General features: G+C 38.1%; 1 protein-coding gene across 5 annotated transcripts; it reads left to right on the forward strand.

Annotated features, from left to right (window-relative positions):
- Positions 1-53807: 53807 nt before the first annotated feature.
- On the forward strand, positions 53808-118988 carry LOC131730250 (neuropilin and tolloid-like protein 1). 5 transcript variants are annotated; one of them, XM_059020408.1, is made up of 11 exons: positions 53811-54876; positions 55671-55724; positions 55960-56088; positions 61909-62157; positions 92342-92383; positions 92640-92767; positions 99078-99306; positions 103417-103530; positions 110260-110809; positions 111815-111889; positions 118167-118979. In XM_059020408.1, the coding sequence occupies exons 1-10, from the start codon at positions 54849-54851 to the stop codon at positions 111873-111875; spliced, it is 1584 nt and encodes a 527-aa protein (XP_058876391.1). In that variant the 5' UTR covers positions 53811-54848; the 3' UTR covers positions 111876-111889; positions 118167-118979. The 5 variants fall into 5 exon arrangements, with proteins under 5 accessions (XP_058876394.1, XP_058876391.1, XP_058876389.1 ...); XM_059020407.1 differs by having other exon boundaries at positions 53812-54876; positions 114434-118988; XM_059020406.1 differs by lacking the exon at positions 111815-111889 and having other exon boundaries at positions 114434-118988.
- The last annotated feature ends 4648 nt before the right edge of the window (positions 118989-123636 follow it).

The following is a 123636-nucleotide window of genomic DNA, read 5'->3' on the forward strand; positions in this document are numbered from 1 at the left end:
CAATCTGTGTTTTACCTGTGAAGCCTAAGAATAATTTGTGAATACAATAACATATCGCATATACACACCACCGTCCCAGCGTCAATTAAAAGTGCTTGATATCCCCAACCACAGCAGCTAGCATTTTCAAAACAACTTTAATTTAAAGAAAACCAGTTGTGAATTGTTTCACAGCTTCACATGTCAAACGTAGGTCGGATGACCCGAAATGTTTCAATCCATTTTTCGTCAGAGAAAGACTCGTGAAACACAACCTCCTCCCACCAAACAGAGGGACGATGAAGCGCCTGCATTCGTCTTTCCTGCCGATGCACAAATAGAGGTCTGTAGATAGGGACGAAGTGGATGAGGGTGTCTGCTGGAAAGAAAGCTCTAGATAAGAAAGCAATGGATGCACGATTCCTTTCCTGCAAACCCATTGCATGGGACTGAAGGAGTTCTTCCCATACAAGACTTAATCTAGCCAGTGTTTGTCTGCGTCTTCTCCATCCATTTTTGTCGCAACTACGTTGTAAGTAGGCCTATGATTTTATATACCCTTATAACTAATTAGCAAATACACACAAATTATGTATTTATTATATTAACAGCGTTTGTGTAAGTTTCCACATTTTCTGCATAATTCATTTTAATATTTCAACAAAGTACCTGTGTTTGAAACCAACACATCATGAGTTGTTTTTAATATATTTGATCCACATTATCGCATATTTGTGATTATTGAACACATAATACTTTTGTTTAGCACATTAACAGTTACACAGTTGGCTAAGACTAATATATATGGGTGTGTGAAAGGAGATCAGTAGCCTAAGAAGCATAAGAAAAGCAGTAATGGGAATTGGTGAGTGCTGTCGGTTTTTGTACACATGCTACCTCTACCATTTCTAGAACAACTAATTCTAAACAATAATAGTAATAACTATTATTATTTTCTTCTTCTTGGCAGCATGAACTGTTTTAACTGCAAGCCCTTTGCATTCTAGACAGATGGGGGGTAACCTTCTCTTCATCTCTGCCTAGCGCGTAAAGCCTCATGTAAACCCCTATGCATTATTTGAACGATATCCTTTATCGCGCAGCATCTCTTTTCAGCGCGTTTGGTGATATTTAAATAAACCCTCCCATTATTTTATTATTAATGAGGTTGTTTGCATACGGACGACTAAATTCTCTCTCTAAAATAAACTCTCATGTAAACGTGGAAGCAGAACTGTCATGACCATAAAAGCGAGAAATCTGTTGTCACGCTGTGAACGTGTGGGTTGTAGTGCGTGGTGAATGGGTGATGCAGGTGCTCCAGACAAGGACAAAACACAAAGTTCACGGTTCAAGTTCCTTTTTATTCCTTGACCATCAATTAAATAATAAAGCTGGCTCTACCCAGCAATGGGTATTGCCAGCGTCAAACGGGGTTAAATAATAAAGCTGGCTCTACCTAGCAATGGGTATTGCCAGCGCCAAAACAAGGGGTTGCAGTCCCGAAATAATAATTCCAAAAACACAAACACAACACAAACACAGACACGTCTCCGGACAGTGAGTGCTCAAGTGCAGGTGCGGTGCTGGATACAGTGATGCCGGTTAAGTGCAGGTGCGGTGAAGTCCGGGTGAATCGCTGGCCTCGGGCTGCAGCTCCCAGATCCGTGCTTAATCAGTCTGACAAAGACAAAACACACACGATTGCAAAAACAAACCAAACACTTAACTCTCCTTCAAAACAGTCCTCGTTTCCTCCCATCAACCACAACAAAGGAACCGATTAGGGCGTCACGTCCCCCTAAAGTACCCTCAGCCCCGCCCCCTCCGATAGCTAGTTCAATCACGTATCCTCCAATTCATGAATGAAACTTTGCTTACCGTACTAGGGCGGGGACTCCTGGTACCGTGACACCATCGCTTTCCTAAATGGCCGGCTTCTATCTGCCCCCGGAATGAACTGCCGAAACATTCAGTACGGGGCACGCAATTCCTGCTGTACAGTGCTCTCACAGGTCGAGAGGGAGATTGTTGATTGAGATTCATTCGCTCTTTGTCACACACGCTTTTCAGTTTTTGCTTGTAAACTGCCCCAATGAGGCTTCATGAATTAAATGAGGCAAACAGTTTCATGAAGTAAAGGTTAATTTGGCTCAGTCGAACCATTACACATGACCTGTAAGGTGTTCTTTTGACATTTCAGGCACTGACAAAACGCAATGATTTTACCTACACTGTCCAATTTCTAGCACAGTGCTCACAGTTTTCTGTTTCAGGCAATCGGAAAAGAGCCGTTTTTGCAATACTTTATACCCCAAATGATAAAGTAAGCCTGAAATCGTCCCCTCATAATCAGTATTAACCTGACGTGTAGTAGGAAGCATTGCCTGTCTACCCAGTTAGTGGAGGGGTAAACTGTAACCTGCTTTAGAGACAGCACTGCTGTTAAGTGAGCAAATAGGGTTCAATTCCCTGCTGGCACGGACAAACATTGTGTAACTCCAAATAAATACAATAACCTAACATGTTCACTTTTGAAAGCTGTACAGTCTTATATGAATTGCTTCATGTGCAAATGCATGAAGGAAAAAAATATATATATGTGAGGTATTGTAACGTTTGTAACGTGGTTAGATAGGTCAGATAAGCTCAAAGCTGGAGTTGCACCAGTTTGTTACAGCTGAAGTCTGATTGGACTAAGCCATGTCCATGCCCCACCCTCTTTTGTAGTTCCAAGCCATGGGTACTTGGTTCTAGTTGCAGAAACTGCATCCAGACATGATCCCCCAACACTATCTCCAGATCTCCATGTGACATAAGTGTCAGTCAGCACCAGGCAAATTGTTAATTGTGCTGTTTGAGACACCTGGCAGATCTGTCACAGACCTGACTATATGGGAAGCTGGTAACTTCCTATTAATTAAGTAGCCCTGATTTTACCTGAGTGGAAATTAACAAACCAGCCCAACACTCTACTAGAGAAAGCTAAATGAATATTTATTTGTGTTTAAAAAGGGGCAGGGTCTACTAAATATGTTACAGGGATATATATATATATATATATATATATATATATATATATATATATATATATATATATATATATATATATATATATATATATATATATATATATATATATATATATATATATATATATATTAGGGCTGTCACTCATTAGGGCAGCAGTGTGGAGTAGTGGTTAGGGCTCTGGACTCTTGACCGGAGGGTTGTGGGTTCAATCCCCAGTGGGGGACACTGCTGCTGTACCCTTGAGCAAGGTACTTTACCTAGATTGCTCCAGTAAAAAACCCTACTGTATAAATGGGTAATTGTATGTAAAAATAAATGTGATATCTTGTAACAATTGTAAGTCTGCTAAGAAATAAATAATAATTAGTTGATTAATCGGTAGACGTTTATTAAAGGTAACAATCTTATAGCGGCTGTCCTACTTAGTAATACTAAAAAATCAACAGAATCTAAAAAAAAAAATAAGCCCAATAGGAATTTAATTTGGTCTTTTTAAAAGCATTATTATTATTATTTTTATTTTAGTAATTGTAACACTGTCAGTCACATACCTGAAAACATAAGACAGCTGAGCTGCGTTTCCATCATCTACGTACTTGGCTTCCTGTACTTCTGCTTCTATTCTTTCGGAATCGTGTGACCCGAGGTACCCCAGAATACTGTGGCCGTAGACAAGTGATTGCTTAACATCCTGCATCGACATCGACAGAATCAATCAAGCGTTTAAGAACCTCATGATTTTTTCGAAATATTATTTAATATCACACAAAATTTAGCTATTTTTACAGCGCTTACCCTAGCATATTTATGTCCTGCCTCTGCTCACTAAACAGCAGCAGCTGCAAAACCAGGGTAGATCTTTAACTTTCCTTTGGTTAAACTCAAGATCTTCAACTAAAATGGAGAATACCTTCAACGGTGTATGTCCCGCCTCTGCTCAGTCATGATTGGACATCTGCATAAGAAGGGGCAGATCTTTGACTCTCCCATTGGTTAAATCTATTCAAGACCTTCAATTGTTTATGTCCCGCTTCCGCTCACTTATGATTGGACTGGTGCAGAAAAAATGCAGATCTTCTATTGGTTGATTTTATTTAATATAAAAAAATTCAATTCTGCACGATTTAAATTGTAATTTTTTTTTAGCTGTGGTCAGCTATTTACAGTTGATTAATCTGTTAATCAGAGCAGCCCTAATGTTATCTCTCTCTCTCTCTCTCTCTCTCTCTCTCTCTCTCTCTCTCTCTCTCTCTCTCTCTATATATATATATATATATTTTTTTTTTTCAAATCCTTTTCAGAGACCTTAAAAACATATGAACTCTTTCTCTTTGTAAACTTGAGTGTTTTCACTTGGCTCTTATTAAGCAAATTAGTTGCTAACCCACTTGGCATTAACATATGAATGCAGACACTCAAGGTTAATGGTGATCTCTTGCACAAAATATTGCTTACTGACACAGCAAAATTGCAACTGACACAATTTTTCTGACCTTCCAAATCTTGGCTACCATGTTAGTGAGGTAATTAACATTTTTACACACTAAATCTTAAAAAAAAATGGATAAGAACAGATAATTGAGACAGCATTTTAAAAAAGTGGACAAACGCACTCCAATGGATATTGCTTACTGACACAGCAAAATTGCAACTGACACAATTTTTCTGACCTTCCAAATCTTGGCTACCATGTGTAACGCAGTTTATTATTTCCTGTTATTGGGGGTAGATCACGTCAGTAATAGGCACACCCTATTGACCAGTCTTTGCGAAGGCTCGCTAGCAAGCCCCACCCTGGGGGAGAAATTCTAAAAGGGTATAGCAGCCTGCGAGGAGGAAGTCGCTCTCTTTGGACTGAGACACAACAGAGAGCAGATCGCTAACACTGCCCATCTACTATAAGCTTGCGAGCTGTCGCTGATTCGGGACTAACACCATTCCACTGAGCCTAGGTAGGACGTGTTGTCATTAAATACCATTCTTCTAGGATTACTATAATATTACCCCATTCTGGAATTCATTTAGCATACATAGAAAGGAGACCCGGCTGTCGATCTTGTATGCAATATGATTATTTAAAAATAAAACAGTAACCATTATTGACTCTGAAGATCTTTTGTGTTGAGCTAGCGAACCCTTAACAAAAGTGTGGTTACACATGTTAGTGAGGTAATTAACATTTTTACACACTAAATCTTAAAAAAAAATGGATAAGAACAGATAATTGAGAGAGCATTTTAAAAAAAGTGGACAAACGCAATAGAAATTAACTACTTGAGTATAATAAAAGAAAAAAAGAAGGTTGAAAGAGTACCATTAATAATTACATATTCTAAATTATTACCCAACATTTCAAAGTTTGGAAGTTTTTTTTTAGAAGGGATGCAAATTTAGCTGGCATTTTGGTCCACAGTAAACAAAACAGATTATAATCACATTAACATTAAAACTGGTAAGAGCACATGCAAAGTGAACATATTGGTAAAGATAAAAGTGAAATCGCAAACAGAGAAAATAAATATTCAGTCTTAAGAAAACTTACAACCTTGTTTATGGTATATTTTGTTGGAAATGTAACAACATCAAATATGTAGGATCATGCATTATGCACGGCAGAACTTTTTTTTGTCTAATTACAGTTTGATTAATAAATTATCAATACACGATATATTGAAGTCGCCATAAGTATTTGTGCATTGTTGTGAAAGGTCTTTTAAATATGAGTGACATTCCTTTCATCACATTTGAGCTTTTCAGAGGCATGGCAATAGAAAGTGGCAAGAATTTGAAGAAAAACCTGTTTTGAAAAAAAAAGCAAGAGACATGAAGAACTAACAAGTCAACAACTTAAAGAAATTGAAGAAAACAAAAATGAAGCAAACACACAAAAACAACTGCTTGGGCTGCTGGTGTTTTTATTGATTGGATGAAACAAAAAGAAATGGTAATCGACTTAAAAACAGTTTCTTTTGACATTTTAAACAGTTACGAGAATTCTATGCTTCAGTGTGTAATTTAGCTGGTCAAGAATACTCAATTTCTCGCTGTGTTAGCTTCTGTGCTGGTCTCAATCGCTATGTAAATGGCACGGACATAAACCACAATGTTAGCATTGTTAGTGACCAAGCATTCAAAAATGTCAATAACGTATTTTTGTCAATAATGAAAAGATACGGAAAAGCAGTCAAAGACACCGCAGTTCAGCATCCAGGCATTAATACTGCTGACCTGGAGAAGATCTAAAACTCAGCTGCTCCTTCCAGCGCCACACCCTCTGGTCTGTGCAGAAAGTCTGGCTGGATATTCACTTACACCTGCTTAGCGACGTTGGCTTGGAGGCGAGAGAAGTAACATCAGTTACTGGTCACAGAGCAGAATCCAGTTTAAGAAGCTTCTGGACTGCTTCAGCTGAAAACTGAAAGCAGTGGAGTTCAGTTCATTCCACATGTTACGACCGTCCATCTTCATCTGCAGCTCCTCCCACAAAACTCAAGGATAGAAAGGAGAAAACACTTTCCACAGGTTTTATTAGTTCGTCATGTTTTCCTTTTTCAATGGAACATTTTACAATAAATGGAAATGTTGCAAACATCCAGTTTAATGTTTCTGGCAAATAGAACCTTGCCTGATGGACTATTTTTTCTCAAAAGTGGAAGAATATATATTAAAATTGTTCCTTTTTATAAAAAAAAGAAAAATGTTTTTAAGCGGGATAACACACTCCAGGGCTTGTGGGTTGTGTTGCTTTAACATGCGTCTTTGTTGGTATGAAGGCACTCAGCTTCCCTTTGTGCCTCCAATCCCACCACAGCCTTATGTTAATGCAACACAACCCACGCCCTGTCATGTGTTATCCCTTACTTAACCAATAGTTCAACCAAAAAAATGAACATATAACCAAGCATATACTGTAATTTACCATACTTGACTGTGCTTCATGCCTTCACGGTGTAGAGAATTGCCAGAAATAAATCAAATATTCTTTGAATGTTTTTTTTTTTCTGTTCTAAAATGAAAAGTATGCTAATTAATGTATCACTTTACTGTTTCTGTTAATGATTTTTGTATTTGTTAAATATTGATGGTAAGTTCTACTGTAATTTATGCACACATTTGAGAAAAGTTCTTCATAGGAATATTTGTAAACCAGCTAATTTTTAATTATTAATATGTGCACTAATATGTAAATACTTTCATTACAAATGGTTAGTTTTGCAATTTCAGGATCAGTAGTCAAAACTTTTATGGCAAAAAGATGATGTTAAGCATTTATCAAATCAATGTAATCTCATACATACACATCCTGTTAGGTGCTAAATCCTCCCATGCGTACAGGACTGGAAAATAATAAAAAGGTGCATTTCTGATCATGACATACAGCAGTAACAGACAAACGATCAGTGGAAAGTAGTTCATGTCACACACCAAGTGATGCTCATTGATTATAGCTTACATTAAAGGATTACATTTGATCAGGGCTAACGAGCCACATCTATTATAATTAACCTGAGGTACACTGATCGAGAAAGCAAGGTCATATTGTTGGACTGCTGCCATAAAATCATTGTGCCCATAACCCTAGAAAAATGGAAAGCAATTACACAAAGGGTAATAGTTAAAGTGTCAAAAAACACAGGGCAGGATTTAAACATGTGAACTCCTGCTGCTCTGCAGATTCACATAGTGACTGTAGTGAAATCTCCATCACACTTGAGAGTGGGGTCCTTGAAGAAACAGGCCAGTTAAGGAGATAGATAGGGCGGTGTAACATCAGAGTGGGTCATAATATCATTCTGTGTATGAAATTAACAGAAATGAAATACATAGAGGGGGGTCCTAAGCCATTCTCTGTTTCTACTTGGTGTCTGGTCACAAACTCCCCCACTGACAAAGAATGCTTTTAAAAAGAGTCGAAAACTAACTGCTGGACAAGTGTTTAAGCTTTCCCTATCATTGAATGAATCGTTTAGGTGCTGGCAGTATCTTGCAGAAGGCACGCCAGACAGTTTTGGGTGCTTTGACACCTCGGACAGAGAACAGTATCCCTCATAAATACAGCCGACAGGGGTTGAAACCACGGACCAATTGAGAACAATGGTCTGTCTCTGAACAAGAACAACCAATGAAAAACACCCCACATGGACTCGGGCACAGCCCAAAATAAACAAACTGACCAATCACAGGGTGGAAGTGAGAATCACAAAAGCAGCCGCGTGACTTTCAACGGACGTGCTTCCCATACTAAGCAAGCTCCCCACACAAGGAACAGGGCTCCAGGCAACAGGAAGAAAGTTTCTGAGTCATGGGAGCATAATTGCTCAAATTCACGGAAGGCAAGGAAGATCCAATGTTCTGAAGAATGGCTAAAATCAGCTTTGCTCTACGAGAGACTGAAACAGTAAACGGGACACTGCCTTGATCTGAAAGCGGGTCTTGGTTTCCACGTCACTCCACGAAAACATAGCCAGCAGCTGGGCCTAAGGCCTTGTACTAGCCGTACAGAAAAATTGCAACGAGAACACTTCTACGAACTACATAACTTTCCAATTGCAACGCATTATCTGAACTGAGTTACGTCTGATCAACTGAACTATTTCCAGCTGGAAAACTGCCGACAACAAAGATAATGCTGCAAGACTTGGAAATCAACAAGCTGATCTCCATCTGAAAATAACTATTTGTTTATTGCGAGCCGATGGAATACAATGTGTACTTCAAGGAAAGTACCGTGTTCTTTCATTGGAACTTCAGATCCAGAGAGGGAAGCTGCAGTGTTCATCAACAAAGCAGATTGACTTCTTTGTTGAAAAATTATTCAGCATATTAAATACTTTATGACTCAAGAAATTAACTGTAGCAAATGCTGTCCTCTTAGTGGATAAAGAATTAAGGAATAGAATATAACTTCCTGTTTAGAGTGTAATGTATTTTGTTTGTTGAAATGTGCAACTCAAAGGAGTTACATCATAATGCAGAGAATTTGATCATTGCCCCATTTTTGAGTTAATTTGAATATATAATGAAGTAAGGTTGATAACTTGTTATTTGTAGTTTGGTACATCACGTCTAAACTAAATTAACACGGTAAAACTAATTTGCTAAATTAGGTACTGGAATGTTGGATTCCGTTCTGAATGAAAAGTTGAATTAATTCTTGTGCATATTGATATGAATTACAATGAGAAACAGGTATTGAAAATACAAATGCAAAATATACACTTTGTGTGATCAGGCATAATTAATATTAGTGTATTAACCATATATGCTATTGATGTTATGGTCGTTGTAATTTACATCTGTATGTAAATGAGGACACTCCTCTAAAATTCAGCCCATGTCCAGTGCTAACGCTGACTTGCCGAGTGGGCACTACAACACGGTTGCTATATCACGTAGGTGGGCAAAGTCTGTTTGCCCACACGTGCGCCTGATTCTGGTTTGCGATTGCCTTAGGGGTTTGAGAACGTTGTTAAATAGGGCCCATGATGTTCAAAAATGACTCTTGCCAGCTTTTTACTGTTATGTAAAAGCAGCTGTTATTTATATTGGAACCATTTAGAATTTCCAGTATTCCACAAAATAACTACACATGCATTGTACGTCCTATTCCAAAGTCTTTTTAGCAAGGGCAGACATGGAAGGTATGAGTGGAAAGGTCAGTAGATGTCTGATTCGTAGATTAATCTCCAACTACAGGGGTCAAATAATGCACCCAGCCAGTGATCTGAAGCATTTCAATGTCACCTTGTTTGTCTGTTGACAGGAATTCAGTTGTCACTTGCTTTTTTTTCTATCCAGCATATAAATGGAAGGTGACAGGGAGTTTAATAGTTATTAAGACAAGAAAAGGATATATAAAAGGCATTTTATTGAAGCTCTCGAGATGGGGATCAGGAAAACTGTTTAAAGCAAGGCATTTTTTTCTGTTTTCAGTGAAGAACATTGCCTAAAGACCAATTCCATAAAGCTATTATTTCGGCTAGATAGCACAATATTAAAGTTAGTTACTGTGAAGTAAAATCAACCTAAATGAGGTGGATGTTCTAATCGTATGATATCCCATCATGCTTTAGGCTTCTGACGCTTTTTTTCCCCAGAAGGCTTGTTGTATCAGCATGCACTAGACAGGGTTGCCTGGGCTAATAATTGGGAGACTGACTCATCACTTCATTTTCCCAGCAATTATCCCACAGTGACAGGGCCAATCAATTCCAGCAGAGACTGGGCAAGAAGTTTGTATGTCGAATGAACAGTAGGGCCATGTGTGCGGAGCAGTATACGTTGCGGTTGACAGCACAGGCTGTTACTTAAATCTTAGTTGTAGAGCAAATAACACAATTCTAATCTAGAAAAAAAAGTCATCAAAACCTGGAAATAAAAACACTTGTTTTATAATATTTTATTATTTTCAGTAGATAGGCAAACTTTTGAAAGCCAAGTTTTAATAACATGAACATGAACAAATGTCTACCTGAATGGATCATTAAGTTAATTTGCATACCAACTTATCTAATAATGTTTGTAGGTTTCTAGATAAGTTACACTGTAAAGGTATGATTAGTGTAGAAAAGTTTAACACAGTAAAAAAGTAGTAAACCATAGTGAAAGATAGGTAAGCAATGTAAAGACCTGATGAGACATAAAAGCAAGGTCTGATATTGTAAGTGAATCTGCAGCAGTTGTTGATGCAAGGTTCACCTCCTAAGTCGCTCTGGATAAAAGCGTCTGCTAAATTTATAGTATAACCATGGGAAAAGTATGGAGAAACGACTTAATTACTATGCCAAGTTACAGTGGTAAACTTTTATTAGGGCTAGGATGGACCTTAAGCATGTTGGATGTTTTTGATGGTTACTGATATCTGGTGGTTGTGGCAGTACCTGAACTGAACAGATGTCCATTTTTCCCCATATATTCATGTAGAGATGCGTACCTGAAACTTGCTCAGAGCCTTCTTTAGCACAACACTTTACATGTATCATAATCTGGGGTTATAGAGCAGGGGCGCCATTTCAGTCTGTTGTGAAACTCCTAACAATGTACTTTTGACAATTGTGGGGAAGCACTTATGTACCTCTGTGCCCTTTCACTGAAAACACCAACAATGCATGGTTTGTTTTGTACAGTACATAAACTACAGTGGACTATCATCATGGGTTATGGAGGCAACTTCTTACTTTCATTGAGATTTGTGTCTAGGAATATGCACAATAGGCAATAGCAATTTTCTGATTATTAAGCCGTTTTCAGTATGAAATGGTGGAAATCACTGATTGTCTCCCCCTTTTTCTATTTTTCAATTTGTAGCAGGTTTTGAATATACTGAGATCTGCAGTGTAACTGTTTCTATGGTTACAGCATCTCCTGAAGCAGACTGTTGCTCCTGTTTCTGAGCTAATTTGTTTAGTCTGATGATACCAGTGCTTCATAGCCGTTTAATTTTGCTGTGATTTGTTACTTTAAAAAGGTACACAAGATTGAAAACACAAATCAATACTGACCAAGGAGACAGTGGCACTGGAACAATTTTTAAAGTGGGGGTGCTGGAAGCCATTGAACAAAACTGTAACCCCTGTATATGATGGAAGCCATGCAAAGCCAGGGGTGCTGCTGCACTCCCAGCACCCTTAGTATCAGCGCCCCTGCAAGGAGAATGTGCACATCCACAGAAAAAAACAAGCACATCATTGACTTCCAAAATTATTATTATTATTTGTTTATTTACCCAAGGCGACTTACAGAGACTAGGGTGTGTGAACTATGCATCAGCTGCAGAGTCACTTACAATAACGTCTCACCCGAAAGACGGAGCACAAGGAGGTTAAGTGACTTGCTCAGGGTCACGCAATGAGTCAGTGGCTGAGGTGGGATTTGAACCAGGGACCTCCTGATTACAAGCCCTTTTCTTTAACCACTGGACCACACAGCCTCCTAAAATTAGATTAAAGAATGTTCTTAGACAGCTTATTCATAACTATTTTAAGTAATTTTTTTTAAATAAAAATTATACAGATAACAGACAGACAACATCTCTATAACAGGGGCGGCATTTGGGGGGGTACAACTACGCAAGCCCACAAACCACTCCCAGCTGGCCAGGGATGAGTACTTTGTGGACCAGGCTAGAAAATAGGGCTACGTGTGTGTGTGTTGGTTCATTTTGCTTCTTAGCTGGATTTCAGTTTAATGTACAGTATTTTCATTTAAGAAGTAGTGTATAGTTCTGTTTTTCATGAAAATGAATCATTTTAAACATTTAAGCCAGATTGAGGCCCAAATAGAATACAAATAGAATACAATACAATACAAATAGAAAGCATCAAAATGAAAATAGGAGAGTAACTCGAACAAGAAATAAATGTCTTTATATATATTTCGGGCCTGGGAAAGCAAATCCATCACTTCATATAGGACATATCTCAAAATAGGGTAATCTTTATATATATATATATATACAGTATACAGTGCCTATAGAAAGTCTATAGAAAGTCTACACCCACTTTCAAAATGTTCACCTTTTGTTGCTTTATAGCCTGGAATTAAAATGCATTAAAATAGTTTTTTTTTCATTTATCTATACATCCTACCCCACAAGTGAAAAAAAAATTCTAGAAATTTGTAGAAAATTAATTAAAAATAAAAACTGAAAAAGCTTGGTTGGATAAGTGTCCACCCCCCTTGTAATAGCAATCCCAAATTAGCTCAGGTGTAACCAATCACCTTCAAAATCACACACTAAGTTAACTGGCCTCCTCCTGTGTTAAATTGTAGTGATTCACATGATTTCAGGATAAATTCAGCAGTTCCTGTAGGTTCCCTCTGCTGGGTAGTGCATTTCAAAGCAAAGACTCAACCATGAGCACCAAGGCGATTTCAAAAGAACTCCGGGACAAAGTTGTTGAAAGGCACAGATCAGGGGATGGGTATAAAAAAGATCAAAGGCCTTGAATATCCCTTGGAGCATGGTCAAGATGATTATTAAGAAGTGGAAGGTGTATGACACCACCAAGACCCTGCCTAGATCAGGCCGTCCCTCCAAACTGGATGACCGAGCAAGAAGGAGACTGATCAGAGAGGCTACCAAGAGGCCAATGGCAACTTTGCAAGAGCTACAGGCTTTTATGGCCAAGACTGGTCAATGTGTCCATGTGACAACAATATCCCAAGCACTCCACAAATGTGGCCTGTATGGTAGGGTGGCAAGAAGGAAGCCATTACTCAAGAAAGCCCACCTTGAATCCCATTTGAAGTATGCAAAAAAACACTCAGGAGATTTTGTAGCCATGTGGCAAAAAGTGTTTTGGTCTGACGAAACTAAAATGGAACTTTTTGGCCTAAATGCAAAGCGTTATGTTTGGCGCAAACCCAACACAGCGCATCACCCAAAGAACACCATCCCTACTGTGAAACATAGTGGTGGCAGCATCATGTTATGGGGATGTTTCTCATCGGCAGGGACTGGGGCACTTGTCAGGATAGAAAGGAAAATGAATGGAGCAAAGTACAGAGGAGTCCTTGAGGAAAACCTGCTGCCCTTTACAAGAAAGCTGAAATTGGGACGGAAGTTCACCTTTCAGCATGACAACGACCCAAAGCACACAGCCAAAGCTACACTGGAGTGGCTAAAGAACAAAAAGGTAAATGTCCTTGAGTGGCCCAGTCAGAGCCCCGACCTAAATCCAATCGGAAATTTGTGGCATGACTTGAAGATTGCTGTCCATCAACGCTCCCCAAGGAACTTGACAGAGCTTGAACAGTTTTGTAAAGAAGAATGGTCAAATATTGCCAAATCTAGGCGTGCAAAGTTGGTAGAGACCTATCCCAACAGATTCACAACTGTAATTGCTGCCAAAGGTGCTTCCACCAAGTAGTAACTCAGAGGGGTGGAGTTTTAATTTAAGTTTTTCTTTTTAATGAATGTGCATTTAGTTATTAGTACATTCTTATGATGTGTGATATCTGGAATTTTACCATAGCATATTACCATACAATGACACCCACTTGTGTGGCACTTAGAAGTTTGTTGTAAACCCTTAAAAAATAAAAAAACTACAGGGTCAATAGTCACACAACAATCACACTACCTGTATTTACAGATATGCTAATGGCTTCAAGAAGAAGAATCATTCTAATGTTTAACAACATATGAGTTTCAGCTTCTTTGGTTTGTTGTCTGTCTTAGATTGATATTTTCTTGGTCCTGCATTGAAAAGAAACTTTGTGATTGATTTATACCTGCTTCTTGTTTAGCTCCACCAACAAGAAACCAATTGGTGTCTTGTTGGCTCAAATCCGTCACCAACCTACGTGAGTTAATACCTGATTTTACATCATTTTAACTCCGGAAGCCCTACCAGTGATGCAACAAAAACCACAAAAGTCTTCTCTTGTTATTTTCATCTTTTCACCCTCCACCATTCAGGCGATCTCCATCCTCTCCTCAGTTCTTTAGTTATTTCATATATCTCTTATGCCTTTGTTACAATTACCATTGATTCTGTCTCCATAGTCACCCGTTGTATAATCTTATTTCCTTTACTCCCTTCATCTTTTGATCCTGCCTCTAGTTTCATCTCACTATGTTTCATTGATACCAGTTTCTCCATGTTGCTGCACTGTTATCTTAACCTTTAGTCTTTCATTCATACACGTACCATTTTTCTCCTCAGTAGTTTTGCTTTGCTCCTTGTTTTTGCTACCATCTATAAGTAATAAACAACATATAAAAAGTTACATTAATGTACAGATTTTTTTAAAGTTGCCACATTCCTGTCAGTGAACAAATAACTAGGGCTGTTAAGTGATTAAAAAAATTAATTGCGATTAATCTCGTGATTTAAAAATTTTAATCTTAGTTAATCTCGGTTTTAATCACAAATTTAATTGATACAATTACTGCATCCATCTCATTCAAGTTTGTTTTATTACTGATGCTCTTATTAATATTATTATTAGTAGTAGTCGTAGTAGTATTATTAGTATTATTATTAGTATTATTATTATTATTAGTCGTAGTAGTCGTAGTATTATTATTATTAGTCGTAGTATTATTAGTATTATTATTATGATGATGTTCTTGTTGTTACTTATACAGCCTTATACGGTCTTGGACCTTCTTATCCTCAAGCTTTGCTGACCCCATATGTCCCTGATCATTCCTTAAGATCAGAAAATGTTAATCTTCTGACAGTCCATAAAATTCGTGTGAACTCTGAGGGAGCCAGGGCATTTAGTTATAATGACCTTCGTCTTTGGAACTTGCTCCCGATTCATATCAGGTATGCTAGTACAACTGAATCTTTTAAATCCTGTTTGAAAATGTATTTGTTTGGGTCTGTTTATTTGTAACTGGATTAAATATTAGATACAGGCTTTTTATATTTAATTTGTAAAGCTCCCTGGAATGCTTGCATGAAGAGTGCTATATAAGTGACATTATTATTATTATTATTATTATTATTATTATTATTATTATTATTATTATTATTATTATTATTATTATTATTATTATACCAAAAACAACCCAGCATAAAAAAAAAACCTGTTGTCCTATTACTGGATTAATATTGTTGACCCTTCTTTACAGTTTTATATTTATTTACACAGAATTATACAGAACAACTCCAACATTTGCTGTTAAATTGTTTGAACCAACTGCTAAATCACAATGGAGTCAGTTTATTACTCACCTTAATGCATTTCAAATTATACTGTATATTTTCTTATCAATTTCCTTTAAAAGAATATCCTTTAATGATGTTTTTCATTGCCGTTTAAAAATATTTATTTTTAAATGTATTTTCTTTTATTAATAACTTTAGATTGTCTAAATAAAACAAAGAATTCATTGAGTAATAGTTATATTCTCCTTAATTGTAAACACTTATCATACTTAGCCTGATTCATAGGCTTGCAGCGATCCTGAATTTCTAAAAGTGTACTGTCACAGACGGTTCTGGCACGTCCCGTTTGTGCTGTAAATCATTAGATCCTTTTGCATGGAAGGCCTCGGTTGCAAGGGTGTGCGGTTCTTTGATGGACCCAGATTCAGTTAAAATATGTTTGCCCACTGACGATGGGAATGAGAATGTAGAGATGGGAGTCCAGCTAACAAGATTGAAGTTTTTGCAGGTATCAGGCTTTTAAAGACTGTCACCCATACCTGTGAGCAGAAATTGACCCAAGACTGTCACAGCTACTGGAAGCAGGCTGATTTCTGGGATACAAACTGAACATTTGTGAAACTGCAACAAATATTGTAATGACTGTAATGTGTTTTAAAGAATATACAAACATTAGAAAATATAATTAGCAAAACTGTGTAAGGCCTGTGAGAAGAAGATCATCACATTGAAGGTCAGACTGACCTACTGAAAGTTCCAAACCTCTCTTATCAGGCAAAAGCATTTTTTTTTAATTAGACTCGGTCTCAAAACATTCTGATCCAGAGAGGGCAGAATGGCAGAATCTATGGAGCACAGTTAATATGCTAGAAGCAATCGAACTAGGTTTGATTATAGTAAGAAAAAACAAAAGTATTTAAATAAATAAGAAACCTAATATAATAACATTAAGTAAATGTATGAGCAGTCCTACGTTTTAATATTCAAGGTTGCATTTGCTGCTAATTAAAAATTAACCTCTTGCCTTCTGTGTATATCAATGAAGTAAAATAGAATTGCACTTTATAAGAGATTGCTATATTGACATATCTGATTTAGAACTACATGTTATAAAATCATTTAAAGTATAAAGTGTGCTGAAGGAAAACAACTAATGTTGTAACCTCGTTCTCACCTGCTTGTGGTACAGGCAGTGTTGAAGATGACTCATTGCTTTTGGCCGATGAAGCGGGGATTTTTGATGGTCAGCGATTTAACAGCCAAGATCCTCTCTATAATGAGCGATCTCATTAATATTAACGAACGGAAATACCTTTCGGATAACAGAAGAAAGGAGTTTATCTTACAATAATCATTTTCTATATATAACAGAAATGAATTAGAACCTGGCCGGAAGAGATGGGAACGGAAAGAGTAGGACGTGTTAATACGTTAAGATAGATATTGGTTTGAAATAATCTGAAAAATGCTTACGATAGTGTTTCATATTAAATCAACCCTACAAAAGAATATCTCAGGCATTTGCCAAGCTTTTTGAGATTGATTGGACTTGACACCCCTGACTGGCGCTGAATAAATGGACCGCAAACGGTTAAAACCTGCTTTGATTGGATTTTGTATGAACAGTGAAAAAGGTCAGACTTAGTTCAGTCACTGTAGCACTATGGCATTCTGGTATATTAATGATAGCCTGTATTTAGATATAAATAACTGGATTTTCCATTAAAATCTTGAAAGATTTATCAATGGAGTAAAATAATATTACAATTTCTAGGAGCAACTGTTATACTGAAGTAACTTAATCAGAAATACATCTGTGGCGGAGTGTCCCGCCCCTTTGTTTATTATTTATTGATATTATGATTTATGTTTATATTACGACGAAAGCCGATTTGTTATTTGTTATTGTTTTTGCATTTTAAAAACCTCGTGAGGATGCGTGGCTGATCAGCTAGTGACAGTCACGCATTCTTACTAAACTCGTGCAGACTGTGGCCGAGGGGTAATAAGATAATTAACAGCTAGTTAACCCCTCGGCCAGAATATAAAAGCCTCCAGCTGTCCGCACTAAAGTGGAGGGTGTACAGAGGAGAGTATGGGAGAGCGAGCAAGGGGAGCTAAAAAACAACTGTTCAAAACAACTGCTAAGCGTGTTGGTTTACACCAGCACGATACAATTAAACCAAAGAATATACATGTTTAGCTTATATAAAGGTTTTACTGCAGTAAGAAACAAAGGTATTTATTTACAGGGCAACTGTAAAGTGAAATATTTAGATGTTTGTTTCAGACACACAGTATAACTGAGGAAGGGCATTAGACCTAGAGTCATGAAAATTAGGATGTAAGCGTTTTTTGGTATCAGGTGTCTCTTGAATCGGCCAAAAAATTACTTCATACTGTGAATTTGGAAAAGTGCTTAAAGTTGAGTTTCATATTAATTAAAACACTAGCCTTTGCAAGTAAACAGGGTGTCTGTAACCTGTTTGTGCAAGCACATTTTTAGAAACCGAGAGAGAGGTCAAGCTTGGTCCAAGCATGGCACCAGTTAATACAAGGCTATTATCTTTAACATGTTTTATTATATCTTGAATTTAAATGAAACTAATCGAACTGACCACTGTATGCTTATTCAAAGGCAGGCTTTGTCCAGTACTTTGTTAACACATATTTGTATATGAAGTTAAACTGACCCATTGACAACACACTGAAAAGGTAACATAATATGCGGCCAAGAGGGACATATACTTTTTGACCCAGGTTAATATCATTAAATAGATCTGGTGTTACATATTAAAAACAACTCTCATATATACACATATACTTGTATTGTATTTGGTAGCAAGGACCCTGTGAACTCCAGTTCACCTAATTATTAGGGAAAGGAACCATGAGCTCACAATCAGTTAATTTTGAAAACAGAGCTGACCAGATCCTTCTAGAAAATATCATTAACTCAAAGACAGGAACTGTCAAGGCAGATTGATGATCAGATTTAATTGGGACTCCTGATGTATTCAATGGAGGGATAAATCCTATAAAAACCAAGGTAAAACCCCAGTCAAGTATCGCCTGACTTGCTAACTACAAGTTGTGTGGTCCATGCTCTGAAGATCTCTGAAAAACTGATTGCTGTTTGGTCGTATTCACAAGTCGCTGCCTTTTGAAGACAGTTCTTATTTTTCAATATATCCTACACTGCATTTCCATATACTGGAAGGTAAGCATGTATTTGAATTTAATATCTCTTTTATATTGATGCATTGCTATAAGATATTATTATTATTATTATTATTATTTATTTCTTAGCAGACACCCTTATCCAGGGCGACTTACAATCGTAAGCAAATACATTTCAAGTGTTACAATACAAGTAATACAATAAGAGCAAGAATACAATAACTTTTGTTCAAGCAAGGTACAAGTGTGACAAACCACAATTCAATAATACAGCAGATAATAGTGATAGTTACATCAGGATATGATTAAACAGTGATAGTTACATCAGGATGTGATTAAATACAAAGTATTACAGGTTAAACACTTGGCAGATTACAGTATTCTGAAGTACAGGATTAAATGCAGTAAAATAGGGGGCAGATAAGAGCAAAATAAAGCACATTTACATGAAGGGTGATAGTGTCCCAGGATACAAACAGAGGAGTTCTACAGGTGCTCTTTGAAGAGGTGAGTCTTAAGGAGGCGCCGGAATGTGGTCAGGGACTGGGCAGTTATGTTTTAGTCTTAAGAGAGTGATATATATTGAATGTTCTAGAATTTAGCAGTGGGCGTTTTTAGCTTTTTGCATTTTATAGCCTAAGAGCTAAATATATGATAACTGTATTTGTATTACTGTATTGAAGTATTAATGCTGTTAAACCTGTAAAGCACTAGATCGCCCAGACTGCTTTTTACTTGGGATTTATGGTGGTCTGCGCAACCAACCAATCCAATTTTTAAAGCATTTAATAAACCGAAAAGAGCACTACTACTGCTCTGATTCGTTAAAACGTCAAATTAAATGAGTCTGTGTGATTTTCTTGAATATTAAAAAGTTGTCTGGACATATACAGGAGTTTAAAACATCTCTGTCCTCCTTGAACATCTCCCCTGAGTTTAAGAGTGTGCTCAGAGCATATATATAAATAAAAAGAGTATGTGTGAGAATTCTGACAGTTGGCGCCCAACGTGGGTCGAGTTAATTCATGATCCATATAGACAACTATCAAGAAAATCATTATTAAATAAAATTGACCAATATTTAATTAAAATAGATTAACATTTTAAAACAAATATTAAAATCGCTTAAACATTTTAATTCCATACGCAATTTTGTAAAGTAAACTGGGTATGGTCATTTAAATCTGGAAAACCAAAGTCATGCTACGCCAGAAGATGCGGTGACCTTAACCCATGCACAAACCTTCCGGTAAAATAAACTCTAGCAAAATATATAAAAGAGGATATTGAACAGGTTACTGCAGGTAGTCAAAATTGGCTACTTCATGGCAGTAAACAGGCTTACAATAGATGAGCTTGTTGAGATAAACAACATCATAGAATAAAGGGCTAACAAAGTCGTAGACAGACATCTCGTGACATAAAAAAGAAAAAGCTTACATTAGATTAGCTTATTAAGCGAAACAAAGAATCGGCTACTAATCTCTTGGAAAGATTATTCCTGTGTTAGACAGGGTAGTCAAATAGGACATACTGTAATGAGTGATAGTGAAGACTCATTGGATGAGGGGTTTTTCAGAAACCGCCCTAAGAGAGAGAGAGAGAGGAGTTAGAATCACAGGCTGGCAGAAGCCTGCAAAATGTTAGTCAAGAGAAAAATAAGGAGCTTCAGTATGCTACCTCTGAATTAGAGGAAGGGAAACTGATCACAGAAAAAAATGGAGAGACCCCTTAAAAGAGCTGTTAACCTTTTAACTGGGAGCAACACATCCAAAGAAAGAAAGAAAAATAAGTTAAGCGAGCAAAGGAGTAAGTCGGCTGAAGCAGCTGCAGTAGGGAATGTTCAGTCCTCCCAAGGGGGCGGTAACCAGCAAGGAGAGAGGGAGCTCACAGGCTGCACAAACTCATAGGGGAGAGCCCAGAGAGCATGCATGCATAGTGACCAGACCTAAGATAACACAGAACAGAAGATACATCAGACCTCCAATTTTTAACCCATTAGCAGCATTCGAGATTATGCAAGAGGAGGTAAAATATTATTTAAAATAATAATAATAATAATATATGAAAAATAAATTAAATTAAATTAAAGACCAGGGTATGAATTTAAGTACAGCATTATAAAGAAAAGGTTGGCAGTATCTCATCACCTGAAACTGTGAAATGGCTGCAAGTGGTAATGGGGTTATTTAATTATGCAAGGAACACAGTACCAGGGTACTCAGTATTAACAGCTCCATTGCATTTCCAGGGAAATATTTTCCTGGGCAGGGGAGGATGAACTTAAGCTTAAAACAGCTTAAGATACTAATACAGGAAGTGCAAGACATTACCACTCGAGTGAGCAGTAAACCTCTAGAAGCGTACTTCCATATAGGAGAACAAGCTGCAGCTGCAGTAGTGAAGAACACAGGGGATGAAATGCCTATAAAGAATTTAGGTTTTAATTTCACTTGCGCAGAGAAGCAGTTTTGTTATGAGGAAAAAAAAATGCTCACTGCTTTAAATGAAGTAGTTCCGCCTCTGTTCAACCTAACCCAGGACAACTGGTTTTCAGTGACATCCCAGGGCTCACTAGGCTTATAAAGGGATCACTGGTAAACATGAAAGTGCTGAAATTAAGGTAGAATAGATGGATTACTTTGCTAGCTGATCCAAAAAAAAAAGCTTTACCACCGTCACTGGGCTAGCCTCTAAATAAATTCCAAAAAAATCTTTCCCCATCTGAAGAATGGGAGGAACGTATGTTTTTGTGTATGTTTTTAAGAATCACAAATAAATATTTGGACACCAGGGCTGGTTTTAATAGTGGTTAAAACCACTCTTTTTATTAGCTCTGTCTCCCAAAAAGTTAAAGTCTCGCTCCTCTATACTCGCAGGCAAACTCGCCACACACAGGTGGGTAAAACTATCAATAACTCAATTAGTCAGTATCCAATAAGGCATTACAAGGGCAGAAGCTAGTAGAACGTGAAAAATCAATTACAAAATGCTAGTCGACAATATATAAAAAACGCGCACTAATCAAATCAAGGTGTACAATTATAAAAAATAAAACATACAAGTGACAAATAAATATGTGAAATATAACAGGCATTATTGACCCTGTTACAATCTTAACTTTTAATGAAGATGAAACAAAAGAAAATATGAACACAAACTATTAACATATTATTTCTTGTGTGTGTGTGGCAAGTTTGCCTGCACTTTACTGTTTCTCACTCTCTCTCGTGTGTCCTGCATTTTCTGCACCACCGCTGGAAACCCAGCACACAGTCTCTACTTATTATTTGTTTATTTAGCAGACGTCTTTATCCAAGGCGACTTACAGAGACTAGGGTGTGTGAACTATGTATACAAATACGTCTCACCCGAAAGACTGAGCACAAGGAGGTTGAGTGACTTGCTCAGGGTCACACAATGAGTCAGTGGCTGAGGTGGGATTTGAACCGGGGACCTCCTGGTTACAAGCCCTTTTCTTTAACCACTGGACCACACAGCCTCCACACTGTTGTCAGAAGTGGAGGCGATGTAGGTACCCCGGAAGCTGGCAGGGGAGAGTGTAGAAATGCTAAACTAGATTCGCCCAAATAATTGGCTTAGGCAAAACTAGATTGGCCCAGCATCGATATTGAAGCATTGGGCAAAACTAGACTCGCCCAAATTAATGGCATGAGTCAACCAGATTTGCCCAGTATCGATTTTGAATATATATATATATATATATATATATATATATATGTTAAGGGCAGGAGCTAATATATATAGAGGTAAAGCGATCCTGTGCTGTAATCCATCCTCCCAGCTGCCAGGGCCCCAACATAGATTGTGTGACGTGGCAGTTCCACCTTTGGGGCGGAAGTCCCAAAAGGACGGTAGCCATCTTTGTTGAGGGCAACAACACGGAATGTTCTGGAAAGTCCCAGAATTGGGAGGCGAATAAAACGCTGATCGCTGATTGATGTTCCGCTGATTAGGGGGCGTTCTGCGGCACATAAAGGGGGCCGTGTTGTAGCAGTCGGGGCTGGTACTTGAAAGTATGAAGAAGTGCGGGAGAGGTGCTGATGGTTATAAAACAAATGCTAACTGTGATTTTTGGCAGACCTGAACAAACTGCTCATTACATTAGAGCCAGGTGATCCTCATTCTAGCTCCAGTTCCAATCACTAGGCCCTCAAGGCCTTCTGAAAAATGTAGTCCTGACTTCTTTTTCCACTCTCTTGTTGGTGGGTTCACATTCCAGCAACTTTACTAAGGGATTGAGGACCATCGACGGGGGACACAAACAGGGTGGCAGGGGTGTCTGGACCGCAGGGCAGTGACCCGGTGGCTGTAGCTGCAGGCAGAGGTGTGACACCTGGAGCCAGCACAGGGATGTCCAGCGACACAAGGTCTAGACGCAATGGCAGGGTGTCTAAGAGCACGGGACAAGGGACCTGACCTACCGCCGACGGATCGGTGCGCAGGGGTGGTGGTCAGGGCTTTGGGGGATGCGGTCTCATCACCTCCTCCCTCTTCTCTCTAGCTGGTGGTTCTTTCTTCTCTGGTTCCCAGGACAACAGCGGCTCCTCCCCCTCTGATTCTGGAGATGGCAATGGCTCCTCCCCTGGTACTGGAGACAGTGGTGCTTCTCTTTCTGCCTCTGGGAACAGCGGTGCTTCTTCATTTGGCGCTGGACCAGCGGTGCTTCTTCCTCTGGCTCTGGAGACAGTGGTGCTTCTCCTTCTGGCTATAGAAACAGCGGTGCTTCTTCCTCTGGGTATAGAAACAGCGGTGCTTCTTCCTCTGGCTCTGGAGACAGCAGTGCTTCTCCCTCTGGCTCTGGAGACAGCAATGCTTCTTCCTCTGGCTTTAGTTTTGGCAGCAGCAACTCTGGTTCCGGCAGCAGTCATTCTTCCCTCGGTCACTGATTGCTGTCTCTTTGTGCCGCAGTGGCCTGTATGAATGCTCTTAACATTTCTTCCATGGAGTGGAATTTTTATTATGATCTTCATGATTGAAAAAACTGGAAAAAAAACTGTACTTTAACAAGGAACTGGAGGCTAATTAAGGAACATCCAAACAGAATCCCCATAACTTAAATTTGTTATATCTGTAAATTGTTAATTAATTTAGCAAACATGTGGTTACCTTGGGATTCTTGATGTAAGGAGGACCTACATTGCAGACTGGATTAATGAAAAAAAAAGATCTCCAAATTATTCAGTTTCAGTGTATTTAATGTGAAAAAATATGCAGACATTTTAAGACAAAACTAAGCTAAAGCAATTAATATAAAATAGAATATTTTCACAAAATAAGTAATAATACATGAAGTCTGACCTCAGAAACTGCCAGAAAATCAATACATTCTGGGAGTTATAAATTAGGACTTTCTAGCAAATATCTTTGGACTGATTTACTAAGCTTTGCTTCAGTGCATCTCTCCCCTTATTATAATTTGTCACCATTGTTTGGCTGTCTGAAACATCCCGGAACAGTGATAGTGATAAGAATGCAAAGTGCTTTACTTAGCAAGAAACTGGTTAGAAATATACGCTTTTGAATCCTGGACTCACAGCTTGGAGATATCTCATGGGAATTGACCTTTCGACCTCAACGCTTCTTGCCTTGGGTTCAAAGGTATGATATATTGATATTAGAACTGGAGTGATGAAGTAAAGTATTGCATGCATGTTTCAGTTAGGAATTATTTTTTTTGGTCTTTTCTACCTTTCTTTGACATTATAGTTATGATGCCTATTTAACTGAGCTATTAACTTTTTCAGAAATCAAGCATTTTGGTCAGATTTGTCACCCCAGAAGCAGGCGTTTTGATCTTGTTACCACTTTGGGACATTGGTGGGATATTATGCTCTACCTTTATTAATGCAGGTTCCGTGTGGCATGCTGTGCTCGTGCAGGTGTCTCAGGTAACATTGCATATCCAATGATAACCCAGTACTGAAATCTTCAAATAGTATAATCATATGGTAATAAATGTCATGCTATTGTGGAAATAAAGCTCTCCACTGTGCCCGCCCGGTCCCAGCTTCATGCATCAAACAGGTGCATTTATTTTCATATTGTTTACAGCCCATGGTGCATTACCTTTTTATTTAATTGTGTTATGTATTACATTCATATGAAAAATCCCAGTTGGTTTGCATTAGGGCTGGGACAATGCATCGATGCATCGAATCGTTGGAATAACCATCGATGGATAAAATAACCAACGATGGTTGAAAAAAAAAACGCAACTATCAGTTCATTAATAGGACTGTTTTTTATTAGGACCGGCAACATTTAAATCTACACTCTTATTCCTTGCCTTTCCTTTGGTTCCTTTAAATAATAATAATAATAATAAAAACTCCCTGCCCACTACGCAGCATGTATGTTTTCAGAGTAATAAACGTGACCAAAAAAAAAAAAAAAAAAAAACCGTAGAGAAGAGACTGCATTTCAGAATCAGATTTTGCTAATTAAATTGTCAATTTAATTTAATTTTAAATAATGCCATCAGACGTTTGGAAGTTTTTTACAAAAAAACAAAATGGAAAGGTAAAATGCACTGTTTGTGGAGTTTTAATGAGCTTCTGTGGCAATACCACCAACCTGCGAGATCATTCAGTAAGACAGCACCCGACAAAATAAGACAGCGGGAACACAAATAAAAAACTAAAGGAAGCAACACCTTCAGTGGCAGCTTATTTTGGAAAGAAAGTTGATCCAAAAAGCATCAGAGCAAAAGAAATAACAGGCCTGATAGTGGATGTTGTCACACAAGATATCAGACCTGTTAGTATAGTAGAGGGAGCTGCGTTTAAAAATGTGATTGCGAATATTGCTCAGGGCTATGAAATGCCCTGTCGAAAGACAATCTCCAAATATATTACTCTGGATCACCAACGTGCAAAGGAAAAGCTTAGACAGGATTTAAGTCAGGAGTGTAACTCAATGTCCATCACTACCGATGTATGGACAAGCATGGCACAAGAAGTGTTTAACAGTCACCTGCCATTACATTAAGCAAAACTGAGAACTCGAGTCAAACACGAAAATTACACGAGAGACACACAGCTGTGAATTTAGTAGATCAATCAAATAAACATAGAGATTGAAGTGGCTAAAAAAGTAATAGCTTGTGTTCATGACAACGCGGCCAACGTGTGCAGAGCAATATCTTTGCTTTCTGCAAGCGAGCATGCTGTGTTACTTTCTGGTAGCGTGGCATGTGTGAGCTGTGCAGGGCACAATATAAATCTCATCATTCAGAAAAGCTTGGAGGATGTACGACAAGTCCATACATTAGTGGCAGCAGCAAGGAGACTGGTTGCACATTTTAAAGAGTGAGATGACAAGCGCTTTAAATAGGAAACAAACAGAAATGCTGAACACAGAAAAAGCACCACTCAAGTTAGTGCATGATGTACAAACAAGGTGGAACACGGTTTATTATATGTTTTGAACGCCTTCTTGAATTAAAATGGCCAGATATTGCTGTTTTGTCAAAACCAGATTTGACCAAAAAGCTTGACGCAGCTACTTTAGGTCTCACGACTGAGCCGTGGAAGCTAATGGCTGAGATACTACCTCATTCAAACTGGCTACAGTACCTTTGAGTAGAGAAAAACATTACGGCTAGTTCTTTGTACCCACTTGCAACAGGGATAAAATACAGACTGACTGAAGTTCCTGATGAAGGGGAGACATCATCTTCTTCAAATTCAACTGATTTGCTAATTCCAGTTACACAGAGTTTGAGAGATAAGCTAGTGCATAATTTGTATCAGCGATTTTGTTTACATCAGCTGAATGACCCGAGTAATGAGGTTATGCCGCTGCTTTTGCTTCATTTCTTGACCCCACAATTTCGGCATCTGGATTTCCTATCCGAACAGACCAAAGCCTGTGTGTCTGAAGCACTGTCTTCCAAACTAGTGAGGCTGGTGGAGGACAACCTCGAAAATGACAGAAATCGTGCCTGTACAAGTGAGTGCAGCACAGAATACTTACCTGTTAAAAAGAAAACGAAGACTGAACAAGCGATGAAATTGCTACTTCGTGGACGGCAACACACACACACTACTTCCAAGGAAACCTTAATCCAACAAGAGATGACGATTTATGCTTCTGAAACTCCATTAAACATCAGCAAAGATCCCCTGATTTGGTGGAAAAATAACCAGACACGCTTTTTATTATTATTATTATTATTTATTTCTTAGCAGACGCCCTTATCCAGGGTGACTTACAATTGTTACAAGATATCACATTATTTATTATTTCACATTATACAGATATCACATTATTTTTTACATACACTTACCCATTTATACAGTTGGGTTTTTACTGGAACAATCTAGGTAAAGTACCTTGCTCAATGGTACAGCAGCACTGTCCTCCACCTGGGAGTGAACCCACGACTCTCAGGTCAAGAGTCCAGAGCCCTAAACTACTCCACACTGCTGCTATATATATATATATATATATATATATATATATATATATATATTGTAGCGCAGCCTTTCTGTCGTCGGCTTGTTTGCCCTTTAAAACACAGACCCAGGCACAGAACTGCAAAATGAAGCACTTTCATGCAGTTTTATTACAAAACAAAATAAACCGTCAGTCATGCTCCCTTGGTTAGCGAGTGCAACCATTTCTCGTCCAATCCGAGGTTGCCACATCGCTTCCCTTCCGGGTCGATGACTTGGTGTACTGTAGCTCCGCCCCCTTTCTAGAAGGCCGACTTCCACCTAACCCTTTACACAGCGCCTTCACACTGCCATTATAAATCGAACAAATGTTTTTGTGTAGGAAGACACATCAAAAATGTGTTTTTTACTGGATCGGTAGGCTGCTGCAAATTAATGTTGCCTTATAAGTTAAAAGACTAAAATCCTGTTAGTTTCATAGGGCACCAACCTGTAAGATAATGATTGCTGATTGCTGTACTCTGCAACTATTTGGTTGTGGCGATACAAGAGGTTTACAGTAGGTTTACTAGCTTTTAAACTTATTATTTTGACTTTTTATTGTACTTTATTATCATGTTTTGAATATTATACATACATACTGGCCATCAAGGAATGCACATCTGCACATGTTGGTCACAGGAATAAGGTTTCTAATCATCCTGATCATTGTAACTTGTTTGTGAATTTTTGTTTAGAGGGTTCTGCCACCATTTCACTACTATCTTGACAAGCATCTGCTAACAAATGCCCCAGGGTAAGACCACAGTAGTTGTAAGTCATTAATTATACTAGATTAAAATAAAGATGCATTCAGGCAAATACATATAATCAAACTGCACGGAAATGCGCTAAAATTAGTCAATTTCATACGCACTTAATTGATAACATCACCCTTCAATGCAAACAAAGAATAAATCAAATTCATCCCATAATAATAGTTCAGCAAATATTAATAGTTAAGATCTTGCATGCAGTGATTCATTTTACAATTAGTCTACAATGTTTGCGCTTTGTGCTTTAGTCATCTATCATTGCTGGTCTCTAAGCTCTTAAAGCAAATTGAAAACTATTAAAACTAATTGTGTAGATTTAGAGTAAGAACAATTAAGTTAAATTAACATTTAAAGGTGGCCTTTCAAAAAATGCCAGATGAGTGATCAGATGACTTAATTTGGTCTCAGATAAGAACCAGTAGTATTAAACCTCATGACTGAAGACAAACCATACAAGATTACAGACTTTACAAAGCAATATTGAACCCATGAACAAAATAGCTACAATTACTGGTACATATCTAAGAGCAAGAAATGATAATCTCATCCACTATGGAGCAGAGAAGTGTAAGAGATGAACAGTACTAACATTTACAACAAAAACAGAGGTAGCACGCTGTGATTGTTGCGCTATTAATACCTGATAAATCAAAATCCATTGACCCTGCCCTTTTTTATTTTGACAAGGGTTTACAACAAACTTCTAAGTGCGTGCCAGTGGGTGTCATTTATGGCAATTAAGGAGAGGCTATGCTAATGTTTCAGAAAGCAGCATCATAAGAATGTACCAATAACCACAGTTAGGTACGTATATCAACTTGTATATTGCATTTATGGTTAATATTTATAAAAATGTTGCAGTATAAACAGTATAGTCTAATATCAGATAAAATGTACCCTTTTAAATAAAGCATAGTAATTCTGTGTACTGTATGAAAACATCTACTGTAATAGCAGGTCATACAATATGCAATTTTCTTAGATCACTAAACACTCCATATAATGTATTCTGTCAGGTAGTGTGAAGCTATTTCAGTAAGACTCTCATTAAAAAGGTCTTGTTTCTACGATTAGTAACACACATTTATAATTTGATAGAATTTTTCAGTCCATACAGCTTCTTCTAGTTTTTGATATGACAACAAGAAGTATGAGTTATAAACTGGAGATGAGGTGGTGAATATAAATACATTGTACACAATGAGTCTTTTGTGTGTGTGTGTACATATACTGAAAATGTCATTGGATTGTCATTTAAATGTCACCACTGCCTAAAAAAATTCTAAAATCAGATTGTTATGCCAGTGCCAAAAGATCTGTTACCGGTTCTGAAGAACTTCAAGCCCCCTTGATCAAAATAGTCAAATTCTGTTTACTTCAGCCATACAGTACATAATCCAACAGGAAATGGTGTAACTAGTACAGATGAAATGTTTAATTGAAAAGTAATGCCATGTGAGGATTTTTTGAGAATGAGAGTAATAAGAATGTTATAACTGATGCAGAACTAATGCTATTCTGGTTTCTGGTAGCTGATTGAACCCAGGACTTTGTCTAGTTGGCAGCAACAACTTGGCCTGGTAACTCATTCCATACACTCACAACTGTAAATAAAATGTCACCTTCTAATTTCCAACCATGTCCTAGTCTTTGTCCAGTGCTTTAATAGTGCTTAAAAAATGTACTTGGTCAACTTCGCTCCTAAGTCTCCCCAAACCCTTTTTTGATCTGGGCTAAATAAATTAAATTCCCCTCAACTTTATGTACATAAATCATACCTTTTTAGATGTGGGTTTAGCTAGTTGCTCTTCACATGCTGCCCATCCTTTTTAAAAATGTTAAAATGTAAAACAGTATAAGTCTCACCATTGCATTATACAGCCTCATCATGACCTCAACTTATTTGTAATAGCTTTTGACTGTACAGCAAATCTTTTTTAATTGCCTCCCTACACTGCTGTAGGACCATAAGAGTATTTGGTTAAACTTTGCTATAATGGTCAAGTACCTGGAAATGAAAAAGGGAGTTGAGAAATTCATAGCATTATAGTTTGGAGAGAAATAGGCCCCTGGTCGCCATGACAATTTGGTTATAAATAATGAAATGGCTTGGCCATGTGGTAAAACCCGTTTTGGGTGAGACAGCTCTCACGAATTCCTGAGCCTGGAAGGCCCCTGAATAAATGATATAGCCAAGCCTGGCTGCACGCGGTTCAAGGTCGAATGTTGCAAATACTTTTAATTAAGGGAGAAGCTGTTCTTTTTTCCAGTGAGTTTTACAGTCAGTCAGAGAAAAGGGACCGTGCTATCAACACCTAACAAGCAGAATCAGAAGAGCGGAGAGCTCCCAAGAATATTCAACTGCAACACCCCAGAATTTAAATTGTGAGAAACTTTAGTAATACAAAAAAGACTTAAAGAGAACTCGACCCCAGCTGGATCGCCATCGAGGAAAGAGGAAAGGTCAGCGAACGCTGAGCCAATAAATTAATGAACTGATTTGGTTTGCTGGCACTGGTCAAATTTACAGCAAGATTTCCAATATACTGAGCAAGACTGGATTGCCTAACCAGGAGCGTAGGCAATCTTACAGCAAGTCAGCCTCTGACACGAGTGGAACCACAGACGACTGAATCATACCCTGCATCGACTCGGCAAGACAAACACTGAGTATTCCCAGTTCAACTAAAGAGATTTGACAGAATCTATATGGGAGAATGTAATAAATATGTGAGCAGAAAGAGTGAGAGTTATAAAGTATAACAGGGTGTGGCCATAAGTTACTGTACTGTATAAGTGTAAAAGCTGGTGGAAACATTTTAACAGTCAGAAGTGAAATTAATTGAAGCAATCTACTTAATTGAGTAATTGGTGCCAGAATAAATATAGAATGAATAAGAGCAAATACAACGGGTGTTAAATTTAGGTGCTGTGGATTTTAATTAAGGGATACATAATTAAACAACAGATTGCTAAAGAATTGATTACGATTTCATAGTATCCTATTAATTAGAATTTACTGAGTTTGTATTTCGATAATTTTTCTGACTCAGATATATATTCAGTTATCCTATCTACATGTTATAATCATGCTAAAAAAAATAATAATAATTGGTTTTATCCAATAAACACCAGAAAAACACTGGAAATGGTTACTCAATTCATGTTGACGATCCCTTTCCCCCGTGAAAAAATAAATAAATAAATAACCTGCAAAAATAAAACTTTGTGCTGTGCAGTTGGGCGATGTCCCTTCTTCCTGACTTGTACCTCGCATTGATTCGTTCTGAATACTTAAACCCACCCCCACTACTGAGTGGCAGCAAATTCCTACATTTCTATTGGAGGATTGTACACACTCACTGGATTTAAAACTAGATTACAAGAAATGGAGGATTGTTGTTGCTCGCGAGATTTAAAGCTATATTACAGTTTGATAGGGAATATTTACACGCTCATGGCATTTAAAACAGAATTATGGTGAAATGTGGCAAACATGCCTGTGACCATAAGGATTTAGTTGTGGAAGACAGCAAAGGAAAGAAGGTACAATTGAAAAAGTATGCAAGTATTGTCGAGTTACTATACATATTGTGACAGAAGAAAATGAAAACAATAACTTCATGCAGTATATAAAAAGCGAAAGAAAAAAAACGATGTACATATAACTCGAAAATAGCTGAAAATAAGCACCGAAAAATGAAATTACTGAAAACAGAAAAACAGAAGCCCTACTATAATTGACATGTCACATTAAAGCTGAAGTATTACATGAATATTATCCACTGCTAAACTTAATGTACTGATTATTTTGACACTAATTCTTACTTTTGTACCATATTGCTTAACTCACTTTGATAAAAACTTCTAGACTATATAACAGTGTTGTGTTGTTATTGTCTGACTTTTTTCATTTTCTGGATCTTGAGCTTGGTTGGAAGTAATTGATAATTAAGAGTGCTAATTAATTAAAACCATTACACATATCAGCTAGTTACTGTATTATCGTGTGTCTTATGCACAGGAGAGACTTATGATTAATTAAAGACCCTTTATTATTTAGCCAGAGCCCATATAACATGTGGTTGAATGCCATGGCTACATACATGCCTCAGCTACTCCTGTCACTCTACTTCCTTTTCCCATAACCCCTAGCCTGTTACGCACTGTCCTGACAGTTACTCTTGATTGGGTATTGTACATTTACTTGTAACACTTCCTACACTGCCTGGTTGCTGTTGGAGACAAAAACAAATAACAAAAAATCAACAAAATAAGAAACAAGCACAACAAATCTTGTCAAAAAAACCCTCTGAACTTTACACAGATGTTTTTACATCATTTCACCACAATCATGGTAGAAGTTAGCCTCTTATATGAAGATTGACCAGAGCAAGCTTGAAAAACTATTAAAATAAAAACCTAATATTGCTCAGAGTAATCAGACAATAAGTAGAGTAAATGTATCCATAAAATACATAAATAAGCTGTGTAAAACAAAAAAACATGGTGCCATATGTTGTAGCAGTGTGCAGTCTGTATTACATAACAATGAAATCAATGACAAATTACAGTACCGCTGTGACAGTGGTGCATTACTAAGAATTCCAGCCCATTATTATTTATTTCTAGAGCCAGCTGATTCTAGGACAAGTAAATCCATACTGCAAGTATTAAAACAAGAACAGAATATAAATAAAAATATTAACAAACCATATTAGAAACATGTGTTAAATCTACACATGAACAGAAAATACATAAGCATGAAATGTTACCAATTTTACAATAAAAAAGGCCCATGCAACAGCTCCATCCTTAAGCAGGATTATGCAAACTGAAAAGAGTTCCTGTAGTGAACCCTTAACCCTCCTAGGACTTCATGTGACACAGGCATTAGCATTCCACAGCTCTAAGCCTGAGTCAGAAAAGGGACGCAGTGAGGGGAAATTGCCAGCCCTGTGAATCACTCTTAATTTTAGCAACACCTGTGTATGCATTTTACTGCATGAGCAAGTTAACCAATTATTATGTGGTGGGCTCTCTATAAAATTGCTGTGAGACTGTTAATGAAATAGTGTCATAACTGAAATGGCTATGCCTGTTGCAAAACCAGTGTATGAATAGTGATGTTTGATTCATGGGTATCATTATGTAAAAAATAAAAAAACATCTGTTATTACCATCAGCAAGGGATGGAATTTGGTGTGAAATAAATGCTTTGTAAGTTCTGAGCACCTGTTTAGGTTTATTAGTGGATCGTTATGATGGCAGATGATAACTATAAACACATAAAGTAACTGAGAAAACATGACATTTAGGTCAGTATGACGCACAAACAGTGTTATATCACATTATAGCAACCTAATAAGAGGTTACAAAAGAGAAACAAGGAAAGGTTATGCTTTAGACTGTGATGCTGCTTTTCAAAAGAATGTTTAAACCCTGTATTTGAAACTCTGTGACGGTACTGAGCCACAATTTGGCCATTAATCTGTTTTATTACACTATAGAGGACCTAACCATTAACACTTTCAGGTTTGGAAAAATAAGATGGAATAGTAATTTAACCCTTATAAAAAGATAGCAAGGTAAATCTGCACATTCTCCCATGCTTTCCCATGGTTATACTGTGTATTTACCATAGTTTACCATGTTTTTAAATCTGCATTTCCAGACCGTTCTAGGATTTTCAGTGCTAAGCAATGCTTTACCATACCTTTGCTATGCTTTATTATACATCAGTACGCTTTTAGTAAACTTTTATAAGGGAACTAGCCTATATATTAGAGAAATTGAACCCTCCTGTCCTACAGAAACATACAGTTGTGAACAAAGCTACCCATAGCCCTCAGATGAGATGAAAATGTTTTGAATGCTGACAGGGTGGACATGTCTGGTACCACTTACGTGAACCTACTGTACACAGTATGCAGCTTGAATTGTGCAAGATATATCCTACTGAAAATATTTTCCACACACATGGCCCTCTGGCCTTGACAAATTGTTCTTTATCACTGAAGTGTGAACTAGTCTGAGGTTGCAGCATGAATCATTCAGGAGATATTAACTATCAATGATATCTTAACAATAACCTGTTAGCCTATTGGCGAAGGGTAAAAAGGAATTCATTCTAAAACTATTATTATACACTTTGCTTTATTGACAATTGCAGACACTAGACTAGATACACATCAAATAATCAGTTACATTGTGTGACGTAATAAGAATGAGGTCTGGATAAATTGTATGCAGGAATGGCAGAGCAACCATAGGCAGTGCTACCATACATTGGGCATGTGATTTACTGTACATTGTTAATATGTGTAGTTTGAAATGTAAGTTACACCCAGAACTAACAGCAAAGCATTTTTAAATTAGAACACAAAGAAATATATCCAACACTTGAAAAGGCTGAACAAAAACAAGTTACTGTGCTACAAGACATTATGCTGTTCTAATTTGCAATACCGTAAGTCACAATATCGGAGGAACTAACAGACAACTTTTTTTTTTGTTAGTTCTTGGTGTAATGAGGACATTGGAAGTGCTGTACATTTTCTGAATAATGAGACAGTTTTCCTACATTCATATTAACCATATTGAAGCAAATCCTGAACAACAGATGCAGCATTAGCAGTTCTAATCCCCCATGTTGCTATTAAAAAGGAACAGTACAAACTTTAAGCTGCATGAGAATCACTGCCTGTGTCAGAGTTAACGACAAGCCATTTCCAAGCCATTGTAAAAGAATAATTACCTGTGAGACCAAGAGAAAAGAAAAATGACTTCTAAGATTTAGATGGTAAATATTCCTTGCCTTTTCTAATACCTTACTGAAGGTCTTTGGGACTAGTTGGCATTTGGATACTGATTGCAGGTGCAAAACATTATATATATTATATATATAGTTTTCAACATTGTTGCTATTGTTTCATATTTTTGGAATAACCAAAAACGTTAGGTTACTTACCGTAACCCTGGTTCCCTGAAAGAAGATGACCACCAGCCAATACTTTTGGGATATGCCTGCCTTAGGTAGGTATTCACTGAGCATTTTATGTCAGAGCTGCCAATAGGCCCCTCCGTGGAGTGACGTCCTCGGTCCCGCCTGTCGAGGTAATAAATGGGTTTAAATACGGTAATGACAACATTTGTCAGTCAGATTGCATTATGGGGGAAATGGGAGCCATGACCTTACAGTGTTATAACCAATTCCGCACTGTAGGCTGAGATTTGGGGGGAGAACACCCCTACTCCGAGCCTATTTAAACCTCAGAGAAACTCACCTCGCTGTTCCACCACATAGTCCACCATGCTAACCTGGCCATGTCAGATCAGTTCCTTGTTCAGGGGCGGTGGCTTCTTTCGTCCCTTGAGACAAGGGACCAGCGGCCAAAACTGTAAGCACTAACATCACCCATACCAAAACAAGCAACAATGTTCCTGACACTTTGGCATTTTAAAGAATGGCATCTGGTACTACACCAGATTAAATAAAGTTCTCAGTTTGCCATTCAGGATGTCCCGGAAGTCTGTCACGGCTTTACTTCCTTGGTTATGTCACGTCTGCAAATCATGTCAATTATTATAGTAAGAATCTGTTTGGTTACTGACAAGAACAAAGGCCCTGGATTTTCACTCTGCAGTATTCTGTGACTTTGACTTGGAGGTCAAATATTTTGTAGGCCTGTGTGGCATTGGCTTCCATGACCAATTCAGTTTGTGGGCTATGCAGTGTAAAGGGCAGAAATGCATGATGTTAATATACCATGTCATGCTTTGTGTGACTGCAAGTAACAATAGTGTAAGATGTTTCTTTCCAGTGACACCAAAATCTTTCAAGCTTCGTGTTCCGCCAGCTTTTCTCACTGCTTTGTTGCGGTTCCATTATTTACCTGTTCTGATGTATTCTGTTATTGGTTGGTTAACATAAGCAATATTTTAAAATATGTTTTTATTGGATTCATTTTAGTTTGGTTGAAACTGGATGGTTTATGATTTTTGTGCTACATACAGTATACTACAGTTTTTATGTTCCACACTGACCAGAGCCCTTACTGATTTGCAGCTGACTCATCCATCACATATAGATGTGCATTGTTGTAAGGCAATTATCTACCACTTGTTATAGGCAAAGACTGCAATAGAGATAGCGGCATAGAGAAGCACATGGATGCAATGTTAGTGGGATTATGTAACACGTTAATGCCTTATAATGGAAAAAAAAAAATAGGAAAGCAAGCTATTTTATGACCGTCTTTGTACTGAATACCACAGAAAAAGATTTCATGATGGCCAGCGATTCTTACAAATATGCCTCTTCTCACTTATTTAATTGGATGCTGACCGGGGTCTGTTCAATTCATCTTAAAACAATACATGTTTGGATCCTTTGTGTACCAATGTTCTGAAAAACAACAACTTCAAAAGTACAGCAGAGTCCCTTTGTGTATTTTTGCTTTTCTGTAATTGCACTAACAGACCAAAAAATTGAAAACAAATGTATATCGTGGATCTTTGAATTTTTTGATGCATATGTAGTTCACCAACAACTACAAAAGAAAAAGAAAAAAAAAACATTCAGCTGCTGTCATTCATGAAATAACTGGACCTGCATTAGTTTAGTCTCATCAACATTGCTGTATCAGACAGTCACTTGCACATACCAACAGCCAATTATGTAAGTGCTACTGCATCACCTTAAAAACAACACATTTAGAAATACCAGTGGTTGTAGCCTGACAAATAGGGCATGGCGTTATCTCTGACTTCAAGTTCAGACTCAGCCTGCTGCTTAGACTGTTAATTGTGTTACACAGGGATACAGTATTAGTCTTGACTCTATAGATCATGTGTAGGAGGGGAATTCATTCAAACATTTAAACTACATAATACTGTGCAAGGCTTTTGCCAGCTCCTGATTAGGTTTCTTACAGAAATGTTAGTGTCAAGTAGCAGTACTGGCTTTCTTGCCTTAAATATGACTTCCCTAACCAATCTTTCAATAATTGTGTTTTATCTCTATAAATGGAAATGGCTTAATAATTCGATTCACTTTTTTGTTTATCATACAGGAACAGTATTCTTTTATTTTATTGTTTGCTGTGGAATTTGCATTGCTATAGCTGCGTTCTGTTCCTAAACAATTCATTTATTGATTTTGTTTACTCTTGCATTCTTAGCACCATTAATCACCCTGTATACAGTCAGTTGTACAGACAGTTTCACAGAGAATCACTAATTTTCTGGCACTGTGGTTTGGCAGACCAGTAGAATAATGCATGTAAGCAGCAAAGTTATTTGTGTAATGAAAATGACTATATACAACTCAATGCCAATACATTCATAAAGAAAAAGGGCCAATAGGTCCAACCAAGATCAGATTTTGTGCTAAATGCATCTATACCACTGCACCTCAGCAGTATTAGTACCTGTGAATCTTTGACAGCATTATGGTGTACATGTATATGTATGTGTTTTAAAAAAAAAGCCAATTGCCTCTTTTCAGTCGCCAAACCTAAGCAATGGATCTTACCAAGCTACTGAACCACTTGAGGAGAGACGCAGGTCAGCAAGTGTCAGTGTGGACGCTGGGCACCTTACACTGCATGCACATAGGTAATTGTGAGTCAAGATGGGCAAATTGGTGCGAGCAGTATTCAAACCATGCTCACACGACTTAAGCCTAGGACACACATGAGGGCACAGCACCGCTTGTGGGGAGCGAAGCGGGGCGGCGTGCGCCAGTACCACTTTGCTTGGTGGACACACATCAACGGTTTTGAAGAGATGTTAAAAAAAAGAAAGACCTCCCACCACCTCCCAGCACTCTACAACAACCCAAAAAATGTATATCATTCTTGAACTTTTACTGCTTGAACCCAGAGTGAACGACCATGTCCATCTCCAGAAATTTTTATCAGGATCTAACGTTGTAAGTTCCCATATCAAAACACCACTCAGAAATGTTATTTATCTAAGGATATGTCTGTAAAATATGATATTTATTTTGGGATACAATGTGAAAGCCTTTTTCTACAAAGAAACAGCTATTATATATCCAGCACTGCACTTAACAAAACTGGACTGTGGTACTGTATCTGTAGTTATACATTGTATAGGAGCTGCTATTATTAAGGAAAAAAGGGATCACATTCTTCGCAACTGAATACACAATAATCAGTCGGCTGGCAACTGTTTAATTACTTGACGTGTATATCTGACAAATGATACAGGAGGTCAAGTAACTGGATTAATGCGGGGTGTAAGCGATTAGTATTTGTTTTGGATCATTCAATAGACCCATAACCAACGTCCCTGAAATTCTTATTTCTATAATCAAATAGCTCGGGATGCTGAGAAACTTCAGCTATCAGTAGCTGCTCCATATTGATGGATATTCGAGTTCATCAAGACATGACGTATCCCACACCATGGACCTGATTGGCTAGACCCAGATTTGCCGCTGCGGCAGAATGTTTGAGCAGCAAAATATCACTCACCGAGTGACACTTTTCCACATTTTTTCGTCAATGTGTGTTCACTGTAATTGAAATAAAAGGTGAGCGGTATGTGCAGCACTTTGCCGCTCATGTGTGTCCTAGGCTTTACACTGCATTCCAATCTGCAATGCTTTTGCTGGGTGAGACCCTTGGGACCTCCTTCATTTAATGAATATTGATTTTTTTGAAGGTGTCATAGCAGATAATATAAGACTTTGACCTTCTCACTCAAAGAGAGAGAGAGAGAGAAGCAAGCTCATAAATCTTTACCTGTGATCCCTACATTTACATTTACATTTACATTATTGCTTTCATATAGATACAGACATGTATCAGCAGGGTAAGGTTTTATTTATTTTTTTAAGGCTAAAATGCTATTATGGCATTAATTATTTTCTGAAAGATAAGCCTTGAAAGAAGATATTGAATTGAATGTAGATATGCGAATGTATGGTATTTTCACCATAACTCTGAACATTTTTAATAGAAGCCTGACAACTTTTTACACTTAAAACTTTAAAGTCTGTTTCTCTTCTATTTTCAAAATGGACGCTCCAGTTCACTGGATCTGTCCTTTAAATCACTGCAGGAGGAGCGATCAAAAAAAAAAAAAAACTTAAAAAAAAACCGCTCTGGCTTTCCTGTTCTATACCACATCATGGATTGTTATTGCTGTGCTACCTATATGACAATGTGTGTGATGGATTTAGAAATAGGGGTGCATTTGAAGACATACTGACTTACTACACTAGCAGAATGCTGCCTGTAAAAAAAAAAAAAAAAAAAAAAATAGTGCCAATGTAATTGTGGCCTGTAATTAGATACTACAAAAGTTACATTAATTATTTTGCAACCTAATTTTCAGCTTTGTTCCATTATAATGTCATGTTTCAAATGAAATCCATACGGTTCGACTATCAGGCCTAAAGTTCATTTAATTAGAAAGTGCACCCTTTTCTCAATTGTTCTCGTAATGGCATTCAGATCCCATTGTAAATGTGAGACAAGAACCGTCAAAGGCAAAATACATTAAAAGTGTTTTTAGGATATTGAAATTAGGCAATACTGAGAAGGCCATGTTTGTGACAAAATACATTATTAAACTGCCATCTTGCAACATTTGGGTTTATCTTTTTATCTGAGCTATGTTTAATTCAAGAGGCATTCCGTTCATTCTCTGCATTGGCTATTTTTAATCAGTCTGTTAGAATTTAATTATTCATAATTTGTGGATATATGACCTGGAGCAATACAGTATCTTTATAGGCCTATTCAGATTATCAACATTTGTGTTCAACTTAGTTAATGGTGCAATATCTTTAAACCTGTTCCTATTATAATTTCAAATATTACAAAGGCTGATTGTAAGACGACATGACTCATTCTTAACCACCTGAATGTCAAAAGAACAAGGTTACTTCCAAGTAAGAAATGTAAGTGAAGGCATTGTAAATCTTGTATCATTACAGCTGTACAGCTCATAGGATGGTTCCCTGTGAAATATGAGGTTGTGATCAATTATTCTGTACCTGATTAATACATATCATATCTATGACAAACTTAATGAAGGATGAAATATTGTGTACTTTTACCCCATATTTGTATTACCTTACTCAAAATGTCCTCTTTTTTAACACAAACTGTAGCTACCGGTACAGTAAAATGTTATGAACGTAGTTGTATTTATTGTGACTTGTATGATTTATTATACAAATATTTACGGTGGTACTGACTATATATTTAATATGCATAATAAACAGAGCCGTGGAGCTGGTTCTGTGGTAATTGCATCATTACATTTGTGTTCATTTAACAACATGAGCAGCATTATTAATATACCTTTTCATTTCATAAAATAAAACTGCTGCATACAATACAGGTTTTATGGGGTGTTTATTATCATTGTAGTTATACTTCCAACTGTGAAACAGTAACATAATGCAAATATGTATTTGAAGTGTAAATAAATCACATTTGCTACATGGGTTTATTTTCTAAATCTTTGCTGCTAGTCCATGTATAAAGTGGATTGTACACTTAAATCCCTGAAGGGTTGTTTTTTTGCAATTTGGTTGCAGCTCCTAATGTTAGATATCCTGGTTCCTGTCAGGATATGTACTGTGTTGAGAATTGCCAATGAGCTCAAATGTTCAGATTCAACAGTATAACAAATAAGCTTTCATAGATTAAGGTTGAAAATGAACACCAAATCCATCCACCCATCCATTTATTTTAAACAAGTGCACCTGACAACCATGCTGAACATCATGGTTTTAAGAGGGAGCTGTTATAGCTGAAGAGATCAGATGACCATATAGTATTAGTATTGCTCTATTATGTTTGCCATCATTCTCAGGTATTCAGCGTTCTTTTGCTCCAGTTATGAGATACTGCACCATGTCTTATATTGTTATGTGTATATTTAATCTAACTGGCTGCTATCTTGCTGGTATTATGTTGTTTCATGATATGGTTGGCTCCCCCAAACAAGTATCATGCTGGTCCTTCCAGCACAAGTAGCAAGTATTATTTTATTTCTCCTCTCTCTCTCTCCCATTCTTCACTGTGAACACACCATCCCTGTGTGCGTGAAGCACTCACTCTTTATGCAGCTGTGCTGAGACTCGTTTGCTAATCAATCATTCAATTGAATCTCGGCATAGACTGCATGTGGACTAATTGTGCACTCCCCGTGCCCCCATACAAATACCCATTTTAATCTGCACGTGAAGTGATTGTGCAATCCCTGTGCCTAAATACAAATATATATTTTAAATCACTCATGATACACAGCCCACATTATACCCCGTACACCAATACAGACACACCAACAATAACACAAAACATAAAACACAAAATACGCACAGGAGCTCGGCAGCCCGCCACAATCTGGAAAACTGGTTATCCAAAAGCCATGAAACTTGGTATGAAAAAAGAGTTTTACATTTTGTGAATAAATGTGGATGTCTGTCTCTCTGTCCAGACATTTGTCCATCTGTGTGTCACATTTACATGTTTGTATATAACTGGAAAGCCACCTGTTAAATTGTGATGACTGGCCTGACAGTTCTTTCCCCGGGCCGGGAAGTTGGTTAGTCTGGAAGAAGGCGAGACTCTGTTGCAGGAACGTATTGACCCGGAAGGGAAACGATGTAGCAGCTGCATACAGTAGAGACAGCTGCAATCGTTTACCAAGGGGTCATGCGTGATAGCATAAAGGGGACGGAAGGTTGTAAATCTTTTCCTCTGCTTGGTTCAAGAAGCACAGAACTGGAAGGACTGGGAGAATTCCCAAACAATTGTAAAAAGAGTTTGTGAGTGTTTTGTTTGTTTGTAGCACTGTTAGTAATTGTCTTTTGTCTTTGTAAATTCACTAGACGGCTAACATGTCTCTGGAGCTGTCGCCTTGGGCCAGTACTACCCGGAACAACAACACCACAGTCACTGTTTATTGTTATCACCCACCTCGAGCACTACTGCATGCACCTGGACTGGTGATTGTGTTTAGTATTATTGTGGGGCAGATAACGTGTTATTATTTATTGGGTTTTGCAAACCATAATTATCATTTCCTGCTGAGCTTTACACATTGGTGTGTATTGCCCGAGGATTATTGTTTGGTCACCAGACCGGGATTTAAACAAAATAAAGACCCCTTTTCCAAACCAGATTACAGTTTCATTTGTGTGATTATTTCTGCACTGCATCACCTCTGCACCTGTTTCTAATCAGCAGCCACTTTGCCACACATGGTCATCAACTTTTTCTTCATAATGAGAGGTCTTATGTTGAATTTAGTCACGGCATGGTGTTACTGACATAATTGTTACTGTTACAAGTCAATTCAATTATTATTATACACTATACAATTATAAGTAGGCAACACTAATTTAATCAAAGAAATGTAACCAGAAACAAAAAGGATATCAAATCCTTTATATTAGGATATCAAATCCTTTATATTAGGAGTGAAGTTAGCAGAAAGGGAGATTATTTTTGGTTTTAAACGTTGTCTATTATTAGAGACTTACATGCTGAACTGGATCGTCAGGACTCTCAACACGAAGACCCACCCTTGTAAGGACTTTTCTTTTAAGCACACATGTTGATAAAGTTGTACCATCAACAAACACTGGTCTTGTTTGCTGAGCTGTTTATTTTGTTGCTTGAAACACCAGGATGTTATGTTATATCGCCAGATCCATCTCTTGGTATATTGTAGACCAGGGAGAGAGCCTTTGTATATTTTTACTGAAGAAGAAAATGGTTTGTTGACAAACAGATGGTACTGTTAACAAATTCCTCATTGCAATGCTAATCAGGCTAAGCTATCTCCCAGGTGGATACAATGTTGGCATCAGTGTTATTTTTGAAAATCCACTCTTTGGGAATTAACTTGGAAATATTGCTACAAAGATGACAGATAATACCTTTCTAAACTTGGGACGTGTACATAGATTTCTACTAGGCCTGTAACAGTAACAGTGGCGGTGTTTACATGCAAGTTTTAATCTCGCTACTATAGTGCATTCATGACCTGTCGCGCAAATGACGCATGATTGTGCTCTTTCCAAAAGTGCACTGCAAAAAAAGTGTGTGACTTAAGTGTCATTATGCTTTGGTAAAGTGCGTGCTAATTGGCCTAATTACTCCCGCTGAGGTGGGCACCCGTTCTGCTGTGCGCAGTCCTGCCGAATCAGCGGTCCGAGAAGTTTGTACAGAGCAATACCCACTTGCTTCTGCAGTGCACAGGTGTACGGACATGTATTGGTGACGACTCCATGTCCACCCGTACAAGTTCCACCAGCTGGTCAAACGTAGCTCGGATGACCCGAAATGTTTCAATCCATTGTTTGTCAGAGAAAGACTCGTGAAGCACAACCTCCTCCCACCAAACAGACGGACGATGAAGCGCCCGCATTCATCTTTCCTGCCGATACACAAATAGAGGTCTGTACATAGGAACGAAGTGGATGAGGGTGTCTGCTGGAAAGAAAGCTCTAGATAAGAAAGCAATAGATGCACGATTCCTTTCCTGCAAACCCCATTGCATGGGACTGAAGGAGTTCTTCCCATACAAGACTTAATCTAGCCAGTGTTTGTCTGCGTCTTCTCCATCCATTTTTGTTGCAACTACGTTGTAAGTAGGCCTATGATTTTATATACCCTTATAACTAATTAGCAAATACACACAAATTATGTATTTATTATATTAACAGCGTTTGTGTGAGTTTCCACATTTTCTGCATAATTCATTTTAATATTTCAACAAAGTACCTGTGTTTGAAACCAACACATCAATATATTTGTTCCACATTAAAGCATATGTGTGTTATTGAACGCATAATCCTTTTGTTTAGCACATTAACAGTTACGCAGTTGGCTAAGACTAATATATATGGGTGTGTGAAAGGACATCAGTAGCCTAAGAAGCATAAGAAAAGCAGTAATGGGAATTGGTGAGTGCTGTCGGTTTTTGTACACATGAAACTTCTACCATTTCTAGAACAACTAATTCTGAACAATAATAGTAATAACTATTATTATGTTCTTCTTCTTGGCAGCATGAACCGTTTTAACTGCAAGCCCTTTGCATTCTAGACAGATGGGGGGTAACCTTCTCTTCATCTCTGCCTAGCGCGTAAAGCCTCATGTAAACCCCTATGCATTATTTGAACGATATCCTTTATCGAGCAGCATCTCTTTTCAGCGCGTTTGGTGATTTTTAAATAAACCCTCCCATTATTTTATTATTAATGAGGTCGTTTGCATTTGGACAACTACATTCTCTCTCTAAAATAAACTCTCATGTAATCGTGGAAGCAGAACTGTCATGACCAAAAAAGCGAGAGAGATCTGTTGTCACGCGTTTCAGTTTTTGCTTGTAAACTGCCCCAGTGGCTCAGCAGAATACAAGGGGGTATATTTGTAAAGTGTTTTCTCCAGTCTTTAATCTGGGTACTACATTAAGAGTGCTGTATAGACCCCTTATGTCAATTAGTTGTTTGCTTACAGCTTTTTTCCTTTTAAAAAAATAGCCAATTAATTATCAAAATTATTATTTTTATTAACCTTCCAGTACTGGTTTGTCACAAAGACGGCCGGAGTGGGTGGTGTCAGACCAGAGCCAGGAAGTAACACACAGAGACTTGGAGTTTTGGTTAAGCTGAGCGCATGATCGCGCTCAGCATTTAATCATTAAACAGACAGAACAGAAAATAAAAGGTTTGAACACAAAAACACGGGACACGGCACTATACGCCAAAATAAAGAGACAAACAAAACAGACTAAACAGTGAACAGACAAACACGGTGCAACGCACACATGGCCTCAATGGCCACCTCCCCCCTCAGTCCCAAAGTCCCGGAAGAGGGGGAAGCAAGTTGTTTCTGGGGGTGGCCATGGTGGAATGTCTGGCACCCCCCAATTCTTCGTGGCTGGCAGCTCCCTCTTCCGGGGCTTCAGTCACACTATCTCCGGCCGCGAAAGAACAGCTGGGGGAGCTGGTCTCCTGACCTCCCCCCCCTTCTTCATGGCCGGCAGTTCCCCTCCGTGGGGCTCCGGCCACCCAATTTCCAGCAGCGAAACTGCTGCGGGGGGAGCTGGTCTCCTGACCTCCCCCCCCCTTCTTTGTGGCCGCCAGCTCCCCTCCATGGGGCTCCGGCCACCATGTTTCCTTCCACGGAAATGCGGCTGGGGAAGCTGGTCTCCTGACCTCCCCCCCTTTCTTTATGGCCGGCAGCTCCCCTTCATGGAGCTCCGGCCACAGTGTAGCGACCCGAGGCAAAGCAGAGGCCCCGGCGACCCCAGGCGACGCAGGACCCTCGACGACACCAGGCGAAGCAGGATCCCTGGCGACCCCAGGCGACGGCAGCGGCCCCTCGGGAGGAGACGGCAGCAGCAGCGGCCCCTCGGGAGGCGACGGCAGCAGCCGCAGACCCTCGGGAGGCGACGGCAGCAGCCGCGGACCCTCGGGAGGCGACGGCAGCAGCAGCGGACCCTCGGGAGGCGACGGCAGCAGCTGCGGACCCTCAGGAGGCGACGGCAGCAGCAGCGGACCCTCGGGAGGCGACGGCAGCAGCAGCGGACCCTCGGGAGGCGAACTTGGGAGGGGAGCCCCTGGCCATAGAGGCGGCAGCGGGAGCTCCACTTCTCCCTCGCACCCTGCACCCTGTGTGGAGCAAAAGGCAGCCCCAGGCGATGCGGAGCGGCTGGCAACCCCAGGCGATGTGGAGCGGCTGGCAACCCCAGGCGATGCGGAGCGGCTGGCAACACCAGGCGATGCGGAGCGGCTGGCAACCCCAGGCGATGCGGAGCAGCTGGCAACCCCAGGTGATGCGGAGCGGCTGGCAACCCCAGGTGATGCGGAGCGGCTGGCAACACCAGGCGATGCGGAGCGGCTGGCAACCCCAGGCGATGCGGAGCGGCTGGCAACCCCAGGCGATGCGGAGCGGCTGGCAACCCCAGGCGATGCGGAGCGGCTGGCAACCCCAGGCGATGCGGAGCGGCTGGCAACCCCAGGCGATGCGGAGCGGCTGGCAACCCCAGGCGATGCCAGACAGACATCCTTGGGCGAAGCGTGGCGAGCATCCTTGGGCAAAGCGTGGCAGGCATCCTTGGGCGAAGCAAGGCGGGCATCCTTGGGCGAAGCAAGGCGGGCATCCTTGGGCGAAGCGAGGCGAAGCGAGGCGGGCATCCTTGGGCGAAGCGAGGCGGGCATCCTTGGGCGAAGCTAGGCAGGGAGTCAGGACAAACTGGGGTGCGGGTGTTGGCCTGCTTCTCGACCTCTGCGGCCGGGCGGTTCTTCCCCGTGCTTCCCTCAGCAGCCTATGCAAGGGCTGCTGAGGACAGCCAGCATCTAGTCCTGGTTTTTCTGGTGAAGGGAGAGGCAGCTCCTGCTCCTCTCCTCATGACGGTGGGGGAAGTAATACCAGCAAGCATTCATCCTCTGCTGGTTGGGGAAGTGTTACCAGCAGGCATTCATCCTCTGCTGGTGGGGGAAGTGATACCAGCAGGCATTCCTCCTCTGCTGGTGGGGTTGGCGGAGGCAGAGGCAGCTCCTGCTGCTCTGCTCCTGCCAGTGGAGGTGGGAGCGGCGTGTAGTCTCCTGGCGGCGGAGGTGGGAGCGGCACTCCCTCTCTTGCAGGGGACTGGTGCGGCTCTGCCTCGGAAGGGGAGACCAGCAGGCATTCACCCTCTGCTGGTGGACAGGGACCCAGCAGGCATTCACCCTCTGCTGGTGGACAGGGACCCAGCAGGCATTCAGCCTCTGCTGGTGGACAGGGACCCAGCAGGCATTCACCCTCTGCTGGTGGAGACTGTGGACGCTCTACCTTCCTCTTCTTGGGCCGTGGACGCACCGACTCCTCCCTCTTGGGCTGAGGACGCACCGGCTCCTCCCTTTTGGGCTGTGGATGCTCAGGCTCCTCCCGCTCGGGCTGTGGACGCTCAGGCTCCTCCCGCTCAGGCTGTGGACGCTCAGGCTCCTCCCGCTTGGGCTGTGGACGCTCAGGCTCCTCCCGCTCAGGTACTGGAGAGGCCGGAGTGGGTGGTGTCAGACCAGAGCCAGGAAGTAACACACAGAGACTTGGAGTTTTGGTTAAGCTGAGCGTGTGATCGCGCTCAGCATTTAATCATTAAACAGACAGAACAGAAAATAAAAGGTTTGAACATAAAAACACGGGACACGGCACTATACGCCAAAATAAAGAGACAAACAAAACAGACTAAACAGTGAACAGACAAACGGACAAACACGGTGAGTGAAAACACTAATTACTTTACTTTACTTTACTTTACTTTACTTTGCTTTCTTTTCTCCTCTCTCTCCCGTTCTCCACTCACCGAACACCAACCCCCAGTGAGTGAAAACATGCAGCTTTTATGCAGTTGTACCGAGATTCGATTGCTAGTCAGTCATTCAATTGGAATCTCGGTACAACTGCACGTGAATTAATTAAAGTGCAATTCCCCGTGCTCACATATTATTACTTTTTACTTACACGTGATGTGATGTGCCATCCCCGTGCCTAAATACAAATATACAATTTACATACACGTGAAACACAGACCCGCTTATATCCCGTGTACCAATGCTTATACACCAACATTTACACACAACACGTAACATATAACATACACAGGGGGGGCACTTTGCCACATGGTTACAACACCACTTACCATGAAAAAGTCTAACATGCATCACTATATAACTAGTATAAAAAACCTCTGAAAATGATATGCAAGTTCTCTAGTTGTGCTTATTTGCTTGTATTTCAAATTCAGTAAAGGCTTTGAAAAAGTATTTTTTACGTGATACGGATTTTCAATAATTTAAAATAAAAAAATTGTGAATTGTTACATTTTAAAAAGACATAATTTCCATTTAATTGAGAGCCTGACACAGAAACCAACCTTTTTAAAAATAAGTGAATAAACAGTTTTCTGAGTGAGGGTAGCTTTGTATCTCTTAAAAAGCCTTTGGGGTAACATCCTTCTTTCAGACTGCACATTATTATATTTACAGACTTAGCAAAGCCCTTACACTAACAATAGCAGCAGTATTCCATTTGCACACGTTTTTTTTAATTCAAATGGAAGTTTACTAGGAGCCCCTGAATGAATCATTTATTTGAATTGCTTTACTGTTTCCTTGCCGTTTAGTCTGACAGTTTTTTGTTTTTTTTACGGGAATGGCTAAGCTGGAGTGAGTTCAATTCAGGAAACTTGTGTTGCATGCAGTGAACAAGATAAACCCTCATTTAAATAATGGTCATGTACTCACTATTCATCTTAGCTTTAAGGAAATGGCAGAACAGTTTGTATGCATGTGTTCTTTGTAATCAGTAACAAAGATGCTTACATTTCGTTGTGATGCCTTTTCCTCCAAAGTTATACATTTGCTTTCAGGAAGGGCAGGGCTGTTGACAGGCCATCATGAATAATAGATCTTTCATGTGTATAAACTGGGCCGGGAGTAAGAAAATGAACATTTTCCCATTTTCTTTTTTCACATTACTCTCACGTGCCATAATGGATATTCTAGAAATGCTTATCCTCCAGCAAGCTCACAGAGAGGAAGAAAACAGATACAATTTAAACAAGCAGCAGCCCAGAAAGACCTGACTCATGATGACATATTTTCTTGGTTGTGACGAACATCACAGCATTGCTATTACACAGTCAGAGTATCTCATGGGGTTTTTTGTAATGGGGTTTCTACCAATGTATACAAAACAAACCTCTTAGATACATAAAAATGTCATCAGCTTCAAAGCACTCCATAGTATGGTGTCCTACAGGCTGTAATCCGCGGCAATGCATTTATGTCCACCTTAAGTAAAGTATATTAGATACATTTACTATTTAAGTAGCCAAAGAGTACGTCATTAATAATAATAATAATAATAATAATAATAATAATAATAATAATAATAATAATAATAATAATAATAATAATAAAGTGATGAATACTGATACTGACCTGGAATGTGTGTCTTTTTTCATCTTCATGTACTGCGTGTGCTTTGGTATGAATCATAATAATACAGAGGAATGTATTATTATTTATTTTATTATTATTTATTTCTTAGCAGATGCCCTTATCCAGGGCGACTTACAGCCGTGAACAAAAATACATTTCAACAATCACAGTACAAGTAATAATACAGTTAAGAGCAAGATAAATACAATGACTTTGGTTCTAGCAAGTACAAGTATGACAAAATACGATTCAATAACGGAGCAGATAACAGTGTCAGTGATAGTTACATCAGGATATAATTAAACACAAAATAGGGGGCAGATTGGAGCAAGTAAAGCGCATTAAGGAAGGGTGATAAGTGTCCAGGGGGAAAAAAAGAGGAGTTCTACAGGTGCTGTCTGAAGAGGTGAGTCTTGAGGAGGCGCCGGAAGGTGGTCAGGGACTGGGCAGTCCTGACATCTGTAGGAAGGTCATTCCACCACTGCGGGGCGAGGGTCGAGAAGGAGTGGGCTCTGGAGGCAGGGGAGCGTAGAGGAGGTACAGCCAGTCTTCTAGTGCAGGAGGAGCGGAGAGGTCGAGTGGGGGTGTAGGGAGAGATGAGGGTCTGGAGGTAGCTGGGTGCAGTCTGGTCAAGGCATCTGCAGGCTAGTACAAGAGTCTTGAAATGGATGCGAGCGGTGATCGGGAGCCAGTGGAGTGAGCGGAGCAGTGGAGCAGCGTGGGAGAAGCGAGGCAGAGAGAACACCAGGCGAGCAGCGGAGTTCAGGATGAGCTGGAGCGGACGGGTGGCGGCCAGCCAGGAGGGAGTTGCAGTAGTCTAGGCGGATAATAATGTAATTTCCATTGCTTTGTTAACGATACTGGATTTTATTTTATAGCAGCCGTATTAAAAAAAAAAAAAAAGCATTCATTCCAGATAACTCAACACTGGTTTGCCACAGCTACTGGCTTGTGCTGTAATCCACCATGTGACCTATGCAGTCTGTACACTGTACATATACATGTCTTCAATGTATAGAGGAGGACAACACATTTGTAGCACACGCTGCTGTTCCTCACACAAATCATAAAGTGTGTCATTCAAATTGTATCCCTGACATGAACATAATTTGCAGCAGTTTTCCACCTACAAGTTGGTCACGTATAGGAAACCAGAACAATTGAAACATCTTGCAGACTTGTCACTTTAAATCAACGCAGTCCTGGCTTCCCATTTGAAGTGTGTGTTTTATAATCTCAATTTATTAAACCCTCAAATAGCAACTCTCAATCCTCTCGGTTAATAGTGTAACAGAAATAGTTTGTGCTATGGCTCACAAAACTCCAGCGGTCAACATTAAAATTGTCCTGGAACATCGCTCTAGAAGTCAAAGTGAAATACTATTGTTTTCTAACATCACACCATAGACTGTGCTGTATATTCCAATGGGTTGAAAATATAGCATCCATTGGGCAAAATGCCACTTCTGTAACCTGTCAGTTTCTCAACCATCTGAGAAACCCCAGCCAGAATGTGTAATAATATTTATTTGTCTAAGTATTACCCTTTCAACACTACCTAAATAATGTACAGTGAACATAGTGCCATTCACTTCATTCACAATTGATTAAGCATTATATAGACAGTGTTCATAGGGTATATTTGTATTGTTCTGACTAAACATAAAAAAGCAAAAATAAAAAAAATCGAATCACTGTCTGGATTTTTGTATGAGAGACCAGTGCTGGCCATCTCGGATAAGCTCCCACTACAGTATAAATGTGCAGATCATCACGGCTCTCTAACTGTAAGGTGAGAAATAAGTCCTTCTGCTTATAGTTGTAACAGGAATAAACCTGTGCCATATGCAGGATTTCAACAGTCCTCGGTTCCTTAGGGCTCAGAAGAGCTGCACAATGTGAAACGCAAGGCGGACATGCTCGAAAGGCACAGTTCATTATTTTGTGTTTGTGGAAATTATGGAAGGTGAGGGGATATATTCATTGTTACTATGGAAATAGCATGGGCATGTCTTCAGGAGGTAGAATGATTGTTTTCACACAGATAAACCAATGGCATCATGACATCACACACACACACACACACACACATACAACCTGAAATCTTGATGCGTTTAAATTGGATTTTTTTTTCTTTGTTTTACACAACCTACTCAACACTTTCAATGTGTGACAAAATGGGGGGCGGGGTGGGGGGGGGTGAAAAAAAATCAATTTAAATCAAAATAAAAACCTGAAAAGTCTTCATTAGATAAGTATTCACCCCCTTTGCTATGACTCTTCTAAATAAGCTCAGGTGCAACCAATTGCCTTAAGAATTCATGGAGTACATCTGTGTGCAATAAAAGTGGTTCGCATGATTTCAGATTAAATACACCTGTCTCTGTAAGGTCCCACAGTTGGGTAGTGCAAAGATACTACCATGAAGACCAAGGAGCTTTCAAAACAACTCCAGGATAAAGTTGTGGAAAGGCACAGATCAGGGGAGGGGTATATAAAGATTTCAAATGCATTGAATATCCCTTGGAGCACGGTCAAGTCGATCATTAAGAAGTGGAAGGTATATGGCACCACCCAGAATCTGCTTAGAGCAAGCCGTCCTCCCAAACTGAGCAGCCGGGTAAGAAGGACATTGGTCAGAGAAGCCAGCAAGAGGCCAATGACAACTCTGAAAGACCTACAGCGTTCCATGGCTGAGATGGGAGAAACTGTCCATGTGTCAACAATCGCTCAGGTACTCTGCAAATCTGGCCTGTATGGAAGAGTGGCAAGAAGGAACCCATTTCTGAAAAAAGCCCATGTAAAATCCTGCTTGGAATTTGCAGAAAGGCATGTGGGAGACTCTGAAAAGATGTGGCAAAAGATTCTGTGGACCGATGAAACAAAAATTGAACTATTTGGCCTAAATGCAAAGCGTTATGTCTGGTGCAAACCCAACACAGCACATCACCCAGGTAACACCATCCCTACTGTGAAGCATGGTGGTGGCAGCATCACGCTATGGGGATGCTTTTCATCAGCAGGGACTGGGAAGCTTGTCAGGGTAGAGGGCAAAATGGATGGAGCAAAATACAGGCAAATCCTTGAGGAAAACCTGCTTCAGTCTGCAAAAGACCTAAGACTGGGACGGAGATTCGCCTTTCAGCAGGACAATGACCCCAAACACACAGCCAAAGCGACACTGGAGTGGCTTAAAAACAAGAACATGAATGTCCTAAAGTGGCCCAGTCAAAGCCCGGACTTGAATCCGATTGAGAATCTGTGGCAAGACTTGAAGATTGCTGTCCACCAACGATCCCCATCCAACTTGACAGAGCTTTGAACAATTTTGCCAAGAAGAATGGGAAAATATTGCATGATCCAGATGTGCAAACCTGGTAGAGACTTACCCCAAAAGACTCACAGCTGTAATTGCTGCCAAAGGTGGTTCTACCAAGTATTGACTCAGGGGGTGAATACTTATCTAACCAAGACATTTCAGTTTTTTATTTTTTTATTTTTCATGAACTGTTATCTTGCCTCTTCAAAGTGTTGAGTAGGTTGTGTAAATCAAAGGAAAAAAAATCCCATTTAAATGCATCAAGATTTCAGGTTGTAACACAACAAACTGTGAAAACGTCCAAGTGGGGGGGGGGGATACTTACTATAGGCACTGTATATATATATATATATATATATATATATATATATATATATATATATATATATATATATATATATATATAGTTTCTTTTTCTTTAGTACACAACAGAAAGTGCAATACAGTTTTTTTTTTCTTTTGGGTATTCTTGTTACAGTATCTTCTATATAGCGTGTATATTGATGTGTCTGTGTCAGTGTTATGTTAACGCTTTCTATAAGGTGCTGGAGTGGACACTGAATACTGGAGGGGGCAGTACTGCAGTGGTGATCCTGTCTTATAAATCTTTAAGAGACAGCGTTACCAGTGTCTGTGGACACAGTCTGCTGACCTTCAGAGAGAGTATGGTACAATTTAAACAATGACTGATTTTATCAAAATGGAAAATGACATGCAATTATAATGAATAATACAATGGCATTTTAAATTCTGTGTTCGTGTGCAACTTACTTAACCACATCTGATTGTATAACGTTCTGGTTCTTCCACATGTTAATTGCAAAGGAGATTGTTAACATCCAAAATGTTCTACAACGTTTTAATAAGTTATCTCAAATGGGTGACTATAATACATTAACGTGCAGGGTATTTTCAAATATATATTTAAATTGTTTAGGGCAAGACAGCACCAATGAGACACTCAACAGCATCCTACGCGAACTATCGCTTGATGTAGTGCTAAGGAAAGCGTCCACATGGTCACCAGTAGTGCAGGAATTTCAGTTTAATTCGAATATAATAGCTACGTTTGCGTTTTGGACAAAAGGTGCGTGTTCTTTAACCCAAATGTATAAGGACTATTTAAAAAAACAAATCCTGAAATTCAGGCTTTAAAAATACTGTAATCAAGTAATTTGCCAACCCTATCATAAAATGCTTCTATATCCGTGTATTTTAATATGTATTTTAAAAAAAAAACCCATAAATCTACAATTAAACATAAATTTACATAAATCAAACATAGATTTACATAAATCATTATTTTAATAATACCATACTTGGTAAGGTGCATATGTATCGTTCATCTCCCCGTAACTGGCATGAATGGTTTAAAAACCTAATTGTTTTAGGTATGAATTTACTGTGACTTCATGCTTGAATACATTTTATTTCATCCCCCTACCCCGCCATGTTAGCAGGCTGCAGATCTCTCTAGTCAATTTCATGCTGCAGGTGCAATTGTTTCGAGTTACTGATAGATCAGTGATACTTGCCCGGCGTCTTTGTAGCATCTATCTCCTCTTCCTTATGTTTTCCATTTAGACATAGTGCCTTTACTGCTTACCTTTACATTTGGTGTGCACTGTCTGAGGGTGTCTCATCCTGCAGTCCGCCTGGCTTCGCAGTGCGTCTTAAAGAAACATTACTTTTTTGTCTTTCTTTTTGATCCTGTTCTGTCTATTTGAGTGGATTACATTTTTAATGAAAGGGTTCTTTGTACATCGACGCATTTCATATTATGATTATAAGATTATCGTTTAACCCATATGATTAGGAGATGGACGTATAGCCAACTGTTTGAAGAGGATCGTCGTACAATCCGTTTAACTCTTTGAAGCTGGGGGCACGACTGACACAGGTTGGAAGATGTTTTTATCGAAAATAAGATATTCATCAACTGGACTGAAGAATATCGACACATTTCTAAGTTTCTAAACCAAAGTTGGAGGTTCTGTAGCTTGCAATAAACGAGAATGGATTCAAGGTGGATTTACACGATTTTAAAGGATTGCTTCATAAATAGGGATTGAACAAGAATGACTAAATCCCCTTTTTGTAAATCTTTTTCCTCGGAAGATTGCAAAGGTGGAGCGATCAGGGAAGGCTGATGACGGACCTGTTAATCCTTTCAGTGCATCAAAAGCACCAAAAGGTCTTGGAAACGTTTGGATGGAAATCGGGCGAATGTTTAGACCTGGTCATAGTTTTATATGAAACTGGTGATTAGTTGTTTTTTAAACCGTGGAATTCGTTTTTTTTTTATCATTATTATTTTTTTTTTGGTTTTTTTTTTGTTTTTCCTTCTCCCTAATGTGTGTTTTTCAGGTGGTGTAGTAATGATCGTTGTTATCCATTCTTGAATTTTCTAATCTGTCAATCCTTTCCACTTGAAGTATTCCTGTATCTAAATGGAATTAGTTGAGATTGAAGCCCCTTGTAAAAGGAACAGACATGGTACATGGGCACAGTTTGCTTCACGGTGAGTCTCCTTTTTATTACTTTATAAGGATTATACACGGGTTGAACAGGCGTGTACCGTACTGACAAAAGTAACGTGTGTTTTGAGATCTCTTCTTTGCCATTACTTAATTGGGTAGTATTTGGAATTGCTGCATTTAAATGAATAAGCTATTGCTGTCGTTTTATTAGAGACAGCATGTATATTATCAGCACAGGCAGCTCTTTCGTCTCCACTTGTATGGGTTCATGTTCCTTACAGAAGAAATTCATGTCCATTTTACACGCTGGGCGCTTTGAATGAGATGTGAACCCTATTTCTCATCTGCATATTGTGCAATGGTGGTTACTGATTTCTATGTGTTACCATAGGCAGATAAAACACTTTCTTTTTAGATACACAAAAGGGTATATAGCTTGGTGGTCATGCATATATATTATTGTCTGATGTAATAATATAACAATAGTTTTTAGAATCTACCATGAAGATAATAGTTTTTTTAACTGCTAGTCTATGTTTAGTTAACATACTGGATTTTTAAGTGAATGTTAACATTTACCTGTCAGTGATGTATTACTATATAAAAAAAGAAAGAAGTAATGTATATTATATCATCTAGTTAGTATTGGGGATCACAGAGGACATCATATCTAATGGCTCCCACCATTTAGCAGCAATAATATACAGTAGATAGGGGGGAAAAAACACTGCATCATAAATTACTAGCCATTTTACAATTCCCCTTTTTTAGACCAAAATGAAAACACCCCAAATCAGTTTAGTCTCTGCCAAATGAATGTTGTCTTCTGTTTCAGTTGTTGCAAGTCTCATCATACTTGGGTTGTCTGGGGCAACAAAGAAGGGGGCAGGTAATACATTTCCACAATTAAATCTTTCTTTCTCTCATTCTTTTCTTTCGAACATATATATATTGCCATATCTTGATTTGACTTGTAACCAGTTATATGTCAGAGCTATGTTAACTTGAGTCTTTAAAAAAAGGCTATACTACTGATAGATGCAACGCAATAACTACCAAATCTACACTGTTATAGCTTTTTGTAAAGAATATTATTTATAGGTAGATATGACTCTGTTTTTCAGAAAAAGCAAACATCCCAGGAGCAGCTCAATGTGGCACCTGGACAAAGAATCCCGAAGGGGGCATTTTCACTTCACCCAACTACCCCAACAAATACCCTCCAGACAAAGAGTGCGTTTACATTATAGAAGGTAAGCAATCCCGCCGCTGTGTGCTCTACATTCATCTGATGTTCATTTGTTTGGGAAATGGATACACACAAACAGCAAACGGTTGAAAGCCCTGTACCGTCTGTAATAACTGTTTTGAACCTACAGAAATTCAAAACCATTGCTTATCTATTGTACTGGACACTGTAAAACATGGGTTTAATTTAAATGTGTTTGTTTAAGAAATATATAACTTGTTAAGAACAACGTCATTTAATGATAATACAGGTTGTGTAAAATGTAATACTTGTGTTTTCCTTAATCAAACAAATGTTTGTTACGAGTGTAGTTAAATCCATTACTTCCTTTAGACAGGGAAGAGTCATTGTACTGCAAAAAATTGACAAGGCTGGTTATTAGCTGGTGTTACAGTCTTGTTAGGGATCCCAAGGGTAGTTTTCCTTTCCTTTAAATATTAGCCAACATGAAAACAATATAAATCAACCGTTATACCACTATTATTTATTGAATTATGTTTAATTTCATGCCTTAGAAAATGTGGTGTAATTTATTTGTAATAAAATGTCTGGTTCTGTGTTAGAAGGGCCATTTTAAGTGACTTAAACATTTAACCAACCATGTCCAGTTGTCTGTAGATACAATATCATTGCCTGTTCAATGCGGAATTAGAAGCAGAAAATGTGCCAGAATTCATATATACTGTATAATGTAGTTCCATTCCACATCTGAAGAACATCTTGTTACTGAAACCCAAGGAAGCGAGGGGACTGCAAGGCATTTAGAGAGGGGAGACATGAATACACTGTGCTATTGTGGATGTATTGCAGCAGGCATTCACAGTTATACTGCTTCAAATAGATTTCAAATAAAATACATTTGGACAGCACTATTTTTCATTTGTATTCTAAAATTTGACTAGAGATCTGTCAAATAGAAATCTGTCAATGGCAATTTAAAGTTGCTTATAATTTAGTAATAATTTAAGGCTTCACTAATGACAGTGCATGTATAATTTATAGATTTATCATGCAGCAGCCTCTCATATAAATCTTAATGTTCACTGTAGCTGATAACATGGTATTTATTTGACCGACCAATCAGCATCTTCCTTTGCATGCTGTTAAATTACTTCAAGTTACATAGCTATAACAAAATATGAATCCCAATGAAGTCTGCACACCATTATGTCTTCTCGCACTACCTGCTCTTCTCGCGAATGCTGTCTTTGGCACACAGTTACTCTTTTGCGTGTGGGTTGAGTGGTTGGTGCTGAAGACACTTATTGATTTAGGGTTTGATTGACCCAGAGGAAAGATCAGAGAAGGGTCATAAAGTAGCACAATTAATAAATATTAATAGATAAAGCAGCACAAACAATTTAAGCTGTGGCGCTGTAGTACTGTTTCCCCGGTGACACAGGGTATGTCATCAGTTTAGGGAGAATAAGAAGCTCAAATGGATAGACATGGGGGTAATATGGTATTCATTACACAGAAAAAAAACCTCAATGAACATTGGATTTGGACTGTATCATGAAATCACCATGTAATAACAGATATACGATACGATTTCCAAAGAGTCCAAGTTATGTCACCAAAATAGCCTGGCACTATCACCTTTAGAAAGGAAGATGCATTATATGGCTAAACAGCATTACTGTTCCCACAGCACTCTGATTAATGGTGAACAGCCATGCTCGAATAGCAACAGTATAGACAGGAAGCAACATTCCTGCATTGGCTATGAAGTTAATAGATAAAACACAAAATACCTAATTTATCATGCATACCCAATAGCCCAATAGCAGTGCTTTTGTTAAATATACTGAAAACAAGGCTGTTTCTTCCTGAATTGATCCTGCATTCGTGCTGCACCGAATGTTGTACAGCAGACAAGCTGCAAGGTCTCTTTTGATTGGAAGCAGAATGTAATTCCTCTGTACCAATCATCTCTATCTTGATGTTTTATGTTTAATACTTTCAGCTGTATTGAAATATATATCTGAGGATCAACTTATCTGAAATTAATTTCCATCATCTTTTAGTGACAACATCTGCATATCCAGAAAATGAGATTTGTGTGTCAGTTTGGAATTCATTCTATGTGGAAAACTATTTGTGATTTTAAAAGATATAGTATACATGATAACATCTTTTCATGGTGCTACTATACTGTTGTAAGTAAAAAAAAAAAAAAATCTTGTTACCCAATATTTTGCTTATAGATTGATATACTGGTATATATATATATATATACACTACCGGTCAAAAGTTTTAGAACACCCCCATTTTTCCAGTTTTTATTGAAATTTAAGCAGTTCAAGTCCAGTGAATAACCTGAAATGGTAGAAAGGTAAGCGGTAAACTGCCAGAGGTTAAAAAAAAGTGAAAAATAATGTACATTTCAGAGTTATACAAAAAGGCCTTTTTCAGGGAACAAGTAATGGGTTAACAGCTTACAGCTGTTCTGCAGCAATGGAAGTAAATTAAGCCTTGAAAGTTGATGCTAACAATTCCTACAGGTGTCCCAACTTTTGTTGATTACTTACAAACCCTCTGTCTGTATAAAAGCAGTGTTGGAACAGACTGTGTTACTACACCCTCTTAAGCATTATTTGGACAGTATTGTACTGCAGGAAGTAGTATATTGCTCTCATAATGGCAAGAAAAAGGCAATTATCAAAGGAAGACAGACAGACCATTATAACCCTTAAAAGTGTAGGTCTTTCCTTTAGAGAAATTGCAAAGAAAGCCAAGGTGTCAGTGAGTACAGTTTCCTACACCATCAAAAGGCACTTGGAAACTGGAGGAAACTCTGACAGGAAGAGGTCTGGCAGACCCAAAGCCACAACAGAATCAGAAGACAAGTTTCTGAGAGTCAACAGCTTGCATGATAGGCGGCTCACAGGACAACAGCTTCAAGCACAGCTTAACACTGGTTGAAGTAAGCAAGTCTCAGTTTCAACTGTGAAGAGAAGACTTCGAGCTGCAGGTTTGACAGGTCGAGTGGCAGTAAGAAAGTCATTGCTAAGATGGCAAAATAAGAAAAAGAGGCTTGCCTGGGCCATGAAGCACCACCAGTGGACTACTGAAGACTGGAAGAAGGTCTTATGGACCGATGAATCAAAATTTGAAATCTTCGGTTCATCACGCAGGGTATTTGTATGCCGTTGAGTAGGCGAAAGGATGGTTCCTCGGTGTGTGACACCAACTGTCAAACATGGAGGAGGAAGCGTGATGGTCTGGGGCTCTTTTGCTGGATCCAGAGTCGGCGACTTGCACAGAGTGAGTGGCACCCTGAACCAAAACTGCTACCACAGCATTTTGCAGCGCCATGCAATACCCTCTGGTATACGCCTAGTTGGTCAGGGGTTCATCCTACAGCAAGATAATGACCCAAAACATACCTCCAGGCTATGTCAGAACTACCTTAGAAGAAAAGAACAAGACGGTAGGCTTCAAATCATCCAGACTTAAACCCCATCGAGCTGGTTTGGGATGAACTGGACAGAAGGGTGAAAGCAAAGCAACCTACAAGTGCAACACATTTGTGGGAACTTCTGCAACAGTGTTGGGAAGAACTTTCCGAACAATATTTGATTTCCATTGTAGAAAGAATGCCACGAGTGTGTTCGGCTGTTATATCTGCAAAAGGTGGCTACTTTGATGAGTCAAAAATTTAGATTAAATTTTGTTAAACAAAACGATTCCATGATTTCTTTTTTATCTCCAATTGTTTATTTGTTCTGTGCTTTAATTTCAGTGTACATTGAGACATTAAACTGCGTAAATTTCAATAAAAACTGGAAAAATTGAGGTGTTCTAAAACTTTTGACCGGTAGTGTATATATATATATATATATATATATATATATATATATATATATATATATATATATATATATATATATATATATATATACTGTATATATATATATATATATATATATATATATATATATATATATATATATATATATGATCATTCACAAGGTTAAAATTACTTGTGTACACAGATACATTTATTTTTGGTCATTTGCATTGCATAAACATAAGTAAAGTAAAACAAGTTAAGGTTTTGATATCAACATTTAATTTACATTATTTTTGTATAAAAAAGTCTGTTATTAACTTAATCGCATTTTTAAATTTGCCTTCAGAGGTTATTGTTTTTTTCCCCACAAAGAAAATGCAAATTGCATTTCATTATTATGATTAATGATGATCATCCTTAACTGTAAACATCCAATCATAAGAAATATACGTATATAAATAGTATAAAATAAAGTACGGTAATATATTTAAATGTATGTTTCAACACAAAGTCTTTATCAGTGACTTTATATGTAAATATCTTGGTGACATTTTCTAAAGTTTCTTTTTAGTACTACTACAGTATATGATATATGATGGTTATGTAAGGCTCCATTTACACTATGCCAATAAGAGTCTGTCCAATAGAGTATTATATAGATAGATAGATAGATAGATAGACAGCAATCAGAAAAAAATAATGTATTATTCATTGGACAACATCTGTGCAAGTAAGAGCAGTAAAATTAGAGAGGTGTTTGGCTTGGAGGTCCTTTATAAATACATGTTGCACACTGCTACATACTGTAGTGTAGGCTCTGAACCAAAAAAAATAAGCACCAGCCTTAGCACTGTCAGTAGTGTGTACTGACAGTGGGTGTTTAAAGCTTGGGATGGCGAAGTCTCTGCATAATAACCCCTACGGTCATTACTTTTCAAACAGCCTTGAATATGAAAGATCCTGCAGACCCTGCACTTACAGTACAATCAGCCTTCTGTCATTGACAGAATAAGTGTCAGGGATGCCATTTGTATAATATATCAGTTGGGGATACCACTGCAGTTGTCTGAATGATGTTAAAATCTGGATGTCTCAAAATGTTTTGCAGTTAAACTCAGATAAGACAGAAGTTTGGATTCGGGGTTCTCAGCAGCAACTGGGATTTGCTAATTCTCTACAAACCCCAAATCAGAGGCCAGAGATTCATATTTGATTCTGATTTATGTTTTGAGGTTCATATCCGCAATGTCACCAAAGTGTTTTTTTTATCATCTGTGAAATATTGGTAAGATTAGGTCTAGTCTTTCATTGCCTGATTCTGAGAAGCTAATTCATCTAGACTTGATTACTGCAATGCTCTTTTTGCAAACCATGCCTTTTCACAGTTAGAGCTTGTTCAAAATGCAGCGGCGCGGGTTCTTAGTAAACAAAAGAAAAGTGACCACATAACTCCCGTGCTTGCTTCTCTACACTGGCTTTCAGTGAGATATAGAGTTGATTGTAAGATCCTGCTTTTGACTTACAAAACAACCATCTGATATTAGAGATGCAGACACGTAATATTATGTATATGTCTCTTAATATTTTTTAATCAAGATTAAAAACTCACTTTTTTTACTAGCATTTTATATAAAAGTGTTCTTTCTTCTTCTCATGTTTATCTACTAATATTGATGTTTTTTGTATTCATTTTATTAAACCAGTAACTTTTTCATGGTCATGTTTTTTAATTGAATAAATGAATGTTATTGTAATTTTTGTTTTTATTGACTTGTAAAGTGCTTTGAGATACTGTTGTGTGAAAGACACTATATAAAGAAATAAGCATGATACTTACTTACTTACTTACTTGTTTAAGGGCCTGCCCTTTAAAACAAAGTGTGAACCACATATAACTGGTGTTTCAAGCTTTTGTGCAGCTTCTTCATAGGAATAGTATTATTGCCAGATTCACCCAAGCTGGTGCATAATGCATCTCTTACAGTTCTTTCCCACCTGATTCAGTCTTTCTGTTTTTGTCTTATCTAGCTGCACCCAGGCAATGCATTGATCTGTTCTTTGCTGAACAATATTCCATTGAGCCTTCATGGGAATGTAAATTTGATCACATTGAGGTTCGAGATGGACCATTTGGCTTTTCTCCAATTATTGGACGCTACTGTGGTCAACAAAGTCCACCGTTTATCAAATCCAGTGGCCGATATCTTTGGATAAAGTTTTTTGCTGACGGAGAATTGGAGGCGATTGGATTTTCTGCAACTTACAATTTCATACCAGGTAATAAAATAAATAAATAAAAGTTTGTTACTTAATGAAATCTGTTCTACTCTTTTAACACATTACAAAGTTGTATTGGTCGCATATAACCAAGCTAGCTATAGCTTGGTGGGCCTCTAAGACGCTTTCAGTTTTAGCTATTCAAGCATGCGTTCTGTATCTGTAAAGATTTAGAATTTGGAATACTAAAAAAAATGCTTGTTGTTTAACTCCATCACATGGTATTCTAAATGAAAATAGGCAGGTTGCAGTCTCTTAATAGTAGCAATAGTTAAACTGTGTGCGTTCTGTTGCACTTTAATAGACAGTTTTAGTTTTTTGCACTGCTGAAAGTATATTTTACTCACATGTCTTCGCCTTACTGTTGGTATCATGTTTTAAAGCATCCAGCTGTTTGCCAGATTCCTCTGATGCACTTAAATGTATGAAAACCCAATTAGGCATCTAAGTTGGAGTATCTTCCTGTACAGTTTCTTAGAGCTGATCTGCATACATTTCTTAACTATTGCATCTAGGCTGCACTACAGTAGTTTGTTGAGACTTTTTCTTTAATTATTATTTATTATTATTTGTTTATTTAGCAGACGCCTTTACCCAAGGCGACTTACAGAGACTAGGGTGTGTGAACTATGCATCAGCTGCAGAGTCACTTACAATTATGTCTCACCCGAAAGACGGAGCACAAGGAGGTGAAGTGACTTGCTCAGGGTCACACAATGAGTCAGTGGTTGAGGTGGGATTTGAACCGGGGACCTTCTGGTTACAAGCCTGTTTCTTTAACCACTCGACCACAGAGCCTCCTTTAAAGTACAAACAATTATAAATTACATTGAACACAGTCGAGTGCATACAGATTCAAAGCCTACCTACAATTGTGAATTTCTCATTTTGGATATGTGCATGTAAATAAACTTTTTACTACACTATAGCACAGGGGTGCACAGATTCGGTCCACGTTTTATAGGTAGCATTATGTAATTAACTGATGAAGACCTGGGAGGAGGTTAAACTTGTTCGGTTTAGTAATTGAATGCACAGGTAGAACAAACACCAGTAGAGCTCCAGACTTTGAGGACAGTACATGTGCAGCCCTGCTATAGAAACCTACTCTACTTTGCTAAAACATGTTCCAGTCCAGCATCTTCTTCCAACCACTTTATTTATTAAATTGAGAAGTTCAAAGCCTTGTTCCAATCAGGCCTTTAATTGTTTCATTGAACCTTGGTAAGCAATTTGGGATTTATAGTACTGTTTGGACCATGGTCTTGAACAGGAATAGACACTGAAATAGCTAAGTTAGTATCAGTGCTTCAGAACCTGGGTAGATTAAATCTAAATTCTGTGTGCTGCCTTGTCTAGGGTGGGATAAATCTTGATATTAAAACAAAAACTCACAATGCATCACACAAAGGGTATTTTGTGGCTTCTGTAATGTGGCACATTGTATGTCATTTAACATGGTATAGAAACGCATTCAAAGTGTTTTAGAACTCGCATTTGGTAAGGTCGGTCCTTTTTTAAAGACAGTTTAGAAGTTACTGTTATACAGCTCACTTGATGATTCAATAGCACAACATATAAACACAAATATAGAGCATTTAAGAAAATACTTTTTTTGTTTGTTTTGTATTTTAATTATTTAAAGACACAGTAGCCAAATAGAGTAAAACCTGTTGAATCCTTCTAATCTACATATCTGTATAAATTGGCAACAGTTTTGGGTCCCGACCAAATCTCTATTAAAATTAATGGTGTGATACACTCTAAACCTGTCTATCTTTTCTGCCTAGAATCAGTATACATCTGTAGCTGCAGTCCAGCCCCAAGCCTTGTGATTTAAGTTTATAATAAATGATGTTGCATAAATATACACACCCCTGTGGTCATGGTACAGCTGCAATAACATCCGAGCTTACAGAGTGTAGAAAGTAAGACATACAATTAATACAATCCTTGACTAAAGGGTATACCTAAACAGTGCATTTCTGCCTTTCTTTAGGTACCGTATTAGATTTGACAGTACCTCTGTAAACCAGTACATTGTATTTTCCAGCACAATTTCCTGGTCCCAAGCGGTGCTGAGTGAGACAGGTTTTACTATAAACTGCTACAATTTTTACAGATGATATGCTGTTGAGTGACTGCGACTAACATTTTTTACAGTTTGTAGGCTTTGTATGAAAAATATTTCATATGAACGTATTTAACTGTGGTAATAATTGTTAGTGTTTGTATAGATATATTTATTTATTTTATTTCACTATTGTAATTTTACAACTGTAGGCTATATTAAGACTATTATGACTCTAAAATGTAAAAACAATCTAGCCTGTAGCCTACCCACAACAACTATAAAAGTCTAGTGTAAGTATATATGCTTCTCAATACGTAATAATTCTGTGTAAGAGAAACTGCAGACTGGAACGTTGCATAATGATTGCTTTAGATTTAATCAACCCTTTGGTCCTTATTTACTAAATTGAACACCTTGGTTTTTAAAGACCAATGAAAATGGATATATAAATATCTATTCAATAATTTTGGAAATCATAGGAGCAAGGACTGGAATAAATGAAACACATTTGTACTACTGGGTATAAAAAGAAACAATGATAAATAAAGTCCCTTTTGTGCTAATTAAGCATAAATTGACACCTGTTTTCCATAAAATTGATATTTGTTTCTTCTGTTCCGGGCTGACTCTGTTGTCATGACGTTATGATTGATAGTTCAGTCACTCACTAGTACAGCAATCGCTGAGTGGGAGGCTCTGAGGTATTGCTTTTATTATCCTGAAGCTGGTGACACATTGATTAAAGTCCGTACACTGACAATTACATTTGACAAGTATTCTAAAATTAAGATGTGGTTGTACAGACTATAGGCCCAATTCACTTAACATTTAAGCTAGGAAAAAGCAATGCATTAAAAAAGTTTTTGATCTTTATACATTTGATCATCTAAATAAATATTGCATTGTATTTTTCCAAAAAAAGTTTCTTATGTTTCTTTTCATTGCTTTTCATTAAATAGCAGGTAATGTCTCATATTTTAGGTACTATATATATATATATATATATATATATATATATATATATATATATATATATATTCCTTATGAGTTCAGCATGATGTAGAAACCGAATTCCCTGACAATAATCGACAGTCACGCAACGGGTCAGAAATATAAAACAAGATTTTATTTAAGAATAAAAGGGTGCACAACTAATCTAATATTACAGAAAGGAAAGACGATTGGTTAGAGATATGCGTGAATAGTATACAGTTCATTGATTTCTTAGTCAAACGATTACAATGACCACAACATTATTAACATACATGGCTAATATACTAATATTAATTATGGCTGATCACACAAAGTGTCTACTTTGCATTAGTATTTTCAATACTACATATTACATATCAAAATGCAAAATAATTAATTCAACTTCCCATTCAGAACAGAATCTAACATTCCAATAACTAATTTATCAAATTAGTTTTACCGTGCTAATTTAGTTTAGAAAATGATCTACCAAACTGACAATATGTTAACAATCTCAATTGATTCTATATTCAAATTAACTCAGAAATGGGGCAATGATCAAATTCTTTGCATTTACGAGGCAACTCCTTTAAATTGCACATTTTAACAAACAAAATACATTTCTTGCAAACTCTAAAACAGGAAGTTATATTCTATTCCTAGAACAATGTATCCACTAACTTGATAGCATTTGCTACAGTTAATTTCTCGAGTCATAAAATGTTTAATATTTGATATGCTGAATACTTATAAATTTTCAACAAAGAAGTTAGTCCCCTTTGGCGATGAAAACGCTGCAGTTTCTCCCATCTCACAGTTCTACCCAAAGAAAAGAAGACAATAATTTGCTTGAAGCACTATCGTATTGCATCAGCTCAGCATACAATAGTTCTTTTCAAAGGGAGGTAGCTGTTGATTTTCAATAGTCTTGCAACATCATCTTTGGCTTGTCGGAAGATTTCCAACTGGAATGGGTTCCGTTGATCAGACAGAACTGAATGTTGAAGAATGCGTTGCAATTGAAAAGTTATGTAGTTTGTAAAAATGTTCTTGTTGCAATTCTTTCGTATTTCAAGCAGCAAAATAAAAACAAAGACCCATTTTCAGATCTTTGTTGTGTCCTGTTTCTTGGTTCAGTCTCTCGCAGGGCAGACAGCAGGACCCTCTTCAGAGCTGCCTTTTCAGGACATGATTTTAGCCATTTTCATATCTGATTCTATTACCACTTCAGAGCAGATTTCACTACAGATTTCAGACACTTTTAGGACCACATTTCCAGAACCACTTTTAGACCCACTTCTCTCTAATTTTCTGACCATTTTCAGACCTTGTTCTAGTCTTTTTTTAATTAACCCTTTGAGTAGTGAGTTCTAAAATGCACTGCCAGTCCTATTGGAGTGATTTTCTTTTTTTTTTGCATGTGCTTGATTATTACGAGTACAGCGTACAAACAGGCTGAAAGCTATATGTTTGTATGTATGTAATGAATACTGACGTACTCTTCTGGGGACCAGAGAGCATCGAACGTATCGGTACGTTTGTACTACTCAAAGGGTTAAACCTCGACCTGTTTTGATTGGATCGTTGAATTAATGGGTGGTGTTTAACGTCAAGCAACGTGCTTAAACACTGGTTAATTCCTACTCCTTGGCCTTTCCCACAGCTCATTGACAGTTCACTTGAATTTCCTTTGTCTTGTCAAGCGTGATTGACACTCTTTCCCCTTTCCATGTCGAGGGGGGAAGACCTGTCTCTGGTCAATGTCCGGAATTTGCCTGTTTGCAGAGATCTCAGCAGCCATGTAGTCTTGGGCGGAGGTGAGGAGATTGCGCAGTGAAGAATTTAATTGAATATCAAATCACTGAACTAAGGAATAGGCAGGGGGAAGGTGTGCTGAGGGGAGCAGCAGACTGAACCAGGGAGCCTGGGGTGAGAGCATCATTATTGTTAATACAGATTTGGATTATAAAATGATGACAATAACAGAAATCTAGACAAGATGGTGCTGGAGTTGCATGATGAGGAGGGAAGAAGACTGTCTTTTGTTGATGATATTAGCTGAAGCTTGATTGTCACAAAAAAATGTATTTTCACCACCGGCGGGGAAGCTGTGACCACAATGGGGTAGAGCTTAAGGAAAGCGGTAGATTTCAGTTGTGGTGGAAACTCTTGAATTTTAGGGTACCAGGGACTGGAAAACCATTAGTTGTAGAAGAGCCCCTGAAGCCGATGGAGTAGGCATCAATATGGAGGGAGAGCCTGGGGGCAGAAATGAAGTCCTCATAGAACAGTAGGCCATTCCAATGTTGCAAGAGGGAGGATCACATCTTAGTGTCTTTGTGGGCTTCAGCGGAAATGTTGATTACTGTAGTGGAGAATACAAAAAGACGGGAGATGGCCGTCCGGCTCTAGAGGATGCTCTGGAAGTTGAAGTGACCGAGGGAAAGTAGTTTCCTTTTGAAAATGGTGCTGTTGATCTGGAACAAGGAGATGAGGGAATGGAGGTGGTGCAACTTGTCGGATGCAAATTGGAGTGTGTCAAGTGTGATGTTGAGGAAGCCGAGGGAGTGAAATGTGCCATTTTTCCTCCCTTCAGATAGGGGGTGCCGACTGCAGAGAGGATTGTGCAGAGTTGCTTGAGGTGTTCTGCTGTGGGGTCAGATGTGGTGAGAGATGAAGATAAATTAATTGAGAAGAATCAGGAGGAAGGGGACGCAATGGTGGTTGAGCAGAATCCAGTAGCGAGCTTCAGAGAGAGAGTAAAAAATCTTGGGCTGCTACAGCAACCAAAAGAGAGCTGGAAGGGAAATTTAATTGACTCAAAGAGAAGAGATATAGCAAAGAGATATTGGCCCTTCCTGCAGGCACCGAAGAGATGACAGAGTGAAGGGTGGATAGGCATACCTTGAAGACATTGGAGAGATTTGCCTTGTATAAGCAGGACCCTCAGCCAGCTGCATTGATGGAATGAAAGCATCAGAGTTGATGACCCCCCTGGTTACAGAGTTAGCCACCGATGGTATTGATGGTATCCACTAGAAGGTATTGCATGCTATGACAGGGGCATAAAGGTCCTGCCCAGGGGGAAGATGCAAATTGCTATGTTAAGGAGGGAGTGCAGATCTGGAACAGGGAATAGGAAGCAGAATCCATCATAAAGGGGTTCCAAACTCTGACCAAATTGTTTGCAAATGCGACTAAACATTTTCTGGGGCAACTGTAACCCCAAAAGTGCTGCCTCTCCCTTTACAAACGTGTGTCAGTATTTATGAGTGTGATATGACGTAGTTCTGTAAATACAACGTTTAAACTACAAATAATAATAAAAAGGAAAAACCGCAAGTGAAAAGGTTACCAAGCTGAAAAAACTTTTCTTTGGAACTCCAATAAACCAATTGTTGTCTTTCGAAAGTCAAATCTTAGGGTGCTTAAATAATGTTTTGAATCTGTTGCATCTTCTTTAGCAGCCACATCTATCCCAGATATAATAGATTTGGTTATTGTTGACCATCAGGAGTTTGACGATGATTTCATTGTGCAGCAGCTTCCCTGGTTAGACGATGAGCTGTTATCTATTATCAGGCATGACAAATCAGGACGTTACCATATTGAAAAACAGTTCAAATGTATTGTGAGTTTTGTACTAAAGCACTGTCAGCTGTTGCAGGGAAAAGTTGGTGATAGAGGTGGAGGTGTTCACGGGTGTTAGGGGTTGATTGGGATTGTTGTTGGTGATAGAGGTGGAGGTGTTCATAGTTAGGGGTTGATTGGGATTGATGTTGGTGATAGATGTGGAGGTGTTCACGGGTGTTAGGGTTGATTCGGATTGATGTTGGTGATAGAGGTGGAGGTGTTCACGGGTGTTAGGGTTGATTGGGATTGATGTTGGTGATAGAGGTGGAGGTGTTCACGGGTGTTAGGGGTTGATTGGGATTGATGTTGGTGATAGAGGTGGAGGTGTTCACGGGTGTTAGGGGTTGATTGGGATTGATGTTGGTGATAGAGGTGGAGGTGTTCACGGGTGTTAGGGTTGATTAGGATTGATGTTGGTGATAGAGGTGGAGGTGTTCACGGGTGTTAGGGTTGATTAGGATTGATGTTGGTGATAGAGGTGGAGGTGTTCACGGGTGTTAGGGGTTGATTGGGATTGATGTTGGTGATAGAGGTGGAGGTGTTCACGGGTGTTAGGGTTGATTAGGATTGATGTTGGTGATAGAGGTGGAGGTGTTCACGGGTGTTAGGGGTTGATTGGGATTGATGTTGGTGATAGAGGTGGAGGTGTTCACGGGTGTTAGGGGTTGATTGGGATTGATGTTGGTGATAGAGGTGGAGGTGTTCACGGGTGTTAGGGGTTGATTGGGATTGATGTTGGTGATAGATGTGGAGGTGTTCACGGGTGTTAGGGGTTGATTGGGATTGATGTTGGTGATAGAGGTGGAGGTGTTCACGGGTGTTAGGGTTGATTAGGATTGATGTTGGTGATAGAGGAGGAGGTGTTCACGGGTGTTAGGGTTGATTAGGATTGATGTTGGTGATAGAGGTGGAGGTGTTCACGGGTGTTAGGGTTGATTAGGATTGATGTTGGTGATAGAGGTGGAGGTGTTCACGGGTGTTAGGGTTGATTCGGATTGATGTTGGTGATAGAGGTGGAGGTGTTCACGGGTGTTAGGGTTGATTCGGATTGATGTTGGTGATAGAGATGGAGGTGTTCACGGGTGTTAGGGTTGATTCGGATTGATGTTGGTGATAGAGGTGGAGGTGTTCACGGGTGTTAGGGTTGATTGGGATTGATGTTGGTGATAGAGGTGGAGGTGTTCACGGGTGTTAGGGTTGATTAGGATTGATGTTGGTGATAGAGGTGGAGGTGTTCACGGGTGTTAGGGTTGATTGGGATTGATGTTGGTGATAGAGGTGGAGGTGTTCACGGGTGTTAGGGTTGATTGGGATTGATGTTGGTGATAGAGGTGGAGGTGTTCACGGGTGTTAGGGGTTGATTGGGATTGATGTTGGTGATAGAGGTGGAGGTGTTCACGGGTGTTAGGGGTTGATTGGGATTGATGTTGGTGATAGAGGTGGAGGTGTTCACGGGTGTTAGGGGTTGATTGGGATTGATGTTGGTGATAGAGGTGGAGGTGTTCACGGGTGTTAGGGTTGATTGGGATTGATGTTGGTGATAGAGGTGGAGGTGTTCACGGGTGTTAGGGTTGATTAGGATTGATGTTGGTGATAGAGGTGGAGGTGTTCACGGGTGTTAGGGGTTGATTAGGATTGATGTTGGTGATAGAGGTGGAGGTGTTCACGGGTGTTAGGGTTGATTGGGATTGATGTTGGTGATAGAGGTGGAGGTGTTCACGGGTGTTAGGGGTTGATTGGGATTGATGTTGGTGATAGAGGTGGAGGTGTTCACGGGTGTTAGGGGTTGATTGGGATTGATGTTGGTGATAGAGGTGGAGGTGTTCACGGGTGTTAGGGGTTGATTGGGATTGATGTTGGTGATAGATGTGGAGGTGTTCACGGGTGTTAGGGGTTGATTGGGATTGATGTTGGTGATAGAGGTGGAGGTGTTCACGGGTGTTAGGGTTGATTAGGATTGATGTTGGTGATAGAGGAGGAGGTGTTCACGGGTGTTAGGGTTGATTAGGATTGATGTTGGTGATAGAGGTGGAGGTGTTCACGGGTGTTAGGGTTGATTAGGATTGATGTTGGTGATAGAGGTGGAGGTGTTCACGGGTGTTAGGGTTGATTCGGATTGATGTTGGTGATAGAGGTGGAGGTGTTCACGGGTGTTAGGGTTGATTCGGATTGATGTTGGTGATAGAGATGGAGGTGTTCACGGGTGTTAGGGTTGATTCGGATTGATGTTGGTGATAGAGGTGGAGGTGTTCACGGGTGTTAGGGTTGATTGGGATTGATGTTGGTGATAGAGGTGGAGGTGTTCACGGGTGTTAGGGTTGATTAGGATTGATGTTGGTGATAGAGGTGGAGGTGTTCACGGGTGTTAGGGTTGATTGGGATTGATGTTGGTGATAGAGGTGGAGGTGTTCACGGGTGTTAGGGTTGATTGGGATTGATGTTGGTGATAGAGGTGGAGGTGTTCACGGGTGTTAGGGGTTGATTGGGATTGATGTTGGTGATAGAGGTGGAGGTGTTCACGGGTGTTAGGGGTTGATTGGGATTGATGTTGGTGATAGAGGTGGAGGTGTTCACGGGTGTTAGGGGTTGATTGGGATTGATGTTGGTGATAGAGGTGGAGGTGTTCACGGGTGTTAGGGTTGATTGGGATTGATGTTGGTGATAGAGGTGGAGGTGTTCACGGGTGTTAGGGTTGATTAGGATTGATGTTGGTGATAGAGGTGGAGGTGTTCACGGGTGTTAGGGGTTGATTAGGATTGATGTTGGTGATAGAGGTGGAGGTGTTCACGGGTGTTAGGGTTGATTGGGATTGATGTTGGTGATAGAGGTGGAGGTGTTCACGGGTGTTAGGGGTTGATTCGGATTGATGTTGGTGATAGAGGTGGAGGTGTTCACGGGTGTTAGGGGTTGATTGGGATTGATGTTGGTGATAGAGGTGGAGGTGTTCACGGGTGTTAGGGGTTGATTAGGATTGATGTTGGTGATAGAGGTGGAGGTGTTCACGGGTGTTAGGGTTGATTAGGATTGATGTTGGTGATAGAGGTGGAGGTGTTCACGGGTGTTAGGGGTTGATTGGGATTGATGTTGGTGATAGAGGTGGAGGTGTTCACGGGTGTTAGGGTTGATTAGGATTGATGTTGGTGATAGAGGTGGAGGTGTTCACGGGTGTTAGGGTTGATTAGGATTGATGTTGGTGATAGAGGTGGAGGTGTTCACGGGTGTTAGGGGTTGATTGGGATTGATGTTGGTGATAGAGATGGAGGTGTTCACAGGTGTTAGGGGTTGATTGGGATTGATGTTGGTGATAGAGGTGGAGGTGTTCACGGGTGTTAGGGTTGATTGGGATTGATGTTGGTGATAGAGGTGGAGGTGTTCACGGGTGTTAGGGGTTGATTCGGATTGATGTTGGTGATAGAGGTGGAGGTGTTCACGGGTGTTAGGGGTTGATTAGGATTGATGTTGGTGATAGAGGTGGAGGTGTTCACGGGTGTTAGGGTTGATTAACCCTTTGCGGTCCATTGTCGGACTGGGTCCGACATTGCAATTATTCCTCACAGGTCCTTTGTCGGACTGGGTCCGACATCATTATAGCAACGCAATAAACGGGTGTTTAGTCGTTTTTTCTCCGGAAAAAGCAGAGAAAACCATTCAATTGCCGAGTGGTAGCGACAGGAGCCGAGACAAGTCGGAAAAAAAAAAAAAAAAAAGGCGTATTTCATGAATAGTCATACATGGTATCAGGTATCAGATAATGGGCGTCCATAATAAACAAGCTGGCTAAGTGCGTCAGCGCACTGAGACTATCATGGACATTTGCAGAGCTTTTTTCAGATGTTATAGTAATAAAATAATGACTTGGATCGCATTATTGAGGAGTTTGGTGATAAAACGAGTGATCTGGAGATGATCGATCGGTATGTATGACTATTATTATTATTATTATTATTTATTTCTTACACAGCTGAACGCTATAGCAAACAAAAGGCTGGGGAGGGGCTGGAGATGCCTAGTGTGTGCTTTGTTGATATGCAGGGCCATTTAAACCCGTTTGACTGTGAAAAAAAATACTTTTAAACAGCGCGTATAAAATTAACTGCCGTGTGAAAATTAATTAGACCTGGCGTGCCTGACGCGCGATTAATAAATGGACCGCAAAGGGTTAAGATTGATGTTGGTGATAGAGGTGGAGGTGTTCACGGGTGTTAGGGTTGATTAAGATTGATGTTGGTGATAGAGGTGGAGGTGTTCACGGGTGTTAGGGTTGATTAAGATTGATGCTGGTGATAGAGGAGGAGGTGTTCACGGGTGTTAGGGGTTGATTAGGATTGATGCTGGTGATAGAGGAGGAGGTGTTCACGGGTGTTAGGGGTTGATTAGGATTGATGCTGGTGATAGAGGAGGAGGTGTTCACGGGTGTTAGGGGTTGATTAGGATTGATGTTGGTGATAGAGGTGGAGGTGTTCACGGGTGTTAGGGGTTGATTGGGATTGATGCTGGTGATAGAGGAGGAGGTGTTCACGGGTGTTAGGGGTTGATTAGGATTGATGCTGGTGATAGAGGAGGAGGTGTTCACGGGTGTTAGGGGTTGATTAGGATTGATGTTGGTGATAGAGGTGGAGGGCTGTGTTTCGTGTTCCGTGCTGTACTGTCTGTTTGTTAACATTCATGAGTTTTTGTAAAACCTTTTGTTTTGGCCCTTGTGCCTTTTGTTTTGTTAAGTGTGATTCTGTTAGGGTTTGTACCGTTTTATTTTTGTTTATTTGTATGATTAAAGAGCGCATTACCAGATATTACCTTGCTGCTTTCTGTGTCCGAGTCTCTGTCCCCGCCATTGCGCCACATACACCTACATTAGTAGTATTTTCTTTTTTTAAAGCCAAAGTACATTTCGGCTAAGGGCAGTCCCTAAAGACGTAACTGCTATTTTCATTGAACGCAATGAAACCCTGAACACTGCTTTCATTGCGTCTGTGCGCACAATCAGATTAACTGGATGAGTACAGAGCTTAATAAATGCATAACAGAGATCCTGACAAGTACATACACAACTTCTTCAGTAACCTGCGCTCCTTTTGATGTGATACAACAAGGACTATTTAGATTTATAAATAAAACATTTAAAATAGTTTGACTAAATCTATTACGTTAAATATTTTATCTTACGCAATGTTTTATATACATTGTCAGTTTATTCCCCCAACTAACGCTCGCTATTCTCTTATAAAACCCTTTATGTAACTTGTTTCTTTTTTTTAAGCTGCATGTATTGTAATGATTACAATTTACCATGTGTTATAGCCATTCAATTATTAAGAGTTGTTTGTTTGTTATGCTTTTTAACAACCTTTCTGACACATTTAATACATGAATTACCAGACATACAATTCACTAGAAAACAATAGTCAGGACAATTGTTTTGCAGGACAAGACAAGAGAACGCAATATAACGAGTAATATAACATACTACTTTTTTATAAGTAAGGACATTAGTTTTTTCTGAAGAAACGAGTAACGAGTAATAAGTTACTTTTTTTCAGTGACGTGCCCAACACTGGAAATGGAGAATGCTGGGGTTGAATGCAAGATTAATGCTATGCTGAGATAATTGGCGTCTTTGATAGAAAGTTGGTCAATATTGTGGAGTAAAGCAGCTTGGAGGAAAACATTGAATGGTTTAGATTAAAAGGCCGCCTCTGGAACGTGTGGTAGATTCAAAAACCCTGGGCAGCTGTAATGATGCGAACAGGTGGCGGGAGTGGGATGTGGTTGAAAGTTGTGGATCTGGATCCTGACAGACTGGAAAAAGCCACAGAGGAGATAGATCAAAATGCAGGGAGACTGAGACTGATTTGAGTAGATTATAGCGACGTGTTTTCCTGGGCTGCTGAGCTGTAGGGATGATATTGGCGTCAGAGATTTCGGCTCCAGATAAGAAGGGTGACGCAGGTATCCATTTTATTAATTATTGGAGGTTTAGTTGGGTAAGTTAAATAATGTAGTTTTTTAGATAGTGAGATGTTTTTTCTCTAAACCAAAGTAGCAGAAATACTCACAGACCAATGGATTTGTTTGATTTATTGTCCAAGCTGAATTAAAACTGAAGTTTGGGTCTATACGTGGAGCACAACGGAACACAAGCTCAAATGAAAAGCAAGACAGGGAATATAGGTTACTAGGGTTACATAGGAAGTTTGACAGGTAGATTGACAGGGGGAAGGAGCCCTAGTTCTTGCCTCGAAGCACAGCCAAAGGTTATAATAAAAAATATATAATGCTACAATATGGACAACACGGGACACTCAGTTTGCTGAGGTAATTATGTGCTGTTCTGGTATAACCTGTATTATTCGTCATAATATGTGAATTCTTACAAATACACCAGTAAGATTTTGCCAGATATTTCATGTTTTATAAACTGGAATCAGCCATTGTCTTGCAGTGTAAGTGCCTAGACACAAAGCCCTAATCTATGTACTACATAACATAAATGTACCCGAAAATGTAATTTAAAACTGGATTGTTTTCTTAACATGCTCATGGGGTTTCAGTAAACATGAAAACAGGGCATCCTTTTCAAGTTGATGCATAATGAATTTATACATATAAGTGTAAACAAATCTGACTATAATAATTTGTATTAAAAAAAAAAAACTTGTGTAATTACATTTTTATTAAACAAGTTTATACAAAAAGACATCATAAATGTATTTTGTATAGGGTACAGTATTAAGCATATTTAGAAACAGAACATTCAGCACCACTTTGGTAAATTTAAAAAAGGAAATTAAACTCCATAATAACATTTGATTGATTTCTGATTAATATTGGTTTGCATATATTGTGATGGGGTGTACCTGCACTACCACAACTTGGGGGGTTTATTATTATTATTATTATTATTATTATTATTATTATTATTATTATTATTATTATTATTATTAGTGTATTTAGCAGACGCCTTTATCCAAGACAACGTACAGAGACAAAGGTGTGTGAACTATGCATCAGCTGCAGAGTCACTTACAACTACGTCTCACCCGAAAGATGGAGCACAAGGAGGTTAAGTGACTTCCTCAGAGTCACACAATGAGTCAGTGGGTGAGCAGGGATTTGAACCGAGGGCCATTTTGGGTCCCACATGGGAGGTCGGGAGTCAAAATGGATGCCAGTTTCCAAACAAGCGGGGACAAAATTTTAGAAAATGTGCCCACAAAGATAGTAAAACGACATTGTGGGGACGTCCCCACTTTGTAAAATACCTTTTTAAGAACTAAATATGCCTTCAAACAAAAAAAAGGGCCAAAATATTTAGTTTTGTTGTCGACTTTCACCCTGTGTGGAGTTTTGTCTGACTGCAGTTAGAAATAGTAAATAAAAATATAGTGAGAGTCAATGAGAAGAAAACACAAATATAGGAATGCAAATGTGTGTGTGTGTGTGTGTGTGTGTGTGTGTGTGTGTGTGTGTGTGTGTGTGTGTGTGTGTGTATGGCAAGCCAAATTATCATTTAGAGATATCTCAAATTGCATTTTAAGATATCTTGAAATATTTAGAGATCTGTAAAACATTTCCAAATATCTCAAATTGAATTCCAGATATCTTTAATTGTGCAGTTTTTAAGATATCTAAAATTAATTTAAAGATATCTGTAAATCAGTTTGAGATATCTAAAAGTGAAATAAAGATATCTCAAATTGATTTACCGATATCTTTAAATACTATGGAAATCATATGGATTGTGCTAGCATGGCACGCCAAACTGTCATTTAGAGAGATCTTAAAATGAGGGTTTTAAAGATATCTCTAAATCATTTAAAGATATCTCGAAATAACTTCCTGTTCACTTAAAGATATATTTAAGTCATTTGAAGATATCTTAATGTCCTGTTCACTTAAAGATATCTGCAAATCATCTGAAGATATCTTCAAATAGCTTCCTGTTCATTTAGAGATATCTCTAAATATCTTCCTGTTCATTTGAAGATATCTTTAAATAGACAGGGAGTCCATTGAAAACATTTCACAGGAAGTCATTTCCAGATATCTCGAAATGGCTTCCTGTTCATTTGAAGATATATTCAAATGATTTAGAGATATCTTTGTGTTTCTACGCTACATGTCATGGAAATTACATCAGTAATACATAAACACTATAGAAAATTTTAAATGTGAGATCACATTCACTTTCAAAATGTATGAGATATGAATTTCTAAGAAGATTTTTTAAGGAACATCATCATTTTTTTTCAATTTAAATTTCTCAGATCACAAAACTAATTTCTTAACATTTTAAAATCATTTTTCTTGGCACTCCTTAGCACTAGTGACATTATCGCTGGTATCCTGGTATCGTTAGGATTTTGTTTTATTTGTTTTACTTTAATTTGGAATTTGGTCGATATTTCAGCTACAAATACAATGTGTGATTTCACATACTAAATATAAAAAATTCAATTGAAGTAACACGTTCAGCAGAAAAAACAATACTCAATATATATTGAAACCTATACAAATCTATAAATCTCAAGTAATACAATCAAACTCCACCAGGTTTTCATCACAATAAAAAAGGGAAGAGTGATAAGGTTTCTAACACTCATAAGAAGTAGCAAAATTGATTTATAAGTTAGCGTTATCACTCCTTTTATAATTAAGACAACCCTGACATGATCATTAGTTAAGCCTAATGTTTTCATTTTACACGTTACCCGTATGTGGCAGGGCTGAAGAGCCCTACTTCAGTATTTAACGTTATTTATAGAATGCTGGATTGCAAATCTTTCTTGTCCTCATTTTCAACAGCCTGGTTCAGCCCAGGTCCAGATTCAGTTGTGACGCTCCATAGACTGGATCTGGTGCAGCCTGGCCAAAACGGCCAGTAGAATATAGTTATTTTTCAACCTTATCCACAAGTAATTACTGGAGAAAATCTTTAAATGTTGGGGTTTATTCACAATATACCCCCCCGGGTGTATATTTGTTATTGGTCACTTTTTTTTTCATTTCACTGTTGTATTTAACATAAACAGGTATTACACAAATGATTTGCTTTATACAATCTAAATAATTGACAGTGTTTTGCTTTGTAATGGCTATCCTGTACTGCTTCAGCGGAAACATGTATTCCTTCCTTGTGTTCTCTGTTGGGAAATCACATAAAAGGACATTTGTAGAAACAATACAGTTGGGCTCCTGTAGGCCTCTTGTTTTACATCTGTGAATTTAATAATTCACAGAATCATCTGTATAACAATATATGTAATCCTTCCAATGCCCTAACTGCCAGCTCAGCAAGTTCTTTCTACCACATACTGTGCCAAATGATCAATGGTTTTGTAATTGAATGCAGTGTAATACAATGATATGCTGTTTGATTTAAAATGTTCAATATATATATATATATATATATATATATATATATATATATATATATATATATATATATATATACTGTATACATATTGAAACCAGACAATATGGTGGTGAAAAAGCGTGTTCTAAAACCTATTGCTGTGCTGCTATGTTGAAGTGATTTGGCTTATCCCTTAATATCCTTGATGCCATTTTACTGCATTTGTCAATTTTATGGCATTTTGTAAATACCCCACCAGGACTGAATATAAATAAAAATGATGAATGAGAATACATCGTCCCTGTACATGGTTAGTAAGGTTATAGCTAAAATGTTGCTAATGTTATTATTTATTTCTTAGCAGACGCCCTTATCCAGGGCGACTTACAATTGTTACAAGATATCACATTATTTTTACATACAATTACCCATTGATACAGTTGGGTTTTTACTGGAGCAATCTAGGTAAAGAGCCCTAACCACTACTCCACACTGCTGCCCTCACTACTCTTATGCTGTTTTTACACTAGGCTCAGGCTAGACCTGGCTAAGCCTTTAGGCTGGATCCGTAATTTTTTGCCTTCACATCAGAAGCAAATTGATGCAACATTTGTATTGACTTTGGTTGACTGAGATGTAACATTTTTTTGCATAATTTAAGTTTAATGAGGTAAATGTTAATCTCTAATTTCATTCATTTGTTGCAGACTAATTCATATAAATGCTTGTTAGAATATGCCATATTTTCCAAGAATTTCAGTTGAAGGGTCTAACCGATAATGGAGCAACTGCGTTAACAACACAATGTACAAACTTGACTGAGTGCTGGCGTTGTGTTGTGCTATATCCCCCATATTGTAATTTTGATCAGAGCAAACACTGGACACTGGTGTGACTTGGTTAGCACTGGCAATACAGAAAGGGGGAGGACAGAAAGAGTTTGAAAATAAAAAGAAACTGCCTTTCCCTTTAATACAGAGTACTTTAATTGCGTTTTCTGTGTTTTTTCAATTTAAATAAAATAACCATTTATTTTTTAAATTGTAGTACACATCCCACCACGGGAGCATATAGTGGAACATCTGGCACGGCAGAAACCTTTTTGCAGACATTAGGACTCTCTACCATGTCATATTAAAAAGGTAACCAATAGAACCCTAAAGTGAAGGGCGATATGGCTGGACTCACACAGTTTACATGACCTTTGGGAGCTAAAAACACTCTGAATGCAAAACATGCATTGTAGATAACAGATAGATAACAGCATTCACAGCATTCACCTAAATACCTTTTAGCGCTCTAGAATCTGAAGCTGCCTGCTGCCTTTGTGTTGTATATTCTACAGAGAAAGCTTGACCTTCAGTGAAGTCAAGGGACAAATGCAGCCTAAAGAAAGAAACAAATTTAAAAATATGTTATCGTTCTGACCTCATTGGGCCAGGTTGACACTATAATGTATACCATGTGATTGTATTCTTTATACAGCTTTTGGCTAACTTTGAAATAGGGCATTATTCCCCAGTAGTTCATTTCATTTCCCAGTTCTAGCTTCAATAAAAGAGATAGAAATCCAATATTACAAATGTGACTAGAGCCATGAGGATATACTGAGGCTCTAGGTCTTATCTGAACAAAATGTCAAGTTGACCCTGATGGAAATGTGCTCTTCGATAGGACCTGAGTATTTATTTTCTGTTTGACTATCAGACAGATTCTTAGTTTTATCTGTGATGAGCAAATGGTTCTCACCAAAGTGACCTACAGAATGCATCTTTATTTTCCTTAAAAAATAGAAGACTGATGCTTGACGTAATATTATGCTTGTTATTAATTACATTTAGCTGTTGGTGAACATGGGGTAGAATGTGTAAACCTTTTCATGTATGAGTTTTTCCTGCTGTGTTTTTAAACAGTGCCTCCTGTAATTCACTGTATCATTCTGTGGATTTTCAGTCCACATTCCACTTCACCATGTTTACTTGATCATGTTTACTTGATCATTATTGATCTGCTGAATATTATATACGTGGTGTGTGTGTGTGTGTTGAATGTGTCAATATTTTAATCTGATTTGTGGTCAGGAGGTAAATTAAATAATGTATTTTTTAAAGGCTCTTTCTTTCTAAGTTAATACATATAAATGATTACTCATAAGGGCTCCACCACACTTTTATTAGTCAAAGTTAATTTAAATCTAACTTGGCACCTAAAACCTAATCTAATACTTTAAGTGCAGCACTGAAACCAGGACCAAGTACACAGTTCTTCTTTACACAGTGATGAGGATATGGGATGGGTTACCTTGTCATGTTGTTGATGCTGAATCATTTGGGATCCTTTAAGACCCGACTTGAGAAGGCTTTGAGATCAATCAGCTTCTAGTACCTGGATGAGCATTGATGGCCAAGTGGCCTCCTCTTGTTTGTAAATGTCCCTTTATTGTTATGTTTTTATATGGTGAAGCCCTTTGACTGATTTTACACAGACGTAAACCTGGTGCAGACCTGCTATTAAAACCTTGACATGTTTTACACGGGCTGGCATGCAATATTCATGCATTCATGATGTCAACCTGCACTTCTATCCAGAATTGTTTTGACAGACGAAGAAATTCTCTTAAAGCAAAATATAAGCTGCATCCACATTGGACGAGAGTGATCCGAGTGAATAATTTAGAAGTCACTACAGTCAAATGGGAGTTAATTTCGAAGTCACTACAGTCAAATGGGAGTTAATTTAGAAGTCACTACAGTCAAATGGGAGTATCCACACCAGCAGCGAGTGATGCGAGCAAGGTCACTTTGAGAAAATTTTGCGTCGCTAAAATAGAACCTGTTTCTATTTTTTATTTTGTTGCGCGAATGAAACTGACCAATCAGAAGCAAGGTTAACACCGTTGACACATGTCAAACACACGCATCAAAACACGTCAGCGCCTGAAAACAAGTTAATCATTTTATGTAGTCCCAGTAGTCGTGGCATGCAGGTGGTGCATTTAGCAAGTTGCTTAAAAATAGGTTTATTAATAAGCAAAAATAAACCGGACTATACATGCAGTCTATATATCCAGCATTTAAAGCATTATCCAGCTGGCAAAATAAATAATTAAACAAAATAAATTACGAACACAAAAACTCAATACTGAGGTCCGGCTGGGCAGCAGCCTTCACGGAACCTATAGGTTTTAGTTTCGTTTTTAAATTAAGCTCTCGCTCTTTGCTCGCTCTCATTCCTCCTCTTGAACACCCACCCGGAGTGCAGAGAGCTGCAGGTTTATATGCAGGTGACCATCTCCCGATTTAGCAACAAATTAATCACTTAATTAATTCGGGAGATGGCCACCTTCTGCACGAAGTTTTTAATTATTCCTGGCAGAGGACGAGCACCCAACCTCGCCTCTGCCAGAACACATTTAAACAAATAAAAACAAAACATACACTGCGCTTCGCCGTCATATTCACAAACCATAAAAATAATAATAATAACTACAACAAAATAAATACAAAATAATAAATTGCCCAGGGGTGGAGGGGTACCCCCTTCCAAAAATAAACAAACAATCATGTACCGGGCTCCTCGCACTGTTACAATATTTAAAACAGTTGGGTCCATTCCAGAATTTACTAGGAACTTAATTACAACCCCCTGAGCTTGTCATTTTAACTTCAAGTTCAACCTGGAATGGCTAAAACTGCTGTGCAAGAAGAGTCTCATTTCCATCCCTGCTGAATGAGTCAAACTTTCATTTTAATATCTTTTGAAGTGTTTATGATATCATTCATTCATTTTAGGTGTGAGGGTTTATATTAATAAGTACCAGAAGTACTGATTTATGACCACGTAATTAGTGGAATTTAAAACAAAGCTTTACCATTTATCATTAATTTTATATGTTTTCTTAAATACTTTTTTTCTAGCCCACAATAATATATTTGTCTGATTTTATAGCAAGGTCCTTAATTTCAAGGGGAATTTGAATAAAGTGGCTATTTAACAGTGTTGCTTTCACTGTGCTTTCCTAGCTCTGCACCACAATGACAGATAAGTGTTGTTTTTTCTTGCAGAGTTGACAGTATTGTTGCAAAGTGCTGTTCTGAGCAGCATAGCGTGCCTCAAAAACCACTCGGCTGACAAAAACACAGTGAAGATGAAACCGAGAAAAGTATTCTTATCACAAAGATCATATAGATTGCCCTGGTAATATTTTGTAGCATAGAAATAGTTTCAGGGGTACATAAATCACCCTACAGCTTAAAGGGTGCATCCGCACTACATGAAAGGTGAAAAATAAACTATCCCACCTTGCTGTTCTGAATGCATTTGGTCATTGTATAGTAATCCATATGCGCCCAAACATCTGCATAATGCCACACTGCTAAGTCCACAATCACTGGTCTCAAGCATCTCTTCTGAGCCAAAAAAACATGACTTCCGCATGTACCCTCAGATGTGCTCTGAAACGTACCAGCCATGTATATCAACATAGAGAAGCCTGAGGACTTTTCTTTTTTAGGGCGGTGGGGGTGTTTGTTAGAGATTATAAATTGTAGTTTAGTATAGATGTGAATGGGGTGCTCTGAAGATCAGGACTGTTGCAGAAGTAGTGGAAAGTTTCCCCTGTATACTCAATCCAATCACTTATCTCAGGTGTATAGTCTTTCTTGCTATTCACTGTGGTGCCTTTCAGCTTTTCTGTAGGCAGTTCAATAAAAACGTATATTCATGCAGGTGGTGGTGGTTTTGAGATGCTAGATTCCATCCCATGCCAAGAATGCAAAGTTCTCTGCATAACTGCTAATGGAAAGATTCAGATATTGCCTCTATAGCTCTGCTAATGTTGCCTACTCTAGGGAGATTTAAGACGTGGACATTCGAAGCAGATAGAGACGTCATTCTCACAACTCATGTTTAATTTAACCTTCAGAGAAAATCTTCTAATTATTGCACTCATTCAAAATGTGTCATTCTTTAAGGGATTCCAAGGCATATACTTTAAAGAAATCACGTATGTGTGCTGTAGTCAGCACTCCAGATAAGGTTTTGGGTCATTGAGTAATTTACTCCAATGTAGGCACTATGTGAGTAAAATGTATGTTGGGTGAATAAAATTCCTTGATACCTTGCATTCATGAGTATTTTTAATAAATACTGTACATACTTTAATCTTAACTTACAGGGTATGCATTAACTACAGCCTTGCATTTTAACTGTAATGTTACTTTGAACTACTGTACAAAAACAACAGTTATTATTATTTGCTTTACTGACCACAAACAATATGGCTGTGCAAATAAACACAGAAACAGTTTTTTCTTTAACCTGTAAATCTTCTTTTCTCAATCTCTTGCACTCTCCCTTTCCAGGTTGACAGACACGCTCCCTAAAAATTTAAAAACAAACAAAAAAATGTGTTTAAAAATAGAAACTCGAAATTTTGTCTTTAAAACTCGAAAGATCGCCTTTAAAAACTCAAACTTTTGACATTCCACATACATACCGGCTGGGTCTGGGGAAAAGCTAGAGGAGGAACTCAGAACTCTTGCTGACAGCACTGCTGCCTGAAGCCTCAAGTTTACTACCGACAGCTTTTAATTAAGTCTTTTCTAGTATAAATTAGTTTTCCCACATATATTATAATCATATCTGTTTGAAAAAGCAACTAAAGTTTGGAGTAAGCATTTTTTACACGCGATTGATCAATAATTAATCTATGTTTCTCTTTAAGCAATATGCAGTATTTAATTAAGGTTTTTTTATTAATAGAAAGTGCCTTGCCCCATTGATCATTTTTATACTGCTTAGACAAATGTCTTTTTTGAAAAAAATATCACTAGAAGTTGACATCACCAGTACATGGTTAACTTCCTCACTCTGTCCTTTTTTTATTATTTGGTTTTTAATCAATATTTTCTGATATACACTAAAATGTATTCATGAATTAAATCATTTTATGCTTTTTTTCTTAAACATAGAGAATAAATGGTTTAATTATCGAAATCAAATAAGTATTACAATGCATTCACACATGCATTGGCTATGTTAAAATTAGATTGTATTAAAAAATAATTTTAAAAAAGAACAGAGAGAGAGAGAGGGGTAAAATTCAAACCCAGACCTCATCTAGAATATCGTGTTCACTTCTGGTCACCTCGCTACAAAAAGGATATTGCTGCTCTAGAAAGAGTGCAAAGAAGAGCAACCAGAATTATCCCGGGTTTAAAAGGCATGTAATATGCAGACAGGCTAAAAGAATTGAATCTATTCAGTCTTGAACAAAGAAGACTACACGGCGATCTGATTCAAGCATTCAAAATTCTAAAAGGTATTGACAATGTCGACCCAGGGGACTTTTTCGACCTGAAAAAAGAAACAAGGACCAGAGGTCACAAATGGAGATTAGATAAAGGGGCATTCAGAACAGAAAATAGGAGGCACTTTTTTACACAGAGAATTGTGGGAGTCTGGAACCAACTCCCCAATAATGTTGTTGAAGATGACACCCCGGAATCCTTCAAGAAGCTGCTTGATGAGATTCTGGGATCAGTAAACTACTAATGACCAAACGAGCAAGATGGGCCGAATGGCCTCCTCTCATTTGTAAACTTTCTTATGTTCTTAACTGCGTGTTTGTAAAGCAGGTGCCTTACCATTGTACCAAGAATGTTAACTCTTTCCTCGCAGAATGTAAAGGTAAGACACCATAACAGTTTCTAGTTTATAAGTTAGGGCTTTATGCCTGGGTGCTTACATTGGTAGATTTCTGTTCATAATTATGAAGAATTTCACAAAGAAATAGAAAAAAAAATACTACCTGGAAACACCATAACGGAATATGGATAAGCATTTAAATGACAAATACTTCTATTACCATTAAGGAATTTATTTTATTTTACCCAAAAGTTTATACAAGCTATGATGCAGAGGGCACAGAACCATACCAAGCATGTGCAGGATTTGAACATACCAATTTGGCTTGCTTTTCATAAACGTACGGTCTTGGATCATAAAACAAACTTTACTGGCACAGGTTAATCAAGGTCATTCGCCAATGTCCAAACTCTGTAGTTGTCGAGCGGGGCACTGACCTAAATAAGGGGTTATCTAAAAATCGCCCTTAGCGAATCAGAAAACCCTGAGAGGTAATCCGTTTGATTACAGCATAACCCCCTGTACGCACGGCGTATCTCTTTTAGAATAGACCCCTAAAGCATTATAAGTAGGATACAAGAAAATAGATACACATTAATTAGTTGAATAATATTATTTGTAATTATATATTTTTTGCCAACAGCCAGCCAGTGTTATCAAGCAGTTTGGCTAAGTGCCAGTATAATTTTGGAGGCACACTGAGGAAGCATAAGTCTTTACATGGCTTGACTCAGGCTGAGCTGCAGGGAGTCTACGTCGGCTTGTTGATAGACTGGCTTAGTCGCTTGATCAAGCAGTACTGGGTGCACGCTGTGTGAGATGTAATAGAGCAGATTGTGACTCTGGCACATTCCACTGAAACTAACAGAGACTGCAGTGTGTGTAACCGGTACAGCTATTGTGCTCAGTATCGGATCCCATGAAAGAGGGCAGAGTTCCAGAACAGCATAACTGTTCCTGAGGGCAGTTGATTAATCAGCTGTAATAAAGAGTGATCATTGTAGAAAGCCAACAGCTTCTGAAATAAACTACACATAATCCTCAGCCTAAAACAGAAATATAGGGGAAAAATAAGCAGAATATAAGCAAAATCAGCCACATCAAGTGTACAAAAACATTTAGTTTTGTTTTGTCGCTGAAATGTGTACTGTATTTGTTTATTTTTGGGGAAAAAAGGACAATGTAAATGAGCAGTCTATAGCATTAAGAGCTTATGTTAACCAGATCTATACCTATTAGTATTCATAGTGTATTATAGCAGGAGACTGGTCCCCTACAAAGTGTACTTGTTTAAAGATCCAGACAGCAGAGTACGGTTCTGTACTTTGCAATGCAGAGCTGAGTAAAATACCTTTATATATACATGTATTTGTTAATGTTAAAAACACCATGGGAATAAACCTGATTTCCTTTAATGTTTTAATTTTGGTATAAATATTTTTATTTGTATATCATGGTGAAAAACAATGATTCATCTTCTAACTTAATATAGTTCATTATTGACATTAAAAATGAGAATCATTCAAATCACTTTACAAAATGCACTATAGATGGGACAACTACAGATTTGTATTTCTGTTTTCCGGTTATACAGTACCCCTTCTAGCGTAACAGTGTTCCGACAGGTGTTTATATGTGTATTGTTCATCCCCTGTATGGCACTGTAATTAAAGTAATTGACTGTGGTATTGATTAATAGCTTGAATAGCTGGAAGTAACAGTGTTGATTGTAGCTGTCAGCAAGTATTAACTGATATGGTGTCACTTGCGTGTGAGCAGCTGCTTATCAGTATGTGCTGCATGTGAATGGTTGCAAATGAACCAAAGGAGCATGCTAAGAAGGGTGTTGACCAGTATCAGGATTGGATTTGCTTAGTTCTCAAATGCATGTGAATGCCAGGACAAGGGTGATTGAGTTGTGCCTGTAGGGATTTAACAGATTAATCAATGACAATGAAGGATAGGACCTGTTTTCATTCCAAGGACTCTGTGGTGAACCAATTATAGCCTCTATCTAAAAAAAAACCAAACAGTTGCAATTAAATTTTATCATGCCCATTTAAAAGCGTTGCAAAAAAGCTAAGATGCCAGGTTCTGCAGAAGGGGGAAATTCTTCTGAAAAGCCGTTTTACAAAGTCTGTGGGAAAGACTTTGGTAAAGCAAAATTAACACATGAAATGGAACCACACACACAGCTTTTGATAAGACTGTTTGTCGAAGGGATTTGGATGCATAGAAAGTAAGACTTTCTGTGAGAGTATTTGGCCAGGTGCACGACTGTTTAGCTAACATTACATCATAATGAAGACTTACTGACTGTAAGTGCAATTCTGACCAAGAATCCACACTAAACAGTGCCTAGTGACTTTTCTGTAATGTTGTGGGTATGGCTAACCCTAACAATATAAGCAACATTCAGAATAACTCATAAGTTGTGTACCGTGTCTGTGCTGAACGGCGAATTTATGCACCTCAACGTTTTTGAGCTGTGGGTGAAACATAGACAGTCTGAAACATAGAAATGTAACTCAATTCTAGGCGCTCCCTTTAACTTGAAAATATGCATGGAGAGTTAAGTCATTTTCCAGTTCCAGAGACAATCCAGAGAACTAATTGTTTACCAAATGTAATCCTTTTATCTGCTTTTAAACCGTTGTTCATGTCTCAAATGTCATGTTTATAATGGGAGCTTCGATGCTACCACACCTCTGTAATGATACAACTTTATGAGTGGCACAGGGCCAACGCCATGGGGGGCACGGGGGGGAATTGCCCGCCCAAAGTCAAGCTGGTGCCCACCCAGTTTGACTCTTCTCAGCCTTGATAAACAATTAATATACTATATAATTTGTAGAACATTTGGTGTTTTTTAGTCAAGTTTGTATTTATTGTAAGTTATCTACGACAAAGCCCACAGTGTCTGCCCCTGAGTGACCCCCTTCCGGATCCCTGTGTATTTACGTAATCGCCGTACAACACAAACACTGAAAAAGTAGAGCAGGGGGCGGGTCTTATGTGGCACGAAGTGAATGTTTCACAGAAAACAAAGTAAATATTTTGTGAGTGTAAATTTAACCTCTACCATCTAGAGTTATGGATATTAGAATGTGGGTAAATAGAAACAATCTGTTGACATTGCGGCTAGATCTAGTGGAGATTTCCTGGGTTTATTTGAATAAACTTTAAGAAAAGATCCAGCGCTGGCAAAACTATACCAAGTAATGCTAAGTGCACCTTGCACGATATACAAAATGAAATAAACAAAATAAAGTGGGAAGCTGTGAAGGAAGAGATAGTACGAGAAATCGAGGATTCGTGATATACAGTAAAAGCTGATGGAACACGAGACCCAACTGGCTGTGAAAACATCTCGATTGTAGTTTGTTTTGTAACTGCAAAACTTGGTCATTGTGCTTGCCGTGTTCTCAGAAGAAAAGGTAGAAGAATTCTTCATTGTGTGCAACTCATTGTACAAATTTCTAAGGAAACCAACTGTTGCTGTTCTCTACAAAGGCGAGAAACTTAAACGATTTCTCGGGCAGCGTTGGACTGGACATTACTGTACAGCTGAGGTTGTTGTGAAGTCGTTTAACAGCATTGTAGAATTACTTTCAGAAATCCAAAGCACTTGAGGACATGGAACCGAAGTTAAGATTGAAACTATTGGATTATTGAAGCAGGTGTCAGCTGTAGACTCCAAATTCATTGCACACATGGTGCAAACAATTTGAGTATGCTGTACACTCCAAACAATGCTTCAGGGAGTAAAAAGCGATCTTCTTTCTGCTGTAGAGGTCGTTCGTAGTGCTTCAGAGTGTATTGCGAAACTGCATTGTGATGCAGTTTTTAACAATCTGCTGAATGACAGTGGTGAAACAACTTTGCCATGCAAGAAACAGAGAGTTTTACATTTGAGCAAGCACCTTGAAGACTTTGTGGTTGAGGGATCTGTTGGTCAGCCAGGGGGTGAAGCTGATAATGAACGTGAGCTCAAGAAGCTGTTTTATGGTGTGCTGGATGCCGTACTAGTTGAACTGTCGACTCGTTTTAATGAACGTAATACTAAACTAATTGCAGTGCTACAGGCTGCCGACACCAATAGCCCAACGTTTTTGCAACTTGCTAATTTGCAACCCTTAGTTAATTTAATCAAGATGGACATTGTTGAATCTCATTTGCTAGTTGCACGTCAGTTTCTACAGAAGCAGATTAAATCAAACGAAAATGAAAAGTGGACGACCCAGTCTGCGCTGAAAATGCTTCACAGCGCCCTTGAAGCGATGCTAAGTGTTAAGACAGAGTTATGACTTGCTTTGACTTTTGGGGCTTCTACTGCTATGTGCGAAAACTCATTTTCTGCCCTTTCCAACGTACTGACAACACACAGAAGGAGCATCACAATCGCAAAGCGCACCTCATACAGTTGGCCTTTGAGAAGGATTTGACCCCCAAGTTCCGTGGCGAGTGGAAAGAAGTAGTAATGAGAAAGTTCAATGCAAAAGGGAAGCGAAGATTGCAGCTTTACTGAGGGCTTCTTCATTGGTAAGTTATGTTTTACATTTAATCGATATGCTTTGCCATTATAGATTTTCCGTCGATCTGTTGATTTGCTTATTCAGTTGTTATATAATCAGTAGCATTGTAAAGCACTTGGGTGTTATTATTATTTGTGTCACTCTTGTATTTAAATACCGGTACAATGTGTCAGTTTGTACATTATACATGATGTGTACATGTGCCCCCTCACAGAAAACATGGTGCCCCCCTCCCATGTAATTCCTGGCGGCGGGCCTTGAGTGGCATACACACATTTGTAAACTAAACATAGAGGGGATATATCTCATTGACATGCCAATGCTGCCTGATGTAGGCCAACATGATTGTGGTGCACAGGATTTTGAAAAAAAACAATGGCAGTGTTTTGCATTGAAACACATTTTTACCTGTTGAAAATGTCGCTCTTCTGCTAGACAATAGGGTGTGTAAGGGTGGCATCATTCAATCCCATTTAAAGGCTTTTTTTTTTTTAATTAACTGCTATAATATGTTTGAAATGCTTCAGGGAAAACATAACACCTATTTATTCTAGTCTGACTTTTTAAATAAATGTGTGTTTTTATATAACACTTTAAAACTATTGTAACATTGTTTATTCTCAGATTCTGCTGTAAGGCGACATTATGTTTTACATCTCTCTATATAACTTCATACCACATAGGATATGGTCCTCCTGTCGTTCCAGAGATGTAGCCATTCTAGTCACATAGCTTTCCCCCTGATGATTCCCGAAGGCAGGAAAGGCTATATAACAAGACTGCATTACAGAAATGTGCCAGATGTTATCTGGTTGTTGGACCACCAGGGAAAATGTTTACTTACAGCTTGGATACAATGCAGGGTAGAAAAAATACATATTGATGTTTAATGTATATTGATAAGGGATAGCATAACAAAAGAAAGCATGACAAAAAACATATAAAATAATAAACAAAACTAGTGTGCAATCTGACCTGATGGAGGGTATGTGGCTGAGGTCATTTCTTACTGAATTTATGTAGCTTATTGTTGTCTAAGGTACTTCTGTGTTATTCTGCTCTTCCACAAATTTCTGCCAGTCTTCTGCAGATAAATCTTTCAATCTGCACGGCATTGTCGTTTGTTTTGTTACTGACGGTGTTGTTTTCATGTACTAGTGGAAGAGTTTGTCTTTAAAAACTGAGGTTAGCAGTTTTATCATCAGCCTAATACACAGGTCTCACCTCACCACAGTTTATAATGAGACTGTAAATCACTGAAGTTTATAGGAAAATGAACATTCACCATGTGTAGTGGTAATAAGAAGAAGAAGAAGAAGAATATTAATATACCTGAATCCAAGGCCACAGCAATGCTCTTGCCAGTAGAATGCTGTTATATGTTTTTTGTTATTGGGAACCCAATGTTCTGATAGCTTGTATTACACGGGTTCAACAAATTCTTCAGTAGATGCCTAATCCACCCTGGGCATTTTTTTTATACTTTCTGAAACTTCGTTCTGTAAGCTGATATTAAGCCCTGTATTTGTCTCTTTGAAGAAATGTGTGGAACCAACAGGTTTGTTTTGTTCTTTTTTCATGTTAAACAAATCCTGCCCAATGAATTAGGTTTGAGAGATTTTATTTCAAGTCTATGCATGGTTGCTCCAGCCTGGTGCTGGGGCCGGTAGCTCGCAGCAATGCAAGACCACTGGTATGTATTCTCTGTTATGCTAATTTTATACATTTATGCTGAGGTACAAATGTGACTTTTTATTCATGGTAGGTACACATGCTAGATGCTTCTTAAGACTAGTGTAACATGAACTTCGAAGGGGCTGAAAAGGAACTTGCATATAGCAATCATTTGAAACATTGATTAAAAAGTATACTGAATTAAGAGGTCTCGAAATGCCTCATTTACTTATTTTTTTTTATTTGGTCAAAGAAGCTTGCCTGCTTTCAGCAGAATTGCTTGGTATGGCCTTTGGTTGCTCAAGGTTACATCACAAACTGGATCTTCATTAATGAAGTCACGTGAACATTGACTTTCAAACTTGTTGCCTTGCAATTTGCATGGCTTTTTAGCGTGAGAAGGCAATTTACCCAATCTTTTTAACCATGCCATGTTTTGGCAGTGCACTTACAGCGTGAGGAGTGTACCTGTTATGTTTGTACTGTGTCATATTCTTATGGCAATGGAGAGAGAATTCAGAGTTTCTACAAAAGCATTTGAACATTTTGATTACGCTTTATTTTGGATTGAGTAAGTATTTCATTGATTCATACATATTTATTGTGTTACACGTTAGTAAATAGTAAATAGACACAATATCATTAGTATTCTAAAATGTAATAACCTAACCAACATTTTCCATAGTTGCTTGTTACATATTTAAGCTTTTGTTTTTAAAATCCTCTTTTATCGGATGACACACCCTGCTCTTGCTGGAAGAAGACTCTTTTTTCGTTAGCACAGTATAAGAGCTTTTGCAGAGAACAATGTGTTCTCTTAAACTTTCTGTACATTAAACAAAAGTCTTCCATCAGTGTAGAGCAAATAGGATGTCCCAGAAAGTGCTGACAGAAAGAACTAATAAAACCAGGTAACAACATAGCACAAGATATGCAAGGAACATATTGGAAAACCAATTTAATTGGATTAGTTACAACCTAGAAAAGTCACTGAGTGCTCTATAAACCAGTCCAAAGTGGTTTAGCAGTCCAGCACAAAGCGCAGTAAAACCAATGTTACATTCATGTATTTTCTAAGCTTGTAGTTTGTTAATCTTACTATAAAAATATTGTTATATTTTGCAGTTTATAGAAAAAAAATCGTAATGTTTTATAATAATATTAAAAGTGTACAATCTACGACAATTAAATAAATGATGGCAGTAAATTATTATTTACTTTTAAATGTATTATGTATTTATTATCTTCTGAAACTGGATATGTCTGTACTAACTACCAATCTATTTTTTTTTTCAGACCCTGACTTCAAAGACCTTGGGGCTCTAAAACCTTTGCCATGTAGGTATAATTTATGATTAATGGCTACAACCATTCTGTCATCTCAGGCATTTAACCAAACAAATAAAACATTTCAAGTTTTTCAAAAAATCACTATAGATTGTACAGGTATTTAGTCACATGTTATGTTGTCACAGAACCGCAGAATGCATTTTTTGCTTGTAATTCACTGCAGCCCATATATTATTATGTTGATAATACATTTTTAATCAGAATTGTTTAATTGTTTTTGTTGTTGTTGTGGTGGTGGCTTTAGTTTGTGAGTTTGAAATGGGAGGACCTGAGGGTATTGTGGAATCTCAGCAAATCACAAAAGAAGGGAAAGCCTTAGAAACAGAGGCGGTTGACTGTAAATGGTATATCCGAGCGCCACCGAGGTCCAAGGTCAGTGCTTTCTATAATTCCACTTTTTTTAATGTATAGCTAGTCTGCTGAATAATTTACTGAATTCCTCTGTTGAATTATCATGTTGCTGTCAACGCAAATGCAACTTAAGCAAAGCAGTAGCAGATGTCTATAGAAATATTATGGTGTCTTAAAATATTTTGAGGTTATTTGTTAAGTGGGAAAAATACCTCTGACGGCTGTCTTTCAAAAAATCCTGTTGATGGAAGGTATTGATATTATGCCAAGAAGGGGAAGGCCATTTCGTAGAAAGGTTAGTCAGGGGGCAGTCTCTGCAGTCTTGAGTGTTTTGTTTTTTTTTAGAAATACTTTGCCATGAAGTAGATTTAAGACTGCTGAGAAAACCTCCCAACTGCTGATCTGTAACGTTGCTGCTTGATAGCTGATATATTCTTTGGAGCCCTTTACTGTGGTATGTGACTGGCTAATCAAAAGCAACAAGCTTTTCCTTTTTGCTAAATGTGCCCTCCCCAAAACAATTAAAACACTTTGTCACATGGAATCAGTCTCTAACCACCAAGTTGCCCATGCGCCCCTACACCCTATAGACAACGTTTTAGTACACCAGGTGTTTGCAATGTAATTTCCAGCCCCTGTAAGTGACTGTAGATCATAATTGATAGAGCTAAACCTAGTTTGCACAATGGAACAGTTATTTGAATGTATGCTGGCAATCATATTATCTACAGCTATGGCCAAAGGTTTTGCATCACGTAGAATTTTAGGATTGAGACTTAATAAAAAAAAAATGTAAACTATATTCAGTTCACTATATGCAGCAGTGTGGAGTAGTAAAGCAGCAGTGTTGAGTAGCGGTTAGGGCTCTGGACTCTTGACCGGAGGGTCGTGGGTTCAATCCCAGGTGGGGGACACTGCTGCTGTACCCTTGAGCAAGGTACTTTACCTAGAGTGCTCCAGTAAAAACCCAATTGTATAAATGGTTAATTGTATGTAAAAATAATGTGATATCTTGTAACAATTGTAAGTCGCCCTGGATAAAAGCATCTGCTAAATAATAATAATATACGAACATTATTTAGAGCTTGTATTTAATACTGTGTAATCAAAGAAACTACAAAATTATATCACAAAAGTCTGCTGGAAGCCGTAGTAGTAGTACAGCATTTTATGTTAGATTTCGAAATGTCACATTTTTTAATTTGTCAGTTTTTCGTTAAGTATATGGAAAGCTACAAAGTGGTATGCAATTCAATATGTTGTTAACGTAACATTATTCAGCAGGTTTTATTCGACTTTATGAAGCAAAATGTGTTCATTCTATAGGGTGATGCAAATCCTTTGGACGTAGCTGGGTTGCAGCCTTTTTTTATGCAAATGGATTTAGGAAACAGTGAGGAATGTTCATGATTTATTCCACATTATTATTACTGATGTTTAATTCATGGTTTAATTCTTCTATTTTTTCATGTTGGTTACAAGCATTTAATGCATCTAGCACATAAATATTAGCTGACATTTTATTTCTTCATAAAGCACAGAATTATAGTACCAGTCATTTTGGTTTTAACTAGCCAGATGCTTAAGCAAGTCAAGTCCCAAGAAAGCTGTGTGGTCCAGTGGTTAAAGAAAAGGGCTTGTAACCAAGAGGTCCCCGGTTCAAATCCCACCTCAGCCACTGACTCATTGTGTGACCCTAAGCAAGTCACTTCGGGTGAGACGTAATTGCAAGTGACTCTGCAGCTGATGCATAGTTCACACACCCTAGTCCCTGTAAGTCACCTTGGATAAAGGCGTCTGCTACATAAACAAATAATAATAATAATAGAGTATGAAATTATGTGCAGAGGAATTTACATAATGTATGTCTTCAGGAAATGTGCAGTTTGAGTATTGTGTCTTGTAAATTATTGTTTAAGGTTAACTCACCTACTTGTTGTCTCCAGCCTTGTTGATGAAAGGTATAATGGAACACTCCATTAGCAGTGTGCATGTATGAAACAATGTCTGTGCTGCTCAGTAATACAGTACTGTTTCTGATAAAATGGTACAGAGACAGCACTAATGTATAAGCAATCTGTTTTGAACTTGCACGTATTCCTGCCTAGAATCCTGTTAAAACCAAACTGGCATTGTAGGGTCCATTAGTTTCACGTATCAGTGTCATTTATCTTGAGGAATTAACACATTATGTTTCCTTGTCATGATCTGGTTCTGAACACTCATTAAATCTAATGATGATATCTCATGGGTAGCAGGCCAGAACCAGCACCGGGATTGCTTTCCACCTCAATATCAACTGAGCTTGTAACTCAAATCACTATATTTAAACTGAAAACTATGTCAGAACAGTGATGATTACTCCATAACAATACTGCCTATTAAAAGGAATTTATAAAATTGGTCTTTTAAATACTCTATCCTGATTGGTCAAAACAGGTCACATGGGAGTGTTGATATTACAGTATATCCGCATGGGTTGGCACTTCTTTTCAAAAAGGGGCAAATCACTTGTAGATATCCATACGCCACTAGAATTAAAAAATAAAAAAAACAGACATATTGGAATTTATCGCAATAAACATGACTGACGAAATTTACGTAAATATTGAACTTTTGGGAAACTGAAGTGTACATGAGATATTGAATGAGTCTGAATCAGATACCAATGATTAATTAAAGTAGTGAAAAAAAAAAAAACTATTGAAATCAATTCAAAACTTGCCATTCTGATCGATCTGCTCCTTCTCCCTGAACCACAGCGTTTCCCTGTCCCATTCTGAAAATAAATTGTTTAAAAAAATATATATTAAACGTTCAGCTTAAAAGAGATTGTGGTGGTTAAATGGATGTTTTGTTGCTGCTGTCCCTGGTCTATTGTATGTCCGTTGTTCTCCTCTGGTCGGTTGCATCTCCTGCCCTGCCTGCTGTCGCCCTCCCCCCCCCACACACAGCTGTGTGATCTGATGCAGAATATTTATAAATGCATCTCGACAATTCCTGCCGTACCTTTCTTTCCACATAATTTTGTCCCGGTACGATGGTTTTGTCCCTCTCTTCTGCTGTGCCATGCATTGTTTTAAATTGTTTCTTTACACTGGCCCAGTAGTTCTCCACGTTGTCCAGCCATAAACTGCAAAGTCAGTTTGATAAGTAACCAGGTATTCCATAATGCAAATAACGTCTTTCTCGCCACTGTGAAGCAGCAGCACAAATCTGGTATGCATACATCCTGTTACTACCCCGGATAACAAAGGATGATCTAAAAAATAAAAACCTGTCATCTGATACTGTCGAGGTCTTGTGAGGAAGTGGAGTAGTGGTTAGGGCTCTGGACTCTTGACCGGAGGGTTGTGGGTTCAATCCCCAGTGGGGGACACTGCTGCTGTACCCTTGAGCAAGGTACTTTACCTAGATTGCTCCAGTAAAAACCCACCTGTATAAATGGGTAATTGTATGTAAAAATAATGTGATATCTGTATAATGTGAAATAATGTATAATGTGATATCTTGTAACAATTGTAAGTCGCCCTGGATAAGGGCGTCTGCTAAGAAATAAATAAAAAAAAAAAAAAAAAAAAAAAAAAAAAAAAGGTACTGCGTGATTTAAAGGCAGATTCATTTGTACTGTGTCATGTTGAAAATGGCCAGTAATATTTTACTTAAAAATGTAATGAACAAACCAAGAATTACAAGAAGTATAGCTAATCAAATAAAGAAAAACTGCACTTTCAATGGCAATGTCAAAGTCAACATCTAGAAATCGCTTTTTTAATTAATGCATTGTTGGTTTTATTTTTAGAAAAATGTTATAACGAAGTATTTTTTCTTAGCTCAGTTTTAGGCAGAAGGATATTTAATAAAAAATTTAGTTATTTAACCCTTTTTTAAGTGCAGTGAGGCACTTCAGGGTGTGTGATATACTCTAATATCACACACCCTGTCGTGTCATATTGCTTACATATTGAATACATCATAATTGTACAGAAATGTACAGCATCATTTATGTTCCAAAATGTAGCTCTTAAATCCTTATTATAAAACAGTATAATGTAGCTCTTAAATCCCTATTATAAAACAGTATAATGTAGCTCCTAAATCCCTATTATAAAACAGTATAATGTAGCTCTTAAATCCCTGTTATAAAACAGTATAATGTAACTCTTAAATCCCTATTATAAAACAGTATAATGTAACTCTTAAATCCCTATTATAAAACAGTATAATGTAGCTCTTAAATCCCTATTATAAAACAGTATAATGTAGCTCTTAAATCCCTATTATGAAACAGTATAATGTAACTCTTAAATCCCTATTATAAAACAGTATAATGTTGCTCTTAAATCCCTATTATAAAACAGTATAATGTAACTCTTAAATCCCTATTATAAAACAGTATAATGTAACTCTTAAATCCCTATTATAAAACAGTATAATGTTGCTCTTAAATCCTTATTATAAAACAGTATAATGTAGCTCTTAAATCCTTATTATAAAACAGTATAATGTAGCTCTTAAATCCCTGTTATAAAACAGTATAATGTAGCTTTTCAATCACTATTATAAACCAGTATAATGTAACTCTTAAATATGTATAACACAGTATAATGTAGCTCTTAAATCCCTATTATAAAACAGTATAATGTAGCTCTTAAATCCCTATTATAAAACAGTATAATGTAGCTCTTAAATCCCTGTTATAAAACAGTATAATGTAACTCTTAAATCCCTATTATAAAACAGTATAATGTAACTCTTAAATCCTTATTATAAAACAGTATGATGTAGCTCTTAAATCCCTATTATAAAACAGTATAATGTAACTCTTAAATCCTTATTATAAAACAGTATAATGTAGCTCTCTTTTTAAGGACAGCTTCGAAGTTGCTCTTATACAGCGAGCTTGAAGTTTCACATTCAAAAACACTCCAGGTATAAAATGGTCATGATATCATACGAAAGTACACCAAACATAACTATAGACTATACACGTGTAAATGACACAAACATTTTAAGATTTTTTAGATTGTTATCATTTTTATTGCATTTGTATTATTTAAAAAGACATTAACCAAATGCACAGTAAAACCTGTCTAACCTTTCACCTTTACATACTGGTATTCTGTTTCGGGATCATTTTAAGGTTCTGTCCAAATCCCTATTAAAAATAATGGTGTGATACCCTCTATAATCCACAGTCTGTCGATTATGGAGTCCAGCGTGATTTGTAAGTCTTGTGTATCTAAAACCAGAGTAAACTTTACTTTGCAGTCTGATGTAGCGTCCTGTGATTATGGTACATCTGCAGTATAATACGTGTTTACATAATGGAGAGGTTTCTTTTCCTGTTGCCCATCAATGCATTTAATCAGAAACACAAACATAATGTAGCCTATTATATAATAATAATAATTAACAAAAAAAACCCCCAAAAAACATTGCAACCTGCATAGGTAATTTCTTTGCAAACATACATATTTTATTAGTCATGTATCACAATCTACAAAATCTACTAGCATTTGATAACTTGCTTATTATCACCACAATTAAACGTCCTGGCAGGAATATAATGGGAGTCAGCAGGGACACACTCCTGGTAATATCACTGTGAGTCTTGTCACGCTCATGTCCCTCTGCAGTCATAGTAAAAGGGTTTGACTGTACTGAAATGTTGTGGACTGTCACTAATTGTTAAACTATATGTTTTTAACGTAACATAGTTTTAGGGGTAAATCATGTCATAATTCTTGGATTCCAGATCATTGAAATCCTATATGTACCTGGTTTTAAAGCCCGTGAAGGTGAAATGATGTTCTAAATGAGTGTCTGAACTGGAGTATAAAAATCGGAATATCCTGGGCCCCCTTAGACCTCAATCCTCATTACTGACTATGCTGTAATTAAAATCAAGCACCCATAATTTACAAAAGGTTGAGAAGTTGTTTAAGGGCATATTTTTAACACAATGACTTAATTATATCTAAAAGAAGAAGAACACATTTTAATTTTACAAAAACCATTACCAGAAAACAGTACAATTAAGGCCCCTTAAGCAATAAAAGTCAATTAAAGACTGAAGTAACCACTTTAAAAATGGCAAGCCTCTACGTCCAACTAAAATCCCACCTCCTTTGTTGTGGAGTCCTGCAAGAACAAATAGCTCCTGTCCATCACACAACCGTGCACAGCAAGTGTTAAGGAGTCTGATTAAAGCAACAAAAAATGACTGGTAAAAAATACTGTTAAAACTAAATGCTGTAACTGAGTTCAGCAATGTTTGCCTTTTGTTATTGAAATTTGAAATGCTTTGTCTACTGTGTGTATCTTGCAGATCTATCTGCGGTTCTTGGACTATGAGATGCAGAACTCTAATGAGTGCAAGCGGAATTTTGTGGCAGTCTATGATGGGAGCAGCTCTGTGGAAGACCTGAAAGCCAAGTTCTGCAGCACTGTGGCGAATGATGTGATGCTGCTGACAGGGCTGGGGGTTATCCGCATGTGGGCTGACGAAGGCAGCCGCAACAGCCATTTCCAGATACTTTTCACATCTTTCCAAGAACGTAAGGAATTTAATGAGTCAATCTACTGACAGGGCAATTTAACCCTACATTGAGCATTTTGTGTCTGGTGTTTCAATTCAGTGTCAATTGTCAGTCAATCACAGTTTTGATTCCTTCTCCACAGGTTTAAATTTAGTTTCTAGCAGCAAATACATTATTTGCCATATAATTATTTCTAAGCGTTGAGAAAATCAGGTGCATTAAACCAGCAGTAGATTCTGCAGTAGATGAACTGTCTCTCCTCAGTAAGTTATTGTGGTGTCTTGATGTGCATTTTTGAATTAAAGAAAGGATGGAAACACACCAATATGTTACCAGTATAAATGCAGGTCATATAGAAAGAACAGCAATTTGCAGCACAGATTTGCATGTGTATAGTCAGTCTCTCACTCTGTAAATTATGAATGCTGCTGCTTCTTGTTGCAAGGCAGTTTCAGTCTGACAGTTTGGTGAAGAGCTGATAGTAGATGGTTGGTTGGCCTGAGCAAATTACTTAAAATTGATTAGTCCTATGGGCTGTACTAGAAAACACACGTTGCTGAATTTTCCCATCCCCAAATTCCTTGAAGGAATTAAACGCAATAATTGAGGAACGTTTCCCTCCAAAACAATGTTGCTATACTGGCAGCCCATGGTGGTCTGACACCCTATTGTCAGAGTTATGGCACACCTTTTTTTTTTAAAGAGCTGTATATGAGTGCACTTCAAAAGAAAGGAATAAAATAAGGCATTTGAGATGTTATTGTTAGTAACCTACCTTTAAACAAAAATTCAAAATAATCAATCTTAATTCTATTCTTCAGGGCCTTTGAACTAATCCGATCTTCAGGTACACGCTGTGCGTTTCTGTGCATGAATGTGCTGCCCGGAGCTTTCCCTTTAAAAGAAAAATGCCTGAATGTTTAAACAGTGGCTGTATAGGAAATAATTCATGAAAGACATTTAGATTTAACATCGTCACTTTTGGTTTCTGGTCCTATCACTCAATTATTATTTAATTGAATGTTCTAGTCTGAACAAAAGAGCAATTATAATGCGACAAGGAATTAGTTTCAGTGGAGCTTAGTCTTTACCTAGCTTGTGTGGTTCTACTTAAAATGAGTGGTTCTGAGGAACAGGACACCACCTTGTGGTCAAATAAAGATTATCCTTAGATTGTTATTCTGTAGAGGTTTTGCAACATTGAATTATGAATGATTCATACTCTGCACCATATATCATCCATTCCATATATAGAATTAGCAAGAATGTATTGCAACCTTAAACATAGATATTTACAGCAGCTCAGGGCGTCTGTCAAGAAATAAATAATATGTACAGTAGAGGAAGAAATAAATGTGGAATTATAAAAAATATATGTATTTGTTGGTAGTGAGTAGTTATTATAATACCGTACATGCTTCCTGTCCTGTAGTTCATATAAACACATCTGTGTTCACCAACTTGGCCACAAGACAGCTGTATAAACCAACAGGCAGGGTCAGCATATCAAAAGTCCAGATTCCAAATTGTGCCTGATGATGACAGCATTTTTGATTATTACACTATGTAACACAATTTTTGTTCCTGGGTAGTAAGTGTTATTTCCTAATTGCGTATGCCTCAAAAGTATAGAAAATGGCTATTATTCCCCACAAACTTTGCTTTTGTGACCAGGAGTGATATTTTGAAATTTACCTATTTCTAATGAGAAAACAGGCGAATTTGTGTCTTTTCGTTCACATAAAGTCAGAAAAAAACAACATATGAATCCAAATTAACATGTATTTATACTAGGGTAATACAAAAATGACTACAAAAGATTTAGAAGTGAGTAGTTTTTCGAGAGATACGATTATACTGTAAATCACTTTCACGAATCAGCCCCCAAATGTAGTCTCCCATCATGTTCTCGTTATACTGTCCTTCATTGACAGCTCATCCAGGAACCTCAAAGCCGTGGTAACAAGTACCCGTCTCTTCCCCTGGCTCACTCGGTGCACCTCAAAGAGGATCACAACAGCATCAAGACCTTGCTGGACGCCTTGAAGTATGATGAGTACGGCTGGGACCCCCGGAAGGTGCTGATGCCACCACTTCACATCAAATTGGGCCTTATGAAACAATTTGTCAGAGCTCTAGATAAGGAGTCGGCAGCCTTCAAGTACCTTCAAGACTTCTTCCCTAAGCTGTCTGAGGCAAAGGTCAAAGCCGGTGTCTTTGTCGGACCACAGATAAAGAAGATCCTGGAGTGCAATGAATTCCCCAAGAAGCTCACTAGTAAGGAGAAAGCGGCTTGGAACAGCTTTGTCGCAGTGGTTCGGGGCTTCCTGGGCAATCACAAGGCCGAAAACTATGTGGAGCTGGTTGAGACTCTGGTGAAGAACTACGGCACATTGGGCTGTAGGATGTCCCTCAAAGTCCATATCCTTGATGCTCATCTTGATAAATTCAAGGAGAACATGAGAGCGTACTCGGAGGAGCAAGGCGAGCGCTTCCACCAGGATATACTGGACTTTGAACGCCGCTACCAAGGACAGTATAACGAGAACATGATGGGAGACTACATTTGGGGGCTGATTCGTGAAAGTGATTTACAGTATAATCGTAAATCTCGAAAAACTACTCACTTCTAAATCTTTTGTAGTCATTTTTGTATTACTTTAGTATAAATACATGTTAATTTGGATTCATATGTTGTTTTTTTCTGACTTTATGTGAACGAAAAGACACACATTCGCCCGTTTTCTCATTGGAAATAGGTAAATTTCAAAATATCACTGTCCTGGTCACAAAAGCAAAGTTTGTGGGGAATAATAGCCATTTTCTATACATTTGAGGCATAAGCAATTAGGAAATAACACTTACTACCCAGGAGCCAAAAAAAAAAAAAATTTGTTACACGGTGTTATTACTATTTAACAAAAAAAAAATGCTACAACAATAAAAAATAAAAAATCTAGTTCTAATTATAATGAATACGATACACCCACCTGTACAAAATAAGGATGTTGTCATTTTATCTTGGGGTTTCCGATAAAATAAAATGACAGCCTTATTTAATATGCACAGTTGTACTTTAATCCTAATATAATTACAATTACAATGATTATCCTGCAAATACAGGAAGTCACCTTGGTACTTATTTACCAGACAGTTCCTGAGTGCTCTACTGATGGGATAAAACACTGGCACTTAAACACAAAGAGAAGATTGTAATTGAATAATTTCCAGGCTCTGAAAATCCTTCTCTTAACCCCTAAATCACGTGACTGTCTTGTTTTAGGGCTCATTATAACAATGCCTGTCACTGAGCAGTTACTCTGCTGCTTGAACTTATTATGTGCTGCTACTGTAGCTATCAACACCTTTCTTTTTGTTCAGCCCCATTGTTTTATGAAAGTAACAAAAAAAAAAGATTAGGGAACTATGAAACCGTACTGAAGACTTTCTAATAATTCTCAAGTGTTTATTTGGTAGTGTTATGATATTTTTAGGTGTAATCTTCTGTAAGATAGTGCTGTGAATGTTGCACTGGAGTAGATAAGTCTGAAATAGTCCTCTTGTTGATTTGAACCATGAAAATTAAACTCTACTTGTGCCACTGAATTACTTCATATTCCTGTTGCCAAGTCGTCATTCTCTCAATTCCAAGATTATTAACAAAGTTGTTTATGAAAGATCATAACTTGTGACATTCTGGTGGATAGTATTTATATAGATATATATATAATATATATATAATATAATATATATTATATAATATAATATAATATATTTGTTTAATTAGCAGACACCTTTATCCAAGGCGACTTACAGAGACTAGGGTGTGTGAACTATGCATCAGCTGCAGAGTCACTTACAACTACGTCTCACCCAAAAGACGGAGCACAAGGAGGTTAAGTGACTTGCTCAGGGTCACACAATGAGTCAGTGAGTGAGCTGGGATTTAAACCGGGGACCTTCTGGTTATAAGCCCTTTTCTTTAACCACTGGACCACACACCTCCTATATATTTAAATAATAAAGAATGCTTTAAAACAAATGTATTTGTTTTGTTTTCACTTCTGATGCTTTCTAATAAATGTTATAAATGTTGTCTACCAATTTTGCATCTTCTGCCAATTTCAGCTCCCTGTGAAGCCGATGCATTCTTTTGCCACAGTAACATGTGCATCAATAACACTTTGGTTTGTAATGGAGTTCAGAACTGTGTGTATCCGTGGGATGAAAACCATTGCAAAGGTAATGTGAAAAATCTATGTTGTAAGTGGACCTCAGTTGGTCGTTCTTTATTTGATCAGTTTGAGATTGTGCTGATGGGCCACTATATGCTGTCAATACTGAAGGCATACAGTACTTTTTCTGCATTATATAGGCAGTAGATAGATAGATAGATAGATAGATAGATAGATAAATAGATAGATAGATAGATAGATAGATAGATAGATAGATAGATAGATACTTTACTTTTTCAAAAAACTTTATTAAATCTTTAAAAAAAACATTTAACAAAGAACAACATTACAATATCACATTTTTCTAAAATAATATTATTTCTTAAAAACTAGTATAGCAAAAAAAATTATAAATAGATATTAATCAATTCTTCTTCAGTTTCACATAATACCCCTCCTATACACCAGTTCATGTCAAAAGTTTCTAAATCACTCATCATTTTATAAAAATTAAAATCTAATTTAATTCTGTTAATGACTAGCATTCTAAAAACAATAATAATATCTTCTTCTCCCACTCCAGTTACTTTAGCTTTCCTGGTTTTTAAAATTGACAATTTAGCTTGTCCTAACAAGAAATTAGCCAACTGACACAGATATTTCTTTTTTTTGTGTACTGTACACCAAAAATAAAAACACTTTCAGAAAAAACTAACCACAGCTGTTTAAAAAGATCTTTCATCAGTCTAAAAAGAGGGATTAGTCTATTGCACACATTATAACAATGGAAAACAGTTTCTCTAGCAGCACAAAAAGGACATTGGTCATTTATTGCAGGGTCAATGATACAGAGGTAGGAGTTAACAGCAAGGATTGTATGCAGCAGCCTCCACTGCAGATCTCCTGCTCTCTTGGGCAGTGGGGGCTTGTAGAGGGATCTCCAGGCTGGTTTTGCCTGCTCCTCTACCCCCAGCCGCCCTCTCCAGTTTGTGTCTGGAAGCCCCTGCAACTGGGCTTTGTTTTTTACTTTTGTACAGATTTCATATAGACTGTCACTGTTTGTATTTGACAGGGGGAGATCTGTCAGATGTTTTACTTTTAGCAACAGTCTACCCTCCTCACTATCTTGACTGATGTTTGGGGAGATTGATAAAAAGGAAAAGGAGTTTCTGGAGGGGTCTTTGTGCGCTCAGTAAATGCTCTTTGCAATAATTCTTTATACTCACTAGGCATCGCTATATGAAACTGAGAGAGTAACCTCGCAGCAACTCTCTCTGAGTGCATTCCCAAAACTGAGGACAAGCTCTGCGGGCTCTGCCAGTTAAAAGTGTCCAAGTCCAGTACATGGTGGTTTTGTGACCCCCGCCTTCACCATCAAATTAGAAACAGTTTGAGAATCAGTCAGCTGCACTTTAAAAACAGGGTTAAAAAGCAAAGGATTTTCTAAAAGCCAATAAAAGTCCAGAGCTCCCTTGCTCAACCCCACTCTCAGATTCTGCCATGCTCTCAGCAGACTCTGGTAAAAAGATGGGAGGCAACTAAAATCAACCTGAGCAATGTTCATTAAAAAGAGTTGTTTATCCAGCCCCATCCCTCCGACTTGTCGCAAGAACAGCACCGCCAGCTCTGTCCAGACAGGTTTCTCTGCACTGTACAGTATCTTCTTTACTGTCTGCAGCCTAAAAGCTGCAGTCCTGCTAGATAGTTCCATTAGCCCCTGTCCGTCCTCCACTAAAGGCAGGTAGAGGACACTCTGCCTCAGCCAGTGCAGTCCATCCCAGAAGAAACTCAGAAATTCCTTCTGGATTTCTTTGAGAAAGGTCTGTTGCGGTTCGACACATATAAGTTTATGCCAAAGTGAGGAGGCTGCTAGGTTGTTAACAACGAGGACTCTTCCCCTGAAGGACAGCTTTGGTAATATCCACCACCACTTCTGAAGACGCCCTCTCACCTTCTCCAGTACCCCCTCCCAGTTCTTCTGTATGGCTCTCTCATTCCCCAGAAAGACTCCCAGGTATTTGATCTCATCCCTTTTCCACAGTAATTCGCTTGGCAAGACTGGGGGGCCAACATCTTTCCAGTCTCCTATTAATAAAGCCTCACTTTTTTGCCAGTTTATTTTAGCAGAAGAGATTTTCTCAAACATTTTCTGACTTTCACAAATACTGTTAACAGCCTGTTGGTTTGTTATAAAAACAGCTATATCATCTGCATAAGCAGAAACTTTTATAGGTTGAAACAGACTTCCAGGGATGGATATTCCAGTCAGCACTTGTCTAAGTCTGTTGATTAAGGGCTCAATAGAAAGGGAATAGAGCATCCCGGAAAGAGGGCAGCCCTGTCTAATACCCCTGAGGACTGGAAAAGGTGCACTCAGCCCCCCATTGATTTTCAGCAAACTGAAAATGTCACAGTACAGGAGCTGTATTTGGGCAATAAAGCCTGGGCCAAATCCGAAAGCTTCAAATACTTTCCATAAATAATTTTGATCGACTCTGTCAAAGGCCTTCTCCTGATCAAGGGAGATAAGCCCAGCAGTGAAACCAAAGAGCTTGGAGGCAGCCAAAACATCCCGAATTAAAAAGATATTGTCAAAAATGCACCTGTCTGGGACACAGTAGGTTTGGTCACGATGTACGATGTTGCCTATCACAGTACTCAGTCTATTTGCCAGGGCTGTAGCTATTATTTTATAATCCGTTCCCAGCAACGACACAGGCCTCCAGTTTTTGATACTGCACAGATCTCCTTTCTTTGGTAACAGGGTTATAACAGCTCTCCTGCAACTCAAGGGCAGTTCTCCTTTATCCAAACTTTCAGTGAACACTGCATACAGATCATACTTTAGCAATGTCCAAAATCCTTTAAAGAATTCAACTGGCAGCCCATCTATTCCAGGGGTTTTACCCCCTTTCAGCCCCTGGAGTGCATCAGAGAGCTCCTGTACAGTTAGGGGATCATCCAGATCCTTTTGTGTGTCTTCAGAGATCTTCGGTAGAGCCTCCAGGAAGTGCTCGATTTCTTCAGGCTGCCCTCCAGCCTCCGCTGTGAACAGCTCCGAATAAAAACTTGTAGCAAAACGCCGGATCTCTCCGGGCTCCCTCAGCTCTTCCCCTGCTGGTGTCTTTAAGCAGTGTATGATCTTCCGTTGCGCACTCTTCTTCTCCAGACTGAAGAAAAACTGTGTGGGCGCGTCGATCTCATTGATATTCTGTACCCGTGACCTCACCAAGGCCCCTTGCACTTTGACATTCAGCAGGTCGGCAAGCTGCTGTTTTTTACTTTTGAGGTCTTGAATCGACCTACTATTTAGATTGGACTGCAGAGCTCCCTGAAGCTCCATCACATCCCTCTCCAGCTCTTCCAGAGTCTCAGTCATCCTCTTTGTGACATTAGCAGTGTATTGCTGACAAAACAATCTGATCTGCACTTTTCCCACATCCCACCATTGCGCTAGGGAATTAAAAAAGGCTTTCTGCAGTCTCCATCTTTCCCAGAAGAAAATCAGACATTTTTTAAAATGGGAATCTTTCAAAAGTTGTATATTAAAGTGCCAGTAAGACCGCCCTGGTTTAAAAGAGGGTAAAGTTACACAAACAGTTATAAGGTTGTGATCAGAGAGACCAGTAGGGGAAATAAAACACTTTGTTATCAGGTTAAGACATGGCTTAAAAATATAAAAGCGGTCTAGCCTGGCCAGGGAAATGATATTATCACAAATTTTGACCCAAGTGTATTGTCTGCTTTCTGTATTAAAAGCCTTCCATACATCTGTTAAATCGTGCTTGTTTAAAACACTTAAAAGCTTTCTAGCAGACTGAGGGTGTGGTTCTGGATGATTGCGATCTTCTGTATGTTTCACAGTACAGTTAAAATCACCTGCTAAAAACACCCCCTCTTCATCACTACAATCATCTAAAACTTGGTCTAAAATGCAAAAAAAAATGTGACCCTTTCCTTCCCATCATTAGGTGCATACACATTAATAAACACAAAGGAATTATCCCCCACCCTCGCTTTCACGTTAAGCAATCTCCCTTTTACTACCTCAGTAGTATTAATCCAGTCAGGTTTAAAAGCCTCTGAAAATAAAACGGCAACTCCAGCACTTAAGTTTGACCCATGGCTAAAAACAATCTCCCCCTTCCAGTCTATAGCCCAGTCTGTCTGATTTTTAATATCGGAATGTGTCTATTTTTTTCTGACTAAGGTACTCAAACAAAGCTGCTCTTTTCAATTCATCTCTACAACCATTAATGTTTAAAGATCCCATTGTAAAATAACTCATATTAGAAGGAAAGGGAAAAAACATACAGGAACATGAAACAGTAAAAACACATACATTCAAAAATAAAATAAGTGTTTTATAATTCATTTTATTCTATTTTTTAAACTGTTTACGGACTTTGGCAATTAAATTCTTTAAACGCCAGCCTTCTTGCTCAGTAATACCAGAGCCGAAAAACATTTCTAGATTTGGGAAATGCTCTCCAACATTTATCCCTCTCTGCCCTTTTGTGATTTCTAAAAACTCTTTAATTCTTTTTACACTATACCCCGCACTAGGGAACGAGGACTCTGAGCCTTGAGAGCAGTCAGTAAAACTCGCTTCTTCCTCGCTGTCAATCTCAGAGCTATCCTCTGGTGCTTTACAAGCAATGCTGACGCTCCACATCTGTTCTCCACTCGTTTTGGCTTGAGGGCTGGACTGCACCTCCTCGCTATCTTCTGCATTGCTAGCTTTTTTACATGCAATCTCATCTCTCGTTCTTTTTTTTCCCTGGCGTTTTTTTTTCGGGGTTTTGAAATCTGAAAAAGATTCTGTACCACCTTCCTCCATTTTCTCTTCCTGACCCACACTTTCAACCTTTTTGCCTTCTGTTTTCTCTCCCCCCTCAACCTGTACAGCTTTCCTAGCCTCCTCTATAGGTCCAGCAGACACTCCCTCTGTCTCCGCTTCTGCTCTGCGCTCCTGCTGCTTGCTGACGATCGCCTCTTCTCCACCACTGACTTCAGGTGGAGCGATCGGCTTTTCAGCGCTACTCTTGACATTTTCGCTCACTTGTACATCTGTCTCTTTTGCCTGATTATCATTTTTCCCCTCAGTTTTATTTTCCTTTACTTCAGTTGCACCCTGACCACTGCCACCCGCACTCTCGTGATCCCCGGACTCATGCTCTACATTCTGCCCCTCAGACTGCCTGTCTTTCTTTCTCTCCTCCTCCCTGCGCTCGCTCTCGGCTTTTTCTTTTTCTTCGCTACCTGTATCAGTGGGCTTTTCTGGGCAATTATTAGCTATATGCCCTTCTACACCGCAGTTGAAGCACTTCATTGCTTCTGTGCTGGCAAAAATTATATAATCAGTCCCCTCTATTTTAAATTTAAGAGACACATTTAATTCCTGATTTATGTCTTTTAAAACCATATTTAGTTTTCTACGAAAAGATACAATATGTTTTAATTTCGGAGACTTGCAACCAAGCGGGATTCTTTGGGGGCTAGTTACAATCTGACCGTATCTCGACAGCGCCGCTTCCAGTAAATCATTTTTTAAAAAAGGGGGTACGTTTGATAAAATAACTCTTCTGAAAGGTACCGCAAGCGGCGTCACAGTAACAAAGGTGTTATTAATCACAATCCCCTTTTCCACAACTTTAGAAACAAGATCGGTGTCACTCAAAAACGCAACAACCGATCCGCTCATTCTAGAGGCAGATATTATGTTGTTACATCCAACAACTTTTCCTAACTCCAAAACACACTGCTCCAAAGCCACAAAACCTTCCGTCACTATTTTTATCCCGTGGCGGCGGGTTAACTTTTCAAAAGGAACATTTGAGGGAGCTTCCCTCCCCCCTGAGCTGGCCATATTGGCCTTCTCAGAGCTGACCCTCGTCAGCTACAAAAACACAAGACTCAAAAAATAAAAACCTTCACTCTCCCACAGCAGCACACACTCCTCACTCTCCCAGCATGCACCACTAGACAGAAAGAGTAGATAGATAGATAGATAGATAGATTCATTCATTCATTCATTCATTCATTCAACAAAGGATGTTGATGAAGGTTCTCCAGGCTTGATGTGCTTTACGATTGGGTTTTTAATTAAAGTTCCCTAAGGTATATAAACTACGAGCGGTTATATATGAAAATAGAGTTTAGTAATAATGTGTTATCCATTTATTCATCACTGTTAAGACATGTATTTAAAAATAAATATGACTGAAAAAGAACAGTGCTACGAAAGCTGTGCAAAAACATAATTATAGAACATTTAAAAAATTGTTTGAATTAAGCTTTTAGGGTATTTTTTGTGACTTTCAGTTATGGTTTATGGTACTGTATGGTTCACACTATCATAGATGTTAAAGCAGCATAGCTTACAAATCAGATCTATAGTAGGAGACAAGATGGTTTTGAATACCAGTACGTCTACTAATTTACTGCAAAACCTTGGGCAAGCCATTTCAACTCGTTGTACTTCAGTGCTTCCAGCTGTGAAACGGGGAAAGAAAGACCTAACTATAAATAAGTTATTGTATTTCAAGTAATCATTAAAAGAAAAATAAGCTACATTTTTTAGATATGGCCCGTACTGTAATCTGATGCTAAAGGGCTCATAGTCAGTTTAAGTGGGGTTTTTATTTGTCTTGTAAAATTTACATTTGTTCTTTTTTGTCTGAAGCGTATAATAAGTCTTATGGATTCTATCGTTGTCGTGTGTGTGTGTGTGTGTAAGTGTGATTGAACGTGCATTATGGGTAGAACTGTAACCACGCATTTTTGTTTCACACAGAAAAGAGAAAAGCTAACCTGCTGGATAACCTCACAAACACCAGCGGGACTATAATAGGAGTAACCTCTGGCATTGTCATTATCCTTCTTGTTGTATCTGTTATAGTTCAAATCAAACAGCCTCGCAAAAAATTCATCCAAAGGAACGAAGACTGTGACCAAACAGTGTTTCAGGAGGTGTTTGAGCCCCCACACTATGAACTCTGCACGCTCAGAGGAACGGGGGCCTCTGCTGATTTGATGGACATTGCCGATGACTTTGAGAACTACCATAAACTGAGACGGTCTTCGTCGAAATGCATTCACGACCACCACTGTGGATCTCAGATGTCCAGCATCAAGGGTAGCCGCAGTAACCTCAGCACGCGGGATGCTGCTATCTTAACTGAAATACAGCCCCAACCTGTAATCCCACCCACTAACAGGAGGAGCATCCTGGTGATGAAGCACAGCTATTCGCAGGACGCAGCGGATGGATGCGATCTGGATGAAATCGAAGAGGTGCCCACGACAAGTCACAGGCTCTCCAGGCATGATAAAGCGGTCCAGCGGTCAGTATCCATTGATTTTTGATGAAGACTATTACATGGGGACTTCTATGCCCAGACATCAATTTCTTTCTTTTTTTTCTTTTTTTTTGAGGTTACAACTCTCTTCTTCTTTGTTATTTTCCCTCTTTCCATTTAGACCTCTGAGTATCATTCATAACGAATAGGTTAAAATGTTCAAATACAATTGCTCCCAGGCCAAAGAAAGTTACCATGTTGTTGAAATCTTATAGTTTTATACCAAACCAAAATGCATGTTGCCTCACCTAATGGGGCATTAGTGATGAGACACAGAATTTTGCGATGCAATTATATGATATTTGGTGCATGGAAAATATTAAGAATTAATAGTCCAGTGAAAGGACTGAACAAGTATGTTTTGAGCCTATTTTGTCTTTTTTTTCAAAAAGGTGAAGTAGAAATGCTTGTTTTGTGATTAAATAAAGCACCTATAAATTATATTTAAAAATGTAGTGCTCATAGAATATTCTTATATACCGGTAAAATAAATATATATTTACATATGCAAAAAAATGATACTGTAGTCAAAATAAATCTTTCTACTCAGTAAATCAGAAAACATGGGCATGATCCTGTTTTTTACAGTCTAATAATGAGATTATTTTTATTGTATAACTGCACCTTGATTGCTTGTTGACTAAAGGAAAGATTAAACATTTACAAGAACATGGTAGTTATGAAGCCCTTTTTTTACAACCCATAGCACATGCAAACATATCTTTTATGTATCGTTGTTGTGCATGCACATTGTGTGTGCTCGTGTGTGTGTGTTTGGCTTGTATACACGCATTACATCCTTGTTCTGTACATTTCAGACAATAATTGTTTTATTGTAGTATTTCCTTTTCATCTTTGCATGCAAGTGTTTCACACTTCACTAAAACACTTCAAATCAAATGTACTGCATTTATGTAGCCTATGTATGCATATATATTTTTTTCTATGCAAAACATTATTATATTAAATGAAATAGCCATAACATTCCAGGTTCTGCCTCATTGGGTCTCTAAGCAAACATGAATCTGAATACAACACAACTAGGGTCTAAGAGACAAACTCAAGGTAAGCAAATCAATCTAAACAAAACTCAAATGTCTTCCAGTCGTTTTCCTAGTTGGTGTTGAGAATCTGTTCTGAACCTTTAACATATCAGTGGTCTTTCTTTCTTGCTTTCCTTTCCTCCAATTATTTTGTTTAACGAGTGACTGATTTGGAATCGTTTTTTAGTGTTCATTTCAATGTAGTCAGTTATAGTTGTAATTATTTTTCCATGGTTTCCGTTGATATGTTGCAAAAGCTTTTAATGCAGAATGTTTGCTCACAGCGCATTCACACTAAACTGTAGATACTAACACTTGCAGTTTACATTTGAATAGTATTCATTTGTCATTGTATGCAAACTTGAATTTATGTAAATACAATATGGTTTATCCTCATTAAATGCAATTCTTGGCATACCAAATTAAAGATATGCAGGATATATATATATATATATATATATATATATATATATATATATATATACACTACCGGTCAAAAGTTTTAGAACACCCCCATTTTTCCAGTTTTTATTGAAATTTAAGCAGTTCAAGTCCAGTGAATAACCTGAAATGGTACAAAGGTAAGCGGTAAACTGCCAGAGGTTAAAAAAAAAAAGTTTAGGTTACCAAAAACTGAAAAATAATGTACATTTCAGAGTTATACAAAAAGGCCTTTTTCAGGGAACAAGTAATGGGTTACCAACTTACAGCTGTTCTGCAGCAATGGAAGTAAATTAAGCCTTGAAAGTTGATGCTAACAATTCCTACAGGTGTCCCAACTTTTGTTGATTACTCACAAACCCTCTGTCTGTATAAAAGCAGTGTTGGAACAGACTGTGTTACTACACCCTCTTAAGCATTATTTGGACAGTATTGTACTGCAGGAAGTAGTATATTACTCTCATAATGGCGAGACAAAAGGCAATTAACAAAGGAAGACAGACCATTATAACCTTTAAAAGTGTAGGTCTTTCCTTTAGAGAAATTGCAAAGAAAGCCAAGGTGTCAGTGAGTACAGTTTCCTACACCATCAAAAGGCACTTGGAAACTGGAGGAAACTCTGACAGGAAGAGGTCTGGCAGACCCAAAGCCACAACAGAATCAGAAGACAAGTTTCTGAGAGTCAACAGCTTGCGTGATAGGCGGCTCACAGGACAACAGCTTCAAGCACAGCTTAACACTGGTCGAAGTAAGCAAGTCTCAGTTTCAACTGTGAAGAGTAGACTTCGAGCTGCAGGTTTGACAGGTCGAGTGGCAGTAAGAAAGCCATTGCTAAGATGGCAAAATAAGAAAAAGAGGCTTGCCTGGGCCATGAAGCACCGCCAGTGGACTACTGAAGACTGGAAGAAGGTCTTATGGACCGATGAATCAAAATTTGAAATCTTCGGTTCATCACGCAGGGTTTTTGTACGCCGTCGAGTAGGCGAAAGGATGGTTCCTCGGTGTGTGACAACTGTCAAACATGGAGGAGGAAGTGTGATGGTCTGGGGCTATTTTGCTGGATCCAGAGTCAGCGACTTGCACAGAGTGAGTGGCACCCTGAACCAAAACTGCTACCACAGCATTTTGCAGCACCATGCAATACCCTCTGGTATACGCCTAGTTGGTCAGGGGTTCATCCTACAGCAAGATAATGACCCAAAACATACCTCCAGGCTATGTCAGAACTACCTTAGAAGAAAAGAACAAGACGGTAGGCTTCAAATCATGGAATGGCCAGCACAGTCTCCAGAAGGGTGAAAGCAAAGCAACCTACAAGTGCAACACATTTGTGGGAACTTCTGCAACATTGTTGGGAAGAACTTTCCGAACAATATTTGATTTCCATTGTAGAAAGAATGCCACGAGTGTGTTCGGCTGTTATATCTGCAAAAGGTGGCTACTTTGATGAGTCAAAAATTTAGATTAAATTTTGTTAAACAAAACGATTCCATGATTTCTTTTTTATCTCCAATTGTTTATTTGTTCTATGCTTTAATTTCAGAGTACATTGAGACATTAAACTGCGTAAATTTCAATAAAAACTGGAAAAATTGAGGTGTTCTAAAACTTTTGACCGGTAGTGTGTGTGTATATATATATATATACTGAAACTTAGATAATATCTCTCTATTAAATATATATTTTAGAACCCTTTGAATATCATTGTGAAATGACATGAGAGATCTTATATATTTTTTTATTCTGTTTCAAGATACAGAATTTGACAATATTTTGACAACATGCTTATATATATGGAACTCCTAACAATGTTGTATTACAGTTATTAAGAATATATACATATACTGTAGTTAGCTTTTTGTGTTTCTTTAGATGTGTATTTAGATGTTGCAAAATGCTAAAATGTCTAGTCTTTTTTTCAATCTTTTGTAGTTTAGTAATACATTTTAGAAATGACAAACTTTTTTCTTTTTTAACAAACTGCACATAGGGTGTATTTTGAAATCATTTTAATTTTATGTACCAGTTGATATTCTGTTGTTGTCTGTGTTTTATCACTTTGTGTAATGTGTTATTTGTGATGTATTCTGCATTCTGTTACATGTGCATTGTTTTCATTATATAGACTGCTTGAGAATAGTGCATTCGTCCTGGATGATTTCGAGCAAGCTTCAATGAAATATGAAAATATGGACCGGGAATATACACCAGCATGATGTTTTATGGACTTTTCTTAGTGGAATATTTTCATAGTATTATATAATATTATAACAATATCATTTACTCCAATAAGAATGGCAATAAGAAGCTATGACATTTTAAAGCGAGAACTTAACATTCAGGACAGAAACTTGAATTCAGGTATTTTGCCTTGATTGTCACTTTTTTTTATATATATATATACATGTATTATGCTGATCACAATGAAGAACAAGTAATATAACAGCTTCGTATTTTGATTAAGTAGACTGCTAAATGGAAATGTGTGACAAAAAAGACAACTTTTAATATTTGGAAAAAAGTATTATTTCATGTTTTATTAGCTAAAAAACTTGTTAAAAGCATGCAATTTATATTCCTGTTCTGTGCAACTAGGTATACATTATATTTTGTGTCCAATGCCTGCTACCTGTATATTTCTATGAAATATGTTACACTAATAACTATTAATTACTATACCTATTTCTTTCATACATTTTAAGTTACCAGGCAATATAGCATAAACTTTAATAAGGTTCGCTCACAACTATTGCTGAACATGCATTGCATTTTAACATCTATACTATTCTACTTGAAAGAAGATCGTGTCCATATCGAAATGAAAAAAGTTTGTCTGGTAAGAAAAGAAAGAAGCAATTTAAATGCATGCTAATAGGTGGTCCAACCAAATTTCAAATATAATTCAATAGCATACCCTTATCTTCTACCACTATTCAAAGTGACAGGATTTTGCTCACAGAGGCAAAACTCAAAACTCAAAACATACTGTATGCAGGATTTTTCTGTAATAAAATGTGAGATTGCTTTAAATTAAATTTGGCTTTGAAGAAAAGTCATTATTTTGACATAAAATATGTGATTTATAATTTTAAAACACTGTCCTGGTGTTTACTGTCCGTGTTGTGTTTTGTGTTTTGTTCATGTGTTATTTGTATACTTATGCAAACTTTGTTTTCTTAAAAAAAACAAAAAAAAACTCCTAAAACAGATGCTTTTAAACATACAAAATGCTTTGTAAATAAAGAAAAAAAGTCACACGATATTCTTTTAGAATTTTATTTATTTAAATTTGTGTTCATTTTGTTTTGTGTTTATTTAGTTTATTATTTATATATACTGTAGGTTATACAATACATTTTTATACAGTAGTATATCACTAAATGCATTTTCCAATAATTCATCTACATTGTTTACAATGGGTAACAACACATTTTTCCATGGCAACAGCAGATGTGTCAGTCTGCTCTGTAAGGATCAGATTCCGCGTCTGCACCTATGTGGTGTATAATATTGTTAAGAGCAACCCAACTAGTACTAGTATTCCAAATAGCAATGAAACTATGAATCTCCCACTAACAGGTATAGAAAGTATAATAGTGATTTGTAAAAGGTATAATTTGAATAGCTGGAAAAAAACAAACATATAATTTTTGAACTAAATGGCATCCTGAGATCATAAACATCTATTGATTCGAAATTATACAAACATAATTACCATCCCAATGTAACAGACAGCGTATGATTCACAGTGCCCCAGAGGTGAGACAAGGTCAAAACCTGCTAGAGCAAATGCCTGGCTCTTTTGTACCATGTACCAGGATCGCCGTTTTGCCTACAGTCTGTATACTGGTTAAGGTATATGAAGGTACAGTATACTAAAACACAGGGCAACTGACTTTGCCATGTGGATGTCAGCATATGCTATTTGTGTGTGTGTGAGGGAGAGTATGCATTGAAATCATGAAGGTGTGACCTGAGATGTCTCCAGACAGTTATGAGAAACTCTTAGTTACACCAGGGACTCGATTCTCGAATATTGATGCACCTACATCAGGAATTAGATTGTCTCAGTCACAATCCTGTTCATGAGTGTTTCCCAAATTGGCCTGTAAGCATCAACATAATATGTAAAATAGACTATAATTATCTAAATAAAAAGTTCATGTGGTCTTTCAAGTAAAATAAGAAAGTAAAGATCTGTATTGTATTAAATGCTTGGGTCCCTCAGTAGCTCACTTGGTTAAAGCACTGCAGCGTGGTATACAGTGAGTCATAAAGACAGAGGAGCACAGGTTTGCATCCTCACTGGGCAAAGTCGCTCGTTTCAATGGGGATTCCACATGACATTGGGGTTAGGGAAGCAAAACTGTCAAGGACTGTTTCTTCTCCTGGTGCTAGAGCGACCCTCTACTGGCCAGACGCCTGGTGGGCTCAAGCACCTACAGGCCAAGCCATTGCCTTCCAGAAGCCAGTAGCTCATGGACCTCTGCTCTTGAGTTCCTGGGTGTAAAGAAGCAATTGGCTAGAACGTAATTTTACATTCTAAATTAGGCAGAAAATCGGTCACTCTAAATTGAAAAAAAAGCAGCTCAGCTGAACATTTTTCATAGCTATTTTATATTATTTGTAAAATGAGACACATGAGTCCTCATTTCATTTCAATATCAAACTGGGGCTGTAGCCAGTTCTGTCTGCAGTTTAGAATCTACTATCCAGTCTGCAGCCGGACACAAAAGTCAAAGATCACCTGTTGGTATCATGGTTTTGTATTACTGCTATTTATTAATTCAGTTAAAAAATGAGTTTCCTACCATTTGTTTGTCAGTGGGTATCTCATAGCCTGCTTGCATTTGCAGAATGGATGTTCAGTACTGTTGGTAAGTCAATGTGCATACTTTTAGTAACACCCTGTGTCAAGTGTTTTGCTTGTAGGCATATGAATGGGATGACAATCCTTCATAATGTTCAATAGAATGGGCTGACCACAAGCAGATTGAGTACAGAAGCTGAGCTGAACACCACAAAGGTGTAGCACATGCTGAATTTACAAAGAAAGAACACAACAATGAAAGTTAATATATCTCTTTACTATAGGAAAACTGTTTTCAAAGACATATTTTCTGCATCCTATAATTACGTTCCTCAATTTGAAATAATACACAAGGTTGTTTTCTGGAATTTGAAAACTATGTCATGATGTTAAAATAGACTGCGTGCCAAAAAATCATCTTTTAAGAAGTGATGCTTACATTTTGATTCTTACTGCATACTTCATATTACAATTAAAAATGTGCGTGCCAATATTACCAACCTGGAACTGAAGCACAATATCAGCTGATGCTAAACATGTAGAGGTGCAGAAAATAAGGCCAGTACAGTGCTCCCCCTTTGTAATGCGGTACAGTCATGGCTCCCATTTGCCCCATAATGCCATTACACTAACACAAGTATTCTCGTTATACAGCAGAACACAAACAGCACGGTCTCTTAACTATGGCTCCCGACTACAGCGTTATAAAGTGGAAACACTGCATAACTTTATTTTTACATTATTTTTACATTTATGACCACATGATAAAAAAAAAATAGTCTTATACTGTTAGCCTATACAATAGGGAGTTAGGAAGTTAGCCTATACAATAAATACAACATATACTGTTCGATATATAATGGGTTATGCATTATAAGTTTAAAAATAACATAACATTATTTAGTTGTATGCATACTTAACCAGTAGGTACTGTATATACCTACTGTAATAAGCACTCTAACACAAACACTGCCCCTGTTTATGATGTTGAGAGCCTGAAGTGACGAAATACAAAAACAGACCTAATAGTGTTTTCATTTTTCTACAGGCAGCGACATCAGCAAACTGCGTCTTGCCAAGTATGACATCCAGTGGAATTAACTCCATCCTACACGAAAGAACTGCTGTTCTCTGAAAGTTTAAAAATGTATTGTGACCAAGAAAAAAAAAAAACTTTTTATTGTGATATGCATTTGATATGTTTTGCTAAACTTGAAGCCAACATGTTGTGATGCAGATGTTTTAATTACAGTTTCTTTTAGATTTACTGGTATGGATATTGCAGCCCTCTACATTGGGTTCTGTCCATTTTCTTCCCTTAACTGTCTGGCTGGTTGAGGCTGACAGATATTTACACTTTTTAAACTTGCAATGCTTAATTCAATTTGCGGCCCTATTAAGTCTTTCCTGGTTGCCCAGATTGATTTAAAACGGATGTTCCCATCACTGATGGTGGTAATTTGCAAAGGATTTCTGAGTAATGCCTGGAGTTGAACATTACCATCTCATGTCATCTCAGGACCAAAGTGATTTATTTTTACTCCATCCCTAAGGAAGCATTAATCCAAGACTTAGTGGGCTGACTCTAAAACTCACTTTTCACTATTCTATAATGAGCTGCATCTGAATGGATTAAAGGTCTTAAAATCTATTTTACTACCTTGTATTACAATAAGCAACATCATCAGTGATGCTCTTTTTTGTGTTGTTGAATATTTTCATTAAAATGATTTTGTAACTCCAAAACGTCACTGATTTGTTACTGATTTGTGCAACTCCACTCCTTGGAATCTGGTTCATCTGGTATTAGTCTCCCTTTCCTCTCTGGTATCTCCTCTTAAAGTTATTGTAGCTAGCAAAATAATTCCATAAATTGTACTTGTTGTGCACTTTCATTCCTTATATACTGTATGTGTCAAATGTGCAGTTTTGAAAGAAACACGTAAGCATGTATTTTTTTTTATTTTAAAACATTAGATATGGTACTACACTTGGTTTAAGACATTTCTGTTTACAAGCCAAACTTTAAGTTAGTTTTGCACTTCCTTGATCATTTCACCTGAAGGGTGAAATTGTCCCTGCCCCTTCAATTACTTATTTCCTGTCATAAACCAACCAGCTGCTTCTGAGGTGTATTGTAGGAAGTGGAAGTGACCTTAAAAAAAGCTGAAAACTTCCATTAACCTAAAGTAGTACCAGATATCATGTTTGGTACAACATGTATTTCTTTAAAAACTGTAGATTTGAGACCAATGTACAGTAGCTAATGGAAGTATACAACAGGTTAGAGTCATTATTTTGTTAGCTACAATTACTGTAAGTGATCTGTTATGACAATGTATTTTTAAATTAAAGCTAGACTATTACAGTGCACCTTCATTCCACAGTCTGACTTACACATAACAAAATAATATTGAAAAAAGTGAATTAGTGAAGAGTCCTTATACATGTTAACTTGACATGTGCAATCTTACATTGGACCTGTGAATCAAGAATGGGGGTGAGCTGTTTAGTGTGGCTCTGTAAATTACATAAATTGAGAAGTGTAAATTACACTATAAAAGCTACATCATCCAGTAAAACACTTTAAGGAGGCTGTGTGGTCCAGTGGTTAAAGTCCAGGGCTTGTAACCAGAAGGTCATCGGTTCAAATCCCACCCTGCCACTGACTGACTGACTCACTGTGTGACCCTGAGCAAGTCACTTAACCTCCTTCTGCTCCATCCTGTGGATGAAATGTTAAATCAATGTCCTATTGTAAGTGACTCTGCATATAACACACAGTTTACAGCCTACCTCTGTAAAGGTATGAAGAATCGGCCAACCAGTCTTGCAAACTGGTACTTTAACTATCATGTTTAAGTTAATCTAATTAAATTAGACAGGGGCGCTGGGCAGTAGCACCCCCTGGCTTTGCATGGCTTCCATCATATACAGCTCACAGTTTTGTTCAATGGCTTTCAGCACCCCCACTTTAAAAATGGTTCCAGTGTGAGTGATCCTGTGCCGATCGAAATGCTAGCAATCTCAGCTAGATAGACTCCTGCTGTTTGTCTGGATGTAGAGCTAACAAAACAATGAAGCAAATCTTACCTAATGCGGTGTGCATTACCATCACTTTGTAGATCTGACATGTTCTTGTATGAAAGATACACACATTATGTTAAACATGTGGAGTAGTGGTTAGGGCTCTGGACTCCTGACTGGAGGGTCGTGGGTTCAATCCCGGGGGGGGGGGGCACTGCAGTTGTACCCTTGAGCAAGGTATTTTGCCTAGATTGCTCCGGTAAAAAAAAAAACAGCTATATAAATGGGTAATTGTATGTAAAAATAATGTGATCTCTTGTAACAATTGTAAGTCGCCCTGGAGAAGGACGTCTGCTAAGAAATGTAATAATTATAATAATGACTCTTCTTGAGTGTATTTCATATTTCCTGTGAAAGGGACACTGTACGGGACATACAGGTAAGATATAGTTCTATATTAGACATTCAGAGATATTCTAGTAGAAAATAAAAACAATGACAAGGGTTGCAGTGAATTGGTTATGAAACTAATTAAGGGTGGATATAAAAATCCATCCAGTCATGGTTCTCAAAGGCTGGATTGTGATCCATTAGCCTCAGTGCCAGTCTATACATTGTAGTTGTGGATAGTGAGAGGAAGGATCTTAACAAAGCAGCACCTGGCATCCACATGGTCATCCACATTGTTGCATATGGAGCAGGGCACTTCAAACTCCACAGTGTACCCTTCTGAAATCAGTGATCCGGCAGAAGAAATAATTGCACCATGAAATTAAGGCTAAGGAAAAATAACATCCCTTGCACATTTTTAATGAATGCATCCTCAAGACTTGAGTCATGTCTCTCCACTCACACTCGCCAAGTTACAGAGCTACTGCATAGAGTACTTTCATTAGTTATGTCAAATGTTTGGAAAAAAAAAAAAGGCTGTACTTAGGTTCTAACCCATAGCTCCCAAGTTTCATCAGTTGGAATACTGGTCTACACTATTTGCTGTGGACAGTGATTATTCTGACCCGGATTATTAAAATGACATTCGGAATCAAACAATAATAATAATAATAATAATAATAATAATAATAATAATAATAATAATAATAATTTGGCAGATGCCTTTAGCCCATGCAAAGCTACTGTATTAGATTGTGCCTGACAACATATATTTTTTTTACAACACCTTAAAAAAAGTTGTGGTGAGAGGAACTGTATGCACCCAATGTATTTGTGGGTGTTGTAGTTTGTTTTTTATGAAAACGTTCATTACTACTTGAGAAAACTCTTGTACTAGAAAACTCTAAGTCCCAGAATTCAGTGACTGGTACATGCGACGCATGGCTCGAAATGGACGTGCCTTTGTTTTTAAGATGTTGGTTAGTCATACATCGTGGACAGATTACCAACATAAGCATTATTTAAATCAGATTATTTATTTTAAATCCGAAATGATTTAATTAATTAAATCATAAACTGACACACTTGTTAGTTGAAGTACATGGTTCATAGATTTGATTTTTAAGTCATTAATGTTACAAATTTATTTTTGTTTACAAAAGTAAAATTATGTATTCGTTAATACTGAAGACAGCTCAACTGAGATTGCAGCAGGCAAGATTTTAACAAGCTCATGCCAGCAACACGTCTTTACAAAGTGGACTTGAACCAAGGAAATATATGTATATGGTAACACAAAGAAAAAAATCCCATGTGTCAGATATGAAAGTAATTACTTGCACATACCAGTGCTTCACAACCTGTTGGTTTTGTTTCATAAACTAGCTTTGCATGACTCTCCCTCTGTCAATAAAACACTGAAAAGCATCAACAAATGTTCCTATTAAGATTCCTGCTCTCTTACTCCACTTGCATTAGAAATCATTAGTGCAAATTAATTGTAAGTATTTGCACCGGAGTAATATTTGTATTGCCACTTGTTTTTTTTTTTTTTTTTTACCAATAATGATATAAATTGTAATTTTGGTCATATTGTCCAAGAACCAGGTTACAATAAAATTGTCTTTAATTGCACAGTAAATATTTCTTCTTTCTCTTAGGTGGCTTGTTGTATGTTGTTTTTAAGGAGCTTTTTTCATCATCCAGTCCAAGCAAAATCTATGGTGATGCTTTAGAGAAATGCAGAGTACATCCAGAGGTATTTCATAAAATACAGAGATGTAAATTAATTGTTGCTACATTGGGTCCTATTCAGAAACAATCACTTCACATTACCAATTACAGGGGTGTGCAATTCTTATTGCGATACCCAGGATAACAAGATTTGCCTACTTTGCCCATCGAACAAGTGGTTTTTATTTATTTATTTTTCCTATGTTCGTTTTGCGGCTAGAAAGACACTCCGTGTATTTTTTATAGAGCCACGCAAGTTTCTGACAACTGAATTGCGGAAGGTTTACGTCCCACCCCTATCACTTCTGATTGGTTAGCTGTGGAAGAAGCAGAGCTTCCATCTCTACATTCCCATTCCATCATCAGTGGGCAAAAACATTTTAACTGAATCTGAGTCCATCAAAGAACCGCACACCCTTGCAACCAAGGCCTTCCATGCAAAAGGATCTAATGACTTATAGCACAAAAGGGACGTGCCAGAACCGTCTGTGACACTGTAAAGCTCATGGTAATGTGTTTATGTATTAATTCATTTATGTATTTCTGAGTGAGAGTAGTGCAGGGAAAGAATGTTGCCCTCCCCAAAAAAAAAAAAAAAAAAAAACCATCATGGTATGAAACCAGGATCACCTGCTGCATCGGTGTTCCATTAGCCATCATGGGACAAGAGGTTAGATGAGGAAAAACAGCTGTAAAATGTTGTAGACTGTTTAAAAAATATATAATAATTTGATGGAGCCTACTGTTAATATTGCATGCATTTTAGTTGAAAAACAGTACAAAATGTAGAGAAGCTTGACAGGTTATGCACAAGTCCATTAAAAATGTGGGGTTCAGCAGTTACAAAACAAAGAAGTGAAGAAAAATCTGAATTCCACAAAGCAGCAGTAATAGTTGGCAATGATTTCATATCTGTGATGCAACAAACTGAAACACCTGGACATCAGGAGCTGGATTCAACTTATAGAGAAAGAATGGAAAAACAGACAGAAGCTGTTTAATATTTGACTAACTCCAATTGTTGCTTATGACAGTTGTACTCTTAGTATGTTATTTAAATTTAGGAGCAAATGTGTCCCAAGCTGCACTGAAAGGAACATTTCCTTAAAGTATGTTATACATTTGTTAAGGTGAGGTGGGGTCACAGGGAACCTTTTGTGTATCTTGAGTTTAGTGAACCCGTCAAGCTACAAGGCTAGATCCGCCCCTATTAACTAATTGACTGATTGTGTTCACTGTTAAATAAAACCAAAATCCTACAAGTTATATTCTACTTTTTTGTGTGTGTGTCTTGTGCGACGGGGAGGGGGCAAGTAGATTTTAAAGAAGGATTTTTCTAGCATTTTGCCCCTTTTTAAAAATTTCAC

The sequence above is a fragment of the Acipenser ruthenus genome, chromosome 3 (genome assembly GCF_902713425.1).
Source record: "Acipenser ruthenus chromosome 3, fAciRut3.2 maternal haplotype, whole genome shotgun sequence".
Lineage (NCBI taxonomy): Eukaryota > Metazoa > Chordata > Actinopteri > Acipenseriformes > Acipenseridae > Acipenser > Acipenser ruthenus.

Coding starts and splice junctions, on each gene's coding strand:
- LOC131730250 (XM_059020406.1), top strand. CDS start 54,849: ATGGTACATGGGCACAGTTTGCTTCACG. Junction 55,725..55,959: donor GGCAACAAAGAAGGGGGCAG/GTAATACATTTC, acceptor TCTGTTTTTCAG/AAAAAGCAAACATCCCAGGA. Junction 62,158..92,341: donor AACTTACAATTTCATACCAG/GTAATAAAATAA, acceptor TTTTTTTTTCAG/ACCCTGACTTCAAAGACCTT.